The 118023-nt window shown below is 33.6% G+C and overlaps 4 protein-coding genes and 1 long non-coding RNA gene across 10 annotated transcripts; 2 read left to right on the forward strand and 3 right to left on the reverse strand.

Annotated features, from left to right (window-relative positions):
- Window positions 1-6025: 6025 nt before the first annotated feature.
- LOC101900879 (protein peste-like) lies at window positions 6026-69909 on the reverse strand. 4 transcript variants are annotated; one of them, XM_059121157.1, is made up of 6 exons: window positions 69769-69909; window positions 13445-13646; window positions 13075-13380; window positions 7909-8133; window positions 7039-7619; window positions 6026-6912 (listed from the first exon to the last, which is right to left on the reverse strand). In XM_059121157.1, exons 2-6 carry the CDS (start codon window positions 13589-13591, stop codon window positions 6423-6425), a joined length of 1749 nt encoding a protein of 582 aa, XP_058977140.1. In that variant the 5' UTR covers window positions 13592-13646; window positions 69769-69909; the 3' UTR covers window positions 6026-6422. The 4 variants fall into 4 exon arrangements, with proteins under 4 accessions (XP_058977140.1, XP_058977138.1, XP_058977137.1 ...); XM_059121155.1 differs by lacking the exon at window positions 69769-69909 and adding an exon at window positions 57267-57600; XM_059121154.1 differs by lacking the exon at window positions 69769-69909 and adding an exon at window positions 56685-57012.
- Window positions 69910-70093: 184 nt separating this feature from the next.
- On the forward strand, window positions 70094-70987 carry LOC131801971 (uncharacterized). Its single transcript, XM_059121160.1, has 2 exons — window positions 70094-70345; window positions 70431-70987. The coding sequence occupies exons 1-2, from the start codon at window positions 70279-70281 to the stop codon at window positions 70925-70927; spliced, it is 564 nt and encodes a 187-aa protein (XP_058977143.1). The 5' UTR covers window positions 70094-70278; the 3' UTR covers window positions 70928-70987.
- Window positions 70988-71132: 145 nt separating this feature from the next.
- LOC101897533 (F-box/LRR-repeat protein 7) lies at window positions 71133-75060 on the reverse strand. Of its 2 annotated transcripts, none has more exons than XM_005190187.4 (3): window positions 74886-75060; window positions 73585-74819; window positions 71133-71281 (listed from the first exon to the last, which is right to left on the reverse strand). In XM_005190187.4, exons 1-3 carry the CDS (start codon window positions 74899-74901, stop codon window positions 71177-71179), a joined length of 1356 nt encoding a protein of 451 aa, XP_005190244.2. In that variant the 5' UTR covers window positions 74902-75060; the 3' UTR covers window positions 71133-71176. The 2 variants fall into 2 exon arrangements, with proteins under 2 accessions (XP_005190244.2, XP_005190246.2); XM_005190189.4 differs by having other exon boundaries at window positions 73585-74816; window positions 74886-75059.
- Window positions 75061-78012: 2952 nt separating this feature from the next.
- On the reverse strand, window positions 78013-114026 carry LOC101892127 (protein peste). 2 transcript variants are annotated; one of them, XM_059121158.1, is made up of 7 exons: window positions 113322-114026; window positions 82994-83185; window positions 82629-82934; window positions 82231-82449; window positions 81859-82162; window positions 79080-79356; window positions 78013-79020 (listed from the first exon to the last, which is right to left on the reverse strand). In XM_059121158.1, the coding sequence occupies exons 2-7, from the start codon at window positions 83135-83137 to the stop codon at window positions 78648-78650; spliced, it is 1623 nt and encodes a 540-aa protein (XP_058977141.1). In that variant the 5' UTR covers window positions 83138-83185; window positions 113322-114026; the 3' UTR covers window positions 78013-78647. The 2 variants fall into 2 exon arrangements, with proteins under 2 accessions (XP_058977141.1, XP_058977142.1); XM_059121159.1 differs by having other exon boundaries at window positions 113950-114015.
- Window positions 100892-101775, forward strand: LOC131801972 (uncharacterized). Its single transcript, XR_009341988.1, has 2 exons — window positions 100892-101546; window positions 101602-101775. It is a non-coding gene; the product is annotated as an uncharacterized LOC131801972 (long non-coding RNA).
- Window positions 114027-118023: the final 3997 nt, after the last annotated feature.

Raw genomic sequence — 118023 nt, forward strand, 5'->3', positions numbered from 1 at the left:
GTTATATTCGGGACAATACGAAGACGTGGACCTGCATAGGCAACTTTTTTCATAGCCCATAACGATATTCAAGTACGAAAATACCGCATATAGGAAGGTGCCGATATATGTGGAAGACCTGGTTCTGCATAGGCAATTTTCTGTAACAGGCTGTAATACCTATTAGGAACTTCAAATACGATATTTTAAATAATAATAATAATAATAATAATAATAATAATAAACTATTACACCTAAAATAGTCAAAATACTGAATATAGGGAAGTAGTAATATATAGGGCCTATACAAAGACCTGGATCTGGAACCTGGACAACTTTCAGTCATGGACTGTAGTTTCTATTACGAACTCTAAATACGAAATTTGAAAAAATTCTGGTGAATAAAATCCATAAAATTATCAAAATATCGAATATCGGGAGGTTACGTTATATGGGGGCTATACAAAGAAGTTGACCTGCATAGACAATTTTCTGTCTTAGGCTGGTGGATAATATCGCAAAAATCATCAAAATACCGAATTTTAGGAGGTACTGTTATATGGAGGGTATTGCGAAGATGTGGTCCTGCATTGACAATTTTCGGTGATAGGTTGTAGTACTAATTAGGTACTTCAAACACGAAATTTGAAACAATTCCGGTTAATAATGTAGCTAAAATCACCAAAATTCCAAATATTGGGAGGTACAGTCACATGGTGGCTATACGAAGACATTGACCTACATGGCTCATTTTCTGTCATAGACTGTAATACCCATTACGAACTCTAAATACGAAATTTGAAACAATTCCGGTGAATTATGTCGCTAAATTCATCAAAATACCGAATATCGGGAGGAACTGTTATATGAGGGCTATACGACGACGTTGGCCTGCACAGATAATTTTTTGTCATAAGCTGTAGTATCCATTGCGAACTTCAAATACCAAATTTGAAACAATTCTGGTGAATAATATCGCTAAAATCATCTAAATACCGAATATCGGGAGGTGCGGTTGTATGGAGGCTATACGAAGACATGGACCTACATGGCCCATTTTCTGTCATAGACTGTAACACCCATTACAAACTCTAAATACGAAATTTGAAACAATTCCGGTGAACTATGTCGCTAAATTCATCAAAATACCGAATATCGGGAGGAACTGTTATATGAGGGCTATACGACGACGTTGGCCCGCACAGACAATTTTTTGTCATAAGCTGTAGTATCCATTGCGAACTTCAAATACCAAATTTGAAACAATTCTGGTGAATAATATCGCTAAAATCATCTAAATACCGAATATCGGGAGGTGCGGTTGTATGGAGGCTATACGAAGACATGGACCTACATGGCCCATTTTCTGTCATAGACTGTAACACCCATTACAAACTCTAAATACGAAATTTGAAACAATTCCGGTGAACTATGTCGCTAAATTCATCAAAATACCGAATATCGGGAGGAACTGTTATATGAGGGCTATACGACGACGTTGGCCTGCACAGATAATTTTTTGTCATAAGCTGTAGTATCCATTGCGAACTTCAAATACCAAATTTGAAACAATTCTGGTGAATAATATCGCTAAAATCATCTAAATACCGAATATCGGGAGGTGCGGTTGTATGGAGGCTATACGAAGACATGGACCTACATGGCCCATTTTCTGTCATAGACTGTAACACCCATTACAAACTCTAAATACGAAATTTGAAACAATTCCGGTGAACTATGTCGCTAAATTCATCAAAATACCGAATATCGGGAGGAACTGTTATATGAGTGCTATACGACGACGTTGGCCTGCACAGACAATTTTTTGTCATAAGCTGTAGTATCCATTGCGAACTTCAAATACCTAATTTGAAACTATTCCAGTTAATAATGTCGTTAAAATCATCTAAATACCGAATATTGGGGTGGGGGGGGGTGGGGGGCGGTGACCGTTGTATGAGGGCTATACGACGACGTTGACCTGCACAGACAATTTTTTGTCATAGGCAGTAATATCTATTACGAACTAAAATACCAAATTTGAAACAATTCTGTTGAATAATATCGCTAACATCATCCAAAAACCGAATATCGGGAGGTGTCGTTATATGGGGGCTATACGAAGACGAAGACCTGCATTGACAATTTTCGGTGACAGGCTGTATTACTAATTAGGTACTTCAACCACGAAATTTTAAACAATTCCGGTGAATAATGTAGTTGAGATTATCAAAAATACCGAATATTGGGAGGTACCGTTATATGGGGGCTATACGAAGACGTGGACCTACATGACCCATTTTCCAATACCAAAAGTCCTGCAGACATAATACACATTTGAGAAAATTTTATCAACCTACTTCAATTTGTTCGGAGGCTAGAGTGGTTTTTACAGAAGGACAGACGGACGGACATCGCTAAATCGCCATAGAATTTTATGCTGATTAAGAATATATATACTATGTGGGATCTAAAATTTATATATCGAGATGTTATAAACGGAATGACAAACTTAATATACCCTCCATACTATAGCGGAGAGTATAAAAAATATAGTCTGCTGGTCGATATTCGTATACTCTACACAACTATGGGCAAAATGCCAATTTCAGGTGAAGTTTTAGAGAATATGTCAAGAATATTTGAAATAATATTTCCCAATGGAATTTTCAAATTTCGATAAGCAAACATCCTGTATTGAGGAACTACCTTTCATACCGTCATTGCATATTGCTGGTTTTCGTCTAACAACGTTGAAGCCTAACCCAGAAAAAATTGATTTGAATTTTTGTATTTTGGAAGATTGGAGGCAAAGAATTTCAATTCCTGCTCTCCTCATCTATTGAACTCTAATATCTTGCTCTAAACCTGACTTAATGTAATCGAAAATGTCGTTCGAAAATCGAAAAAATTGAATTGAAAAATTTACAATTTCATTAAATATTTATATATTTGTACAGCCTCATATTTGGCCATTAGAATGGCAATAAATGTCCACTTCGATTGCTGAGATTGATTTATTTACACAACATTTTCACAACTATCACATTTGTTGAGAGATAGAGAGAGAGAGAGAGAGAGAGGGAGCGAGGATGTGGGTATTATCGAGAGAATCGTTGCTGGGATTGTAACGTTGCAACGCTAAGGTAATAAAAATACAGCGGATGACAACAAAAATAATTTTGTTTAACAAAGCCTAATAATTACCTAGTTATGCCGCAGTGGCTAAAACAAATCGTTAAGCACAATTAATAAAAAAATCTACAATATTGCAAAAGGTAAATAAACAATGGTACGAAAGGTTTCAAGACGTTTGGGCCTTTCACCATCTCATGGCAGAAGATAAATTTTAAAATTGAAAATTCAAACAAAATTAAAAATGTTAATATATTCTCGACTCTGATGCTGTTAAAAATATAATTCTTAGAATAAAAGGTTTCTAAAAAAGTCCTCAAAAAATTATTCTCCTTTTTCATAGTCCTTTTAAAAAAAATCTCCTCTAACTATTCCAATATTCACTTGGAATTTTCTCCCTGTGTATTTGAATGCCATACCTCATCCGCACCTTATATTGCCAGAGTCATAGTGCAATAAAATATTCAATTGCATCATGTTTGAATACTCAAAGGAATTCTATTTCGTTTGTTTTTTATGCCGCCTTAATGGATCCCTAATTTAGATGACGTTAGGATTCGGTGTTTCACTGATTCGAAAATTGCATTTTGCCCAAAAATGTTATAATTAGTAATTAGCACTTATTTTTTAAGGTAAATTGATTCGGCATTCCGACATTTATATAATTATGAGCTTTCTTGTTTTTTAAATTTTTAATACGAACGTCAAAAAACTTTTTATAGGAAATTTAATTATGAATCGACTTGTTCCCAAGAGGTTGTTTACAACAAAATAACAACATAGCTACATACTAATGTATGGAGGTCAACCCAAGTATCAACTAATACAAAAATAAAATCCAAATATAAGATGGCGCCCAACGGTTCCACAGGCATGTCGTGAATTTTGAAGGACATTTCTTGAAGCAAAAATCATGAGATATGTTTTGAATTCTTTAAGAAGTTTTTAATATTTTTAAAGGTTATTTTTTGGGGTTGAAGCTAAAAACCACTGTAGAATTAAGAAAGTAAATCCATGCTATGTTTACATTTCTTTCAAAATTATTAATTTGGCAGCATCTGATTGTCACAATTTGTATTTGCAAGTTCATTAAATACATTGAAATCAAAGATAGGAACCTTATTTTATTCATTGAAATTTGACAAGATAAATTACAGAAAATGCAGAGATGGATATGCTTATTTGATATGACCGTACTATCTTAATTTTACCAAGCTACCAACAAACGATAAAGAAGTTTTTGCAACAAGGCCTGAGAGGCTAATTTTCGAGAATACCTTTTAAGGACCAAGAAGATCTTAGACGTTGATCTATAAAGAAGAAAAATGCCTAAAACGTGGATTACAAAAACTATTCAAGGACCAAAAACGATTTTTAAAGAATATTTTTTCAAGTATCAAAAATGCGTCGAACGAGAATTTTTAAAGAAAATTTTTTCAAGTGCCAAATGCGCCTCAAATGTGGATTTAAAAAAAATATTTTTTCAGGAACAAAAAACACCACAAACTGAGATTTTTAAAGAATTTTTGTTTCACGGACCGAAAACGCCTTTAAAGACCAAACGTGGATTTTTAAAGAATATTTCTTTAAGGACCAAAAACGTGGATTTAAAAAAAATAATTTTCAAGGACCAATCGTGGATTAAAAAAAATGATTTTTAAGGACCAAACGTGGATTCTGAAAGAATATTTTTTTAAGGACCAAACGTGGATTCTCAAAGAATATTTTTTTAAGGACCAAACGTGGATTTTCAAAGAATGTTTCTTTAAGGACCAAAAACGTGGATTTAAAAAAAATAATTTTCAAAGACCAATCGTGGATTAAAAACATGATTTTTAAGGACCAAACGTGGATTCTCAAAAAATATTTTTTAAGGACTAAAACGCCTTCAACGTGAATTTTTAAAGAATATTTTTTCAAGGACTAAAAGTGCCTCAATATTGGATTTTTGAAAAATATTTTTTTAATGACCAAAATGCCTAAAACATTTTTAAGGTCCAAAAACGTCTAAAACCGAGAATTTTCAAAAATATTTTTTTAAGGACAAAAAGAGTCTCAAACATGGATTCTTAAAGAAAATTGGTTTAAGGACCAAAAATGCCTCGAACTTGGATTTTTAAAGAATAATTTTTCAAATACCAAAAATTCGTCAGACAAGAAAAACGTCTCAAATGTGGACCAAAAATGTCTAAAACGTGGATTATTATAGAATATTTTTTCAAGGACCAAAAACGTGGATTTTTAATAATTTTTTTTAGAGAACCAAAAACGTGGATTATTTCAAGGACCAAAACAGTGGATTTTAAAATAATATTTTTTCAAGAACATGGATTTTTACAGAATATTTTTCTTCTCAACTCCTCAAACGTGGATTTAAAAAAAAAATAATTTTCAAGGATCAAACAACTTTATAAACGTGGATTTTTAAAAAATAATTTTGAAGGACCAAACAGCTCCTCAAACGTGGATTTTTAAAAAAATAATTTTCAAGCACCAAAAACGACACAGTAGATGACCTACTACTCTACAGTAGATGACCCCTGAGCCCATCTACTACTCTGCAGTACTCATTGGCCGTTTGAAGGCCATAATTCGTGTCAAAGGTGATCAATTCGAGCAATTCCAAATTTTTTTCTAAAATTTGATGCTATTTCCGAAATTTTTTGCTATCATTCAATAAATTTTTTTAAAAATGTAAAAATTATGACGTTTAATTTTGTTGCAGTTTTCTCACCCTGTACTATGTTTTGCCAGGACCAACAAAAGTGGATTTTTTTTAAATTAAATTTTAAATAAGGACCAACTGTCTTAAATTTTTTAAAACTATTTTCGCAATGATGAAGTATGCCTAAACTGCAATATTTCCAATTTTTATTTCGTTGCAATTAAAACACTTTAATTTTTTTTCTTAATTTTAATTTATTCTTTTTTACATCCTAATAAAATTGATTTATCACATTTTCAAATGCAATAACTTTTTGTAACAAAAACCCGCCCTAGACTATAAATTAAATGAACGAATGAGCGATGATGATGAGATGCTAAAAACGATGAGCTTAGGCCTAGAATTTTAATAATCGACTTAGATTAAAATAAACATTTGGTATTTTGGTTTTTTTTTGTGGTTCTATAAAAATCTACCCTTAACCTAAAAATGAGAGAGAGGGAGAGAAATGCACCTTTAAAGGGAGCATGAAAAGAATATCACTTAAATGCTACATCTGTGACACACAGAGAAAATAAAGAGAGCTAGAGGAGGAGAGAGAGAAAGAGATAGTCTCATTCTACTAAACACAAATGCCAGCCTATCAACTGTCCATTTCCAGACTGGTATCACATTCTTCGGACGACGTCACTTCACTTGCAGCCCGCTGCTCCTCGTCCAGACACGAACGCCACGCCTCATCATCGCCCTCCAGATGGGATATCACAATCGGCAAACTTCGACGCGGATGTGTGATATACATCAGTGATGAGAAGTTTGAACGCAGACCAAATAAATCTTTGTTACTGCTAATATCTTTGGATTCTAAATCACTGGATGGAAGTTTTTCATCCTCCTCACTGGGCAGGGTATTGATCTCCATGTGTTGGAGATAACGTTTATTCCAATGATCCCGGCATGGTTTCCACAGGGCCACAATGATGCCTAATAAAATTAGTATGATTCCCAAAATATCACAATAGAGAGGGAAATTGGTCAGGAGACGTAGTGTCATCGCCCCAAAATCAGAGACTTCCATTGTCATGTCGAACCAGGCGACGGGGAAGGCAAAGTTACGTTTCGTCGGAAAGGATCTGTAAAAGACCAAAAAAATAAAAATATGCCTCAAATTAAAATAATAATTTCTGAAAATAATTAAAAAAAATATTTTTTAAGGACTATGATTTTTTCAAGGACCTCAAAATCTTCCACCCACCCACCTTATATGCGTTGTGGGCCTTATGTAAATATTCAACTGCAAACGCCCCTGCAAATTCATCACAAGCCCCGTTCGTGGTTCCACAATAATATACGTTTCATGTGCACTCCTATTGGGCGCCATTCCCTCCACCCCATTCGCATAAAACGGATCGGCATCCATAAAATGTGGTTTCGATATCAGAATCGGTAGACCATAATAACAGCTGCTGATATTGAATACCCCGAACGGCATACATTCACCATCGCAATAACATTTCGATTCGGGGTACGTTGTACCATTATCAAAGGCACTCGGCGAAATTTTATAACGAAAAGCCCGTACACCCCTATAGTATACCTCGCTGTCATAGTCCGCCTTTACGGCTCGACAAAAATCCGTAAAGAAATACTCAATTGATTCGTATTTTTTCAAATTGGTCTTCTGAAATTCACCCGGCGAAGCATGAATGGCATTGCAGCCGTTGCTAAAAGCTTTGGTGCGATTTTGACCCTTCCACAGGAGAAGTTCGCCGAGTTTGGTCTTATCACCGACTCCGGTGTGTATGCTGTGCGTTCCCAGGAAGTCGGTGGAGCCATTGCGCTGTGGGGGGAAAAGAGCATAAATTAAAGGAAAGAGTATTAATTAAATAGGAGCAATTAAGGTTGGAAAATAAGAAAAAAAATTTAAAAATATTTTTTGTATAAATGTTCCAAATATGTTTTAGGGGAATATAAGTGTGAGGAAATGATACAAGAATATACTTAATTCAAAAAATTAAATTTTTAAATTTTTTATAATTTTTTGTGGTTTCTTTAACAATTACTTTTTTAAGTTAATTAATAAAAGTAATATTAATTTAATTTAATTTTATTTTTCTCTATTTACTTACAGCATAGGCATAACCAATCCGATCCCATGGCATAAAAACTCCCAAGTTATACCGCAGCGATGCTGGCAGTACGGCCAATAGATTGACAATTTCATCATTGAATCCCCTGAAAAAGAATTCATCAGCAGTTCTTGTCCAGACAGCTCCATTTTTATAGAATTTCAAGGCCATATCGATAACCGTACGCATCAGGTAAGGCCAATGTCTTGATTTTGCAGCAGCACCCTGTAAAATAAAAAAATAATTTGATATAAGAAAAACAGCAAAACACTACCTATGTGTCCTTTTTCCTTGATTTTGTAAGGCAACATCGAATTTTGAATTTTCCTTCAACAAAATGTTGAAACGAACTCTTTACGCGGAATTTGACTTACAGGTTTTAACCTTTCTGTTATTCCTCCTCAAAATTCATATTTTTTTTTAATGTCGCGAATCATGTAAATCTGATTCCCTCATAATTAATTCTAAAGTTAACGCTAGAAGACGTCAAGAATTGCTTAAAATTTGTTTTAAAAATTCGGGGTAAAAACGTTGTCATGGGTGCTTTCAAATTAATTTTACAAATCGATGTAAAGAGGTCGTCGTGAGTCACTTAAAATTCATTTTGAAAATACATGTACGTATGTCGTTTAAATTAACTAAAGTTCGTTAAGAGGTCGTTATTAGTCTCACAAAATTCATTCTGAAGTCAACGTCAAGAGTTCGTCAATAGTTTCTTAAAATTCAAACTGAAAGTCCGCATTAGAAAGTTGTTATGAGTCCCTAGAAATTAATTTTAAGAGCACGCGTTCATAGATATCCAAGAACCATTTCAAATTCATTTTAAAAATCCACATTAAGAGATCGCCAAGAGTCATTCACATTTAATTTCGAAAATTCTCGTAGAAAGTCCTCATGAGTTCTTTAAAAATCATTTTGAAAACCAACGTAAAGATGTCTTTATGAGTATCTCAAAATTTCATTTTAAAACCCATATTAAGAGGTCGTTTTGAGTCCCTTAAATTAATTGTGAAAATTCAAAGCAAAATTCAAGGAGGTCGCAATAAGTCCCCAACATTAATTTTTTAAGAGATCGTTTTAAGTCCCTCATTAATCTTGTCCCTTATATCTTCCGTAAGAGGGGCTTATGAGTTCCTCAAAATTCATTGCGAAACCCCCGATTAAGAGCTCAAATATGAAATCCTCAAGAATCATTTTAAAAATTTACGTTAAGATGTCGTTATCAAGAGGTTATCAGTTCCTCTAAATTTAATCTGAAAAATCTCGTTAAGAGGTCATTAGGCTTCTCTTTAAACTCATTTGGAAACGCAACGTAGATATGTAACTATAAGTCGCCAAGAGTCCTTTACAATTCATATTTTAAAATCTACGCTAAGAGGTCGTTATGCATCATAAAAAGTCCTTAAAAATTCCCTTTGAAAATCCACCTTTAGAGGTCGTTGTGAGAAAATCCAAATTTTTTTAAATCCTCGTTAATGGTTGGCCATGATATCTTTGATATTAATTTTTAAAAAATCCACATTCAGAGGTCGTCAAGAATTGCTTAAAAATTCTTTTGAAAATCCACATTAAGAGGTCATCATGAATTCCCCAAAATTCTCTTTGAAAATACATGGTACGAAGCCGTTTTGAGTCCATTAAAATTAATTTTGTAAACTCTCGTTAAGATGTCAATATCAGTATCTCAAATTGATTCTGAAAAATTACGTTAAGGGGTCGTTAGGAGTCTCTTAAAACTCATTTGGAAATCCCACGTAAAGATGCCACTATGAGTCGTCAGAAGTCCTTTAAAATTCATAATTCACGCCAAGAGGTCGTTATGCGTCGTAAAGAGTCTCTTAAAATCCACATTAAGAGGTCGTTGTGAGTTCCCCAAAATTGAATTTTGATAATCGACGTAAAGATGTCATTAATGAATCGTTACGAGTCCTTAAAATATTATTTTGAAATGTCACTATGAGTCTCAACAAATTTAGGAATTTGGATTTCTTAAAAGAATATTTTGAAGATTTCCGAGTCAATATCGTGGAATTTTCAATGACTTCCTGAAAAAATGGACTGTTAAAAAGATTTTTTTTTTAATTTTAGATTTGAAAACATCTAAAACGTTCTGATAAAAATTAAGTGTCTTCAAGAATTTAGTTTCAAAGAAAACATTTTCAGTGACTTCCTGGTAAGGACATTTTGTTCATAGACCTCCTAAACGAAGTAAGTGGAACTGTTCATGCTAAAAAACCTGTATGACCAAAATTGCTTAGAGTTTTAAGGACTCCCTATTTTTTTTGTTAATTTTTCTCTTATTTAAAAAAACATTAATTTAGTGACTTTCTGATCAAAATATAAAAGTATATTCAATGGACCTCCCGGCCACGATTTATGGCCATGATATGGTAGTTCGTTCTTGATAAAATTAAGAATATTTGGAAATATATTTTTAATATTTCATGGCTAAAATTTGGGTATTTTTTTAATATTTATAAAATTTGGACAAGAATCGAGTACTTAAAAAAACTGATTTTTTCTAAAATTTTGAAGAATAGAACAGTTTTGTTTTTTAAGGTTTTTGGATTTATTGAACCATATTTTTAAAATATACTAGAAAAACATCGTCAATTCTGCGGAGAATTCCCGGTAAACATGATACATATATTTCAATGATTTCTTTCCAAAAAATCGAAGATTTTTCAAAAATTTAAAAATAATAATTTAAAAATAATAAATTAAAAAAAATATATATTTTGCTCAAAATTTGTGTTAAATATTTTTCAAGGACCATCCGACAGAAATTGATGGTATTTTCTAGTACTTAATGGTAAAAAATTAAACATTATTAGAATAATTTCAGAGGACTTCCTCTAAATGGATTTCTCAAGAGCATCATGCCAACATAATCCCAAATAATATTCAATTTTTCAAAGATTTCATAATAAACGTTATGAATTATGGACTTTCCTGGTAAAAAAAATTAAAACAATAATTTTTCGTGGACATCCTAAAATCAGCCATTTTTCAAGACCTCTTATTAAAAAAATTATGGAATGTGTTAACAGACTTCCTAAATGAAAATGTCCCATTTCTTAAAAATTATTTTCCTCATAAATTTTTAAAGAATGTATTTTTTAGAAGAAATATTGATTTTTTCGAGGATTTCTTGATTAAAAAGTCAAAAATATTTTAATATTCGTTCACGTGCATAGATTTGGACCAATAATAGTGGATTCTTGAAAAACTTCGTAGCAAAAAAACATGGATTTTTATAAGATATGTTGTTTAGAACCTCATGTTTAAAAACTCCAAATAAAAATACTTCTCCATGGACCTCCCGGCCGAAATTCATAAATTTTTGGGTCTTCTTGGTAAAAAATCAAAGATTCTTAAAAAAAAATTGAAAGACTTCACGCTAAAAATCGCTGATCTTCATGGCTTGAAATCATGGATTTTTAAAAAAATGTTAAAAGATTTAATGACAAAAAGTTTTGATTTTTTTTTTTTTTTTCAAAAAAATCCTTACACATTTTTTCTTTCTTGTGGTTTAGTCCTTCTTTGCAAAAAATCGTAATACCATTAAAATACTTCATAGTTAAAAAAAATTAAATATTTTTCATGGAATTCCGGACGAATATTGTCGATTTTTCAAATACTGGTAGTGTCTTTTTCAGGCAAGAATCATTGATTTTTATAAAATACCTTCTAAAGGACTTTTTGGTACAAATAATATTTTTTTTTTAATTTTTCCATAAATTTATTCTCAAAAAAAATCGTTCAAAGAGCTCCTGTTAACAAAAATGATGAACTTTTACAAAATATTTTTTAATACTTCCGAGTAAAAAATGGGCCTACAAATTCAAATCGTGGATTTCATAAGGACATGTTTTCCCTCTGGCCTAAGAATAGTGGATTTTCAAGATTCTTTTAAGGAGTTCCTCACCAAACCAACCTAGAACATTTTATGACTGCCTTTTAAAAAAATCATCGATTTTCTAGAGAATATTTCCTGTGACTTCTTGTCATGATATTTTTTGAGATTTTTAAGGACATTCTAAAAAATAAAAATTTGTAAAAAATCGTGAGTTTTTCATATAAATTTCTCAAGACCTCCTGGTACAAAATTGTATGTAAACAAAGGAAAATTCCTTTTTATGGACGTCCCGGCCGAAATTGACAGATTTTTAAGTATAAATAGCAATAATAACAATAAATATAAAATTTTTAGATGTTATATGAAGGATATTGTTGTTAAAAATTAGCGGATTGTTTGAGATATTTTTCAAGATCATCTTGTCAAGGAGTCTTTTATTTTTCAAGGACATGCAAAAACCAAATGTTATATTAAAGATTTTTTCAAGGACTTCATGACAAGAAATCAAGGATTCTTCCCAAAATGAATCCATGTCAAGAAATTTTTGGTTTGAAAATACTTTTTTAAGGATGTTATGCCAAATAGACATATATCTTCCAAAAAATTTTCAAGGACTTTAAGACAAAAAAAACTTATGGATTTTTCAAGGACATCCTGTTAAAAAAAATTTACAGAACTTCCAGGGGAGAAATTGAAAATATTTTGTCGTGGTCCTACCGGCAAAAAATCGTGATATTCTTGGTAATGAAATGTTCTTTTTTAATTAACAAAGACATCATGTCAAGAAATCCGCAATCTAAAAATATTCTTCTATTTTTTAATTTTTTTTTTCAAAACCATTTGAATGGTATCACAACATCCTGTACACCAAGGATAGAGGCGTTGACAGCAAAGGTCTTTGACCAAGACTCTCATCTGAAATTTCTCTACGCTACCAGTTCGTTTTGTAGCTTTTGATAATATTGGTATAATTTTATTTAGAATTCCATGAATCCTCATTTCACATCAACAGCATAGCACTCTCCAAATTTCGTACACTTCGTAGCATTTAGTACAATTTAGTACTTTTGGTACAACTTTACTTCGAATTTCACTAAATCCATCTTCACAAGGCCCCCACGCACAAACACAGTTCTCACAGTTCTAATTTCAGCACTTGGTAAAATTGAGCACAGTTCTACTTCAAGAATTCGTACTTTCTTGAAATCCGCCATGCACTTATGTGAACTTTTCTTCCTACCCATTTCAATTTTTTTTTCGGAAAATTCCCAAAATTATCATTCATAATATAATTTGTCTGAACTTACCACCATTAGGGCATTAATGGACACCAAGGTATCATTCAAGCCTAGCTTGGATCGTTCCGCATCGTAATGATAATAATGGATCTTGGCATAATCCATGGTGTGGTTGTTGTCATGCCATTTAAAGATTTTCTTATGCGGCACTTCAATGTAGCTGAAAGGCCCAACCTGATTGAACTTGGGCCTTGTGGACATGTCATAGAAATCTTCGGCATTTGTCCAGTTGAAAAAATAAAAATCCACCGTAACATTGACATCGGGAGTGGCCCACATTTTGGTTAGTTCGGCGCCGGGACGTAATATCATTTGCTAAAAAATAAAAATTTTCAAAATTAACATCTTCTCAAAATCTTTTCTTAAATTTCATACTCACACTATCTATAAACCGATCGAGCAACGGCCGGGAGTAGATGAGAAAAAATCCGCCCAGGGCAATGAGTGAGGTACCCAGAAAAATATAGAAATATTTGACATATTTTCGGGTACTCTTCAGAATCATTGTTGACGAACGATGGGGCATTTTGATTTTGGTGGTCCGCTTCTACGCCGGGCAGCTGTTGTTCTGGTCAATCTATCTGCAAGGCAAACAAAAAATGACAAATGGAGAAATTATTTTAAATGTTTTTATTTTTATTATTTTTTATTGTTGGCATTCTAATGGAGTTCGAGCATTACGAGACGAAGACAGTAGTAATTAGTCAGTCGTCTTTATGGGAGATTAAATTGGAGGTGACATCGGTTTGTTCTATTCGGCCCCTAGAAGTCAGATTGTTTTTTTTTTGTTTTTTTGATATTAAAATTACATACATACAAACATATTCGAATCTTTATTTTGGCTTGGAGTACCATTAAAAATCTACTTTGTTGGAGGAGGGTCAAGTTGGGGTCAATAGTCAATATTAAAATGTTTAACAACAAAACAAACAAAATATTCCAAAATATTTCGAAACAGTGGTTTGGCTACTTTTTTTGGTGACGTAAATTTCTTTTTTGCATTCGACAATAACACCGTTTTTTTTTTGCGGTTGCCATAAGTTTTAATTTGTTGTTTTAAAAATAGAATCAAGTTTTGTTTTCGAAAAGCCAAAATAAATGTCTTTTTTAATGAATTTCGATTTTCGATTCAAAATAAATTTATGATCAAATCAAATCAAAATTATTTTGCATACATATCAGATTGAATTGCGTTTAAATGTCATTTTGAAATCTGCCATCATATGGGCAAAATAAAAACTCATTACCAAATAATGGATTCAATTTCACCAATTGAAGGTGGATGGATCGGAACACTCCTTCTAAAACCTCCCTCACAAAAGGGTGAAAATTTTGAATATCCATTAACCCACATAAAATATAAAATGGCAGCCCGATTCTTTTCAAACCCGGCACATCCCAATATTTTTACCACCTTCGAATCATTTACGAAGTTGGGAACACTCCCTCTGGAACCTCCCCCACAAGGGGTCAGAATTTTTAAAACCCATGACCCTCATATAAGGCAAAATGGCCGTCCGATTATTTTCAAACTTGGTACATACCAATATTTTTTACCAACTCCAGATCTTGTGTAAAGATGGGGTAGATTGGATCACTCCTTCTGGCACCCCCCACAAGGGGTCAACATTTCGAATACACATAACCCTCATAGAATGCAGATTGACTATGCGATTCTTTTCAAACTTGACACATACCAATATTTATACCAACTCTAGTTATTGTATAAAGATCGGACAACTTTTTTTTGGTACCTCTCCCACAAGGTGGTCATAATTTTGAATATCCATAACCCTCGTAGAATATAAAATAAGCATGCGATTCTCTTCAAATTTCACATATACCAATATTTCTATAACCGCTGGATCTGGTATGAAGATCAAATGTATAGGGCCATTCCTTCTGGTATCTCCCCCACAAGGGGGTCAAAATTTTGAATAATAATGACTCTCATAAAATGCCGAAATATTCATTCGAGTCACTTCAAATTTCACACATTCCAATATTTCTATCAGCACAAGATATGGTATGAAGATGAAATATATATCGGGCCACTCCTTCTGGTACCTCTCTCACAAAAGGGTCAAAATTTTAAATAATTATGACTCTCATAAAATCCGAAATAATCACCCGATTCCTTTGAAACTCGGCATATCTCAATATTTCTATCAAGACAAGATCTGGTGTTAAGATTTAATACATCGGTCCACTCCTTCTAGTACCTCCCTCATAAAGGGGTCAAAATTTTGAATAACTAAAACGCTCATAAAATTCTATATAAGAATTTGATTTTCTTCAAATTTCACACATCCCAGTATTTCTATCAGCACAACATCTAGTGTGAAGATGGAACATATCGCTTCACTCCTTCTGGTACCTCCCCCACAAAGGGGTCAAAATTTTGAATAATTATGACTCCCATATAATCCGAAATAGACATCCGATTCCTTTCAAACAAGATATATCCCAATATTTCTACCAACACTGGATCTGGTGTGAAGATGGAATATATCAGTCCACTCCTTCAGGTAGGTACCCCTACAAAGGGGTCAAAATTTTGAAAAATTGTGACTCTCATAAAATACAAAATGAACATTAGTTTTCTTTCAAACTCGGCATATCCCAATATTTCTATTAGCACAAGATCTGGTACGAAGATGGAATGTATCAGTCCATTCCTTCTCGTACCTCCCTAGGGGTCAAAATTTTGAATAATTATTACTCTCTTAAAATGCGAAATATTCATCCGATTCGTTCTAAACTTTACACATACCAATATTTCCACCAACACAAAATGTGTTGTGAAGGTGGTAGATGTCGGACTATGCCTTCTGGTACCTCCCCCACAAAGGGTCACAATTTTTATACCCTCCACCATGGGTAGGAGGGTATATTAACTTTGTTATTCCGTTTGTAACACCTCTAAATATTCGTCGTAGACCCCATAAAGTATATATATTCATAATCAGCATAAAATTCTAAGACGATTTAGCGATGTCCGTCTGTCTGTCTGTCCGTCTGTCTGTCTGTCTGTCTGTCCGTCTGTCTGTCTGTTGAAATCACGATAGAGCCCACATTATTTGACGTAGACCTTTGAAATTTGGCACAAGTGTGTGTATTGTCCCTAGGATGGTTGGTATTGAAAATGAGATATATCGGTCCACGTTCTGGTATAGTCCCCATATAACGGTACCTCCCGATATTCGGTATTTTGATGATTTATGCCACATTTTATCACGGATTTATCTGAAAATTGGTATTTGTAGGTCATGACGGGTCCCTGAGCGTGTGGCAAAACATTGCATGTATAGGTCCATGTTTTGGTATAGCCCCCATATAACGGTACCTACCGATATTCGGTATTTTGATGATTTATGCCACATTTTTTCACGGATTTGTCTGAAAATTGGTATTTGTAGGTCACAACGGGTCCCTGAGCGTGTGGCAAAACATTGCATGTATAGGTCCACGTTCTGGTATAGTCCCCATATAACGGTACCTCCCGATATTCGGTATTTTGATGATTTATGCCACATTTTTTCACTGATTTGTGTAAAAGTTGGTATTTGTGGGTCATAATGGGTCCTAGTTCGTGTGGCGAAACATTGTAATTATAGGTGCACGTGTTGGTGTAGCCCCTATATAACGGTAACTCCCGATATTCGGCATTTTAATGTTTTTTGCCACATTTCTTCTAATGTTCTTTTACCCTAGGGTGGAGGGTATTAAAAGTTTGGCCCGGCCGAACTTAATGTTTTTTTACTTGTTTATACTTATATCTCTCATAACTTGCGACTTTTTATATCATACACTACAGGGTGGTCAAGGTATTATGTCTTTGTGCATTTGTTTGTAACAGGCAAAAGGGAACGAGATAGACCCATAGTTCCTTTTGATGATCTGCATAGAATCACATTCTGAGTCGATATATGTATGTCCGTCCGACTGTATGTCCCTCCGTCTGTCCATATATTTTTGTAAAAAAAAGTACAGCTCGCATTTATTGTCCGATCTAGATTAAATTTTTTACAAATCATTCGTTTGGCCTAAGGACGAACCCTATTGAAGATAATCGGTCGAAAATTTTATCGATTCAGAGGAGGATATTCCTCTCATATAATGGTTACTTTGGACTTTAAATTATGTCTATAATCATAGTTAATATCATTAAATTCTCGCAAATTCCGGATAAAAACTTTTATTTGTTATATGAAGCTCTACTAAATATGCAAAGTGGTGTAGGGTATAAAAAAGTCTCTCAATCAGAGAGACGTGAACATGGAATTTATCGGTCAACTTCTTCTGGGAACTGCCCCACAAAAGGGTTACATTTTGATTTTCAATTATTTGCATAAAATTAGAAACCATCCGATTTCAAAATTCTGTGGTTGTATATAAGAAAATTCTGACTATCAATGACAATTACATACCCTATGCATTACCAGTAAACAAAAAAAAATAGCTACAATATACGTTCTGCCTTACAATTGAGCTAAAGACAACAACTTTTTACTAAAAATTTAAAAACTCAAAAATGTCTTCCTTTTGTCTTACCTAGTAATGTGTAAAGGTGGCACAGAGTAAGCACGTCCAACTACATAATCTAAAGTTACTGGTTCGATTCTTCCCGCCTAACATTTTAAGCCGTATCATTGCACTCTATGTACATGGATTGATTCCGATTTTATATTCCAATAATCGCATAAAGTGTTGTTGCCACTGTCGTGGCGTAGTTCCCCTCAAGGACGATTTAATCTTTTTTTTGAAAAAAAATCTCTCGTCCATAAAAGCCTGTCGTTGACACAAACAATTAAATTTAAATGAAAGGTTAACAAATGTCGATTTATTTTATCACCCTCTCTCTATCTGTGTGATGTTGGCTTGGGGTGGTTAATCTCCTCCAATTAGAATTATGAGGTGTAAATGGGCCGCCATCATCATTTGTTTTATTAACGCTATAATAATTGTCGGTGATGTTGCTGTTATTGTTGTTGGCTTTGGGAGCTTTTTTTTTATTAACAAATAAGAAGCAATTATGGTTGGAGTTCGAGTCCAACCAAGAAAAAATTCACCGAATACGATTTATGATCAACAGCAACGGAAAAAAATAAACAAAAGCAGTCAGGTATTATTATTTAATAAAGTTGTTATTTAAAAATGTTAAATTAAATGGTATATTACAACATTGCGTTGTAGTATTTGTTATTTATTAAATTAATTGTAACAGTTATGGCGTAAATTATTTCACGGAAGAATATAAAATTGAACTGGACCAGAAGTATAAAAAAACGAGAGGGATTTCCATGGAAATATCTTAAGTTCTTGGAAAATAGTTAAAACGAAGTAAATGGTACCGACAGATAAAAATATTGGGATTTGTAAAATTTAAGAAGAATCGATAATGTATTTTCAATTCTATGCGAAAAATTAATTCTCAAAATTTTAACCCTTTGTTGGGGGAGGTACGAGAATGAAGTAAAAATGAGATTAATAAAAATAAAGTGAAATGAGAGATATAAATATTGAAAATTGCGACCCTTCGTGGGGAAAGTACCAGAAGGTGTGCTTCGATATCTATCTTCATACCAGAAAAAATATTGAATAAAATTGAAAAAAAAAAAATATTGAAAAAAATATCAGGATATGTAAAATTTGAGGAGACTCAGATAACTATACCTCATTTTATGACGTCTAAGGATTGGTTATTCCAAGTTTTTACCCCTTCTGGGGAAGTTACAAGAATTGATACCTATCGTCTTCACAACAGAGCTAGTATAAATAATAAAAATATTGGCATCTATGAAATTTGAAAAGAATTGAATGTTTATGTTGCATTTTATGAGCGTTTTGTTATTCAAAAATTTGACGAATTTTTTGGGAGAGGTGCCAGAAAGAATAGATCGATATCTACCATCTTCATATCAGATCTTGTGCTAGTAGAAACATTGGTTTGTGTGAAATCAGAGGAGAATCGAATGTTTTTGTCGCACTTTATAAGAGACATAATTATTTAAAATGCTGACCCTTTGTGGGGGAGGTACTTGATGGTTCATTTTCGCACCTGACAAAAATTACAAAAATATTAGGATTTGCAAAGTTAGTACGAAATTGGATGATTCTAAAGCCAGTATTACCATTGGCCAAGTATGGATCAAATCGAAAACTGGATAATCGGATACTGGATAATCGGTCCTGAAACGGATTTGGTCCAAAGGGACCTAGAGTCTAAAACCGTTATTTCGATAAGGCAGCTGTCAAATGATGTAAGTACAAAAACCCGTCTCGAATAATGGAACTGCAAAAAATATTTAAAAAAAATGTTTTTGGTCTTTTGGTCCTTTTGTAGCCCTAATGGTACTTGAAGATATATTAAAAAATATATATTTAAAAAAAGTGATGTTGGTCTTTGAAAAAAATTATATCTCCTTTTAAAAGTCTGTTTTACCTTAATTTTTTTAAATCCAAGTTATAATCCTGAATGTCCTTGGAAATATAAACAATCACATTAAAAGGTCTATTGGTCCTAAAGAACCAATCCTCTAAATTTATGAAATTTGAGGTTGGTCCTTGGTATTTGGAGGAAAAAATTGGATTAAAAAAAAAAAAAAAAAATTTTAATTAATTTTTTTTTTTAAATCCAGGTTTTTTGTCCTAAAAATATTTCTAAAAATCTACGATTTTCGTCCTTAAAAAAATTATTACAAAAATTTTTTTTTGGTCCTTGGAGAAATATTTAAAAAAAATATCAAAATGTCTGTTTGTCTTTGAAAAAAATTAAAGAAATTTAAAGGTCTGTTGAAACTTATTTATTTATTTTTTTTTATTTAAAATCCTAGTTATTGTCTTGAAAGTCCCTAGAAATATAAAAAATCACGTTAAAAGGTCTACTGGTCCTAAAAAACAATTCCAAAATCCATGTAATTTGATGTTAGTCCTTGGCGTTTGGAGAAAAATGTGGACTTTTTAAAAAAGTATTTTTATATATCCACGTTCTTTGCGTCTGAGGCTTAGTTGGTCCTTAAAAATGTTTAAAAAAATTGGTTCTTAGAAAATGTTATTAAAAGCCACAACTTTGGTCCTTAAAATATCTTGTAAAATGCACGATTTTGATCCTTAAAAAAATTATTTACATTTTTTTTTCTATAATAAAAAATCCCCTTTTGTAGTCCTAAAGGTCCTTGAAAAAAATGTAAAAAATAAAAAAATGTCTGTTGGTCTTTGAAAAAAATAAATACCCTTTTATAGGTCTGTTGAACTATAATTTTTTTGTTAAAAATCCCAGTTATAGTCCTGAAAGTCCTTAGAAATACAAAAAAAAGGTAAAAGATCTATTTGTCCTTAAAAAAAAAAACAATCATGTTTGGAGAAAAACTTAGATTTTTTAAAAATTATATTTTTTAATATCCATGTTATTGGCGTTTGAGGATTTGTTTGTCCTTAAAACATCTTCTTAAAAAAACACGATTTTAGTCCCTAAAAAATATTTTGAAAAATCAACGATCTTTAAAAAATAATTTTAAAAATCAACGATTTTAGTCCTTAAAAAAATATTTCTAAAAATTCAGATTTTGGTCCTTAAAAAATTTTCTTAAAAAACACGATTTTGTTCCTTAAAAAATATTTTTAAAAATTCACGATTCTGCTCCTTAAAAATATTTTTAAAACTCCAAGATCTTGGTCACAATATTTTCAAAAAATTCTTGTTTTGGCCCTTGGAGAAATTCTACGATTTTGGTCCTTAAAAAAAAAATCGTTTAAAACCCCAAGTTTTTTTTTTTTTTTTGGCTGATGGGCCAAAATATTTTTTTTTTTATATCCACGTTTGGTCGTTGAAAATATATTTTCAGAAATCCACATTTTTTGGCTAATGCCCTTGAGAATTTGCTTTAAATCCACGTTTTTTGGTCTCTGTTTTCTATATCCCACGCCACACTGGGATACAGGTGTGTTTGTAACAGGAAAATAAAATAGATCCATAGTTCCATAAAATCACATTCTGAGTCGTTTTGTACATGTTCCTCCTCCCGCCTGTCCATGTATTTTTGGAAGAAAAGTACAGGCCGCTTTTCGTGATAATAAATAGCTCCCATATGCTAAAATCATCAAAATACCGAATATCGGGAGGTACTGTTATGTGAGGGCTATACTACGACATGGACCTGCACTGACAATTTTCTGTCATATGCAGTAGTATTTATTATGAACTTCAAATATCAAATTTGAGACAATTCCGGTGAATAATGTCGCTAAAATTATCAACCTACTTCATTTCGTTCGGAAGCTAGAGCGATTTCCACAAACGGACTGACGGAGGGAGATCGCTAAACCGACATAGAATTTTTTGCTGATCAAGAATATAAATACTTTGTGGGTTCTAAAATGTATATTTCGAGGTGTTACAAACGGAATGACAACCTTAATATACCCTCAATACTATGGTGGGGGGTATAAAAATTATAAGATTAGTCCTTGAAATTTTTAAATCCTTGCTTCTAATTTCCCCAACATTTTGATTAACTTAATATTTGCTACTCTGATTCCGCACACTTCTTCCCCTGGTGATATTTTTGCATTCGTAATCAAACAAACAATGAACTTGTCATTCATTCAAAAGGTAGCTGTCAAATTAAAAATAAACACAAATTTAAAGAGATCGACCGATCGATTGGTCACATAACGCCGGCTTTTCACTATCAATTAGAAAACGAACTTAATCCTTACTTTTATAATGAAAAGAAATTGAAATTGAAAAAAAAATGAAATTTTGAATTGAAACAAACCTAAGATTAGATTAAAAAGAATTATAATTTATAGGAGTTATCAACCAAACAAAGAACGATATAATTCCTCGAAATATACATTTTAGACCCCACAGAGTATTTATTCTTGATCAGCATAAAATTCTATGTCGATTTAGCGATGTCCGTCCGTCGGTGAAAATCACTCTTGCTTCCGAACGAAATGAAGTAGGTTGATAAAATTTTACTCAAATATGTATAATGTCTGCAGGACTTTTGGTATTGAAAATGAGCCAAGTAGGTGCAAGTTTTGGTATAGCATCCATATAATGGTACCTCCCGATATTCGGTACATTGATGATTTTAGCGACATTATTCACCGGAATTGTTTCAAATTTGGTATTTGAAGTTCGTAATGGGTACTACAGCCTATGACAGAAAATTGTCTGTGCAGGTCCACGTCTTCGTATAACCCCTATACAACGGTCCCCCCCCCCCCCATATTCGGTATTTTGATGATTTTAGCGGCATTATTCACCGGAATTGTTTCACAGTTGGTATTTGAAGTTCGTAATGGATACTACAGCCTATGACAGAAACTTGTCTGTGCAGGTCCACGTCTTCTTATAGCCCCCATATAAGGGTACCTCCCGATATTTGGTATTTTGATAATTATAGCGACATTATTCATCGGAAATATTTCAAATTTGGTATTCGAAGTTCGTAATGGGTACTTCAGCCTATGGCAGAAAATTGTCATTGCTGGTCCACGTCTTCGTATAGCCCCCCATATAACGGTACCCTCCAATATTCGGTATTTTGATGATTTTAGCTACATTATTCACCAGAAATATTTCAAATTTGGTATTTGAAGTTCGTAATGGGTACTTCAGCCTATGACAGAAAATTGTCTGTGCCGGTTTACGTCTTCGTATAGCCCCCATATAACGGTACCCCCCGATATTCGGTATTTTTATTATTTTTAACGGCTTTATTCACCGGAAATGTTTCAAATTTGGTATTTGAAGTTCGTAACGGATGCTGCAGCCTATGACAGAAAATTATCTGTGCTGGTCCACGTCTTCATATAGCCCCTTCTAACGGCACCTCCCGATATTCTATATTTTGATGATTTTAGCGACATCATTCACCGGAATTGTTTCAAATTTGGTATTCGAAGTTCGTAACGGACACTGCAGCCTATGGCAGAAAATTGTCTGTGCTGGTCCACGTCTTCGTATAGCCCCAATATAACGGTACCTCCCTATATCCGGAATTTTGATGATTTTAGCGACATTATTCACCGAATTTTTTATCAAGTTTCGCATTTGAATATTGTAAGGGTTATGACAAAATTTGCCTATGCAGGTCAACGTCGTCGTATACACCCTAATAAAACGGCTACATTCGGTATTTTTAAGATTTTAACAGAATTTTTAAGGGTTATATTTTTTTTGAAAATTACCAAACATCATTCCAAATGGTGGAGGGTATTCAAAGATCGGCCCGGCCAAACTTACAGCTGTTTTACTTGTTTTTATCAACATTTATAAATAGAATTTTTTTTCTATTTTGAACCTTAACCCATTATTTTTCTATTTTTTTCCTCCTGTTTTAAAAATTCCAAGAATTCCCTTCTTCACATAAATAAATGAACCTTAACGCCAAGGGACACAAGGGAATTGATTTGCAATATTGGAAACAATGTCAGACACACTTAGCCTCTATTAAGTGGTCAATTAGCATTTGTGTCTCCATAAACAAAACAAGTCAGCGGGCGCAACGTGAACCAGTTAAGAGGGTCACTTAAAGTCCCACACGGGGCTAGTACTTCTTTTCTCATTTATATTTTTTTTTAATTATCTTATTTACGTTACCCGTCGCATTATTATTGTTTTCATTATTATTAGAGACGTAATTACGATTTTAAGGAAGTCAACAATTTGAATATAGATTAGAAGCGAAAAAAAGAAAGATGCTTGGATCAGCAAGATTGTACAATTGACTGCGTGATCAAATAATTTATGCGTAAAAGTGGAAAAAAATGTAAAATATTGGACTTGGAGGGGAAAAGCTGAAATAAAAATTATTCAAGGTTTAATAGCGCCAATAAAAGTGGACTTTTAAAAATATTTTGTAAACAATATTTTTAAGTTTCTTTTTTTTGGAAATAGTTTTCAATAACTAAAAGAGCCATAAGCTTGGATATTTTTAAGGATATTTTTTTGGGGGATTCTAGGATTGGATTGGATTTCTTTAAAAACATTTCTTCAATTGCCAACAAAACTCAAAGATTTTGATCCTAAAAAATGTTTTACAAAATATCAAGAATTTAGTCCTCAAAACAATATTTTTAAAAAACACTCGACTTTAGTCCTTGAAAATTTTTTTCTTTAAAAATTCGCCATTTCTGTCCTTGAAAAATATTTTTTTGGACTTTTTAAATTGCCTCCGATTTTTTAAGGATATTTTCGGGCGATGTTTTTGAAAATACTTTTTCAAGCGAGGCTTTAGATTTTTCATGTGCCTCATATGTGAATTTTTTAGAAATATTTTCTCAAGAATCGTCATGGCCTCAAAGGTGGATTTTAGAAACAATTTTCCCAAGGACCAAAAGAGGTATTGGCGCCTATTATACCCGCAGCCATACAGCTACAGGGGGTAGATATTATTTGATACGGTTTTAGACCCTAGGTCTCTTTGGACAAAATCTGTTTCAAGACATTTGGAGTCGATCTAGCGATGTCCGTCCGTCTGTCTGGCTGGTATTCACGATAACTCTCGGGTATCCTATTTGATCCTAACTTGATACATCGTAATATTATTGTCAAATCGAGCTCGGAGATGGACAATATCGGTTCACTCCTTCTGTTACCTCCCCCACAAAATTTCAATTGTGTCAAAGAAAATAATTTACTGCACAGAAAGAGAAAGGAATAATGCTAATATTTTCATCAGTACTAGAGCAGGTGCAAAAATGGACAATATCGGTCCATTCCATCCAGTACCTCCCTCACCAGGGGTTTGGAATAATTATAACTTTTAAAGAATGTGATGTAAGAGTCCGATTGTCTTCAAATTACGCACATCACAATACTTTTATTAACCCAAGGTCAGGTGTAAAGATGAGGTATATCGGTCCACTCCTTCTGGTACCTCCACCACATAAGGTCGAAATTTTCAAAAAATTTATTTTTTGCACAGAAAGAAAAAGAATTATCCGAGTTAACCCCAACTTTTCAAATCTTAATATTTACATCAGTGCTAGGTCAGGTGCGAAAATCGACAATATCGGTCCACTCCATCAAGTACCTCCCCCACAAAGGGTCAAAATTTTGAATAATTATAACTCTTATAAAATGTGATATACCAATCCGATTGTCTTCAAATTACACACATCACAATACTTTTATTAACCCAAGGTCAGGTCTAAAGATGGGATATATCGGTCCACTCCTTCTGGTACCTCCAACACAAAGGATCAAAGTTTTGAATATCCACGAAACTCATAAAACCCGAAATTAACATTCGATTTCATTCAGACTTATTAGATCTCAATACTTCTATTAACACAAGGTATGTTATAAAGATGGCAGAGATCAGACCATTTCTTTTGGTACCTCCCCCACAAAGGGTCAGAGTTTTTAATAACCAAAACGATTATAAAATCCGAAATAAGCATCCGGTTATTTCATATTTCACACATCTCATTATATCTACTGATACAAGATCTGCTGTGAAGATGGAATACATCAATTGACTCCTTCTAGTACCCTCCCGCACAGAGGGCCAACATTTTGACTATCCGCGAAAGCTCATAAAACGCGAAATTAACATTCGATTTCATTTAGACTTATTACATCTCAATATTTCTATTAACACAAGGTATGTTATAAAGATGACAGAGATCGGACCATTTCTTCTGGTACCTCCCCCACAAAGAGTCAGAGTTTTGAATAACCAAAACGATTATAAAATCCGAAATAAGCATCCGGTTCTCTTCATATTTAACACATCTCATAATATCTACTGATACTAGATCTGCTGTGAAGATGGAATACATCGGTCGACTACTTCTGGTACCTTCTCCCACAAAGGGCCAAATTTTGACTATCCGCGAAATTTTCATTTCGATTTCATTCAGACTTGGCACATCTCAATATTTCCATCAACACAAGATCTGTTATATATATAGTAAAGATCAGACCATTACTTCTGGTACCTCCCCCACAAAGGGTCAAAATTTTGATAACCAAAAAGATTATAAAATCCGAAGTAATCATCTGGGTCTTTTCATATTTCACACATCACATTATTTCTACTAATACAAGATATGCTGTGAAGATGGAATATATCGGTCCATTACTTCTGGTACCTCCCTCACAAATGGTCCAAATTTTGAATATAATATTTTAGAGTGATTTTTTGAAAATATTTTTTTAAATATTTTTTAAGGACCAACATTGCTATAAAAATATTTTTTTAAGGGACTTAATCCTGAATTTTTCAAAAATATTTTCTCAAGGATATAATCCTAAATGTTTTCAAATGGTAATGGAAAGTAGGGTAGTTAATTTTCTTTACGTTTTTTCCCTTTTTTAGAATACTATCGAGGCCTCAAAGGTGTTTATTATTTCAAGGAGCAACAGAACTATAAACGTGGGGGTTTTTAAGGACATAATTCTGGATTTTTAAAAAATATTTTCTCTCGGATATAATTCTAAATTTTTCAAATAAATGGTAATGCAAAATAGGGTAGTTGGTTTTCGTTAAGTTATCATTTTTTTCTTCCTCCTCATAAAACAATACGTAAATTTAATAGTGTATTTGAATGCCACACTACAGCAACGCCATTTTTATAATCTCCTCATTAGTGGCAATAAATCACAATTAAATGTTTTCACCGATAATTAATGATTTCTAGCCCCAGACCTGACTATTCAGATCATAACATTTATCGGGAAGTTATAACCAATTGCGACGACAATAAAATTGATGCTAATTAATTAGCCATTTACATGAGTTGCTGATTTTTCCATCTGAATCGAACAAATCATATTAGATAATACAAACTTCTACCGATATTATATTTTTAGAATCAAAATGCCCTTGGCTAGAAGTGTTGTTTGTAAACATTGGGCGCCGTTTCAGTTCGACTTTTCAATTTGGGGTTTTTTTTCATAAAATTATATCAGTGTAGTTTTTCACGGACTTATAGACTTTTTCGTGGACTTGTAAACGTTAATTTAAAGAATATTTTTCAGGTTCCAGCAAAGCCATAATTGTGGAGTTTTTAAATATTTTTAAAGGACCAAAGGGGCCATAATCTTCTAATACCCTCAGCCTCTATTCATCATTGGATACGGCCTCAACGAAATATCGGTGTTTAGACTCTAGGACTTTTTGGTCCAAATCCGTTTCAGGACATTTTGATTCCGTCTATCTGTCAGGCTGGCTGGTTCGCACAATAATTCTCGATGGGAGTAATCCCCACTTGGTACATTATTATCAAACTAAAATCGATTTCGAAGATGGGCAATATCGGTCCAATCCCTGTGGTACCTCTCCTCACAAAAGGTTACAATTTTTATTGACATTTATCTGGTACCTAATGACACTTACAATTTTTCAAAAATTAACACATGTCTTTAAAAGAGTAGTAAAACAACTGACTGACTGAATGAAAATCTAAGCCCAGACGAAGCGGCTAAAGCTAGAATCTTGAAATCTTGCCAGTCCAAGTAGTAGTACTAAAATGTGAGTACTTTGTATTGAACAAACGGCATGAGCCAGAACTAGAGTCACAGATGGAGTGCAGGATAGATGTACCAAATGGTTTCTGGAAATGCGAATTTGAAGGTTATGAGAAGTTTCCAAACTTCAAAAATGGTACCATTCGGCATTATATGAACGAATAGTGCTAAAAACTTGAAATTTTGAAGGTGGTTTTGGAATTGTATACTAACTGTGCGAACTATACTAGATGGTACTAAATTTGGTACAATTCCTTTGCGGGTAAATGAAAGAAGGTGGTAATCAGAAATGTCTGTATCCTGTTGGTGGTAGGTTTTTGACAAAAAGGTGGTTTTGCCAATATATACTACAAGTGCACGAAACGTACCAAATAGTACTATATTTGGTACTATTAGGTATTGGGTGAACAGATGGTGCTTGAAGTTTAAAATTGTGGTCGTTCATGTGTAGCCTGGATATATGGAGGTGGTTTCGGAAATGTGTACTATAATTGTACGAAAAATACTAAATGGTACCATATTTGGTATTGGGTAAAGGGATAGAGATAAAATTAAAAAAATTTTATATTTAGATTACTGATGGTATTTGTGCTTTAGATTTGGCGTGAAGGCATAGACCTGAGTCCTCAAATTTGATATTCACGTCTCTGTTTGTATCTGTGGTTGAGAAGTGAAGGTGGCTTCTGATATGAGTGCTATAATTGTTCGAAACGTACCAAACAGTACCATTTTTGTAATTGGGTGAAGGAATAGAGCTGAAATTTCATGTAGACGTCACTGCTGGTGTCTATCGTTGAGACGTGGAGGTGGCTTCGGATCGAAAAGTTCTAAATAGTACTATATTTGGTACAATTTAGTATTGGGTGAACACATAGTGTTTTAGATTTGAAATTTGGTACTAGGGTCGCTATTCACGTTTAGCCTTGGCATATGGAGTTGGTTGTGTAAATGTGTAATAAAACTGTACGAAAAGTACTTAATGGTACTATATTTGATATTGTGGGCAAAGATAGGGCTGAAATCCTCAAATTTGATATTGGTTTTTTTTTTTGGTATCTGTAATTAAGATATGACGGTAGTTTTGGAAATGTGTGTATATTTTTGTACGAAATGTACTAAATGGTACTAAATTTGGCATTAAGTGAAGTAATAGGGCTGGTATACTCAAATTTGATATCGAGGACTCTGTTAGTGTCTGGAATTGACAAAAGTACTAAGTGGTACTAAATTAGGTATTGGGTAAAATGATAAAGCTGAAGTCTTGAAATTTGATACTGAAGTCTCTCTTGATATCTTGGATTGTAATATAAAGGCCGTTGTGTGAAAAGTGTACAATTAATGTACGAAAAGCACAAAATAGAACTAAATTTGGTATTTCTTTGAAGGAATAGTGCGGAAATCCTGAAATTTTTATATCGAGGATTTTGTTGGCATCTATGTTGTACTAAATTGGGTATTTTGTTAAGGAATAAACCTGGAGTCCTGAAATTTGATATTGAGGTCTCTCTTGATATATGGGATTTCTATATGGAGGTGGTTTTGGATATGGATACTATTATTGTACGAAAAGTACAAAATAGTAATACATTTGGTATTGGGTGAAGGAATAGAGCGGAAATCCTAAAAATTTGGTATGGATATCACTGTGGGTACCTGTCGTTGAAAGAAGATGCTGGTTTTGTACATGCGTCCAATAATTGTACTAAATGGTACTAAATTTGGAATTGGGTGGAAAAGTAGAGCTGAAATCCTGAAATTTGATATTTATACCACTGATCGTGTCTGTGTTTGAGATTGGAGATGCATCCTATATTTGTTCGAAAAATACTAAATGGTACTAAATTGGGTATTAGGTGAAGGACTAGACCTAGAATCCATAAATTTAATATTGAGATCTCTGTTGGTATCTGGAATTGATATATGGAATTGGTTTTGGAAGTGTGTTCTATAACTATACGAAACGTACTAAATAGTACTAAATTTAGTATTGAATGAAGGAATAGAGCGGAAATCCTGAAATTTGATATGGATGTCACTGTTGATGTCTGTCGTTGAGAGAAGGAGATGTTTTTGGATTTGTACTAAATTTGGTATTGCGTGAAGGGATAGAGCTGAAATTCTGAAATTTGATATTTAGATCACTGATCGTGTCTGTGTTTGAGATTGGAGATGCATCCTATATTTGTTCGAAAAATACTAAATGGTACTAAGTTGGGTATTAGGTGAAGGACTAGACCTAGAATCCTTAAATTTAATATTGAGATCTCTGTTGGTATCTGGAATTGATATATGGAATTGGTTTTGGAAGTGTGTTCTATAACTATACGAAACGTACTAAATAGTAGAGCGGAAATCCCGAAATTTGATATGGATGTCACTCTTGATGTCTGTCGTTGAGAGAAGGAGATGTTTTTGGATATGTGAAGTATATTTGTACTAAATTTGGTATTGCGTGAAGGGATTGAGCTGAAATTCTGAAAAAGATTTGGGCATATAAGTGGGATGTGGGTCCATTGTGTAGTGGTTTTAATAATATCCTTCTCGGTAAAATTCTAAATAAAAGATTTTGAAGACTTTTTGGTGTAAAAGGTAAACATTATTCTATTATTCTTTTTGAAAAAGGAAAAACTCGATAATACAAGAAACCATGAAAGTCTGAAAATTTAGTACCAGGTATGAAGTTTTGATTAAAAAATTTTGTCTAACTGAACAAATTGTTAATTTTGAATACTAAAAAGACCTAACACGAAGTGTTGGAACGAATCTAAAATTTTTGTGATGGAGTTTTCGGGTACTTGCTATTCTCTTATTAAATGTGACAGAAGATTCTTATTGTCTTTAAATTTTTCGTATCCCAATAATTCTACCAACTCTAGGTTTGCTATGAAGATGGTATAGATCGGACCACTCCTTCTGATATTAATATGTGATTTATGGGCACACTCCTTCTGACTCTTCTGGGGTCAACATTTTGAGTATTAAGTCCCATAACATGCGATACAAGTCATCGATTTACACCAAACTTCGTCTAACGCAATATTTCCATCAAACATAGATCCAATGTACATTTGTGATATGTCGGTCGGCCCTTTCTTGTACTTCCCCTAGATGTTGAACATTTTCCAAAAGAAAAAAACACATACCTCATAAAGAATGGAAGAGGTAGTCGATATAATTCAGACCTGACACTTCGTAGTATTTATATCAGAGTTAGGCCGGACGCGAAGGAGACAATATTGGTCGACTACTTCCGTATCTCCTTCATAAAGGGTCAACATTTCGAAAAATCAGTCAAAATATGTTTAAAAAACTGACATAGGCTGGGGGTATACATATGTTGGAAATATGGATACTATCAAAATAATTTCAGAGAATTTTTGATGTCATATGAATTCTTTAATTTTTCGTAGCTCTTTTTCAAACAAATTAATGTGGATCCACTTTTTAGAATCCTATCTCAGATAAAAGTACCACGCCAGATGTTGTCCTTGAGATTTTTCATTTGAATAATTAGCACAAAGAGATGTTAATGGCAATCTTAACAGAAAAGAACCAGTTCCAGGCATATATTTAGAGGAACTGATTATTGCGACTACTCTTCCAATTTTATATCGACTTTTGTCATCACAATTTTTTTTGTTTGCACAAATTCTTTAAATTATCTCATAATAACCTTTTTTTATGACGAACGGAATTTATTGGAATTTAATCAGGCCATGCGAGGTATTTGTTTGACTATTTAGAAGACATTAGAATTTCAAATAACTACACATGTGCGGTGGCTGATTGATCGGTTGGTGGGCTAATTAGCTATAACCAGAGGAGAAAAAGGGGGAGGGGGTTTCAACAGATGCCCATTGTCACAGGTCAAAAGGGTGAAAATCGCTGCCTCATAATAACTATGATTAAGTTTTAATGAGCTTCTGAAGAAAATAACTGCTACCTACTTGAAAAGCGGGCAATGTGTAGACGTCAGCCTAATCAGATAATAGATCTCTAGAATTATCGGCCACGTTGCTTCACTTTTCTGCTCATACAGCATAAGGTGCTTATTAACCACAAATAATTGCAAAAATCGTGGCCATTCGATTAAATTGGATCATCCAGAAAGGTTAACCGGTTGCCGTTTGATAACTTCATTTTTTTCAAATGAGGAAAACCAAGTTAATTGTTTTCCATTTAAATATGCATGTAGTTATGCTGTTGGCAATCAACACCTTTGCGTGCTAATTTTCCATTTAACCGCCGTATGTCCGCATTGGAGGAACGGGTTTTTCTAATATCGATTTTCCGTATTTCTTTTTTGTTTCTTACAAGAAACCGGTTTGAAATGATGTTGGAATATTTTTTTTTTGCAGAATCTCAAATAATGATAGTTGGAACTTTTTTCTTTAATCACCAATGCATTATTACTCACCCTCCAGTAGGTGGCTTGGAATGTAACGCTGACAAATTTTAAATAATTTTTTTTTAAAGAAAAATTAATTTAAAAAAAAAATTTAAAACAGGGTTTTGAAAAGTAAAAATATAATATTTAAATAATTCTCTGAAATCCACGATAATAGGAGGTGCCCACTTTTTCGTTAGAAAAAGTCCATCTTAAAATTTTAGATTCGTTCCAAGAGTTCGTGTAAAGCCTTTTAAGTACTCAAAATACATAACTTATTAAGTTTGACAAAATGCTTAGAACAAATTTTCAGGCCTACAAGGTGTTGTATTTTATTCAAGTATTTCCTTTTTCGTACCTTTTACACCAACAAGTCTTCAAAATCCTTTCAAGTTTACAGAGGAGGATATTAGCAAAGTCATTGCACAATGGTCTTACATCCTATTTTTCTGTCCAAAACTCTTTCAAAGTGTGCATATGTAAATCCTAGAAATCAACAGTGACCTCAATATCAAATTTCAGATTTTCAGCTCTATCGCTTCACGAAATTTAGTAGAATTATAATTCACATTTTTAAAACAATCTCCATATCTCAACTTCAGATACAAAGTCACCTTAATGTCAAATTTCAGCTCTGTTATTTCGTCCATTACCAAATAAGTACCATTTAATAAAATTATAGTACGCATATTCAAAATCACCTCAACCACAGACACCAACAGTGACATCCATATCAAATTTCAGGATTGCAGGTCTATACTAAATTTGGTACCAATTGGCACTTTTCGTATATTTTTATTACTCATTTGCAAACCCATTCCATATCTTAATTCCAGATACCAACAGAGACCTCAATATCAAATTTGAGGTTTCCAGGCCCATCCCTTCACTTAATACCAATGTAGTATTAAGTACTTTTCGTACAATTATACTACACATTTCCAAAACCACCTCCATATCTCAATCTCTGATACCAACAGAGACCTCGATGTCAAATTTAAGGTTTAAAGCCCCATCCCTTCACTTAGTACCAAATTTAGTAGTATTAAGTACTTTTCGCACAATTAAACTACACATTTCCAAAACCATCTCAATCTCTGATACCAACAGAGACCTCTATATATATATATATATATATATATATATATATATATTACCTTTTGCACAATTATAGCACACATTTCCAAAACCACCTTCATATCTGAATTCCAGTTACCAAAAGAGACCTCAGTATTACATTTATTTATATCTCTACCCCAAATGCCAAATTTAGTACCAGAAGGGGTGTACCGATTTATTCTATCTTCACACCACACCTTGGGCTAATAAAAATATTGTGATGTGTGTAATTTGAAGGCAATCGGACACTTACATCACATTTTATAAGAGTTATAATAATTCAAAATGTTGAGCCTTTGTGTGCGAGGTACTTTATGGAATGGACGGATGTTGTCCATTTTCGCACCTGACCCTGAGCTAATGCAAACATAAGGATTTGAAAAGTTGGAGTAAAATCGGACTATCGTTTCTCTTTCTGTGCAATAAATTATTTTCTTTGAAAATTTCGATATTTTGTGTGGGAGGTACCACAAGGAGTTAACCAATATTGCCCATCTCCGAACTCGATCAAAACTTGACAATAATATTACGATTTACTAAGTTTATATCAAAGCTGATACCCCCTTCGAGAGTTATCGCGCGTACCAGCCAGACAGATAGACGGACATCGCTAAATCGACTCCAAATGTCCTGAAACAGATTTGGTCCAAAGAGACCTAGGGCCAAAAACCATTATTTCGATGAGGCACGTTTTGGCCGTATCAAATGATATATACCTCTCTAGCCAAATGGCTGAAGGTACAACAAATTGGCTACCACAATAAATCCTAAATCCTAGAAACCAATACTGACCTCAGTATCAAATTTAAGCCAAATTTAGGCAAATTTAATACCTTTAGTACTTTTCGAACAACTATAGTACGCATTTTCAGACTAATCTCCAAATTTTAGAATTCCAGCGGTATCCCTTGTCTCAATTCCAAATTTGGTGCCATTTAGTATTTTTTCCCCAAAATTATAGTAGACATCTCCAATAACGCCACCATATCTTAACCATAGACACTAACAGCGAAATCAATAACAAATTTCAGGATTTCAGATCTATTTCTTCACCCAATACCAAATTCTAGTACTATAAGGTACTTTTCGTACATTTATAGTACACATTTTCATAACGACCTCTTTATCTTACAGATGCCACCAGAACAAATTTCAGGATTTTAGCTCTATTCCTTCACCCAGTACCAAATTTAGTACTATTTATAACTTTTCGAAGAATTATAGTAGACATTTCTAAAACCCCCGCCATATCTTAGCCACCGACATCAATAGAACCCTCAACATCAAATTTGAGAATTCCAGTGCTATCCCTTTACCAACGCCCAATTTAGTACCACTTAGTACTTTTCGAACAATTATAGAACACATTTTCAAAGCCAGCTCCATATCTCAACACAGACACCATCACCATTTCTGCTATTTTTCTTCACCCAATACCAAATATAGTACTATTTGGTACTTTTCGAACATTATAGCACACATTTATAAATCCACCTCATTTGTCAACCACAGGTACCAACAGAGGCCTCAATAACAAATATGACGCCTCCAGCCCTATCCCTTCACCCCAAATCTCAAATACAGTTACCATCAGAAATCTAAATATAAGGTTTCAGAATTTTATCTCTATTCCTTCACCCTACACCAAAGATAGAATTATTCAGTCCTTTGGTACAATTATAGTACGCATTTGCGATACCACTTCTATATGTCCAGACTACACGTAAACAGCGGCCCCTAATATCAAATTTCCGACTTCATACACTATAGACTATGTTTACCCAATACCTAACTGTACCAAATATAGTACTTTGTACTTTTCGTGCACTTTGTGGTACACATTTCGAAAACTACCACTTTATCACAAACCTACCACCCGCAGGGACCCCAATACAACATTTAAAAATTCCAGCTACATACGTTCACCCTTAACCAACCTCTTTCAAAATTTAGTACTATTTAGTACAGTTGGCACACTTAGTACACATTTCCAAAACCCCATTCATATATCAAAAAAATTATTCAACCTCCATTCTTATACCGAATTTCAAGTTTTTCCTCTATTTGTTCACATTCTACCAAATGGTACCAATTTAGATATCTAGTACCATTTTAGAACTTTTCGTAACCTTCAAGTTCGAATTTCCAAACACCCCTTGATACTTCTATCCTGCATTATATCAATGATTATCGAATATTAAATCGCCTTGCTTATCTAACTGGCTCATCCAATTGATTTGAGTTATTTGAAACGTTTAATTTGCGAATTCAACGAATTGTAATGCAAATTAGGTTATATAATATTTGTAACGTTGTTGTTTTTGTTGTATATTTCCTTCCCGTAATGCAATATGTAGATTTCTTAATAATGTATCCGATTGGTATTTGTAATGACCTCATTAGTAACCAACCATAAATCACAATTAAATTTCTTCAAGTCACAATTATTGATTTCCAGCCGTCAGACCTGACGATTCAGGTCATAACATTTGTCGGGAAATTTTAACCGATTCCGACAACAATAAATGGATGGGAATAAATTAGGTATTCGCATGAGTTGTTAATTTGTTTATTTTCACACAATCGGTTTAATCGGTATTGGATAAAGGAAATATTCTTAATATTACTCATTAAAAAAATGCCCTTTGCTGTGCTAATTGAAGTGATTGGGCGCCATTTCTGATCGACATGATGAAATAGTGTGCAATTTGCTTTTTTAACCTTTTTATATTTGTCCAAGGAGTTAGGATTTAAGACCGTAATTTTGTTAAAAATTTGTATTAAGATCCATTGCGGATTGCGGATTTTTTTTTTTTTTGGTTTTTTTAAAATCCAAGGGATTCATTATTACTTATTTTAAAAAATGCTTTCCAAGAACCGACAGTTTTAGACTCGTGGTTTTCACATACCATTATCAGGGATTTTTATAAAGATCAGTAAAATTACTGATTGGCTTAGAATCAACGCCCAGACGAAACGGCTGAGTCAGTCTTGTTTTCGTTAGCGTGTGATAAGGCTGGGTTTTCGGAAACTTGGACTAAAAGGGTACGAAGAGTATTAAAATGTACTAACAATCGAATACTTTGTATTGGACAAACGGCATGAGCAAACATTTTGAAATTTAGAATGAGAGTCACTAATGTAGTGCAGTATAAATATACCAAATGGTTTTTGGAAATTCAAACTTAAAGATTAAATGGTACCATTTGGTATTTTGGGAACCCATATAGCAAAAAACTTGGAATTTGGTGTGAGAGTCAAGGTTGGAAAGTAAGTTCGATAAATGGAGGTAGTTTTGGAAATGTGTACTAAGTGTGCGAACTGTACTAAATGGTACTAAATTTGGTAAATCCCGTTTTGGGTGAACGAATGAAGCTGGAGTTTTGAAATTTTGTATTGGGGTCCCTGGTTAGTGATAAGAGGTGATTTTAGAAATGTGTACTGCAAAGTGCACGAAAAGTACTAAATAGTACTATATTTGGTACAATTTGGTATTAGATGAAGAGAAAGTGCTTGAAATATGAAATTTGGTATTAGGGTCATGTGTACTTCAATTGTTCGAAATGTGTGCGAACTGTACTAAATGGAACTAAGTTTAAGATTAAGGGTGAGCGGATGAAGCTATAGTTTTGAAATTTTGTATTGGTGTCCCAGTTTGTGATGTGTACTACAAAGTGCACGAAAAGTATAAAATGGTACTATATTTGATACAATTTGATATTGAGTGAAGAGATAATGCTTGAAATCTAACATTGGTATTAGGGTCATATTTCTTGTGAAGTCTGGGCATATAGAGGTAGTTTCGCAAATGTGTACAATATATGTACGAAAAGTACTGAATGGTACCATGTGGAACAGTTTGGTTTAGGGTGAACAGATAAAGCCGAAATTTTGAAAGTTTATATTGGGGTTCCTGCTGGTGGTAGGTTTGTGATAAAGTGGTGGATTTCGAAAGTGTGCTACAAAGTGCACGAAAAGTACAAAATAGTACCATATTTGGTTCAATTAGCTATTGTGTGAACAGATATTGCTTAAAATCTGAAATTTTGTGTTAGGGTGCTGTTCTTGTGTAGCCTGGATATATGGAGGTGGTCCGGGAAATGTGTACAATAATTGTTCGAAAAGTACTAAATATAATTAAATTTGGTATCGGATGAAGGGGAAGATGTACAATTCAACAATTTGGTATTTAGAATATTGATCGTATTTGTGACTTGGCGGTAGTTTGGAAATGCATTCTTTTATCGTACGAAAAGTGCCAAATGGTACTAAATTTGGCATTTGGGGTAGAGATATAAATAAATGTAATACTGAGGTCTCTTTTGGTAACTGGAATTCAGATATGAAGGTGGTTTTGGAAATGTGTGCTATAATTGTGCAAAAGGTAATATATATATATATATATATATATATATATATATATATATATATATATATATATATATATATATATATATATATATATATATATATATATATATATATATTACCTTTTGCACAATTATAGCACACATTTCCAAAACCACCTTCATATCTGAACTCCACTTACCAAAAGAGACCTCAGTATTACATTTATTTATATCTCTACCCCAAATGCCAAACTTAGTACTTTTCGTACATATATTGTACACATTTGCGAAACTACCTCTATATGCCCAGACTTCACAAGAAATATGACCCTAATACCAATGTTAGATTTCAAGCATTATCTCTTCACTCAATATCAAATTGTATCAAATATAGTACCATTTTATACTTTTCGTGCACTTTGTAGTACACATCACAAACTGGGACACCAATACAAAATTTCAAAACTATAGCTTCATCCGCTCACCCTTAATCTTAAACTTAGTTCCATTTAGTACAGTTCGCACACATTTCGAACAATTGAAGTACACATGACCCTAATACCAAATTTCATATTTCAAGCACTTTCTCTTCATCTAATACCAAATTGTACCAAATATAGTACTATTTAGTACTTTTCGTGCACTTTGCAGTACACATTTCTAAAATCACCTCTTATCACTAACCAGGGACCCCAATACAAAATTTCAAAACTCCAGCTTCATTCGTTCACCCAAAACGGGATTTACCAAATTTAGTACCATTTAGTACAGTTCGCACACTTAGTACACATTTCCAAAACTACCTCCATTTATCGAACTTACTTTCCAACCTTGACTCTCACACCAAATTCCAAGTTTTTTGCTATATGGGTTCCCAAAATACCAAATGGTACCATTTAATCTTTAAGTTTGAATTTCCAAAAACCATTTGGTATATTTATACTGCACTACATTAGTGACTCTCATTCTAAATTTCAAAATGTTTGCTCATGCCGTTTGTCCAATACAAAGTATTCGATTGTTAGTACATTTTAATACTCTTCGTACCCTTTTAGTCCAAGTTTCCGAAAACCCAGCCTTATCACACGCTAACGAAAACAAGACTGACTCAGCCGTTTCGTCTGGGCGTTGATTCTAAGCCAATCAGTAATTTTACTGATCTTTATAAAAATCCCTGATAATGGTATGTGAAAACCACGAGTCTAAAACTGTCGGTTCTTGGAAAGCATTTTTTAAAATAAGTAATAATGAATCCCTTGGATTTTAAAAAAACCAAAAAAAAAAAAAAAATCCGCAATCCGCAATGGATCTTAATACAAATTTTTAACAAAATTACGGTCTTAAATCCTAACTCCTTGGACAAATATAAAAAGGTTAAAAAAGCAAATTGCACACTATTTCATCATGTCGATCAGAAATGGCGCCCAATCACTTCAATTAGCACAGCAAAGGGCATTTTTTTAATGAGTAATATTAAGAATATTTCCTTTATCCAATACCGATTAAACCGATTGTGTGAAAATAAACAAATTAACAACTCATGCGAATACCTAATTTATTCCCATCCATTTATTGTTGTCGGAATCGGTTAAAATTTCCCGACAAATGTTATGACCTGAATCGTCAGGTCTGACGGCTGGAAATCAATAATTGTGACTTGAAGAAATTTAATTGTGATTTATGGTTGGTTACTAATGAGGTCATTACAAATACCAATCGGATACATTATTAAGAAATCTACATATTGCATTACGGGAAGGAAATAGACAACAAAAACAACAACGTTACAAATATTATATAACCTAATTTGCATTACAATTCGTTGAATTCGCAAATTAAACGTTTCAAATAACTCAAATCAATTGGATGAGCCAGTTAGATAAGCAAGGCGATTTAATATTCGATAATCATTGATATAATGCAGGATAGAAGTATCAAGGGGTGTTTGGAAATTCGAACTTGAAGGTTACGAAAAGTTCTAAAATGGTACTAGATATCTAAATTGGTACCATTTGGTAGAATGTGAACAAATAGAGGAAAAACTTGAAATTCGGTAAGAGAATGGAGATTGAATAATTTTTTTGATATATGAATGGGGTTTTGGAAATGTGTACTAAGTGTGCGAACTGTACTAAATGGTACAAAATTTTGGAAGAGGTTGGTTAAGGGTGAACGTGTGAAGCTGGAGTTTTAAAATGTTGTATTGGAGTCCCTGTTGGTGGTAGGTTTGCGATAAAGTTAAAAACTCTGTTAAAATCTTAAAATTACCGAGTGTTGCTGTTATATTAGGGTCTATACGAAGACATGGACCTGCATAGGTAACTTTTGTCATAAGCCATTACAATATTCAAATGGGAAATTAAAAAAAGCGAATATCGGGAGGTACCGTTATATGGGGGCTATACGAAGACGTGGACCTGCATAGACAACTACCTGTTTTAGGCTACATTACGAACCTTAAATACCAAATTTGAAACAATTCCGATGAATAAATTCGCTAAAATCATCAAAATACCGAATATTGGGAGGTACCGTTATATGGGGGCTATACGAAGACGTGGGCCTGCATAGACAATTTTCTGTCTTAGGCTGTAGTATCCATTACGAACTTCAAATACCAAATATGAAACAATTCCGGTGTAAAAGGTCGCTAAAATCACCAAAATATCGAATATCAGGAGGTACCGTTATATGGGGGCTCTACGAAGACGTGGGCCTGCATAGACAATTTTCTGTCATAGGCTGTAGTATCCATTACGAACTTCAAATACCAAATTTGAAACAATTCCGGTGTAAAAGGTCGCTAAAATCATCAAAATATCGAATATCAGGAGGTACCGTTATATGGGGGCTATACGAAGACGTGGACCTGCATATACAATTTTCTGTCTTAGGCTGTAGTATCCATTACGAACTTCAAATACAAAAATTTGAAACAATTCCGGTGAAAAAGGTCGCTAAAATCATCAAAATACCAAATATCGGGAGGTACCCTTATATGGGGGCTATACCAAAACGTGGACCTACATGGCCCATTTTCAATACCAAAAGTCCTGCAGACATAACATACATTTGAGTAAAATTGTATCAATCTACTTCAATTTGTTCGAAAGCTAGAGTGACTTCCACAGACGTACAGACGAACGGACATCGCTAAATCGACATAGAATTTAATGCTGATCAAGAATATATATACTTTGTGGGGTCTAAAATGTGTATTTCGAGGTGTTACAAAAGGAATGACAAACTTAATATACCCCCCATACTATGGTGGAGGGTATAATAAGTAAAATAAGGCACAACATACAAAAAATTGACGGATCCATGGAATTTTATTCCGAAAATTCCAAGATATGTGGAAAAGTGGAAACTTAACCTCTCCCCCCCTTTTTTTGGTTACAAATCGCTATAAACGTGTCTTCTACTTTCATAATCTGTTGCACTTTTCCTTTTATTATTGAAAAAAAATACATTGTGTTCCACAATGTAATCAGCCGGATTTACCCTGTAATTATTGAAAAAATTGCAATTTGTCTCAAAATGTTACCAAACACCATCTGCTTGATATTGACTTGTCATAAAATCCATCCATCCCGCCCATTTTAAATATTTAAATATAAAAAATATTAAAAGGCCATAAAATATGCTGTTTCCCTACAGCATCTCTAATTGCCGTTTAACAGCAACAAAAAATAAAAATAAATAAAATATATTTGTTTTACAAATAAAACATTTGTTTTCATTATTTTAATGTGTTTATAAACGATGCCGTTTTCATTCATAATAACAATTTTCAAAATGATTTTGAATAACATTTATAATTTTGTGTTTTTGAATGACAATGACCGCTACAGCGAAGCTCGACACAGAGCAAGCTTGCCGCCCAGCAGCCGGTCGGTCAACAACAAATCAGAAGAAAAAAAAATCAACCGGTAATGAACTACGACAGCCACTGTAACAACAACAACTGCAAGCGATAAATATTAGTCCAGTTAAGTGCGAAAACAAAAACGAAGTTTGAAATTTCAGTAACACGGTGACTAGGTGACCAGATATTTTAATCAATTAAACAGCAACAATTCAAGAGCAATGCAATTATGATGCCAACGACGATGCTGTCGCCGCTGCTGCAGCTGCTACTGTCGCCACTGAGGCTGCCGATGATGATGCTGATGATTTAGAGAAGGAAGGCGTGTTTTTTTTTGCGGCTCCGTTCGTTCATAGCAATTATACGGTCTCTAGAACATATCACGTTTATAATTAATTTTGAACTTGATTAGATAAGCCGCATTACCCTGGCTAAATCAACTTCAGGTTTTGAGTATTTTTTTGTTGTTTATTTTGTGAAATGTTATAACAATTGTTGTTGCTGTATTCTTTTTTTTTGGCAAACTGCTTTCCTAACGACAGGTTTGTTGACAGGCCGCAAAAAAATACAGATGTTGAGGAATTTTTCTCAAAATAAATCTGTCAAACAAAAAAACCAGTTGAAACTAAATATCAATTGATTGTTTTTTTATGCAAATTTTGAATATTTATTTATATATAATTTTTTTGTTTTATTTATATATTTAATATTTTTCACCAAATTAAAATTATTAATTAATGCCAATGTTATGTCATTCAATTAATTTAATTAATGATAACTTGTATTCTTACATCAGGGGTCTAGAATTATCAGGGAAATGCCTGATTCCACGTAGTCTAAATCAAATTCTGTGAGGGATGACTTTCCATATGAAAAAAACAACAACAAAAATATTTTTTATTTTAGAAAAATTAATTCTTGAAAAAATAATTTAAAAAAATCCACCCTTATATTAAGTCCTGAAAACAATAATTTAAAAAAATCCACGCTTATATTAAGTCCTGAAAACAATAATTTAAAAAAAATCCACGCTTATATTAAGTTTTGAAAAAAATATTTAAAAAAAATTCGCGCTTACATTAAGTCTTGGAAAAATAATTTTAAAAAATTCGCGTTAATATTAAGTCTTGAAAAAAAAATATTTAAAAAATTCGCGCTTATATTAAGTCTTGAAAAAAAATATTTAAAAAAATCCACGTTTATGTTAAGTCTTGAAAAAATCATTTAAAAAAATTCAAGCTTATATTAAGTCTTGGAAAAAATAATTTAAAAAAATCACGCTTATGTTAAGTTTAAAAAAAATATTTTACAAAAAATCACGCTTATATTAAGTCTTGAAAAAAATAATTTTAAAAAAAATCACGCTTATGTTAAGTGTTAAAAAAATATTTTAAAAAAAATTACACTTATATTAAGTCCTGAAAAAATAATTTAAAAAAATCACGCTTATGTTAAGTGTTAAAAAAATATTTAAAAAAAATTACGCTTATATTAAGTATTAAAAAAATATTTTTTAAAAAATTCACGCTTATGTTGGGCTTTAAAAAAATATTTTTAAAAAATTCACGCTTATGTTGGGCTTTAAAAAAATATTTTTAAAAAATTCACACTTATGTTGGGCTTTGAAAAAATATTTTTAAAAAAATTCCCGCTTATGTTGGGCTTTAAAAAATATTTTTAAAATATTCACGCTTATGTTGGGCTTTAAAAAAATATTTTAAAAAAAATCCACGCTTATGTTAAGTCTTAAAAAATTATTTTTAAAAAATTCACGCTTATGTTGGGATCAAAAAAATATTTTTTGAAATCCACTCTTATGTTGGAATCAAAAAAATATTTGTTAAAAATCCACGTTTATGTTGGGCTTTAAAAAAATATTAAAAAAAAATCCACGCTTATGTTGGTTTTTAAAAAAATATATATATAAAAAATCCACGCTTATGTTGGGCTTTAAAAAATATTTTAAAAAAATCCACGCTTATGTTAAGTCTTTAAAAAAATAATTTTAAAAAATCCACGCTCATGTTAAGTCTTGAAAAAAAAATAATTTTAAAAAATCTACGCTTATAATAATTCTTGAAAAAAATAATTTTAAAAAATCCACGCTCATGTTAAGTCTTGAAAAAAAAATAATTTTAAAAAATCTACGCTTATAATTATTCTTGAAAAAAATAATTTTAAAAAACCACGCTCATGTTAAGTCTTGAAAAAAAAATTTTTTAAAAAAATCTACGCTTATAATAAGTCTTGAAAAAAATAATTTTAAAAATCCACGCTTATGTTAAGTCTTAAAAAAATATTTTTTTAAAAATCCACGCTTATGTTAAGTCTTAAAAAAATATTTTTTTAAAAATCCAAGTCTTGAAAAAAAAAATTAAAAATCCACGCTTATAATAAATCTTGAAAAAAATAAATTTAAAGAATCTACGCTCATATTAAGTCTTGAAAAAAAAATAATTTTAAAAAATCTACGCTTATAATAATTCTTGAAAAAAATAATTTTAAAAAATCCACGCTCATGTTAAGTCTTGAAAAAAAAATAATTTTAAAAAATCTACGCTTATAATTATTCTTGAAAAAAATAATTTTAAAAAACCACGCTCATGTTAAGTCTTGAAAAAAAAATTTTTTAAAAAAATCTACGCTTATAATAAGTCTTGAAAAAAATAATTTTGAAAATCCACGCTTATGTTAAGTCTTAAAAAAATATTTTTTTAAAAATCCACGCTTATGTTAAGTCTTAAAAAAATATTTTTTTAAAAATCCAAGTCTTGAAAAAAAAAATTAAAAATCCACGCTTATAATAAATCTTGAAAAAAATAAATTTAAAGAATCTACGCTCATATTAAGACTTGAAAAAATATTTTTAAAAAACTACGCTTATGTTAAGTTAAAAAAAAATATTTTTAAAAATCCACGCTTATGTTGGGCCTTGAAAAAATATTTTTCAAAAATCCACGCTTATGTTAGGCCTTGAAAAAATATTTAAAAAAAAATCCACGGTTATTTTAAGTCTTAAAAAAATATTTTTAAAAAATCCACGGTTATTTTATAAATAATTATAATAAATAATTTTAAAAAATCTACGCTTATATTAAGTCTTGAAAAAAATAATTTAAAAAAATCCACGCTTATATTAGGTCTTGAAAAAAATAATTTAAAAAAATCCACGCTTATATTAAGTCTTGAAAAAAATAATTTAAAAAAATCCACGCTTATATTAAGTATTGAAAAAATAATAAAAATCTACGCTTAAGTCTTGAAAAAAAAAAAATTAAAATTCACGCTTATATTAAGTCTTGAAAGAAATAATTTTAAAAAATCCACGATTATATTAAGTCTTGAAAAAAATTAAAAAAAATACACGCTTATATTAAGTCTTGAAACAAATAATTTTAAAAAATTCGCGCTTATATTAAGTATTGAAAAAAATATTTTTAAAAAATCCACGTTTATATTAAGTCTTGAAAATATAATTTTAAAAAATTCGCGCTTATATTAAGTCTTGAAAAAAGTAATTTTAAAAAATTCGCGCTTATATTAAGTCTTGAAAAAAAAAAATAATTTAAAAAAAAATCCACGCTTATATTAAGTCTTGAAAAAAAATAATTTAAAAAAAATCCACGCTTATTGAAGAACATAATTTAAAAAATCCACGCTTATTGAAAAACATAATTTAAAAAAATCCACGCTTATTGAAAAACATAATTTAAAAAAAATCCACGCTTATATTAAGTCTTGAAAAAAAATAATTTAAAAAAAATCCACGCTTATTGAAAAACATAATTTAAAAAAATCCACGCTTATTGAAAAACATAATTTAAAAAAATCCACGCTTATTGAAAAACATAATTTAAAAAAATCCACGCTTATTGAAAAACATAATTTAAAAAAATCCACGCTTATGTTAAGTCTTGAAAAAAAATAATTTAAAAAAAATCCACGCTAAGTCTTGAAAAAAATTAAAAAAATCCACGTTTATATTAAGTCTTAAAAAAATAATTTAAATAAATCCACGCTTTTGTTAAGTCTTGAAAAAAATATTTAAAAAAAAATCACGCAAAAAATAAGTCTTAAAAAAAATATTTTAAAAAAATTCACGCAAAAAATAATTTTTGAAAAAATATTTTAAAAAATCCACGCTTTTGATAAGTCTTGAAAAAATATTTAAAAAAAAATCCACGCATAAAGTAAGTCTTGAAAAAAATATTTAAAAAAAATCCACGCATAAAATAAGTCTTGAAAAAAATATTAAAAAAAATCCACGCTTTTGTTAAGTCTTGAAAAAATATTTTAAAAAATCCACGCATAAAATAAGTCTTGAAGAAAATATTTTTAAAAAAATCACGCTTTTGTTAAGTCTTAAAAAATATATTTAAAAAAATTCACGATTTCGTTAAGTCTTAAAAAGTATATTTAAAAAATCCACGGTAGGGTACGGTTCAGTACTAAGTGTTGAAAAAAATATTTTTAAAAAAATCACGCTTTTGTTAAGTCTTAAAAAATATATTTAAAAAAAATCCACGATTTCGATAAATCTTAAAAATTATATTTAAAAATCCACGCTTTTGTTAAGTCTTAAAAAATATATTTTAAAAAATCCAAGCTTAGTTAAATCTTAAAAAATAGGTTTTTTAATATAATAAGTCTTGAAAAACTATCTTTAAAAATAAAAAAAATCCAATCCATACATAGAAATATTTAATATCGATTTACTTAAAAGAACTCCCACTTTCAAAGAAAAAACAATCCAAAATATATCTGGTTTTAGAATATACCACGTTTTCTCTCCTCCTTCAGTAGAAATAGAATCCATTATCAAAATTCAAATGACCACACATCGATTAATAAAAAAATCTAATAAAATTTAAATCTGCGTTTTAAATCTAACCAATTAGCAAACTGGAATTTATATCATGACCCATTTCAGGGTTAAGATTCAAATAAAAAATTGGCAAACTATTAAAACCCGCAATCGTTCGATCAAGTATCGACAATATCGGAAATGGTAATAAAAATTTCTAAAATTTCTTAAAAACATAGTTTAGGCGTAGAAACTGAATAATATCATAATAATATAATATCAGGTTGTTGAAAACGCGATATGTTATAGAAATGCATTGCGATTTGTGTTTTTTTGGAGGAATGAGAATTCATTAAATACAGGTTTTTTATATTTGCACCGGATGATAGGCACACTTAACATTAAAATTAATATAAAAGAAAGAGAGAAAAAAAAAACGTTATGTCAATTAAACTTCAATAAATTTGGAAACTGGAATCGATATGGCTACCTAATTTAAGATTTTTTTTCCAATCAAAAATTATTTTAATTAAAGAGAATTTTATTTTATTTTTAAACTATAGTTTTATAAACTACTAGCAAGTGCCCGATGCTTCGTCAGCGAAAGGTCCACCATAAAATTTTAGATTCGTTTCAACAGTCCATATTATTTGTTTAGTTTGACAAAATATTTGAAATCAAAACTTCATACCTGGTACTAAATTTTCAGACTTCCAACGTTTTATATTTCATTCAATTTCTTCCTTTGTCGAAGAGAATAATAGGAAAATTTACCTTTTACAACAAATAGTTTTCAAAATCGTTCATTTTGAAGTTTACCGAGTAGGATATTAGCAAAACCATTTCTGTCCAAAATTATTTCAACATCTTTTCCTAATAAAAATTGACCACCGCCATACCTAAGTCCTAACAATCAACTGTAACCTCAATACCAAATTTCAGCATTTCAACTCTATCCCTTTATCCCAATACAAAATTTAGTAATATTTCGTACTTTTCGACCAATTATAGTACACATTTTCAAAACCACCTCCATATCTCAAGAACAGACACCAAGAGTGACATCTATATTAAATTTCAGAATTTAATCTTTTTCCCTTCACTACAATAGCAAATTTAGTAATATTTCGTCCATTTCATACAATTATAGTACACATTTTCAAAACCACCTCCATATCTCAAGAACAGACACCAAGAGTGACATCTATATTAAATTTCAGAATTTAATCTTTTTCCCTTCACTACAATAGCAAATTTAGTAATATTTCGTCCATTTCATACAATTATAGTACACATTTTCAAAACCACCTCCATATATCAATTCCAGATGCCATTAGAGAACTCAATACCAAATTTAGTACCATTTAGTACTTTTCGTCCAAATATAGGACGCATTTCCAAACCACCGGCAAATCTCAAACACAGATACCATCAGTAATTTGAATATCAAATTTCAGGATTTTAGCTCTCTTCCTTCACCTAATACCAAATTTAGTACTATTTGGTACTTTTCGTAGAATTATAGGACATATTTCTAAAACTAACTTTATATCTCAGTTCTAGATACCAACAGAGAGCTCAATATCAAATTTGAGGATCCGGCATTATCCCTTCAGCCAATACCAAATTTAGTTCCATTCAGTACTTTTCGTTCAATTATAGTACACTTTTCCAAAACCACCTCTATATCTCGTCTTCAGATATCAACGGAGAGTTCAATATCAAATTTGAGGATTTTAGCTCTATCCCTTCACCCAATACCAAATTTAGTACTATTTAGTACTTTTTGAAAAATTATAGTAGGCATTTTCAAAACTACCTCCATATCTTAGCCACAGACATCAACAGTGACATCTATATAAAATTTCAGGATCCGGAACTATCCCTTTTACCAATACCAAAATTAGTACTATTTGGTACTTTTCGTATGATTATAGTACACATTTCCAAAATCAACTCCATATCACAATTTCAGATACCAATAAAGATATCAATAAAAACTTTTAGGATTCCAGCCGTACCCCATCACCATTAGTACCATTTAGTACTTTTCGTACAAATATTGGATGCATTTCCAAACCACCGCAAAATCTTAAAACACAGATGCCATCAGTTATCTAAATATCAAATTTTAGGATTTCAGCTATATTCCTTCACCCAATGCAAAATGCAGTACTATTTAGTACTTTTCGAACAATTATGGTACTCATTTCCAAAAGCAACTCCATATATCAATTCCAGATACCAACATAGACTTCAATATCAAATTTAAGGATTCCAGTACTATCCTTCATCCAACACCCAATTTAGTACCACTTAGTACTTATCGAACAATTATGGAACACATTTCCAAAAGCCAACTCCATATCTCAACCACGGAGAGCAACAGTGACGTCTATATCAAATTTCAGCTCTATTTCTTTACCCAATACCTAATATAGTACTATTTGGTACTTTTCACACATTTCTTAAGCCACCTCCATATCTCAACCACAGATAAAAACAGGGACCTTAATATCAAATTTGAGGACTCAGGCCTATCCCTTCACGCCAAATCTTAAACACAGATACCATCAGTTATCTAAATATCAAATTTCAGGATTTCAGCTCTATCCCTTCACCCAATACCAAATTTATTACTATTTGGTGCTTTTCGAAGAATTATAGTAGGCAATTCCAAAACCACCTCCACAGACACCAATAGAACCGTCAATATCAAATTTGAGGATTCCAGTGCTATGCCTTCACCCAGCAGCCAATTTAGTACCCCTTAGTACTTTTCAAACAATTATTGCACAAATTTTTAAAGTCACCTCCATATCTCAACCACAGATAACAACAGAGACCTCAATATCAAATTTGAGGACTCCAGTCCTTTCCCTTCACGCCAAATCTCAAACACAGATACCATCCGCAATCTCAATATCAAATTTTAGAATTTTATCTCTATCCCTTAGGCTGATATAGTACCTTTCAGTACTTTTCGTACAATTATAGTACAAATTTCCAAATCCACCTCCATATGTCCAGTCTACACATGAACATCTACCCTTATACCAATTCCAGATTTCAAGCACTATCTGTTCACACAGTACCAAATTGTACCAAATATATTACTATTTAGTACTTTTAGTGCACTTGTAGTACACATTTCCAAATCCACATTTTTATCACAAACCTACCACCAAGAGGGACCCCAATACAAAATTTTAAAATTTCATCCGTTCATCCTAAGTAAAACTGCTTCAAATTTAGCACCATTTAGTACAGTTAGCACACTTAGTACACATTTCCAAAACCCCATTCATGTATCAAAATTATTTTTCAACCTCGATTCTCATACCAAATGTCTAGCTTTTAGCTATACCACCATTTTAGAACTTTTCATAACCTTTAAGTTCGAATTTCCAAACACGCTTTGGTACATCTATCTTGCACTCCATCAGTGGCTCTCATTCCAAATTTTAATTCTAGCTCATTGCGTTTGTCCAAAACAAAGTATTCCCTTTTTAGTACATTTTACTGCACTTCGTACCCTTTTACTACGAATTTCCAAAAACCCCGCCTTATCACACGCCTACGCACCAAGACTGGCCCTTGTGCAAATTTTTAAGATTCTTGCTTCAGCCGCTTCGTCTGGGCCTTTATTCTAGATCAGCCACTCAGTTATCACAGCTAAATAAAATAAATTAAAAATTCAGTTACACAGTGTAATTGAGGAAATTAACGATCAAACAACGTGCAAATATTTCGCTGGCATTGATTGATGTTCGATCAAACAACAAAAAAATGGACTGCCTCTTTCCTAATTCAATTATGTTTAGGTGATGACGTTTTGTTGTCAATGGCCAAATGTGGCATGAAACTTCAGCTGTTTGTTGGTGATTCCCGGGATTTTTTTTGTAAATCACACTCACGTTTCTAAACGTAATTTTGAAACAAGAAATCAAGGTAAATCAAATACAATTCGCAATTTTTTTGTTAATGTATTCTAAGAAAACATTTACGAAATTTTAGATAACATTATGACTTTTCATGCCGGTTGCCGGTCATCAACTGTGTGTGAGGGGAATGTCTTACACCTTGAAGAGTAATGTCTTTCTTTGGAGATTCGTGTATGATATTATGTAGAAGCTAAAGTGTAAAGTACAAACATAAATTATTGGACCATAAATTTTAAATAAATTGTCAAATTCTTGCAATCTCTTTGCAAATCTAAATTTTAGCCAGTTCATAGTTAGTTTTTTTGTATTTTGTGGTAGCGTCTAAAGGTTATTTTTCCTTTCCGGTGATTTTTGTCACACCTTTTGAAGTATACATAAGCAGAAGGGGAATAGGCGAATGGATTTTTTAAGAAATGCTGACCATAATAAGATATTATTTGTAGAAGACAAATTAGTGTAAACCCTTACATATGTCAGGATATGGAGAGAGTATATTACACTGTTGAGGAAAATATTGAGTTCTTAAAATGGCATGCGTGAGTGATAAGCTCATAGGAACCTCAATAAAAATTTTTTGAGACACACAGGCAGTAATTTCTTAATAAAGTCCTCATGGAGAACTATTAAATAGTAGTAACACACCAAGCTTACGGCTAAACTTTCTTTCATCAATTTCGGTCGAGCCGAATTTATAACACCGATTTAAATAAATTTGCAAAATAAAAGAAATCTGTTGGAAAATAACCGAGTATCAAATGTTACATCTAAATGCTCCAATTATTTACCAGAGAAGTTTAAGATAATTCTGTTGAAAAATGTGGGTACCTAAGATCCTCAAAATACCGAATATTGGGAGGTACCGTTATATGGCGGGCTATACGAAGACCTTCAAAAAACAAAAAAAAAAATCCATGATTATTGGATAAGTAATCTTTCAGAAATATTCCTAAAAAATCCACAATAATTCGACTAATGATCCTGCAGAAAATATTGTAAGGAAATCAACGATTAGTGGCTTAAATATCCTTTAACTAATATTATTTAAAAATCCTCGAAGATTCAGAAATATTCCTGAAAAATCCACAATAATTCGACAAAGGGTCCTGCAGAAAATATTCTAAGGAAATCAAAGATTATTGGCTTGAAGATTCTTTAACTAATATTCTTTAAAAATCCTCGAAAATAATCTCCTCAGAATATATCCTTAAAATCCCATAATAAGTCCTTCAGAAAATGTTCTTTAAAGCCCCACTTAAAATATTCTAAAACAATCCACGATTATGGCGGAAAGACCCTTCAAAAATATTCTTAAAACCCAGCATTATTGGCCCGTAGGTCCTTCACGAAATATTCTTCAAAAAACGACGATTTTTGGCCCAAAAGCCCCTCAGAAAATATTTTTAAAGAAGCTACGATTATTGACTTAAAGATTCTTTAGAAGATATTCTAGAAATAATCTCGATTGTTGTTATAATGAGTTTTCAGAAAATATTCATAGAAAGTTTCCGACTATTGCCTTACAGGTGCTTCAGAAAAATTCTTAAAAATCCAAGATTTATGCCCCAAGGGTTCTTCAGAAAATATGCTAAAAAACCACAATTAGTCCTTCAGAAAAGGTTCTTTAAAGTCCACGATTATTGGTCTAAAAGTCCCTCTGAAATTATTCTTCTTATTCTTATTCCTATAGGCAATTTTTTGTCACAGGAAGTAGTACCCATAACCAACTCTTAATTTCAAATTCTAAAAAATCCTGACTAAAAGTGTGACAGAAATCCTAAAACTATCGAATATCTAGATGTACAATTATATGGAAACTACAACAAATTTGGACCTATATGGACAGTTCTATGCCACAATGTTTCATACATAATGCAAACACAAACTGCCAACTTTCAGTAAACTTTGAGACTAAAACAACCAAACGGCCTTAAATCCAAAAGGTGGCCCATATTCAGTACCAAAAGTTGTACGGATTAAAAATTGATTTGAGTAACAATTTATCAACCTACTTCGTTTCGTTCGAAAGGTAGAAAGATTTTTACAGACGGACGGACATCGCTAAATCGACATAGATTGTTATGCTGATCAAGATTATATGTATACTTTATGGGGTCTAAAATTTATATTTTGTCCGAACTTATGTTAGGAAAGTTTTCTTACGGCAAATTTTGGTATGTAGGGGAGAGGGGTAAGGGGAATGGAAATGGAATTACTCATACTTATTTTCTTATTTTTATACAAAACAAGTAATATAGTATCAGTCAGATGTATACTCCCAGCATTAAGTTATTATTATTCACACAGTTGACCCTTTATGGGGGAGGTTCCGAAGAATTTGGCCAATATTATCTAATTTATATCTGACATTAGACTGACATAAATATTACAAAGTGCCAGATTAGGACTATATCGAATACTTCCTATACTTTCTATCAATTTTTGGAAAATGTGGAAATATGCGTGAGGTAACAGATATAGCTAACCGAAAATTCCATTTTCATACTTCATTTAATACAGATAAAATATTGGTATGTGCATGATTTGAAGGATATCGAACATTTATATTCAATGTTATGCGAAATCATAAATTCCGTTTGATTAAATATTCATCTCAGATTTCTGGCTAAGAGAAATATTTACATATAGCAAGTTGTAAAGAATCGCCGACTTGTTTCGCAAATTATGACAGATATAAGTATTGGAAATTGTGACTCTATGTGGGAGAGGTACCAGAATGGGTTGGCAGATATTTTTCATCCTCACGACAAACTTTTCGTTAGCAAAAATGCCTGGATGTGTGAAATTTGAAAACGGTTGGATGCTTATTTCGCGCTTTATGAGCGTTTTGTTTTTCAAAATTTTGAACCCTTTGTGGGGAAGTACCAGAAGGAGGGCGTCAATATATCCCATTTTCACAGCGGATCTTTTTTATATTTGTAGAGAACCGGATGCTTATTTCGGATTCTATTATCAGATTTCTTATTCAAAATTTTGGCCCTTTGTGGGGGAGGTACCAAAACAAAGGTCCGATCTCTACCATGTTTATAACAGATATTGTATTGATGGAAATATTGAGATGTGCTAAGACCGAATGTTAATTTCACGTTTTATGAGCTTTATGGATATTCAAACTTTTACTCCTTGTGGGGGAGGTACCAGGAGGAGTGGACCGATATATTCCATCTTCACACAAGATCTTGGATTATAAAAAATACATTTGCATGAAAATACAGATATATCAATAATTAAACGGTTATAGTCATTTCAAAATACCCCCATAAAAAAACTAAATGAAAAAACATGCTGAAGACCCCGAAATGTCGATAATTAAATAATTAAATTAAATTAAAATGTGATGTTAGTGTCCTACTGTCCTACTGCACATTAAAAGCAACTCGGACGAAGATATATACAGGGTGAGATGAAAAAACTGCAACCAACTTCAGACTGCTGTCAGTTCAAAGCCACACGTCCGATAGCTGTTAAAATTATTCCAGTAACAGCTCATTATATTGTTTACAAGCGTACAAAACCATTTTGGTGAGAATTTTCCAGAAAAAAGTTATTAGTGATGGAATTCAAGCGTGATTTCTTTATATTTGGCTGGAAAACCACAAGTGGCTATCGTTAGAGCACTCCAGAATTTAAATGTTGTGAATAAATCTTTTGTGTCTCGTACCAACGCTCGTTACCGTGATGCTGGTAGCGTAGCCCGACATCAAGGAAGTGGACGGAAGAAAACAGCCACATCAGCAGAAATGGTTCGAAAAGTAAAAAAAAGCGACTTGATCGAAACCCACGTCACAGTGGCCGAAAAATGGCTCGTGAGCTGAACATATCGTAATATTCCACTCGGTAAATATTGAAAAATGGCTTTACCCATAGATATGCCAAAAAGTGCAAGAATTTACACCGCAACAGAAAGAAAATAGACTCAAAAGGGCTAAAAAGTTGCTTCGCTTGGTCGAAAGTGGTGAACTGCCGAATTTCGGCCACCGAAATCTCCGGATACCAATCCGTTGGACTATTGTATCTGGAGTATTTTGGAAAGCAAAGTTGGCACTAAAAAATACCAAAGTAACGATCATCTCAAGCAAGCGCTTCGTCGAGAATGGGCCAAAATACCGCAGAGCAACATTCGAGCAGCGTGTGATAGTTTCATTGGCCGTTTAAAGGCCATAATTCGTGCCAAAGGTGACCAATTCGAACAAATCTAAACGCATTCTAAAATTTGATTCTATTTCCGACATTTTTTGCATTCATTCAATAAAATTAAAAAAAAAAATGTAAAAGTTATGTCGTTTGACTTTGTTGCAGTTTTTTTATCTCACCCAATAATGGGCAAATCTGACGAAGTTTTATATGGAAGCTATATCCAAATCTGAACCGATCTCGATTAAAATTAGCAACGGTATTTCTGAGCTTTATTTGATATATTTCCCCAAATATTGTTGTTACAGAGTGCATATAACGGCTGCGGAGCACAAAACTAAAAAATCGGATGAACAATATATATGGGAGCTATAGCTATATCGATGAAATTTGGCATACTTATTTTCAGGCCTAAGTTGGAAGTATGTGCCAATTTGGCCTAATATTACACGTTTGGTGCAGTCGAAAAAAAAGTCGGATCTAAATTTTGACCGATTATCTTCAATTTCAATAGGATTCGTCCTTGGGCCAAACAAACGATATGTGAAACAAGTTAAAAAAACTGTAAGTTCCGCCGTGCCGAACTTTGAATACCCTCCACCATTTGGTACAAATTTGGCAATTTTTAAAACAATAAAATCCGTTAAAATTCTGTTAAAATCTTAAAAATACCGAATATAGCCGTATATTATGGTCAATACGATGACGTGAACCTGCATAGGCAACTTTTGTCATAAGCTATTGGAATATTCAAATGCGAAAATTGAAAAATATCTGTTTATAATGTAGCTAAAATCATCAGAATACCGAATATAGGGAGGTACCATAGGGGTTATAAAACGTGGACCTGCATAGGCAATTTTCTGGCATAGGCCGTAGAATCCACTACGACCTTCAAATGCGAAATTTGAAACAATTCCGGTAAAAAATGTCGCTAAAAACATCAAAATATCGACTATCGGGAGGTACCGTTATATGGGGGCTATACGAAGACGTGGACTTGCACAGACAATTTTCTGTCATAGGCTGTAGTATCCATTACGAACTTCAAATAACAAATTTGGTACAATTCCGGTAAATAATATTGCTAAAGTCATCAAAATACCGAATATGTGGAGGTACGGTTATATGGGGGCTATAAGAAGACGTGGACCTGCCTTTCATAGGCTGTTGTATTCATTACGAACTTCTAATACCAAATTTGAAACTATTCCGGTAAATAATATCGCTAAAATCATCAAAATACCAAATATCGGGAGGTACCGTGATATGGAGGCTATACGAAGACGTGGATCTACATGGTCCATTTTCTGTCTTACGCTGTAGTATCTATTACGAACTTCAAATACTTAATTTGAAACAATTCCACGAGACGTGGACCTACATGGTCCATTTTCTGTCTTACGCTGTAGTATCCATTACGAACTTCAAATATCAATTTTGAACCAATTCTAGTAAATAATGTCGCAAAATACTGCATGTCGGGAGGTACCGTTATATGGGAGCTATACGAAGACGTGGACCTACATGGACCATTTTCAGTACCAAAAGTCCTGCAGACATAATATATATTTGAGTAAATCTTATCAACTTACTTTATTACGTTTGGAAGCTAGAGCGATTTCCACAGTCGGATAGACGGACAGACATTGCTAAATAGACATAGAATTTTATGCTGATCAAGAATATATGTACCTTGTGGGGTCTAAAATGTATATTTCGAGGTGTTACAAACGTAATGACAAACTTGATATATCCTCCATACTATGGTGGGTATAAAAATATCATCTCGATCAGACAATAAATACGACCTGTACTGCGTTTACAAAAATACATGGACAGACGGACGGACAGGCATAAATCGCCTCAAAATGTCATTCTATGCAGATCATCAAAAGGAACTGTGGGTCTAACTCGCTGCCTTCTCTATGTTACAAACAAATGCACAAAGACATAACACCCTGACCACAGTGTGGTGTAAAAATCAAATGATCCCAAAAATTGATTGCCCTCTTTGAAATTTCTTCATTCTTTCGTTATTCTCAGTATCTGTAATTTTCAATTCCATTCTCCGTGTGATTACAGATTCGTAAGGTTCTTTGTTTTTTTTTTTTCAGACTCATATACTTACATGCTTCTGGAAAAGCACAATATTAAAAATATTGAATCACTTGCGATTTCTTTCGAATTTACAATTTTTTAATCACATTGAAAACAAAAAAAAATATTTGTTTCAACAAATTAATTAATTTATTTTGATTTTTTTTTTTTTCATTTATTTTTAGGTAAGGAAATTTAAATCCAATGTGACAGATGTTTGAAAAACTGAAAATAGAAATATTTTTTGCACTTTTCTGAGGAATTTGTGATTAATTAATAAGGTATTACTGATTATTTTTAATTTAAGAATTATTAAATTAATTATTTGAAACCCGAAACTTTAAAATATTTAGTTTTCTTTTTCAATATTTTTATTCTTTTTAGATATTTTTTTTTCAAACTTACAGAATTTTTTTATTGAGGAATTTACTTTCTTTCTTTTATTGTTATCTTTGTTTCTTATATTTATTTTGAAATTGTTGTTGTTGTTTTTTTTTTTTTTTCTTCTATAAATTGATTCATTTAATATTTATATTCCAGTTCAATCTCAAATGTATTCTTTGACGCTAATATATAACCCGTTTCATGTGCCTATTTCAGAATCGTTTTTAAATTTCTTTTTTTTATTTTCAAATCCACTCTGCGACACAAAAAGCCATTCAAGTCGAACCCCTGAGGACGATGATGATATTCGACTTGGACTATTGACTATTAACGACTGAAATGTGTTCCTGTACAAGCGATTGCATTTATAGATCGGCCGAAAAAAAAAAACAAACAAACGCTGAGCCAGGCTGCTCGCTGACTGGCTATTAAGAAAAGGAAGAACAAGCTTAAGACGACGAAGCGTAGAACCGAGTGTAGAACAGAGACTAAGAACAAGTGGACTTGCACTTACTTACCCAACAAACATACGAAACAGCAGCCAGCCAGGCAGGCAGGCAGGCAGTCAGCTTGACTGCCAGCTTGTTGTAGGCTCGTACTTACCAACAAACATTCCAGCCTCCGTCGCATACACGGCGGATTGCACTCTCTCTACACTCTCTCTCCCTTAATATGCACAACAAACACACTCTTTATCTCTCGCCGTACTCACTGTTTTTTTTTTTTTTGCTGGGTTCGGTGTTTCTACTATTAACGGTTTAACTAAACTTTCGATTTATTTTTTTTATCATTTACTTTAGCACTGTTTCAATATTATTCTGTCTGGTATTGAAAAACGATTTTCTTAATACAGACGATAAACGTACGAACGAACGAACGCTAGGACGGGTTGTAGCTGCGGCGGATGCTGCGACTATCAATTGTAGGCTGTCAAGAAAACACAGTTCCATTGAATGCTGCTGGTTTACCTCAGCTGTTTTTTTTTCGACTTTTTTCTTCGCTCTCTTTATCGCATCTCATTCATGCACACAACAAAGCCTGGCTCTCTTCCTATAATGATAACCGTACGTCACTGGCATGTTTTGTTCCATTTCAAGTTATTCTCAGAACATTGAGTTTTATCACTTGATTCGAAAAGCCAGCGTTGCAGATTTGAGGAAAAAAGTAAAAAGCCGACCAGAAATGTTGTATCATTATGGGTTTGTCTTTCGTCCATAGAAGAACTCTTAAAGGCCTTCTGTATTTAGAAGACCTTTGAAAGTTCTTAAGTTTCAAAAAAAAAATCTCTTTAGAAGTCGTCTGTTCATAGAATCTATGTTTCTAAAGGACCTTTTCTGGGCTCTCTAGCAGATATTTTAAAACAATTGTTTCAAAATAAGATTTAAAGTTGTTTTGACCTTAAAATAATACCCATTAGAGGGCTTCTGTATTTAGAAGGCATTTTAAAAACCCTTTCGAAGGCAGTTAAGATTTTTTCAACCTCTTGAAGATCTTTTAAAATTATTGTTCTGCAAAACACCTTTTACAGGTCTTCTTTCTCTGGAAGACCTTTTAGACGCCTTTCAGACTCTTTTTGAACTTTAGAAGGACGTCTTTTCATTGAAAAAATTTTAAAGATATTCTATCTCCATGTTTTTTAATGTCCTCTGCCTCTGGAGGACCTTTTAGAGATATTATATTACCAGTATAACTCTTTGATAAGACTAGATGACCTTTTAGATGTCTTCATTCTTTTAAGAGCATTTAGAGAATTATTTTCATTGAAGACATTATAGGGGTATTCTGCCTCTGTAAGACCCTTTAAAGATATTTTGCCTCCAGGGGACTTTTTAGGTATATTCTTACTCTCCATTTTTTGCTTTTAAATGACCTCTATCTCTAGAGGACATTTTAGAAATATTATGTTACCAGAATACCTTGTAGACTAGGTGACCTTTAAGATGTCTCTTTAGTCTTTTAAGACCATTTAGAGACTTATCTTCAGTGAAGACCTTTAAGAGGTATTCTGCCTCCTTAAGAACTTTTAAAGATATTTTGCCTTCAGGGGACATTTTAGGTATATTCTGTCTCTAGAAGATCTTTTAGACACTTGTTGTCTTATGGTAAGATCTTCTAAAGGTCTACAAACTTTCGAAGGCCGTTTAGAAGTCGTCTGAAGCCAGCAGGCTTTTTGTAGGTATTTTTTCAACAGCAGGTCCTTTCTTTTGTTTATAAGTTAGAGATGTTCTTTCACGATTCCGTTTTATCTTCAGTAGACGTTTCATAGAAGTCCTTAATGAGATCTCCTGTCGCTAAAAGACCTCTTAGATGTTTTCAATCCCTAGAAGTTATTTTAAATTGTATTCTGTCCATAAAAGACCGGCTAAATGCCCTATGTCTATGAAAGATCGTCTACATATATTTTGTATAAGGAAGACCTTCTACAGGTCTTCTGTCGGTAAGTAAAATACAGCTATTCTAACAAATGAGTTGAGTTATTGACTAATTTACTAACTGTCTGACAGATTCATCAACGCTAACAAGAAACGCGTGAAGGTAGAATCTTGATTTTTTTTTGCATGTGGGTCAATGTTGGTGGATAGGGGTGAGATTTTGGAAATTCGGACTAGAAGCACTAAGAAGCAGCCAATTTTCTGTTATTTATATATATTTTGACTTATGGTTGTTCAAATTGTTGACCCTCTTTAGAGTAGGTTCCGAAGGAATGGCCTTGTACAAAGTCCGAATGGAATCGGATGATAATTTCACATTTTATGAGCCTTACGGATATTCAAAATATTGACCCCTTTTGGGGGAGGTACCAGAAGGAATGAACCTATATATCCCGTCTTTACATCAGACTTTGGGTTAATAAAAATATAATGATGTGTGAAATATGAAGAGAACCATATGCTTATTTCGGATTTTATAATCGTTTTGGTTAATCAAAACCCGTTGACCCTTTCTGGGGAAGGAATACTCCGATCTCTACCATCTTTACAACTGATCTTGTGTTGATAGAAATATTAATTTCGCATTTTATGTGGTTTACGGATATTGAAAATTTTGAAACTTTTTTGGGTACCTCATTCTGGTACCTCAGAAGGAGAGGACTGATATATCCCCTCTTTACACCAGACTTTGGGTAAATAAAAATATTGTGATGTGTGAAATATGAAGAGAACTGGATGCTTATTTTGGATTTTATAATCATTTTGGTTAATCAAAACCCTTTGTTGGGGGAGATTCCAAATGGAATAGTCCGATCTCTACCATCTTTATAACAGATCTTGTGTTGATGGCAATATTGAGATTTGTAAAGTCTGAATGGTATCGGATGTTAATTTCGCGTCTTATGCGCTTCATAGATATTCAAAAATTTGTCCATTTGTAAGGGAGTTACCTGAAGTTGAGGACCGATATTGTCCATTTTCGCACCTGACCTAGCACTGATGCAAGTATTAGGATGTGTAAAGTTGAAGCAAAATCGGATTATCCTTTCTCTTTCTGAGCAGTAAAAATTTTTTTTTTTTGAAAATTCGACCTGAGGTGGTACTCGAAGGAGTGCGCCGATATTGCCCATCACCGAACTCGATCTAAGTTTGACAAAAATATTGCGATATACCAAGTTTGGACCAAATCGGAGAGTTATAGTGCGCATTAGCCAGACAGGGAGACAGACAGACGGACGGACATCGGTAAATCGACTCCATATGTCCTGAAACGGATTTGTCCAAAAATACCTGGGGTCTAAAACCGTTATTTCGATTAGGAACGTTTTGGACGTATCAAATGATATATACCCTCTCTGATCGTATGGCTGAGGGTATAATAACACCATATACCTGTGTGCTTACTTCATTTGTCCGGTAAGTTTCGATAGGTTTTCGTTTACGGGAACGGTATTCAAGCTGGTTCTGCTAAACAACTTTTATATTCCCTTTTATGTAGAAGACCTCTTTAGTCATGCTATATCTGCAATGGCAACCCTTGCCAATACTTTGTTTGCCTTCTCTGACCCAACTCACTTATCACAAATGAAAAAGTTGTGGTCCGTGTGAATGGATCATGCGATCTGCCTGTTTCGGTTGATATTGCAGTATTATCACAACGATGACGGTTATTCAACTTGAAAAAAGGCATTTATTTATATGATGGATGGTGTCGGTAGTAGCAGCGACATTAATTGGTGAGGAATTTTTAAAAGATTAATATTTATTGTCTATAATTACCTGTAGAATTTAAAAGGAAAATTTGATTTTTTATTTTTTCAAATATTTTTTTTTTTCAATTTGCAATTAGACAGAGTTAACTGTAACATATCGTCAACATCTTTAGCCGGCACTAATGAAAACGCCTCATAACTTTCGTTTTTAAAAATAATCGAATTTTTTCACGTCATTGAAATTCCTGCATTGCCAAAAAAAAATTATTTAAAGAATATTTAAAAATTATTGAATTCGGGTCACTGTATCAGTACAAATGGGATCAATGTAATCTAAACGTGAAGGAATGTTGGATTTAGGTATTTCCAGTTAAAATAAGTTAAAAATCTTATTTTGGCGCCCAAAATAATGATCGATGGAATATATCAAGGAAAGTAAAATGCGAAATTAAAATATAGGAAACAAGTCGGAAGTTAATAAATATAGGAAACAAGTCGTATCTATAATATATATATATATATATATATATATATATATATATATATATATATATATATATATATATATATATATATATATATGCAGGAAAAAGTCGAATAAATTATTATTAAAAATTGAATACACGTATATCGGCGTTTTCAGAATTTACATCGCCAAGTATCTAAATGAAGAGGCTAAATTCCTCCTCCTTCCACATTTTTTTTTTTGGAAATTTTCGAATTAAGATTCCTTAGAATCCGTACACTTTAGGTGTATAGGGTCTGAGGCAATATTACATATAATAATACGAGGATTATTTTGTTTTCAAACTTTTACCCTCAGACGATTTGCCAAAAGGGTCTTTTTTTAAAATATGGTTAAAAACATCCTTAAAATTCGATCGTTACAAGTCCAAGTATTCTGCATATTTATTGGTCATGAAATGACTACTATAGGCCCCAGAAGACATCAAAAGTCTAAAAATAACCTAAACGCCAGGAATTCATATTTTTTAACAATACATTTGTGGGTTAAGTCATACTACATGCGGGAGTTTATGCAAAATTCTCCTACATAGCATCATGTTGGAAAGATTACGTCAAAGACAAAATTACTCTTCGGAAACGGAATCTCTATGTATGTATCAAAAAAATATTTGCATCATCGTTGCCAAAGAGCTAGAAATATACAGGGCGAGATGAAAAAACAGCAACCAAGTTCAGACTGCTCTCATGTCTAAGCCACTCGTCATACAGCTGTTAAAATTTTTCCAGTAACAGCTCGTTATATTCTTTACAAGCGTACAAAAACATTTTGGTGAGAATTTTCCAGAAAAAATGTATTCGTGATGGAATTCAAGCGTGATAGTGTGATTTGCTCTAACGATAGCCACTTATGGTTTCCAGCCAAATATCTTTATACCATAAGTGGCTATCGTTAGAGCACTCCAGCATTTAAATGTGAGCAAATCTTTTTTGTTTCGTACCATCGCTCGTTTACGTGATTCTGGTAGTGTAGCCCGACGTCAAGGAAGTGGACGGAAGAAAACAGCAACATCCGCAGAATTGGCTCGAAAATTAAAGAAGCGACTTGATCGAAACCCGCGTCGCAGTGGCCGAAAAATGGCTCGTGAGCTGAACATATCGCAATATTCCATTCGGCAAATATTGAAAAATGAGCTCGGGGTAAAACCATTGACATTTCAAAAAGTGCAAGAACTTACACCGCAACCGAAAGAAAATAGACTCAAAAGAGCCAAAAAGTTGCTTCGCTTGGCCGGAAGTGATGAACTGGCGAATTTGGTTTTCTCCGATGAGAAACCATTCGTTGTCCAGCAGTTTGTTGTAAACAAACAAAATGATCGTGTTTACTTGCTGAAATGTGCACCAATGTGGGCCGCCATAACAGCCGATAATCGCTCTCCGCTCGTATTTAATCTCACGGTCACCGACAGAATAAATGCCGAATATTATTGCGAAAATATTCTGGAGAGTGTATTAAAGCCTTGGGCACGCAAAACATTTTGGCCGAAGACCTTGGACATTTCAACAGGACTCAGCACCATCGCACTCAGCACGTCCCACCCAAGAATGGTTACAAAATAAGGTTCCTCGCTTCATTTCCAGCGCATGATTTCATGACCACCAAAATCTCCGGATTCCAATCCGTTGGACTATTGTGTCGGGAGTATTTTAGAAAGCAAGGTTGGCACTAAAAAATACTAAAGTGTCGATCACCTTAAGCAAGCGCTTCGGCGGGAATGGATCAAAATACCACAGAGCAACATTCGGGCAGTGTGTGACGTTTTCATTGGCCATTTGAAGGCCATAATTCGTTCCAAAGGTGACCAATTCGAACAAATCTAAACTTATTCTAAAATTTGATGCTATTTCCGACATTTTTTGCTTTGATTCAATAATATTTAAAAAAAAACCAGTAAAAAAAGTCTTAAAGTCGGGCGGGGCCGACTTTATGATACCCTACACCACTTTGCTAATTTAGTAGAGCTCCACACAACAATTAAAAGTTTTTATGGGAGAATTCAATCATACACGCTATGATCATAATTATAATTTAAAGTTCAAAGGACTAAATATGCTGAAGCATTTGTATCTTTTAAATTCGGAATTGTATTGCCCATTTGGTGCAAAATTAATTTGAAATCGGTTAAAGATATATATGGGAGCTATATCCAAATCTGAACCGATCTCGATAAAATTTAACAAATGTATTTCTGAGCTGTATTTGATATATTTCCCCAAATATTGTTGTTGCAGAGTGCATATTACGGCGGCGGTGGACAAAAATTAGAAATCGGATGAACAATATATATGGGAGCTATAGCAATATCTGAACCGATTTCGATCAAATTTGGCATACATATTTTCAGGCCTAATTTGGGTGTATATGCAAAATTCCATACAATTCGGGCTAACATTACACGTTTGGGGCAAAATAAATGCCAATCGGCGAAGATATATATGGGAGCTATATCTAAATTTTTACCAATTATTTCCAATTTCAATAGGGTTCGTCCTTGGGCCAAACAAATGATCTGTGCAAAATTTCATCTGGATCGGGCAATAAATGCGACCTGTACTTTGTTTAAAAAAATACATGGACAGACGGACGGACGGACGGACATGCATAAATCGACTCACAATGTGATTCTATGCAGATCATCAAAAGGAACTATGGGTCTATCTCGTTTCCTTTTGCCTGTTACAAACAAATGCACAAATACATAATACCCTGACCACCTTGTGGTGTAGGGTATAAAAAGTTAAAAAGCAGTAAGTTCGGCCAGGCCCTCCAGCATTTGGAACGAATTTGGACAATTTTCAAAAAATAAAATCCTTTAAAAGTTCTGTTAAAATCCTAAAAATACCCCATATAACCGTTATATTGGGGTCTATACGACGTTGACCTACATAAGCATTGTATTTGTCATAAGCTATTACCTGTTAAATAAGAACGTATATTTCCAATAAGTGTGTACAACAGAATGAATTCATTTATTTTCAATATTCATTGACGTTAAGTAAGAAATGGCAAAGGTAACTTTGATTATAAAATTACATTAAATGTTTTAAGACTTAAGTAGTAATTGTTGTGATGCATAAGCATTACATATACTCTTACAAATATTAATATATACATACAACATCTCCCTTTTACACATGAACAATTATTATATAACATAATATATTATATTTAATGTTAATGATAAAATTTAGTATTCTTCATTAAACCTTTTTGGCTTCTTAACCTCCCTACCTCTTTTCGTTACATATGTTTCCTCATTTTCTTTGCTATTATTATTTTCCAATAAAAGTTCATCCCTACTGATATCATCATGGACTAGATTTGTATCTACTTCGTTAGTTACTGATCTATCGTTGCATACATTTATTTGCTCTTTCGATTCCTCCAAAGCTCTCTTACTGATGTGCTCCCGACTTCTCCTATACACAGAACCATTCTCATCTAAAACTACAAAAGACCTTGGTTCTTTGCACGTTTCTATAATTTGCCCAGGTTGCCAATAGCTGGATGGGGTTTTCTTAAACATGACCTTATCGCCTTCACCAACTGGCTCTAAAAACTTTGACTTTTTATTATAGTATTCTGAAGTTTTCTTTAAGTTTGTCACTATTTTTGTCCCATATTCATTTTTGTCAACTACTTTTGGCTCGTGATGAATTAACATTGATGGAATTTTAGTGCGTAAGGACCTAGACATAAGCAATTCAGAAGGACTAGGCATATTACCTTTTGGCATTGTTCTGTAGTGCAATAAAGCAACATAAGGATCAGAATTACTCTCGGACGATTTTAATAACATTTTCTTGACTGTCTGCACAGACCGTTCTGCTAAGCCATTAGATCTTGGTAAAAATGGACTTGATGTGACATGTTCAATTTCCCACTCGCGACAAAAAACTTTAAATTCCTTTGAACTAAAAGGCGGACCATTGTCTGACACAAAGATGTTAGGAATTCCATGTCGTGCAAATAAGGATTTTAACTTAGTAATCACGTTCTTACTATTATAGCCATTATTAAGATATTCGACTTCTATATACTTTGAATAATAATCGACAACAAGTATATACATTCTGTTTTTGTATTCAAGAAGATCGCATCCCACTTTATACCATGGGATATCTACAATTTCGTGTGGCAAAATCTCTGGTCTAGTATTCGATTTTTTGTATTTCAAACACACCTCACAATTAGATACAAGATTTTCAATTTCACTATTCATGTTTGGCCAATATACGGTCTGACGCGCTAGACTTTGACACCTTGATACCCCCATATGTCCTTCATGAACCCCCTGCAACACCTTTCGTCGCATATTCTTTGGTATCACAACCTGATTGTCTTTTAATAAAATATCGTTTAGAATTGTTAGTTCATCCCTTATCTTAAAATACGGCATAACATCTTGGTCCAAATTTTTTCTACTATTAGGCCATCCTTCCTTAACATATTTGAATAATTTTGAAAATGTTTCGTCCTTTTTACTTTCTTCCTTCACTGCTTCCACATCTGCGAATGAACTCTCTAGAGAAGAATATATAAAATTGCAGTGAAGTGATATTTCCTCATCAATTTCTGCCATTGCCACATCTGTTAGAGGAGCCCTTGATAGTGTATCCGCTATTTGCAATTCCCTTCCTGGTTTATACCTAACTACGAGATTATAACATTGTAAACGAAGCATAAAACGTTGAAGTCTTGGCGGAATTTTAAATAGTGGTTTATCAAATAATGTCACTAATGGCTTATGATCTGTTTCTACCATTACCTTATTCCCATAAAAGTACTGATAAAACTTTGTACAGCCAAATAAAATAGCGAACAACTCTTTTTCAATTTGTGCATAATTTTGTTGGCACTCAGTTAAAGATGCTTCCTTCCTGCATAATTGTGGCGCCTAATGCCGATTTCGAAGCATCCACCGATAGCACTAAATCTTTATTGGGATTGAAATAAGTAAGGACCGGCGCTTTCGTAATCTCGTTTTTTAAATCGTTAAACTCTTTTTCATGATGATCTGACCAATGCCATAAGACGTCATTTCGTAAAAGTTCCCTAAGATGCTTGTTCTTCAACGAAAGATTTTCTATAAAGGAACCTAAGTAATTAACCATACCCAAAAATCTCTGCAAATCTTTAACATTTTCTGGCCTTGGCATACTAACTATTGCTCTAATCTTTTCGTCATCGGCTCGGACACCTGAATTATCAAAACTATGACCCAAAAACTTTATTTTATGTTGCAAAAACTTGCATTTTGACTCATTAAATCTAAGTCCCACTTTCCTAGCTCTTTCTAACACCATCTCTAAAGTTCTAAAATGTTCTTCTACATTTGATGAATATATTAAAAAATCGTCAATATATATTACCAACCCAGGAATGTCACCAAATAGTCTCACCATTTCGGCATGAAATATTTCGGGGGCCGCATTAATCCCGAAAGCAATCCTAGGAAACGATAACGTCCAAAAGGTGTATTAAATGCACAAAGCTTAGAAGATTTGTCGTCTAATGGCACCATCCAGAAACCAATTTTGGCATCTAGTGCTGTAAAAAATTTTGCTCCACTAAGTTTTGCTTTACATTCCTCTATATTGGGAAATGGATGATGTGGTCTCAATATTGCTTTATTTAAATGTCTTGGGTCCAAACAAAGTCTTATAGAGCCATTTGGTTTGCTTACTAGAACTATTGAACTCACCCATTCCGTTGGCTCACTCACTGGGGCTATTACCCGCATTTTAACCATACGATCTAATTCCTCTTGTAAACTTTTATACATTTTGAATGGAATTCTACGAGGTGGTTCAACCACCGGCTCAATACCACCCCTTAGTTTTAGAATGCATTCCTTTTGCAAAAGACCAAGGCCTTGAAAAACATCTGAATATTTTTCAACTAATTTATTTGTGATAGAAATATTATTAACTTGTCTAATCAAGTCCATATCTGTAGCGGTCTCTAAACCAATAATACACTTGCAGGATATATTGACTACATAAAATTTAGAATAAAATACCTGTTCTTTATAATAAAACTTAACATCAACTACTCCAAGGATTGGTATTCTTTCTCCACTAAACGTACATATTCTAGTAGCACTTTTCTTCAGGTTATCTTTGATTTTCAGCATTCCAGCCATGTCTGCCGACATTATATTCGCCTGTGCACCTGTATCTATTTGACATTGTATCTTTTTATTGTTCAACATTACCTCAACGTTCCATTCAGCCGATGGTTTGCCTCTTTGGTTTAAAACTCCAACAAAAAAATCAAAATCTCGTTGATTATCTTCACCTTCGTCATCTTCTCCGTCATCTGCCTGCATGTGCTTGACAATTTTTTTTTTGTTCATGCACATTCGCGCGAAATGATTCAATTTGTTGCATTTGTAACATTTTGCCCCTTCAGCTGGGCACTTGTATTTATGATTCTGGCCGCATTTTTGACAATATCCGTTTTCACTTTTGACATTTTTCGGTTTGTAGCTGTAAATTCCTCCTGAATTCGTCTTTCTCATGACATTAACAGCACCTTCCATTAATCCATCTTCTTGCAGTGTCGTTACATTTGCTTTGGCCAACACCATATTGTTGGCTATTTCAATCGATTTTTCTAGACTAATTTTGTTCTCTGTCAGAAGCCGTTCTTTAATATTGTAGAACTTATGCGATAATCCACATATAAAGATGTCGCGAACCAAATCATTTTTTAAATTTCCAAATTCGCAGTTCAAACTCATGTTTTTCAGGATTGTTGCATATTCATCCATTGTTTGACTATCTTGTTGTTTACATGTGAAGAATCTGTGCCTCTCCATTACAATATTTGCCTTTGGAGTAAAATGTGACCCCAACATTCGCACTAGATCCTCATACTTTACGGTATCAATATCCACGTCAAAAGAATTAAAGATCTCCAACGACTTACTTCCAAGATGATGTAACAGCAATGCCACTTTTCGTTTATCAGTCTCTGATTCAAGATTTGATGCTCTTAGAAATATTTTAAATTTTTTGAGCCATGTCTTCCACTCCTTTGCAAGATTTGAAGCTTTAAAATCCATCGTTAATAAAGCGGCAGCAAACGTTTGGTTCTTTGAATTCTTTTCCTCCATTCTTTTGTTTTTATACCCTCCACCATGGGTAGGAGGGTATATTAACTTTGTCATTCCGTTTGTAACACCTCTAAATATTCGTCGTAGACCCCATAAAGTATATATATTCATAATCAGCATAATCATCGATTTAGCGATGTCCGTCTGTCTGTCTGTCTGTCCGTCTGTCTGTTGAAATCACGATAGAGCCCACATTATTTGACGTAGACCTTTGAAATTTGGCACAAGTGTGTGTATTGTCCCTAGGATGGTTGGTATTGAAAATGAGATATATCGGTCCACGTTCTGGCATAGTCCCGGTATTTTGATGATTTATGCCACACTTTTTCACGGATTTATCTGAAAATTGGTATTTGTAGGTCATGACGGGTCCCTGAGCGTGTGGCAAAACATTGCATGTATAGGTCCACGTTCTGGTATAGTCCCCATATAACGGTACCTCCCGATATTCGGCATTTTGATGATTTATGCCACATTTTTTCACTGATTTGTGTAAAAGTTGGTATTTGTGGGTCATAATGGGTCCTAGTTCGTGTGGCGAAACATTGTAATTATAGGTCCACGTTTTGGTGTGGCCCCCATATAACGGTACCTCCCGATATTCGGCATTTTAATGTTTTTTGCCACATTTCTTCTAATGTTCTTTTACCCTAGGGTGGAGGGTATTAGAAGTTTGGCCGGCCGAACTTAATGTTTTTTTACTTGTTTTTATTTAAAAGATATTTTTTTCAGAATTTACGTACACCTGACACCATGTTAAATAAGAACGTATATTTCCAATAAGTGTGTACAACAGAATGAATTCATTTATTTTCAATATTCATTGACGTTAAGTAAGAAATGGCAAAGGTAACTTTGATTATAAAATTACATTAAATGTTTTAAGACTAAAGTAGTAATTGTTGTGAGTATATGTAATGCTTATGCATTACATATAATATGAGATTTTCAATATTTCAGCTCAAAAAAAAAAAATATCTAGAAATTTATCATTTTGGAGACCGCTACCTATAAACGGGCAATCTCCGATGTAAGGCGTTTTTCACGTTTGAGTCATATTTTTTTTTAAATTTTGCCAAATTGTGCTACTTCGAATTCGTATTATGTAGAAATGCTGCTAACAAAAAATTATGAGTATCGGTCCACGTTTTTGTATAGCCGTTACATAAACCTATCCCTAGTCACAGAAAATCGTGGAGGAGGTTAAATGGAAGCTATGATATTCAATATTTTGAAAGATGATATTTTCCACCATGTGAACCAAAATGACCCAATTACAATCACTTATTTTTGGAAAATATAACTAGAACCTTACCCAAAATATGGAAGACATTCCAATATGTACCTCTTTCAACCTTGACAATTTTCTTTAATGTCAATCTTCTTCGGATCAATATAAAAGTCTGTGAAAAATAGTCCAGGAACGATTTTAGATCCATAGCGATTTCAGCATTTTACACTGGGACTTCGGCCAAAAATCCTTTTCTTACACTAAAGGACATAAAAATCGCAAATGTCTTTAAACTCCGAACTATTTTTTTCGTTTTTTCTACAATTCCTTTTGCCTAACAACAAAAAAAGCGCGTTGCCATTTTGCGCTTCACCACCAAACCAAACCATCTCTGCCACATCCGTTTGACACAAGAGACAAGCAATAAAAACAAATGAGGACACACAACTCAACTTCACTGCAACACTTGGGGAGGATGCGAATTAGCCGAACAAAACAAAAACAGCGTTAGCTGCTAACTTCTTATCAAGAAAGAAACCAATTCAAGCAAAAGAGAAAAGACAAACCCAACAGAAAGGCGCCAGCGACCGCGGAATGTCATCTTCAGCGACATCAAATGAGGACATAACATCAGCAGCAGCAACAACAACAAAAGCACAAGGTTTATTTTTTCACGCCAGACATCCACAGCATCGCCCGCAGATTTATTATTTTTAAATTAATCACCATTTTTTTCTTTGCATTAGCTTCCCTGCTCCTGCTCAACGATGATTGCCTGGAATTGATTTGCCGGCAACTGAACACTGTGGAACAGTACATTATGTGGAAACTGCATTCACGTTTCCAATTCATTGTTGAGCATTTGTGGTCGACGACCTGTTTGCACACAGTCCAGGTGGAAGATCAACAGGTCGCCGTGCTAAGCGATAGCGATTTTATGGAATTCATGCAGATCATAAGCCAACACACAGTCGACTTATCGCTGCATTATTTGAGGAAGCCACGCTTTGAACAATTAATTTCGCTGCGATTCCCAAAAGTCACCATTCTCAAGTGTATCGATCCGTTTCAGCTGCATCGTAATCAGACGCTGCGTTATGGTCTCGAAGCGCTGCGGGTACTGCAAAATTGTTTTCCCAACATTCAAGAATTGGAATTGAAAGGTTATCATGTGCGCTATTGTCGTGATATTTTCGCCATTGGAGGCGGTAATTTAAAACGTTTGGAATTGAAAATTCTTTAAGGCATAGCCAGCGAGCCAGCCAGCCAAAAAATGAAACCATTGTTGGATGTCAATTTTTTGTTTCCATTTAATTGGGCATTCTTTATTTATTTAATTGTAATTAAATTTAGATTTTATTTTCGATAGATTTGTCTTATTGTGTTAATCATTATTTTTTGGTATTTATTATGTACATATGTATGTAGTTCATGGTGTTCATATATTTCTATGTATGTATGCTGGGTATTATTATTAAATAAATATTATCTACTAGGTTGAAAAGGTAAATTTTAATACTCCCGGAGGATTCGAGTCTTGCAGAGATTGTTTAAAGTCCAGTTTGAGGAAACGATTGTTGTACATGTAACGGGGATCCTGAAATTAAATGGAAAAGAAATAATTTAAAATCCGATCAAAAAACAAGTTAAAAAGCAGTAAGTTCGGCCGAGCCGATCTTTGAATACCCTCCACCATTTGGAACAAATTTGAAAATTTTAAAAAAATAAAATCCATTTTCTTCTGGTTTTTCGTTTGGCTCGAGGTCAGAATTTAAAAAACAGACGAATTTGTTTTTTTATATATTAATTTATTTGTCCGATATTTCGACTATCTTCGATAGTCATCATCAGGGATTTGAATTGGATTTTAACTCTTCTGTTTTTAAGTTCTCTGATGCAGCTTTTCCATCCTTTCCTTTTTACTCGAATTTCCCTAAAAAATTCTGTTAAAATTTTAAAAATACCAAATATTGCCGTTATATTGGGGTCTATACGACGTGGACCTACATAGGCATTGTTTGTCATAAGCCATTACCATTTTCAAATTCGAAACTTGAAATAAACCGTAGCTAAAATCATCAAAATATCGTATATAGGGAGGTACCGTTATATAGGAGCTATGCGAAGACCTGTACCAGCATAGACAATTTTCTGTCATAGGCTGTAGCATCCATTACGAACTTCAAATACGACATCTCAAACAATTTCGTTGGGTTATGTACCTAAACTCGTCAAAATACCGATTATAGGGAGGTACTGATATATGAGGCCTATACAAAGACCTGGAACTGCATAGACAATTTTCTTTTACAGGCTGTAGCATCCATTACGAACTTCAAATACGACATCTTAAACAATTTCGGTGGGGTTTGTACCTAAACTCCTCAAAATACCGAATATAGGGAGGTACCGTTATATGGTGAATATACGAAGACGTGGACCTGCACAGTAAATTTTCTGTCTTAGGCTGTACTATAACTTTGGAACTTCAAATACCAAATTTGAAACAATTCCGGTAAATAATTTCGCAAAAATCATCAAAATACCGAATAAAGGGAGGTACTGATATATGGGACCTGTACGAAGACCTGGCCCTGCATAGACAATTTTCTGTCACAGACTGTAGTTCCCATTACGAACTTCAAATACCAAATTTGAAACAATGCCGGTGAATAATGTAGCTAAAATCATGAAAATACCGAATATAGGGAGGTACCGTTATATGGGGGCTATACGAAAACGGGGACCTGCACAGATGGTTTTCTGTCTTAAGCTGTAGTATCTCTATCTCGAAATAAACCAATACCAAATTTGGGGTAAAGCCTTTGAAATTCCAAAAAGTGCAAGAGCTTACACCGCATCGGAAAGAAAATAGACACAAAAGAGCTAAAGAGTTGCTTCGGTTGGCCGAAAGTTGTGAACTGCCGAATTTGGTTTTCTCCGATGAGAAAACATTTGTTGTCCAGCAGTTTGTAAACAAACAAAATGATCGTGTTTACTTGCCAAAGAGGACAGCTGAAAATGTGCACCTTCGGTTGGCCACCAGAACTCAAGCGCCGGCCATAGTGATGGTGTGTCGGCCGCCAAAACAGCCGATGGTCGCTCGCCGCTCATATTAATCGACCGTGGCATCAGAATAAATGTCGAATATTATAGCGAATATTTTCTGGAGGGTGTATTAAAGCCTTGGGCACGCAAACATTTTGGCCGCAGACCTTGTAGATTCCAACAGGACTCATCACAATCGCACACAGCCCGCGCTGCCCAAAAATTATTACAAAATGAGGTTCCTCGCTTCATTTCCAGCGCACAATGGCCACCAAAATCTCCGGATACCAATTGGATATTTTGGAAAGCAAGGTTGGCACTAAACAATACCGCAGTGTCCATCACCTTAAGCAAGCGCTTCGCCAGGAAAGGGGCAAAATACCGCAAAACAACATTCGGTCAGCGTGTGACGGTTTCATTTGCCGTGTGAAGGCCATAATTCGAGCCAAAAGTGACCAATTCGAACAAATCTAAACTTGTTCTAAAATTTAACGCAATTGCCGATATTTTTTTCAATAAAATTAAAAAAAATGTAAAAATTATGGCGTTTTACTTCGTTTCAGGTTTTTATCTCACCCTATACATGTCTTCTTTTTTAACTATACTTTAAGAATCTGCTGGATTTTTCCTGGAATTATTTTTTGTGTTGTAAAGTATTGTCACCGTTTTTAGTCCCTCAAAGTAATATCCTAAGAAAAACTAAAGTTTCTTGGTCCTAGAATAGTTTTTTTAAAATTAGGAAACATCTCGAAATCGAAAAATGTTCCAGGAAAGTCAAATTTAGTAACACTTGATAGTCAGCAATTCTGTGATGTTGGTAGAGAAATTTGAAAAAGCCCCCCATCTACCTACCTCCAGTATAGCCTTATCGATATATGCATCCTTGAGCCACATTTCCAAATGGTGGGTACGCCATTTCTGCTTCTTCATCAGTTCCATGCAGCGCCATATAACCGATTCACTGATTCCCTTGCGGCAACTGGTCAAATTGATTAACTTCAATTTATGGCAATTCTGGACAAAACTCAAGACGCCACGATCACTTTCCAAATCACACGAACATAAATGGATTTCCTCTAAATCTGCAAACTGCTTACTTATCTGGACGAGCATATGATCACGTATACCCTCAATGTCATAGCCGCGACATTCGTAAAAGGATAACTTTTTCAAATGTCTCATGTGATTCAGTTCACGAAAGAAACGTTCAAAATTATGCAATACTCCATTGAATTTAAAGGCTACGATTTGTTTTAGATTCGTACGTGATATTCTCTCAAGGACATCGAAGACAAAGTTCTTGGAATATATGGACAACTTCTTGAGATTGGGCATGCGTAAAATATCATTGATAATATCGGTGTCGAAACACAAATGATAATCGGCAATTTTAATGTGTTCCAGGGTGGGGCACTTTTTCAGCTCAATTAGATCACAACAGTTTATTTCATCACAGTCTTCCATAATATCAAATTTCCGTAGTTTTAGTTCTTGAAACACCTCCTGGAAGTTGTCCGACTCTAGGCATTGACAATCGTCCAAGGAGAGATGTTTCAAGGATGAGAACTGTGCCAAATATTTGCCCGTAATTTGGCAACCTCTCAGCTTTAGGACTTGCAATTTGGGAAACACTCTGGTTAGGAGATTGAGATCCTCATCAAGAAATTGTTTTTCACGATCACCTTGAAATTCCGACAATTCTTCTCCACCGCTGTCGCCAGCTTCTCCGCCACCACCACTACCTCCTTCACCCATCCAGCCAAATGTTTCTACGCGATTGAAAATTTGATCCGATAGCAAGCGTAAATATCTAATATCACAATGACGCATTAGCAAACTCTGCATATGGGGGCCGACTTCTTGCATAAACCCCACAAATGTCGCCTCATCAATGTTCTCCAAAAGCTCAGGATATACGACGACATGATTTAATTTGCAACGCCATTGGGATTTCACAATTTGTTTGAAGCGTGTGTGTAATTTGGATATTTGATATTGTTGCATTACATTCAGACGCCTGACAATCATGCCCAGGCAGTCATCATTTAAATCCATTATATGTGGCCTTCCAATTTGACAGATTTCTGCTAGGAAGAAAAAGGATTTGCATTTTTAAGGTAGTTTTTTTGAAATTCGATTCGATTTACACCCACCTTTTGACGTCACCATTTTCTGCGTTTCAGCGGCAGCTGAGCTCTTTAATGTGTTTTTGGTCTGATAACTTCAATAGCAGCTTCACTTCAATGTCCAAGCAAGAGGATTTCAATTATGTTATTCCTTCCCTTTGTTACCCTCTTTGTTTTTGTTATTGTTTTCACACTGAATTATTTTTCTACCTGAATTCAACTATCGATAAGTCGATTAGTGATTCGATTACTTGTTTAGTTCAACGGCCTAAAAGTATGCTACACTTTTGTCAAATGTCTGACTTAACAGCTAAGTGCTTCTTCTTATTTTCTGGGTTATAAGAGATATAATGTAATGCAAAATGAATTAATAACGTAACAATATTTTTATTAAATTGAACAAATTGTGAATAATATGAAATATCCCAATTACCAGAAATTTATGGGTGTAATCGTAAATATAAACAAATTATTCGTAATAAGCGGAAAAGGCAAGCAATTGAAAAGTCAACTGTCCTTCAAAAGGCTGCAGTAAGTAAATAATGATCCATTGTTGTATGAGGATGGCAGACAAATGTGGGCCATAAACGTGGATTTTTAAGAGATCCACAGACTTATAAATGAGTTTTTTTAAAGAATATTTTTCAAGGACCATCCCAACAATAAACGTGGATTTTTTAAAGAATATTTTTCAAGGACCATCCGGTCAATAAACGTGGATTTCTTAAAGAATATTTTTCAAGGACCATCCGGTCAATAAACGTGGATTTTTTGAAGAATATTTTTCAAAGACCATCCGGCAATAAACGTGGATTTTTTAAAGAATATATTTCAAAGATCATCCGGTCAATAAACGTGGATTTTTTTTAAAAGAATATTTTTCAAAGACTATCCGGTCAATAAACGTGGATTTTTTTAAAGAATATTTTTCAAAGACCATCCGGTCAAAAAACGTGGATTTTTTAAAGAATATTTTTCAAAGACTATCCGGTCAATAAACGTGGATTTTTTAAAGAATATTTTTCAAAGACCATCCGGTCAAAAAACGTGGATTTTTTAAAGAATATTTTTCAAACCCCATCCGGTCAATAAACGTGGATTTTTTAAGGAATATTTTTCAAACCCCATCCAGTCAATAAACGTGGATTTTTTAAAGAATATTTTTAAAGGACCATCAAATCAATAAACGTGGATTTTTTAAAGAATAATTTTCAAGGACCATCAGGACAATAAACGTGGATTTTAAAGAGAATATTTATTCAAGAACCTGCAAACTAATGAACTTGGATTTTAAAGAATATTTTTCAAGGACCAGCAGATTTATAAACACGGATTTTTTAAGAATATTTTTCAAGGACCAGTAGACTTATAAAAATATATTTTTATACCCTCAGCCATATGGCTAGTGAGGGTATTTATCATTTGATATGCCCAAAATGTGCCTCAACGAAATAACGGCTTTAGACCGTCTGGTTGGCTGTGCCCAAATAACTATCGAAGGGAGGATCCAATTTGAAGCAAACATAGTACATCGTAATATTATTGGCGAACTTAGATCCAGTTCGAAGACGGGCAATATCGATCCACTCCTTCTGGTACCTCCCCCACAAAAAAAGAGAACATTTTTAAAGAAAATAATTTACTGCACAGAAAGAGAAATTTTTCGATATTCCTCCAACTTTGCAAATCCTAATATTTACATCAGTTCTAGGTCAGGTGCAAAAATGGACAATATCGGTCCACTCCATCAAGTACCTCCCCCACAAAGGGTCAACATTTTGAATTCCATGAAGCTCATAAAACGCGAAATAAACATCCGATTCCATTCAGACTTGGCACAGCTCGATATTTTTAACAATACAAGATCTGTTATAAAGATGATAGAAATCGGACCATTCATTCTGGTACCTTTCCCACATAGGGTTTACATTTTTTGAAAAAAAAAAAAATAACGCTCAACAAGTAAAAAACGCTGTAAGTTCGGCCAGGCCGAACTTTGAATACCCTCCACCATTTGGTACAAATTTGGCAATTTTCAAAAAATTAAAATCCATTAAAAATTCTGTTAAAATCTTAAAAATACCGAATGTAGCCGTATATTAGGGTCTATACCACGACGTGGACCTGCATACGCAACTTTTGTCATAAGCCTGCACAGACAATTTTCTGGCATAGGCTGAAGTATCCATTCCATTCAAATGCCAAATTTGAAACAATTCCAGGGAATATCAATCAATATCAATCATCAAAATACCGAATATCGGGAGGTACCGTTATATACGAAGGCGTGGGCCCGCACAGACAATTTTCTGTTACAGGCTGTAGTATCCATTACGAACTTCAAATACTAAATTTGAAACAATTCCGATGAATGATGTCGCTAAAATATCAAAATACCGAATATCGGGGGTACCATTTTATGGGGGCTCTACGAAGACGTGGACCGGCACAGACAATTTTCCGTCTTAGGCTGTAGTATCCATTACGACCTTCAAATACCAAATTTGAAACATTTCCGGTGAATAATGTCTCTTAAATCATCAAAATACCGAATATCGGGAGGTACCGTTGTATGGGGGATATACGAAGGCGTGGGCCCGCATTTTCGGTGAATAATGTCTCTTAAATCACCAAAAAATCGAAAAAAAGTGAAACATTTCCGGTGAATAATGTCTCTTAAATCACCAAAATATCGAAAAAAGGAAGGTACCATTATATGGGTACTATACCAAAACGTGAACCTACATAACCCAGTCAGAGTGATTTCCACAGACGGATAGACGGACGGACATGGCTAAATCGACATAGAATTTTATGCTGATCAGGAAGATATATACTTTGTGGGATCTAAAATTCATATTTCGAGGTGTTACAAACGGAATGACAAAATTAATATACCCTCCATACTATGGTGGAGGGTATAAAAATATAAAAATGACGGCGTTTAACTTTGTTACATTATTTATTTTACCCTGTATTTTACACATCTCAATATTTTCATCAGTATTAGATCAAATGGAATACTTCGGTAATTTCCGTTTAGTTTTTTTTTCTTTTTATTCTCTTATCCAATTTCATTTGAATTTTGTTATAAAATTTCATTTCTTTAATAACTACAACTAAAAATTTATTTAACAATGTATGTTTATATAAAATTCTTAATATTTTTTTGTCCATATAAATTGTTCATGTTATAAAAATACTGAATGAAATAAAAAAATTGGTGGCATATAATTACATAAAATGTAAGAAGAAACACAACAAAATAATAAACTTAAAACTATGGATTTCAAGATCGCCTACTATATATTGTATATTTATTTATTTATATATGAATGTCTATATATATAGCTCTTAAAAAAAGGTAATTACTATAAAAACTATAGCAAGACCAACAGTGTCTGTATATACACATATGTATAACAATTTGTTTATACTTAACTTATTTTTACAATAGAGTATTTAATATAGATATAAAAAAAAAACAATTTGTTGTTGCTGTATATGATAAGGTTGTTGCATACAAAAAAAAAAGTAAGAGTTCAATACAAATAGGAAGGATTGGAAATAGTTTGAAAACAAATTCTGGCATATCATAAAATTTATTGGCACTTTTTATATCACATCTAATGCTAACTTCAACATTGGACCCATATTTCTAATTTGTTAATTCATAAAACTCTTCCAATGTCCAATGGGCTAGCCAAAGTGATTTACTTCTATTCTATTTGAGGTCATACACAACTTGAGCTTGTGGGCATCTTTGGCATATTACATTGGCTAGTGCTTTCATTCTTTTTTACCATTAGATTCTGTTATTGTCAAGGATCTGGTGGACTTCTCTAAAAGCGGTGATTGTTCCGGTACGGTTTCTTTGTGATTTTGTAATGCTTTCAATTCGGCGACTACTCCATTTTCGCTGCTGTGAATCTTGTTGGTTGAAGAGGTGCCCCTACGATTTCTACGCCCGAAACATAAATGCTGCATTGGATACCATGCCAGCATGATGACACCAATGGCAAAGAGGACTCCAGCGAATATTTGACCACCCAATAAGACACGAGGTATCAATTTCCATTCGGCAGCCAAATCGGGTGTGATGCGTACCTTTTGTTCGAACCATATGAGGGGGAAGAATATGCGGGGAACGTCTTCGTAGAGGCTGAAAGTGAAACCAAGGTTAATGAATTAAGAAATGGAAATTGTTTGTGGAAAACTTACCTTATACCCTTAATCGGTTCCACCAACATATTCACTTGAAATCGGGCAGCCACCTCCAAAGTTAAGCCAGTTTTAGGTTCCAAAATCATATAGAATTCATGTTTTTCCTTGTTGGGTTCCAAACCCTCTATTTGATCCACATAAAAGGGATCGGCTTGATAGAAATGTGGAAAGGACATAAAGGCAGGGGTGCCAAAGCGACAGGCCGAAACATTCATAAGTCCCGATGGGACACATTCACCACCACAAAAGCATTCATTTTCGGGATATAGGGTTCCTTGAAAGAAAAATCAAAATAGAATTAATTATAATAAAAATCAAATTTAAAAATGTTATATCCTATTATTTTCAAAAAAAAAAAAAAAAAAAAAAAAAAAAAAAAATACTCGTTTATTATTCTATCGTTACTAAAAAAATATTTTTTTTTTTTTTAAATTCACAATTATTGAAGGAATATTTAAAAACATTCACGATTATTGAAAAAATATTTATTTTTTTTAAATCCACGAAAAATTCACCCCAAAATTCAAATTTATTCTTTGTGGTCCTTTAAAAATGCCCTTTGAATAATCCAGGATTACACTGTGCGACAAGATTAATATTGATACCCTCCACCATAGTATGGAGGGTATATTAAGTTTGTCATTCCGTTTGTAACACCACGAAATATACATTTTAGACCCCACAAAGTATATATATTCTTGATCAGCATAAAATTCTTTGTCGATTTAGCGATCCGTCCGTCTGCGGAAATTGCTCTAGCTTCCGAACGAAATGAAGTAGATTGATACAATTTTACTCAAATGTATTTTATGTCTGCAGGACTTTTGGTATTGAAAATGAGACATAACGATACCTCCCGATATTCGGTATTTTGATGATTTTAGCGACATTATTCACGGGAATCGTTTCAAATTTGGTATTTGAAGTTCGTAATGGGTATTGCAGCCTATGACAGAAAATCGTCCGTGCAGGGCCACGTCTTCGTATAGCCCCCATATAACGGTACCTCCCGATATTCGGTATTTTGATGATTTTAGCGACATTATTCACCGGAATTGTTTCAAATTTGGCATTTGAAGTTCGTAATGGGTACTACAGCCTATGACAGAAAATTGTCTGTGCAGGTCCACGTCTTCCTATAGGCCCCATATAACGGTACCTCCCGATATTCGGTATTTTGATGATTTTGGCGACATTATTCACCCGAATTGTTTCAAATTTGGTATTTGAATTTCGTAATAGGTACTACTGCCTATGACAAAAAATTGTCGGTTCAGGTCCACGTTTTCGTATAGGCCCCATATAACGGAATCTCCCGATATTCGGTATTTTGATGATTTTAGCGACATTATTCACGGGAATCGTTTCAAATTTGGTATTTGAAGTTCGTAATGGGTATTGCAGCCTATGACAGAAAATCGTCCGTGCAGGGCCACGTCTTCGTATAGCCCCCATATAACGGTACCTCCCGATATTCGGTATTTTGATGATTTTAGCGACATTACTCACCGGAATTGTTTCAAATGGGTCCCGTATATCAGTATCTCTCTATATACGGGTCCCATATATCAGTATCTCTCTATATTCGATATTTTGATGATTTTAGCTACATTATTCACAGGATTTGTTCATGTTTCGTATTTCAATATTGTAATGGCTTATGACAAAAGTTGCCTATGCAGGTCCACGTCTACGTATAGACCCCAATTAAGGGCTATATTCGGTATTTTTAAGTTTTTAATCGAATTTTTGGCGAATGTTATTTTTTTAATCCACGATTGTTTGTCTGTTGGTCCTTGATAACCTTTTTTTTTTAAAAACCGCGATAATTGGTCTGTTGGTCATTGAAAAAAATTCTTAAAAATTTACGATTATTGTTCTGCTGGTCTTTGAAAAAAAATCTCTAACAAATCGACGATTGTTTTTCTGTCGGTCCTTGACAAATATTTCTTTAAAAATCCACGATTGTTTTTTTTTTCTGTCTGTCCTTGACAAAAATTTCTTAAAAAATCCACGACTAATGGTCTGTTTGTCCTTGAAAACAATTCTTTAAAAATCTACGATTTGGTCCTTAAGGGAAGTGTCTTTAAAAATCCACGATTTGGTCCTTAAATGAATTATCTTTAAAAATCCACGATTTGGTCCTTAAGGGAAATGTCTTTAAAAACTACGATTTGGTCTCTAAGTGAAATGTCTTTAAAAATCCACGATTTGGCCCTTAAAGGAAATGTCTTTAAAAATTCACGATTTGGTCCTTAAATGAAATGTCTTTAAAAATCCACGATTATAGGTCTGCTGGTCCTTAAAAGAAATGTCTTTAAAAATCATCGATTTGGTCCTTAAATGAAATACCTTTAAAAATCCACGATTTGGTCCTTGAATGAAATGTCTTTAAAAATCCACTACTATTGGACTGTTGGTCCTTGAAAACAATTCTTTAAAAATCCACTATTTGGTCCTTAAAGGAAATGTATTTAAAAATCCATGATTACTGGTCTGTTGGTCCTTGAAAATTTTTTTTTGAATATCCGAGATTATTGATCTGTTAGTCCTTGAAAAAATTGAGTTTAAAAATCCACTTTTATTGCCCGGTTGGTCCTTGAAAGCAATTTCTTGAAAAAAGCTCGGTTTTTGGGATGTGGGTCCTTAAAATTTTTCTTTTGAAGATCCATGATTGTTGACACATTAGAATACTTGGAATTCAAAGTGTGGATCTTTCTTTTTAATTCTCTCCTCCTTGTGCAATTTCAAATTCCAATTCTCCTAATTCACCTACCATTATCCACAGCTCTTGCACCGCCAGAATATTTATAACCTCGAATGCCTTCGATTTCCACAGCCTCTGTATACTCCAGGGGTACTGTACGACACATATCCGGTGTAAAAAGACCCACAATACTGTCGGGTGTTAAATTTTTCGGATAAAACTCCCCCGCCGAACCATTGACCATTCCACAATGGGATTCAAAGAAACCGGTGTTGGTTTTGTAATTCCACGTGTGCATTTGACCCATGCGGCTGATATCATCGGCCCCGGTATATGCATTAAAGACACCGGTCAATTCGGCACTGCCATTGCGCTGGAATTGAAAAAAAGTTAAAATTTAGATTTTTTCTGATTAGAAACTGTAATTCATTTTAGACTTACCGTATAAAACCATCCAAATTTGTCGAATGGCACCTCCACTTTCTTCCCAAAAATATTCGTCATGGTTCGGGCAGTGGTCATCATATCATCGCTGTAGCCCGTGAACAACAACTCATCGACTGTCTTGCTTATGGACAACTCTTGTTGGTATACGGACAAGCCCATGTTTACCATTCTTGTGTTCATGGCATCCCAGTATTTGGTTTTTGCGGCAGCGGCCTAAAAATGAAATACAATTTTAAGATTTGAAGTGATTTTGAAGTCACTCGGAAGTCAGAAACAGAGAAATTATGGCTAAAAAAGAAAAAACGACATTCTTTCCTCCCAACAACAAATTTTGCCTTGGGAATATTCCTGTGTATGATAGCCCCGAATAGGTTAAAATTCCATCTACTCACCAGGGCCACCGCATTCAGTGTGACAATTGTATCATCTAAACTTCCATTGCTGCCAGCAGCATCAAAATAATATAGACTTTTCCGTTTATATGTTACCGAGGCATTTTCCGGATGCCAATTTATGTCGACCTTATCGGGTTTCTCTCGGAAACGATATGGTCCACATTGCTCCAAGATGGGTTTCATCGAAGAATTGCCAAAATCCTCCGGATTTGTCCAATTATATAAATATATATCTAAATTTAAGTCCAAGGGTGGATTTTTCCATCGTGTGTAAATCACCGAGTCGGGTCGAAGGACCATTTCCTGGAAAGAAAAAACCGTTTTTAATGATCTTCTGAAAATTACTATTTCACAACACTTACCTTATTTAACATGGTATTAAATATTTGTTCCCAAAACATTCCGATTAATATGCCACATATTCCCAGCAGGAAGCCCAAGGCACTAACGAGTATCAGCTTATTTACAGGTACAAGTGGTTTCATTTTCTTTGATTTTTGTGGCATGTTTGTAGCAAAGTTACAAAACTATGTGGTTCAAATAAAAACAGGAATCTGAAAGTAAAATAAGGAAAAATCAATAAAAGAATGGAATGAATGAGAAAGTATTGAGGAAATATTAAAACCTTGGGAACTGAAAATATGTCTTTAAATTCCGCGACTATCCTTGAAAAACATTTTTTTAAAAATCCAAGTTTATTTTTCTGTTGGTCCCTAAAAAAATTAATCCACGATTACTGTTCTGTTGATCCTTGAAAAAATTATCTTTAAAAATCCACGATTATTGGTCCGTTTTTTACTAAAACATCGTTAGAAATCCAGGACAATTAGTCCCTGAAAAAATCTTTAAAAAACCACAATTATTAGTTTATTGGTCTTATGATCCTTGAAAAAATGTCTTTAAAAATCCACGTTTATTGGTCTTTTGATTCTTGAAAAAAATGTCTTTAAAAATCCATGATCCGCGATTGGTCAACTTTCTTTAAATATTCACGATTTCTGACCTGTTGGTCTTTGAAAAAATGTCTTAAAAATCCATGTTTAATCTGTAAAAATCAACGACGATGTTGATCTTTAATAAAACGATTGTTGGTCTGCTGATCCTTGAAAAAAATGTGTTTAAAAATCCACGATTGGTCCTTGAAAAAAATGTATTTAAAGATATACGATTATTGGTCTGTTTATTCTTAAAAAAAAATTATCTAAAAAAATCTTAAAGATTCCAAAATTATTGTTGATCCTTGAAAAAATTGTCTTTAAAAATCCAGGATTATTGATCCTTAAAAGAAATTCTTTAAAAATCCACAATTATTGGTCTGTTGATCCCTGATAAAATGGTCTTTAAAAATCTAGGATTATTGATCCTTGAAAAAATGTCTCTAATGATCTACGATTATTGGTCTTTGAATTTTTTTTTAAATCCACATTTATTGCCCTTTTGATCCTTGACAAAAAATATCTTTAAAAATCCAGGTTAATTGATCTTTTGATCCTTGAAAAAAATGTCTTTAAAAATCAAGGTTTATTGGTTCTTTGATCCTTGAAAAAAATGTCTTTAAAAATCAAGGTTTATTGGTCCTTTGATCCTTGAAAAAAATGTCTTTAAAAATCAAGGTTTATTGGTCCTTTGATCCTTGAAAAAAGTCTTTAAACATCCACGTTTATTGGTCTTTTGATCCTTGAAAATAATGTCTTTAAACATCCACGTTTATTGGTCTTTTGATCCTTGAAAATAATGTCTTTAAAAATCCACGTTTATTGCTCTTTTGAACCCTGAAAATAATGTCTTTAAAAATCCACGTTTATTGGTCTTTTGATCCTTAAAAACATGTCTTTAAAAATCCAAGTTTATGGGTCATTTGATCATTGAAAAAAATGTCCACGTTTCCACGTCCACGTCCAAATCCACGTTTATGGGCCATTTGATTCTTGAAAAAAAAAAAGTCTTTAAAAATCCACGTTTATTGGTGTTTTGATCCTTAAAAAAATGCCATTAAAAATCCACATTTATTTTGATCCTTGAAAAAAAAAATGTCTATAAAAATCCACGATTATTGGTCTTTTCATCCTTGAAAAAAATGTCTTTAAAAATCTACGGTAATTGGTGTGTAGGTCCTTGAAAAATGACTTTAAAAATTCAAGATCATTGGTCTTTTGATCCTTGAAAAAAATGTCTTTAAAAATCCACGATTATTGGTCTGTTGATCCTTGAAAAAAAAATGTATTTAAAAATCCAGGTTTATTGGCCTGTTGATCCTTGAAAAAAAATGTCTTTAAAAATCCATTGTTGTTGGTCTTTTGATCCTTAAAAAAATGCCTTTAAAAATCCACGTTTATTGGTCTTGTGATCCTTGAAAAAAATGTCTTTAAAAATCCACGTTTATTGGTCTGTTGATCCTTGAAAAAAAAATGTATTTAAAAATCCAGGTTTATTGGCCTGTTGATCCTTGAAAAAAATGTCTTTAAAAATCCACGTTTATTGGTCTTTTGGTCCTTGAAAAAAATGTCTTTAAAAATCCACGTTTATTGGTCTTTTGATCCTTGAAAAAAATGTCTTTAAAAATCCACGTTTATTGGTCTTTTGATCCTTGAAAAAAATGTCTTTAAAAATCCACGTTTATTGGTCTTTCGATCCTTGAAAAAAATGTCTTTAAAAATCCACGTTTATTGGTCTTTTGATCCTTGAAAAAAATGTCTTTAAAAATCCACGTTTATTGGTCTTTTGATCCTTGAAAAAATGTCTTTAAAAATACACGTTTATTAATGTTTTGATCCTTGAAAAAAATGTCTTTAAAAATCCAAGATTATTAGTCTGTAGGCCCTTGAAAAAAATGTCTTTAAAAGTCTACGACTGTCTTTAAAAGTCCACCAAGAAGTGTCTTTAAAAATCCACGACTGATCCTGAAAGAAATGTCTTTAAAAATCCACGTTTATTGGTCTTTTGATCCTTGAAAAAATTGTTTTTAAAATCCACGAATATTGGTCTGTTGGTCCTTGGAAAAAATGTATTTAAATATCCAAGACTATTGGTCTGTAGGTCCTTGAAAAAAATGTCTTTAAAAGTCCACGACTGTCTTTAAAAGTCTACGACTGTCTTTAAAAGTCCACCAAGAAGCGTCTTTAAAAATCCACGACTGATTCTTGAATGAAATGTCTTCAAAAATCCGCGAATGATTCTTGAATGAAATGTCTTCAAAAATCCGCGACTGATCCTTGAAAGATATGTCTTTAATAATCCATGATTTATCCTTTAAAGAAATGTCTTTAAAAATCCACGTTTATTGGTCTTTTGATCCTTGGAAAAAAAATGTCTTTAAAAAACCAAGTTTATTGGTCTTTTAATCCTTAAAAAAAATTTCTTTAAAAATGTGCGATTACTGGTCTGTTCGTTCTTCAAAAAAATTTTCTTTAAAAATTCACGATTTAAAAAAAAGATTTTTGGTCTGTTGATCCTTAAAAAATGTCTTTAAAATTCCATGATTACTGGTCTTTGATCCTTGAAAAAAATTTATTTAAAATTCCTCGAAAAAGTCTTTAAAATTCCACGGTTGTTGGTCTATTGGTCCTTGAAAAAACTGTTTTTAAAAATCCACGGTTGTTGGTCTGTTGGTCCTTGAAAAAAACTGTCTTTAAAAATCCGCGATTATTGGTTTGTTGGTCCTTGAAAAAATGTCTGTTGGTCCTTCAATGAAAACTTGAATTAATAACTCGTCTGATGGTCCTTGTCTTTAAAAATCCACTATTATTGGCCTGTAGATCCTTGTAAACATTGTCTTTAAAAACTCTCGATTATTTGTTTGTTGGTTCTTTAAAAAAGGTCTTCAAAAATCCAAAATAATTGGTCAGTTGGTCCTTGAAAGTAATGTCTTCAAAAGTCCACAATTATTGGCATGTTGGCCCTTAAGAAAAATGCCTTTAAAAATCCACGATTATTGGACTGTTGGTCCTTGAAAAGTTGTCTTTAAAAATCCACGATTATTGGTCTGTCGGCCCTTGAAAAAAGTTTCTTTGAAAAATCCACGTTTATTGATCTGTTATTGGTCTTTTAATCCTATAAAAAAAATCTCTTTAAAAATTATGATCTTCGAAAATATAACTTTTTTTTTTCGAAAATGGAACATAATTCAATTTAAAAATCTATTAAAGAAATTTAACAACAAATTTCCCCCATTTCAAATTATAGTTTTTTTCCATGTCAAAAATTTTGTGGCATGTGTCACACGTTTATGGTCGGAAGCATCTGACTTCGAATGATTTTCGTGCTAATGATAGACCGCCCCTATAATCAACAAATAAAGTAATTATTTTACAATTAATATTTTTGAGAGACTCGGAAAAAATCGTTTCCCCATCCGCATCTGCTTTTCTTCTCCGCCCACATAGAAATTTGGTGGACATGAACAAATTTTTGATTGTTGGCGATCTATTGTTGCATGTTGTTGCGCCCAATTCATCCACACCAGCAGACGTTTTACTATCAGCTTGTGTTCCGTTGGTGTGTTTGTTTGACGGGGGATCACGAGAAGTGATATTTGATACTTTATTACAGTTGCTGTCCAATGGAACTGATATGTATATTGTACAATTGTCCGTCTGTCTGTCTGTCTATCTGTATGCATGTCCATGCCCCATCATGCTTCATCTTCATCATGCTTTATCATTCGAATGATATACTACTGGGCATTTCGTGTTCGTCTAGAGTTGGGAGATGATTGCCAGTGTTGCATGATTGCCGGCTGTCTGTCCCCCACTTTTGATGCTCGCATGCTAAAGCTGATGAGTTGACAAAAAGCCACGCCAAGAAATAATGTCAAAGACCCATTCAGAGAAAAAAATAGAAAGAAAGAATCACCAGCATCAACAAGCAGATCATGGGGTCAATTGATTTATTCAATTATAAAAATATTCTTCAATGAACTGAATTTTTCTTTTTGCCGGAGCTGGAGCTCGCAGAAGCTGCCAATTCCGATTCTTGGGTGCAGCAGAATCATTGTCAGTTGTTGTTGTTTTTTTTTTTCTACATCAACATCATTTAAGGAAATTATGGCAGATTCAATAAATGAATGAACATTCGCACATACATTCGCAGAAGAAGAAATCATAGCTGTATGGGCGATGACATGCTCGCCAATGGGGCGTGATTGAGAACTGTCTAATGCATAATGTCTTTCGATATTTGAACTTTGATAGAGACATTTATTTCTGAGAAGAAAGTGTTTCATGTAAAACCAGAAGGAAAGAAGGGCAACGATATGACCCACTTTTGCATCCGATTTTATTTGGGCAGTAATAAGTTTGAGCCTTTGCGACTTCTTGCATTTTTGCAATTTTTTACTAAGAAAGCTTTTTTCTACCAAAAAAAAAAATATTGAAACGTTAAGCCACATTTAAATCACGTTATTGGTTTGTTGGTCCTTCTTGTATTTAAGCCCGTTTTGATGCTGGAAACATTGTTTTTAAAAATCCACCATTATTAGTCTGATAGTCCTTAAAAAAATGTCCATAAAAATTCCACGATTATTGATTTTTGGTCCTTGAAAAAATTGTCTTTAAAAATCCACAATTATTGATCTGATTGTCCTTGCAAAAATGTCATTAAAAACCGACGATCGTGGTCTGCTGATCCTTGAAAAAAATTGTCTTTAAAAATCCACGATTATTGGGCTGTTCATCCTTGAAAAAATTGTCTTTAAAAATCCATGACTCCTGGTCTATAGGTTCTTGAAAAAAAAATCTGTAAAAATTCCCGATCATTGGTCTGTTGGTCCTTGCTTTTTTTTTGAATCCACAATTATTGGTCCTTGAAAAAATGTCAAAATCAACGATTATTTGACTTTTTGTCCTTGAATGAAATTTCTTTAAAAATCCAGAATTTCTGGTCTGTTAGTCCTTGAACGCAAACAAATATGGCGTACTCTTTAACTACTTGTTACTGGGTAAATTTGACCAAGTTAAAAATAGTCGGGCGATTACTACCTTTGATTGACTGATATGTAAATTTTTCAAGAATTGCCAAGAAGTGTTGACATATTTTTTAGTTTTCCATTTGGATACTTTCTGCTAATGATTGTTCTCTCAGAGCAAATCACAAATTGCCCTCTTGTACCAGTTTCAACCATTAAATCGGTAGAGTAAAGGAAAGCTAAACGTCTATGACTTTTGATGAGGCGACTTTAAAAAAAAAGTGGGTAATTTAAAATTCTTCAAATCATGATTTTAATAGAACAGGGAACTGCACGATTTCTGTCCAGTAAAAAATAGCAAAACAATCTTCTAAAAAATCAAAAATTTTTGGCCATTAAAAAATACAAAATCTCGTTACATACAAAAATTAAAAAATATGAGAGGATTGTTTTTTTTTTAATTGTGAAAAAATATTTTTTTAAAAATCTGCAATCATAGGTCTTTTGGTCCTTGAAAAAAATGTATTTAAAAATCCACGATTATTGGTCTGGTGGTGGTTGAAAAAATGTATTTAAAAATCCACGACTTTTGGTCTGTTGGTCCTTGAAAAAATTTCTTTCAAAATTCAAAGTTTATTAGTCTGTTGGTCTTTGAAAAAAGTTCTTTTGAAATTCCAAGTCTATTGGCCTGTTTGTCTTTGAAAAAAATTGTCTTTAAAAATCCACGATTATTGGTCTGATGGTCCTTGGAAAAATGTATTTAAAAACCCAGAATTATTGGTCTGTTGGTCCTTGAAAAAAATGTATTTAAAAATCCACGATATTTGGTCTATTGGCCCTTGAAAAAATTTATTCCAACATTCAAAATTTAGTGGTCTGTTGGTCTTTGAAATTTTTTTTTTTCGAAATTCCAATTCTAAATTGTTCTTAAATATCCACGATTATTGGTCTGTTGATCCTTGAAAAAATTTCTTTAACAATCAACGATCGATTATTGAAAAAAATAATAACCCTGTTGGTCCTTGAAAATATTGTCTTTAAAAATCCACGAAATTATCTTTAAATTTTGTTGATCTTTGAAAAAATGTCTTTAAAAATCCACGAAATTGTCTTTAAAATGTATTGATCCTTAAAAAAAAGGTCTTTAAAAATCGACGATTATTGGTCTGATGGTTCTTGGAAAAATGTCCTTAAAATCTCAGGATTATTGATCTTTAAAAATCCATTTTTTTGGACTGTTGATCATTGAAAAAAATGTCTTTAAAAACCAAGATTATTTTTCTGTTGGTCCTTGAAAAAAAAATATCTTTAAAAATCCACGATTATTGGACTGTTGATCCGTGAAAAAAACCACAATAATTGGTCCATTGGTGCTTAAGAAAAAAACTTTAATAATCCAAAATTATTGGTATTTCGGTCCTTGAAAAAAATCCATGGTTATTGGTTTGTTGGTCTTTGTCTTTACAATTCCATATCATGTTGGTCCTTAAAAAAATGTTTTTAAAAATCAACGATTATTGGACTGTTGGTTCTCACGATTATTGGCCTTTTGGTCCTGGAAAGAAAATGTTTTTAAAATCCACGATTATTGGACTGTTGATCCTCACGATTATTGGCCTTCTGGTCCTGAAAAAAATGTTTTTAAAAATCCACGACCATTGGTCTTTAAGAAAACGACGCTTTAATTAAAAAAAGTACCAGTTTAAGTATTTAAGAATATTCAACTAATGATTTTTGTTTAGGGGCTTTTTGAAAGAAATCCTTGAAAAAATCCTAAAAATTCCCTATTATTGGTCTGTTGGTCTTTGAAAGGAATCTCTATAACTCCACGATTATTGAAAAATCTCTATTTCAGGTATTTTTCCAAAGAAAAAAAATCCAGGTTTTTTGTCCAGTAAATAATATTTTTTTAAAAAATCCATAATTTTGTGAGCATTTTTTTTATTTATTTATTTTTTGGGACAGAAAATCCACGATCTTTAAAAGAAATTTCTTAAAAAAATATTGGTAAAAAATCCACAAAATTTGGACAGATTAAAAATTCTAAAATTGTCGATTTTTGTCATTATCATTAATTTTTATCATTGTCATTAAAACTCACGATTTCTGTCCATTATGACATTGTATAAAAAATTCGGAAAAATCCTCAATTTTTGGACAGGCATTTTTTTAATTAAAAGTGTTCTTAAAAAATCCACCAAAATCCATAAAACTTGGACAGAAAATTATTAAATCCGTGATAATAATTCACGGATTTTAGACAGATTAAAAAAAACTTAAAAATTCTCCATTTTTATACAACAAAAAACTAAAAACATTTTTCTAAAAAAATATTAAAATAAACGATTATTGTCTAGTATGAAATTCTATAAAATATTCGCAACAATAAATGATTTTCGGACATTCATTTTTCATTAAAAATGTTCAAAAAATGTCCACCAAACGCCATAAAAAGAATAATTTAAAAAAAATTTTCCAGCAAAAAATTTTAGTAAAAAATCCAAAAAAAAAATTCTGAACAGATAAAAAAAACTTAAAATCTTCGATTTTTATCCAATAAGAAACTGAAAACATTTTCCCAAAAAATAGTTATTAAAACTCACGTTTTCTGTCCATTATGACATTGTATAAAAAAATCGCAAAAATCCTCTATTTTTGGACAGGCATTTTTATACCCTCCACCTTGGAAAGGAGGGTAAATTAACTTTGTCATTCCGTTTATAACATCCCTAAATATTCGTCGTAGACCCCATAAAGTATATATATTCATAATCAGCATAAAAATCTAAGTCGATTTAACGATGTTCGTCTGTCTGTCTGTTGAAATCATGATACAGCCCACATTAGTTGACGTAGAGCGTCAAAATTTAGCAGAACAATTTGTATTGCGTCTAGGATGGTTGGTATTGAAAATTATATATATCGGTCCACGTTTTCGTATAGTCCCATATAACGGTGCCTCCCGATATTCGGTATTTATATTTTTGCCACATTTTTTCGCGTATTTGTCCGAAAATTGGTATTTGTAGGTCATAATGGGCCCTAGTTCGTGTGGCGAAACATGTGGTATAGTCCCCATTAAACGGTACCTCCCAATATTCGGTATTTTGATGATTTTTGACACATTTTTTCACGGATTTGTTTAAAAATTAGTATTTGTTGGTCATAATGGGTTCCAGCTCCGGTGGCGAAACATCGTATGTATGGGACCACGTTTTGGTATAGATCCCATATAACAGTACCTCCACATATTCTGTATTTTGATGATTTTTGCCACATTCCTTCGCAGATTTGTCTAAAAATTGGTATTTGTGGGTCATAATGGGTCCTAGTTTGTGTGGCGAAACATTGTATGTATAGGTCCACGCTTTGGTATAGCCCCCATATAACGGTACCTCCCGATATTCGGCATTTTAATGATTGGAGGTGGAGGGTATTGTTTGGCCCGGCCGAACTAAATGTTTTTTACTTGTTTTATTTAAAAATATTCTTAAATAATCCACCAAAACCCATATATCTTTGACAGGAAATCCCTAAAAAATAATTTTTAAAAAATCCACCATCCTTGAAAAGGAAGTTCATGAAAATCCTTTTTTTTAAAAAAATCCACGAATTGCGAATAGCAGGAAATTATTAAAAATGATTCTTAAAAAACCCACTATCTTGGAAAGGAAGGCCCGGTATATTTATTGCTCCAATAAATATTTTTTAATATAATCCAAATCGAAGTCATACAATGTTATTTGGTTCATAGTTGGTATGATCAATTTCACATAAATTACCAATATAAACTTTTTTGTTACGGGAGCTCTACTATATAGGTATAGTGGTGTAGGGCGTCATATAGTCGGTACCGCCTTTTCCTTACTGGTTAATATTTGATCTCAATTAAGATATTACGAAATTTATGCCATTTAGTTAACGGAAGAGAATTTTGGATAAAGATAATGAAATTAAAATTAACATTTACGTCATAGAAATAGATTTTAGAAATTTGTCAAAACAAAATGTTATAAAAAAAACTCTAAATATGTCACTAGAAAAAATGCACAGGCACATTTGTTTTGAATATTATTCATATGTTTGAATTTTATCAATGGAATATTTCTTATATTTGTTGTTTACATACAAACGTTACGCATGCGCAGCAAGTTCATATGCCAAAACGGAGATTTATGCAAATTAGCTCACAGCAAAAATGATTTTAGATTCATCGACATATTAACATAAATTCATAAGCCAATGTATTCACATTGTTCTATTTAGGAAAAATTTCTCTAAGGTTCAAATCCCACGGCACCCATATATAATAACACAGACATACACACATGTAACATAAATTTTAATTCTCCCACAAAAAAAAAAAAAAAAAAAAAAAACAAATATAAAGAATTATAAAAGTATTGTGTCTAGTAATTATTGTAATTTAATGAGTTGGTAGCTGTTGAGTAATGCCAGATAATTGTCGTTGAACTTCGGTACAAAAAAGAAAAAACACAAACTGTTCTGTAACTGTTTTGTAACAAAAATTTGTAATTGTACCTATGAACAATATATCTGTTGTTATACGAGATATTTGTTGTGTTCGATTCCAAGAACAGCTAAGAGAAATCAACACTTGTTGATATTCGCAATTGCCGCCGCCACTCATTAATTATAATTATTTAATTTGTTGTCAATAAAAATGTCATAAAATTTTGTTACGAGATGCTGTTGTTGACAAATTACGGTTTATTAATTTGTAATTTCACCCGTTTAGCTCTTTCACTTTGTGACAATTTTTTAAGCACCCTTAATTTTTATGACATATTCCATCAACATATCTAATTAAAAATAGGAAGTTACTTATCGCTTACCTAGGGAACACACTGCGAAATGTCTCATTATCAAATAATGATATCTTTTGAGAATATCTTGATATCAATAACTACTTACAAAATAACCTACTTTAACTCTTTTATGTTTAAAAAAATATTTTTATTTGTAGGAAGTCCTTGAAAATTATTTTTAAAAAATCGCCGATTCTTGGAAGTCCTTAAAATTTTTTTGTTAAAAAATCCACTAATCTTGGAAAAACTGGTTAAAAACTTTTTTTAAAAAGCCCACGATGCTTGAAAAAAAAATCCTTAAAAAATAATTGTTAAAGAATCTACTATTTTTGAAAATTCACGATTCTTGGAAAGAAAGTCCTTAAAAAATTTTTGTTAAAAAATCCACGATTTTTGGAAAGAAAGCCCATAAAAAATTTTTGTTAAAAAATCCACGATTTTTGGAAAGAAAGCCCTTAAAAAAATTTTGTTAAAAAATCCACGATTTTTGGAAAGAAAGCCCATAAAAAATTTTTGTTAAAAAATCCACGATTTTTGGAAAGAAAGCCCTTAAAAATGTTTGTTAAAAAATCCACGAAAGCCCTTAAAAAAATTTTGTTAAAAAATCCACGATTTTTGGAAAGAAAGCCCTTAAAAAATTTTTGTTAAAAAATCCACGATTTTTGGAAAGAAAGCCCTTAAAAAATTTTTGTTAAAAAATCCACGATTTTTAGAAAGAAAGCCCTTAAAAAATTTTTGTTAAAAAATCCAAGATTTTTGGAAAGAAAGCCCTTAAAAAATTTTTGTTAAAAAATCCAAGATTTTTGGAAAGAAAGCCCTTAAAAATTTTTTGTTAAAAAATCCACGCTTCTTGGAAAGGAAGTCCTTAAAAATTTTTTGTTAAAAAATCCACGATTTTTGGAAAGAAAGCCCTTAAAAAATTTTTGTTAAAAAATCCACGAAAGCCCTTAAAAATGTTTGTTAAAAATCCAAGATTTTTGGAAAGAAAGCCCTTAAAAATTTTTTGTTAAAAAAATCCACGATTTTTGGAAAGAAAGCCCTTAAAAATTTTTGTTAAAAAATCCACGAAAGCCCTTAAAATTTTTTTGTTAAAAAATCCACGCTTCTTGGAAAGAAAGTCCTTAAAAATTTTTTGTTAAAAAATCCACGATTCTTGGAAAGAAAGCCATTAAAAATATTGTTTTAAAATCTTAGAATCAGGAAAAGGAATTGCTTCAAGACTAATTTTAAAAAATCCACTACTTTATTTAGAGAATATTTTTATAAAGCCCTCAATTTGTGGAGAGAGAATTAAAAAACTATTGTTAAAAATCCACGATTCTTGTAAAGAAAATCCTTAAAAAATATTGCAAAAAAATCTACGATTCTTGGTACGAAAGTCCTTAAAAATATCCACAAATAAAAAATTAAAAAAATAAATAAATCTACGACCCCTAAAAAATATTTAAAAAATCCACAATTTTAAAATGATACTTTAAATATATCATCAATTAAAAATTAATCCAAGAATCTTAAAAAATATTTAAGGAATTCCTTACATTTTCTAAAACATCACGACAAAAAACTTCCTTTCTTAATTTTCCATTTAAATTTTATTTAAATTCAAATTTCCTAACAAATATTTTCCTTAAAAAAACACGTGGAAATATTGAGATGTGTGAAATTTCAAGATAATCGGACACATACAGGGTGAGATAAAAAAAACTGCAACAAAATCGAACATCTTCTTTTTAAATTTTATTGAATCAAAGCGAAAAATGTCGGAAATAGCATCAAATTTTAAAAATAAATTTTGATTTGTTCGAATTGGTCACCTTTGACACGAATTATGGCCTTCAAATGGCCAAAGAAACCGTCACAAGCTAGCCGAATGTTGCTCTAAGGTATTTTGGCCCATTCCCGGCGAAGCGCTTGCTTGAGGTAATCGACACTTTGGTATTTTTTTAGTGCCAACCTTGCTTTCCAAAATACTCCATACGGATTGGTATCCGGAGATTTTGGTAGAATGTCCAAGGTCTGCCGCCAAAATGTTTGCATACCCAAGGCTTTAATATACCCTCCAGAATATTTTCCCGATAATATTCGGCATTTATTATGGTACGAGCGGAGAGTGACCATCGGCTGTTATGGCGGTCCACACCATCACCTTGCCCGGCGCTTGAGTTCTCTTCTTCTGGTGGCCAACCAAAGGTGCACATTTTCAGCTGACCTCTTTGCCAAGTAAACACGGTCATTTTGTTTGTTTACAAACTGCTGGACAACGAATGTTTTCTCATCGGAGACGGAGAAACCCAAATTCGGCAGTTCACCACTTTCGGCCAAGCGAAGCAACTCTTTAGCTCCTTTGAGTCTATTTTCTTTCTGTTGCGGTGCGAGTTCTTGCACTTTTTGGAATTTCAATGGCATTACCCCAAGCTCATTTTTCAATATTTGCCGAATGGAATATTGCGATATGTTCAGCTCACGAGCCATTTTTCGGCCACTCCAACGCAGGTTTCGATCAAGTCGCTTCATTACTTTTTGAACCATTTCTGCTGATGTTGCTGTTTTCTTCCCTCTACTTCCTTGACGTCGGGCTACGCTGCTAGTATCAGTCACGGTAACAAGCGATGGTACGAGACACAAAAAATGTATTCACATTTAAATGCTGGAGTGCTCTAACGATAGCCACTTGTGGTTTTCCAGCCAAATATAAAGAAATCACACTATCACCCCTGAATTCACGGATAACTTTTTTTTTTCTGGAAAATTCTCACCAAAATGCTTTTGTACGCTAGTAAACAATATAATGAGCTGTCACTGGAATAATTTTAACAGCTGTCGGACGAGTGGCTTAGAAATGACAGCAGTCTAAAGTTGGTTGCAATTTTTTCATCTCACCCTGTATTTCACATTCATAAAAGTTGACCCTTTGTAGTTGACCCTTGACCCTTTGTGGGGGATGAAGATGACGGCGTGGGCCGATAATGCCCATTTTCGCATCGGACATAACACTGATACAAATATTGGGATTTGCACGAAATCGAATGATCCTTTCTAGTTCTACATGGTAAATTATTTTCTGTGAAAATATTGACCTTTTATGGGGGATGTAGCAGAAAGAGTGGACCGATATCCCCCATCTCCGAACTCGATCAAAGTTTGACAATAATATTTAGATGTACCAAGTTCGCATTTTTCAGAATTTGTATTTTTCAAATAGCTCCTAAAAAATTACTTATTTTTTGACTTGCTGGTAATGCCGATGGTACGTTGTTGCCATTATTTTACGTATGCTGGTAATGGAGAAGGTACTGATGGTGGCAGATATAATAAATAATGAATTCGACGTTAAATCTAGAATTTCCGCATCAACTGAAGAAAAGCTTCATTTACATCAAGTAAATTAATGGATTTATCCACCTTTGGTATGGACTCTTCTGAAATACCTATTTTTCCTTACAAAATTGAAAAAGTAAATCAAATCTTGAATACAAAAATTTCTGTTTTGTCAGCCTCTCGAGATTAACAATGGCAGCATTGATTCAGCAATATTTTGTTTAATTACTCTGTGTAACGAGACAAAAATGACGGAACGACAGTTGCATTTAAAAAAATGCATAAAAACAAACAAAATTTTTACGTTCCGCATGCAAATCGAGAGGAGGAAATCGGCACAAAGTCTCCATCTAAATTATGACAAATCACATTTCGTGTGATAAAAAAAGGTTCGAATTTGTTTTTTGAATTGGATGACATGGTGTTGCAAAAATAATAGTATTTAAATCAATAATTATAAATTGATTGTTGTTTTTGAGAATTTGAAGATTTTTATCAACAAATTAAATTATTTGCACGTTTTTGCAAAAAAAAACATCATTTGTGCCACTTCAAAGTTATTTTAATAATTTTGAGAATTACAATACAGTATGAGTTTGTATGTTCCGTAGCGCTTAAATATGTATTTTTATTGTATGTTAATAACCCTTTAATAAATTATTCGACGTTGGGCGCCAAACTGGATGGGAATGCCTTTTATTTAAATTTTTAACTTTTTTTTTGAATTCATATGTTTTAAGTGCAGTTAAATGAGTATGACTTAATTACTAAACCACATTAGTTTTTGAAACAGGAGGCATTTTGAAAACCTTTGAGAGAAAGCATTTAGAAAACATTATGCACAAGGTCTTTGAATTAAAAGATTCTTGAAAAAGACCTAATTATTCACCTAGATACCTTAAAAAATGTAGATCATTGATATTTTGCAAATTTTTAAGTACTATCAAAACTTTTATCGAATTAACCTTCTAACAATAGAACCCTTCAAAAAGTCTTTTGAATTATAAAAACCGAAAATATTTCGAATTATCCTTCTAACTTTAGAAAACTGCAAAAGATCTTTTGAATTATAGGACCTAAAAAAGAGATCTCCTTATCTATAGATCATTGATACAATTTTTATATCCTCAGCCATATGGCTAGAGAGGGTTTATATCATTTGATACACCCAAGTCGTGCCTTATAGAAATAACCTAGGGTCTAACTAGGTCTCTTTCGACCAAATCCGTTTCAGGACATTTGGAATCGATCTAGCGATGCCCGTCCGGCCGTCTGGCTGGTGCGCATGATAACTCTCGAAGGGAGTATCCGATTTGGCCCATACATGGTAATATTATTATCAAACTTACATCGATTTCGAAGATGGGCAATATCGGATCACTGCTTCTGGTAGCTCCCCCACAAATGTTTGAAATTTTCAGAAAAAATATTTTACTGCACAGAAAAAAAAAATATAATTTGATTTTACTCCAACTTTGCAAAACCTAATATTTGCATCAGTGCTGGGTCAGGTGAGAGAATGTACAAAAGGGTCAAAATTTTGAATAATTATAACTCTTATAAAATATGATGAAAGAGTCCGATTATCTTCAAATTACACACATCGCAATATTTTTATTAACCCAAGGTCTGGTGTGAAGATGGGATATACAGCTTGAGATGAAAAAATTGAAACCAATTTTCGACTGCTGCCATTTCTAAGCCACTCGTCCGACAGCTGTTAAAATTATTCCAGTGACAGCTCATTATATTATTTACAAGCGTACAATAGCATTTTGGTGAGAATTTTCCAGAACACAAAGTTATTCGTGATGAAGTTCAAGCGTGATAGTGTCATTTCTTTATATTTGGCTGGAAAATCACAAGTGGATATCGTTAGAAAACTCCAGCATTTAAATGTGAATAAATTTTTTGTGTCTCGTACCATCGCTCGTTACCGCATCGACTGGTAGCGTAGCCCGACGTCAAGGAAGTGGACGGAAGAAAATAGCAACATCAGCAGAAATCGTTCGAAAAGTAAGGAAACGACATGATCGAAACACGCGTCGCAGTGACCGGAAAATGGCTCGTGAGCTGAACATATCGCAATATTCCATTCGGCAAATATTGAAAAATGAGCTCGGGGTAAAGCCATTAAAATTACAAAAAGAACTTACACCGCAACAGAAAGAAAATAGACTCTAAAGAGCTAAAGAATTGCTTTGCTTGGCCGAAAGTGGTGAACTGCCGAATTTAGTTTTCTCCCATGAGAAAAGATAAGAATGATCGTGTTTACTTGCCAAAGAGGTCAGCTGAAAATGTGCACCTTCGGTTGGCCACCAGAGCTCAAGCGCCGGGCCGCCATAACAGCCGGTGGTCGCTCTCTGCTCGTATTAATCGACCGTGGCATCAGAATAAATGTCGAATATTATCGCATAAATGTTCTGGAGGATGTATTAAAGTCTTGGGCACGCAAACATTTTGGCCGCAGACCTTGGACATTCCAACAGGACTCAGTAGCATCGCACTCAGTACAGCACCCTTACAAAATGAGGTTCCCTGCTTCATTTCCAGCGAAAAATGGCCACCAAAATCTCCGGATACCAATCTGTTGGGCCATTGTGTCAGGAGTATTTTGGAAAGCAAGGTTGGCACTAAAAAATACCAAAGTGTCGATCATCTCAAGCAAGCGCTTCGCCGGGAATGGGCCAAAATACCGCAGACAGAGAAACATTCGGGAAGCGTGTGACGGTTTCATTGGCCGTTTGAAGACCATAATTCGTGCCAAAGGTGACAAATTCGAACAAATCTAAACTTATTCTTAAATTTGATGCTATTTCCGACATTTTTTGCTTTCATTCAACAAAATTAAAAAAACAAGAAAAAAGCTGTAAGTTCAGCCGGGCCGAACTTTGAATACCCTCCACTAATTGGAACGAATTTTGCAATTCTCAAAAACAAAAAAATCCGTTAAAAATTCTGTTAAAATCTTAAAAATACCGAATGCAGCTGTTATTTTAGGGTCTATACGATGACATGGACCTGCACAGGTAACTTTTGCCGTAAGCCATCACACTATTCAAAAGCGAAACTTAAAAAAAAATCGGTGAGAAATGTAGCAAAAATCGTCAAAATACCGAATATAGTGAGGTACTGTTATAAGGGGGCTATACGAAGACGTGGACCTGCACATATAATTTTCTGTCTAAGGCTGTAGTATCCATTACGAACTTGAAATACCAAATTTGAAACAATTTCGGTGAATAATGTGGCTAAAATCATCAAAATACCGGAGGTACCGCCCCCATATATAGGGCTATACCAAAACGTAGACCACCTACATGGCCCATTTTCAATACCAAAAGTCCTACAGACATAATATACATTTGAGTAAAATGTTATCAATCTACTTCATTTTGTTCGGAAGCCAGAGTGATTTCCACAGACGGACCGACGGGTGGACGGACGGACATTGCTAGATCGACATAGAATTTATAATTTGTGGGGTCTAAAATCTATATTTCGAGGTGTTACAAACGGAATGACAAACATAATACGCCTTGCGTACTATGGTGGAGGGTATAAAAATGTAAAAATTATGGCGTTTGACTTTGTTGCAGTTTTCTATCTCACCCTGTATTTCTCTCAACCAGAAACCCGAGACGAATATGGAATTTATGATTCCGCATAAAATTGGATATAAATGTTCGATTTTTTTATAATTTTGCCCATACCAATATTTTTATCTATATTAGTTAAAGTATGAAAATGGAATACTTCGGTGGACTATATGTGGTACCTAGCGCACATTTAAACATTTTCTAAAAATAACCACATATCTCATATAAAGTGAAGGCTATAACCAATAAAGTCCAAACCTGACACGTCGCAATATTTATATCGTATTTATTTAGGTCCGATACGAAATGGGCAATATTGGGCCATTCCTTCGGAACCTACTCCATAGAGGGTCAACCATTTGATAACAATTATAATAGAAGTCAAAACATATTTAAATAATCGAACATTGGCTGAGGGTATACATCTGTCGGCAAAATCGACTGATACTTATTCACTTGTTTAGGTGCAATCAAATACTTTATTTATTTATTTTTTGAAATTAGTCATTAATGTAAAAATTCCACTCGATCGATAATTTTGCCGGGTATAAAGTTTCACTCAATTACCCAGCCAAACCGCCAGATATCATTTGTACTTGTGTATTGGCGATCTTCAAAGTTTTGTTGTTTTCAAATTAGTTGCGATGTTTCAATTTTATTGCATTTTGTACTATTGACCGATAAGCTGTGCGATTTCGCGAGCGAACCACCAAAGCGTGAACACTATCAGTAGTTCGATCGTCAGACGATGCAATAAATTGTTTTTCCGATTATTTTATAATTCCGAGATTCGAATATTATTCACCCAATACTAATTTCTTTGTTTAATAATTCAAAAAGGAAAAAAAAAAATAATTTCAATACTCTACAGGTGGGTGGGTGCCTTCGGAAAAGATACATTTTATGAATGCAAGTAAATTATTCCGTGGATAATGGCAGAAAATCGTGATTCAGTGTTGCTAAATATTATTTGGAAAAATTAATCGCGAAATAAGGCAAAAAAAGCGCCAAATGTCTAATTTAAACGCGAAAAAGCAGCAGTTGCTCTGTCTCAACTGACAGTTCAGTTGTAAACAAACAAATTGTAAATAAACAAACAAAATAAAATTTCTAGTGATTGTGTCCAAACTATTTGTGTCCTTAAAAAATTAAAAAAAATGAATATTTCTGTAGCCCTATTTTTTATGGATGATGAGGAGGAGGTTCAAAATGTGCCACGGAGGCATTTAAGAGATGCTTCGAATTTATTTGAAGTACCTAACAACCAGTAAGTATGATTGTATTTTTACATTTTTGAAATAATAAAAAATGAATTTTTCTAGGTTTGTGTCTTCCAGTGGTCTTCAAGGGATTGCCTGCTGCTTCCAAAAATTGGCACTCCTCTGGCGAACTTAGGATTCTCCTCCATATACTCAACTAGTGCCCGCAGCTGTGTAGTTTTTTCGTGCTGGAATTGAGAAAATAAAAAAATATATATTTGTTGTTCACAGATTAAATTGCATTTATTATTTTTACTTACATTTTTCTTTCAATTTTCAATCAAGGAATGTTTATGTTAAAACAATTTTCCTTAATTTTTATCATTCGACAGCAAACACACAAGTGACGGTTTTTGACATTTGTGTTCGCATGCGTACGAAAGAAAAAAGATAGTGGAACGCAAAATTACACTGAAACGCTTACGTTTTCGTTCGCTTTGATTTTCGTGCAAATTTTCGTTCTGATGGATTTTAGTGGAACGGAAATCAGCTGTTTGTCGTGTAAAAGTTGTGCGAACGTGTTCTTTCGATATCGTGGAACAGGCTGTAAATATATATTGTTTAATGGAGTTGTTTGCCTTAACGGTACCAAGACGCATTGAACGCTCAAGCAACACATCTCATTACCATTTAATGAGTTGATTAACTAATTTTGGAATAAGTATCAAAGCTGGTTTACTAACCCCTTACAGTGGCATGGGTAAAATAAGAAAAAAAAAACTCGTACTTTTAAACCTACAAAATTGCGATAGTCGGGTGCATTCTGTGAATATATTATTGTGGAATATTGTTTAGTTTTGATATATCGTAATAGAATTTAATCAAATTAAGTTATTTTAATTTATATACTTATATACATAGGCATACATATATTTAATATGTAACGTCCATTTTTATACCCTACACCACATAGTGGTAGGGGTATTATGTCTTCGTGCATTTGTTTGTAACATGGAGAAGAAAGCGAGATAGACCCATAGGTATTTTTGATGATCTTCATAGAATGACTTTCTGAATTGATTTATGCATGTCAGTCCGTCTTTCCGTCCGTCCGTCAGTCCGTCCATGAATTCTTGTGAACAAAATGCAGATCGCATTTATTATCCAATTGTGTTGAAATTTTCCAAACAACATTTGCTTAGCCGAAGGACGAACCCTATTGAAATTGGTGATAATCGGATCATATTTACATATATCTCCCATATATATCATCAACCGATTTCGAGTTAATTACGTACCAAATGACCAATATCAGTCCAAATGACCTGAATTTTGGCACATCCAACCGAATTGAGTTTAGAAGCAAGTATTTCAAATTTGGTGAAAATCCGTTCAGATATAGCTACAGCTCCCATATATAGATTTCATCCGATTTGGTGTTTAAGCCTCCCACATTCGTAATATGCACCCCAAAAGAATGATGTTTGATATCAGATATCAAATACAGCGAAGAAATACCTCTGCCAGATTTTATCAAGATCGGTTCAGATTTGGATATAGCTCCCATATATATCATCAACCGATTTCGAGTTAATTACGCACCAAATGACCAATATCAGTCCAAATGACCTGAATTTTGTCACATCCAACCGAATTGAGTTTAGAAGCAAGTATTTCAAATTTGGTGAAAATCCGGTCAGATATAGCTACAGCTGCCATACATAGATTTCATCCGATTTGTTGTTTAAGCCTCCCACATTCGTAATTTGCACCCCAAAAGAATGATGTTTGATATCAGATACAGCCCAGAAATACCTCTGCCAAATGTTTTCGAGGTCCGTTCAGATTTGGATATATCTCCAACCGATTTCGGGTTAATTGTGCACCAAATGTCCAATATCAGTCCAAATGACCTGAATTTTGGCACATCCGGCCGAATTCAGTCTACACATCAAATTTGGTGAAAATCGGTTCAGATACAGCTTTAGTTCTGATATATATGTTTCATCCGATGTGGTGTTTAAGTCAATCACATGCGCAATATGCACTCCACAACAATCATGTTTTATACCGGGCATCAGATATTGCTCGAAAAAACCTCTGCAAAATTTTATCGAGACCGGTTCAGGTTTTTATATAGCTTCGATATACATCTTCGTCCGATTTTACGAATATTGCTCCCCATACAGGGTGAGATAAAAAACTGCAACAAAGTCAAAAGCCATAATTTTTACATTTTTTTTAAATTTTATTGAATGAAAGCCAAAAATGTCGGAAATAGCTTCAAATTTTAGAATAAGTTTAGATTTGTTCGAATTGGTCACCTTTGGCACGAATTATGGCCTTCAAACGGCCAATAAACTGTCACACGCTGCCCGAATGTTGCTCTGCGGTATTTTTGCCCATTCCCGGCACAGCGCTTGCTTGAGGTGATCGACACGTTGGTATTTTTTAGTGCCCAACTTTGCTTTCCAAAATACTACAGACACAAAAGTCCAACGCATTGGTATCCGGAGATTTTGGTGGCCATTTTGCGCTGGAAAAGGAGCGAGGAACCTCATTTTGTAACCATTCTTGGGTGGCGCGTGCTGAGTGCGATGGAGCTGAGTTCTATTGGAATACCCAAGGTCTGCGGACAAAATGTTTGTGTGCCCAAAGCTTTAATACAACCTCCAGAATATTTTCGCGATAATATTCGGAATTTATTCTGATGCCTCGGACGATTAATATGAGCGACTCGGCTGTTATGGCGGCCCACACCATCACTATGGCCTGCGCTTGAGTTCTGGTGGCCAGCCGAAGGCGCATATTTTCAGCTGACCTCTTTGGCAAGTAAACACGATCATTTTGTTTGTTTACAAAATGCTGGACAACGAATGTTTTCTCATCGGAGAGAGAGAGAACCAAATTAGGCAATTCACCACTTTCGGCCAAGCGAAGCAACTCTTTAGCTCTTTTGAGGCTATTTCCTTTCAGTTGCGCACTTTTTGGAATTTCAATGGCTTTATCCCGAGCTCATTTTTCAATATTTGCCGAATGGAATATTGCGATATTTTCAGCTCACGAGCTATTTTTCTGCCACTGCGACGTGGATTTCTATCAAGTCGCTTCTTTACTTTTCGAACTATTTCTGCTGATGTTGCTGTTTTCTGCCGCCCACTTCCTTGACATCGGGCAACGCTACCAGTATCAATATCACGGTAACGAGCGATGGTACGAGGCACAAAAGATTTATTCACATTTTAATGCTGAAGTGCTCTAACGATAGCCACTTGTGGTTTTCCAGCCAAATATAAAGAAGTCACACAATCACACTCGAATTTCATCACGAATAACTTTTTTCCAGAAAATTCTCACCAAAATGCTTTTGTACGCTTGTAAAAAATATAATGATCTGTCACTGGAATCGTTTTATCAGCTGTCGGACGAGTGGCTTAGAAATAACAGCAGTGTGAAGTTGCTTGCAGTTGTTTCATCTCACTCTGTACATGTCGCAATTGTCGTCCGATCCTCACGAAATTTTGCATGGGGGTAGGGTTAGGCTCAAAATTAAAGCCTATTGTTCTAAATGTACATTTAGGGGTTCAAAGGGACACCAAAATTTTTAAATTTTCTAATTTTGTAGTCGCTCTGTAGGCTACAATTCAAAACCAATCTACAGAGAGTAAAGGACAGGGAAGAAGTCTAGAAGTCTGTAAAATGGACCACAACTCTCGTGTGAAATTGTTTTGAATACCTAACAACACGACGTAGTGCGTAAATATTGGCCACACTTCCCGGATCAAAAACCTAAGGGTAACATCTGGGCAGGGCTCTTTGACATTATTTTAAAAACGAAATCTTCCAAAATGGATTTGGACATAAGTTGACTTCGAACATATTGTAGTGTTGTAGAGTATCATGCTTATTTCTTTTTTTAATAACGGCCAACAGAAACATCGGAAGTTTACTTCTGCGCCACCTTGTACATGCCTTCAAGCATACACCACATATTAGTACTTGTTTGTTTCCCCACTACGCGTCTCTGGATCAAAGATCATCTATAAATCTTTGCTAAATAAAAATTCAGGTAACTTCATAAACGTTTTCAACATGCCTCATTCAGCTTCTGTTTCCTTGTGTTCTGAACTTATCTTTCGCAAATTTAACAACAACAAATAATGGCAACACGTTTCGTACTTCAGAATACTACGATTTATAATTGTCATTGTTTACCAACTCCGGGACATGGCGCAAAAGAGTAAAACATGCCAGTGAAGTAGATTACGATTGATGTTATTTTTGCACCATCCGATATAAAACAATGAGGATTAGATAATTTCCACAGGTAGATTAATTTGAATTAACCCGGGCGGCAGTTAAGTGGCATGGCCTTGGCATTAAGGGGCCTTCAAAAAATTAGTGAAAATTGAGATTTGTGGAAAATTATTTGTACAAATTCCGAAAACTTTTATTGGAATGACTCATTATAAGTTGATTGATCAGCCATATGGCTACAAAGTGTATACGGCCAAAACATGCCTCCTTGAAATAACGATTTTAGACCCTAAGTCTTTTTGGCCCAAATCCGTTACGGGACATTTGGTGTCGATCTAGCGATAACTCTCCAAGGGATTGTCCAATTTGGTTCAAAGTTGCTACATCATATTTTTATTGTCAAACTTAAATCGTATTCAGAGATGGGCAACATCGGTCCACTCCATTTGGTACCTCGCTCACAAAAAATCAAAATTTTCAAAAAAATATATATACTACTGCACAGTAAGAGAAAGGATAATCCGATTTCGTTCCAAATTTGACAATTCCTAATATTTGCATCAGTGCTAGGTTAGGTGCGAAAATGGACAGTATCGGAATTATTTGGAATAATTTTAATTCTAATAAAATGTGAAATAAGAGTCCGATTTTCTTCAAATTACACACTACACAATATTTTTATTAACGCGTGATCTGGTGTGAAAATGGAATATATCGGTTCACTCCTTCTGGTACCTCCCCCACAAAAGGGTCAAAATTTTGAATATCCATGAAGCACATAAAACGCGAAATCGACATTCAATTCCATTCAGACTTGGAATTGGATGTCTGTTTTAAAGATGGTCGAGATCGGAACAGAATGTACCTCCCCCACAAAGGGTCGAAGTTTTGAATAACCAAAATGATCATAAAATCCGAAATAAGCATCCGAAAACCATTATTTCTACTAACACAAGATCTGCTGTGGACATGGGATATATCGGTCCACTCTTTCTGGTACCTCCCCCACAAAGGCTCAAAATTTTGAGAAACCATGAAGCTCTTAAAACGTGATATTAACATCCGATTCTATTCAGATTTGGACCATCTCAAAATTTCAATCAACACAAGATGGCAGAGATCGGACCATTTCTTCTGGTACCTCACCATCATAGTGTTTAACGCTACAAGAAGGCGAAACAAGCTCCAACTCTCTACAAATTTTATAAATACGATTATTTTTGCTAACACTGGATCATTTGTGAATATGGGATATATCGCTCAACTCCTTGTGGTACCTCCCTCACAAAGGGTCAACATTTTGAATAGCCATGGATCTTATAAAGCGCGTAATTAACATCCGATTCCATTCAGACTTGGCACATCTCCACATTTCTATCAACACAGAATCTATTATAAAGATGGTAGAGATCGGACCATTACTTCTGGAACAATTTTCAATATTTTTATCTGTCATAACTTGCGAAGCTTGTCAGCGATTCTTTACAATTTGCTATGTTGAAATATTTCTCTCAAGCAGAAACCTATGATGAAACCTATTTATGATTCCGCATAAAATTGTATATAAATGTTCGATTTTTTTGTAATTTTGCCCATACCATTCCCATACTGTATTAGATGAAGTATGAAAATGGAATACTCCGGTCGACTATATCTAGGACCTCACGTACATTTTAACATTTTCTAAAAATTATCACAGATCTCAATATAGTCCAAACCTGGAACGTCGCAATATTTATAAGGTCCGATACGAAATGGACAATATGGACCCATTCCTTAGCAATCTACTCCATAGAGGGCCAAAAATTTACATTATCAGTAGATCGGAAACAATGGATCATTGTTTACAACTGAAAGCAAGTCAAAATAACTTATTTTACGCATTACCAAGTAATGGGAAAGGTTGGCACATAGTGTGAGCGTTTTATTAGGAACCCGAGGATTTTGAGTTCTATACTTATCGTCAGTTCTAAAGGTTGAGATAAAAAAACAACAACCAAGTCAAATGCCATAATTTTTACATTTTTTTTAATTTTATTGACAAAAAGCAAAAAATGTCGGAAATAGCATCAAATTTTAGAATAAGTTTAGATTTATTCGAATTTGTCACCTTTGACACGAATTATGGCCTTCAAACGGCCAATGAAACCGTCACACGCTGCCCGAATGTTGCTCTGCAGTATTTTGGCCCATTCCCGGCGGAGCGCTTGCTTGTGACAATTTGGTATTTTTTAGTGCCAACCTTGTTTTCCAAAATACTCCAGACACAATAGTCCAACGGATTGGTATCCGGAGATTTTGGTGGTCATTTTGGACTGGAAATGAAGCGAGGAACCTCATTTTGTAACCATTCTTGGGTGGCGCCTGCTGAGTCCTGTTGGAATGTCCAAGTTTGCGGCCAAAATGTTTGCATCCCCAAGGTTTTAATACACTCTCCAGAATATGTTCGCAATAATATTCGGCATTTATTGTAATCGGCGAAAATCGGCTGTTATGGCGGCCCACACCATTACCATGGTCGGCGCTTGAGTTCTGATAGCCAACCGAAGGTGCACATTTTCAGCTGACCTGAATTAAAATAGTGCCACCCGATTTATTTTGTAAGTAGTTTTTTTTGGTTGCATTAAAAGGCCCCATTGCACCTGCAGCCCCGTTATATTGGCGTCACATCAAGATAACATTAATAGGTGTTTTAACAACAAATAATCGGACGTTTGCATTGCCAAAAACCCATCGATAAGCATTGTTTACTTTTTTGACGTATTTTCGCGGAGTGGTTGTTGGGTTCAATACCAAGAGTGATTTATACTCCAACCACAACAACAAATACATTGCACTTCTATGTGAAATATCAATTTGTCACAACTTGACTGATTTATGTTCTATTTTTAGAAATTCCTACCGCCACAAAAGGGGCATTTCTGTTATTTCCGGCATATTATAAGGGTAAAATAAAAATTATAACAAAAATGTAAATTATTAAAAAAAAATCTTTTTTTTTTAAATTTAATTGTTAGCTACTTCGAACACACAAAACAGTTCCAAAATTTAGTTTTTCTTTGTCATATTAATTTCGATGGTTCACTTATTTTTGTGGTTGTTCATTTCAAATGAATAGAAACAACAAATTGTTGACAGCATCATTATTAACTTTTTTTCGAAATTAATAATGCTAATGAAAAAAAATTCTATAAATAGTAAAGCGCAGTTAAAACCCCACCAACTAGACGTGATTAATTCAAATATCCTGTTTTTGGTTTCTTTTACTTTCGTTCGGTAATATTTTTTCCAATGGTCGAAAAACCTGATGGCAAAATAAATGAGGAACGAAAGGTGATACAGAATTGATGGTATTGAAGCAAGACCAGACAAGAGACAAAATGCAATAAATTTTAAATCAGAATCCACTACAAAGCTAGTTGAGTCGTTAATGAGAATGAATGATTCTAGAAAAAGTAAAAGTAGGAATAAAATGAAATGTGCTAGGTCCGGATATATATATTTTATCATCAGATAAAAGACATTGGGATCTATACAACTATATCGAGCGACATATATAAAATATAGAAGGTATAAGTCGGTCGATATGTATATATATACCCCCCCCCCCCCCCCCCTACTATGACCATATAATTATATGCAGTTTTCATACCCTCCAGCAATCTATGAAGGCTATATTAACTTTGTTTGTTATATTAACTTTGTCATTCCGTTTGTAACTCCTCGAAATACTCATGTCAGACCAACAAAGTATAAATATTCTGGATAAGCGTAAAATGCTAAGGCGATCTAGCCATATTCGTCTGTCTGTCCACTATCCTTCGAACGAATTGAGGCAGAAGGCTAAAATGTTGCATACATGCAAAGTTTATGGGGTTAAGTTCGTAAATGGGCCATGTCGGTCCACGTTTTCGTATAGCCCCCATATAACGGTCCCTCCCGTTATTCGGTATTTTCATGATTTTAGTGACATTATTTACCGGAATTATTTTAAATTTTATATTTAAAGTTCGTAACCAGTACTACAGCCTATCACAAAAATTCAGGTCAACGTCTTCGTATAGCCCCATATAACGTTTCTTCCCAGTATTCGGTATTTTGATGATTTTAGGAACAATTTTTACCGGAATTGTTTCAAATTTTGAATTTGAAGTTCGTAAGGGGTATTACAGCCTATAACAGATCCACGTCTTCGTATAGCCCCTATACAACAGTATATCCCAGAATTCGGCATTTTGAAAATTTTAAGATACCTTTTTTACCGGAATTGTTTTAAATTTCGTATTTGAAGTTCGTAATGGGTACTACAACCTATGACAAACATTGGCAATTCAGGACTACGTCTTCGTTTAGCCACCAATAGCTATACCCTCGGTGCTCGGTATTTTGATGATTTTAGCGACATTATTAACCGAAATTGTTTGTATTTGAAGTTCGGAATCGGTACTACATCCTATAACTGGTCCACGTCTTCGTATGGCCCTTATATAACAATACCTTCTGATATTTGGTATTTTAGGATTTTAGCGATATTTTTACCGAAATTGTTTCAACTTTCAAGTTCCATGAAAATGGTGGAGGGTATTAAGAGTCAGTCAGAGTCAGTCATATGGCTACAGAGGGTATATATCATTTGATACGGCCAAAACGTGTCTCATCGAAATAACAGTTCAAGACCCCGGGTCGGGACATTGGGAGTTAGTATCCGATTTTGTACAAAATTGGTACAGCGTAATATCGGTCCACACCTTCTGATACCTCCTCCACAAAAAGGTGAACTATATATATTTTTCTCCACAGAAAGATAAAGGATAATTTGATTTTGCACCAACTTTGTAAATCCTAATATTTACAATATCGGTCCACTCCATCAAGTACCTTCCCCACAAAGGGCCAACATTTTTAATAATTATAACTCTTATAAAATGTTATGTATGAGTTCGATTGTCTTCATATTTTACACATTCCATTATTTCCACTAAAACAAAACCTGCTGTGAAGATGGTATATATCGGTTCACTCCTTCCGGTACATCCCCTCATAAAACGCGAAATTAAAATCCTCTATTCAGACTTTGTGTATCTTATTATTTCCATCAACACAAGATCTGTTATAAAGATGGTAGGTATCGGATTATTTCTTCTGCTACCTTCCCTACATAAGGTTCAAGATGATTTTGGACATGGTGTGAGGCCAATTCGAAAATCCCTTTATAAAAACAGCCAGTGTATCCTATCAAAGTCAACATACGTATTCAAATTCTGTCATTTTTCAGGAAACATTTCAAACCACTAAAAACATGAAATTATTTACAAAATCTATCCCGGAAAACATGTTGAAGAACTCTTATAGTCAGCTATTATTTACAATAAAATGTGTAAACAAAAGATAATATTGTTTATTACAACAAACATCCATTTGCACCTGGTTATGATTAAACTATAACAAAATTACAGCAAATTTAGAGGTAACTCTAAAAAATCCCATTAAAGAGATATTTTCTTTTATGCTGACGCAAAATTTGGTGTTCAAGCCAGCCTTGAGACGAAGATGAGAGATAAGGCTGGATTTTGGAAATTCATACTACAAGAGTAGGAAAAGTTCAAAAGGGTACTCAATATGATACCATGCCTATAGCACGACCGGATAGAGCTGGAAATCGGAAATTTAGACGAGGGGTCACTGGTGAAGTGTAGTGTGGATATAACAAAGGGTTTTTAGGAAATTAGAACCTAAAGTATCCGGTAAGTAATATAATCTATTACTATTTAATACCTAAAATCTTGAAATTTTGTATGCGAATCAATATGGAATTGCGGGCCCCGTAATTAACTGTATATATTTTTTGTAAAGCATCATATTAATAACATTAATATTTTTGCATTTTATGAGAGTTATAATTATTCAAAATTTAGACACTTTTTGGAGGTATTACAAAGGGTCGATTTTATTTCATTTAATTTTCTTATATGAAATTCGATAGGAAACATTTAAAGCAATAAATCGTAAAAATATTGGAAAATGTAGGAGTGGCCTACCCTTAAAATTTGGAAATTATGTACTTTATTCTACTTTTGCGATCATTGATTTCTTATTTTCATATGAAATTAGATTTTTTTGCCACATTTTTCTCATTGCCACATTGTCTAAAAATTGGCATTTGTAGGTCATAATGGGTTCTAGCTCCGGTGGCAAACATTGTATGTGTAGGTCCACGTTTTGGTATAGCTCCATATAACGATACCTTCCGATATTCGGTATTTTGATGATTTTTGCTTATTTTTCCACGAACTTGTCAGAAAATTGGTAGTTGTAGTTCATAATGGGTTCTAGCTCCGGTGACAGAACATTGCATATTTAGGTCCACATTTTTACATTACATTCCTATAGCGCACGTATAAAAATACCCACCCACATATACAGAGATAAAAAACTGCAACAAAGTCAAACGCCATAATTATAATTTTTTTCAATATTTGCCGAATGGAATATTGCAATATGTTCAGCACACGAGCCATTTGTCAGCCACTGCGACGCGGGTTTCGATCAAGTCGCTTCATTATTTTTCGATCTATTTCTGCTAATGTTGCTGTTTTCTTCCGTCCACTTAATTGACGTCGGGCTACGCTACCAGTATCACAGTAACGAGCGATGGTACGAGACACAAACGATTTATTCGCATTTAAATGCTGGAGTACTTTAACTTTTTTTCTGGAAAATTCTCACTAAAATGCTTTTGTACGCTTGTAAACAATATACTGAGCTATCACTGGATTAATTTTAACAGCTGTCGGCTGTGGCTTATAAATGACAGCAGTCTGAAGTTGATTGCAGTTTTTTCATCTCACCATGTATAAACTTTATAGTTTTCACGAGGCGACCTAGTTTACTTCCCTCGGGTACTATATTTTAGTAAACCTCCGTATGTCCCCAGTATTGACTTCGCAGAAGAGTTTCTGAGAGTGTCCTCTTTCATCTGTATTTCATCTGTACGCAAAAACTTCCATAAATTTATTGAAATTACTAGAAACGTGACCCACCAAAATATTGACCTGTATTTATGATGCCTATTTGTTAAGATTTAATATCCAAGAATGTTATTAATTTGCTAAAAGAAAACTTAAATTTTTATTGGTCCGTCCCGATAAAAGATCAAATTAAAAAAAATAAACTACATTTATGGTCTATTCCAGAACTGCAAGAATTTAAAAGTTTATACTACGATAACCGATAGTAGTACTAGTAGATTCTTGCAGGATCTGGAACAGAGCAATTGTCATAATTAATAATTTTATTTCAAAAGAAGTTCCTATGGCAATTGCTTATTTTAATTTCCCTATTGTACAACAAGTTTTTACCAAAAACATAACGATATCGACATTTTCAAATTGATATGTATTAATCTTACAGAAATTACTATAAATTTTCTAATAAAAATTGTCAAGATTAAATAACATTAACAAGTAAAAAATAATAAATATTAATTTCAAATATCAAATATTATTTTCCTGATTATGTCTTAATGCTTTTTCTGGTGTACTTCTTTAATCTGCACTTCATCATCATTAAAGTGAATTTGTACTTACTCCTGATGCTTTTCAAAACACACAAATGCTGCAAACAACAACTACAAAACAATCACATATGTTATGCTCTTCCCACGACAAAATTTTCGTTTGCAAAAATATCAAATTTACACTTTTTTGTTCACTTCGATTTCACTCAACTTATGAGATAGCACGAAACACCACTATTGTATTTTCCGTTTTACTTTTTGCGTTTTAATATCCTTTCATTCAAAAACTACGCATTTTGTCTTTACTTCGCGTTGTTGTTTTATTTTTTTATCCTGTTGCTGGTGCCGTCACATGCATACGATGCTGCTTTAAAAATTATTTTTATTCTCTTATTATTATTCCTTTTATTCGTACATTAGTGTCTTCCAAAAAAAAAATAGAGACAAACAATCAACCACCCGCGTTACAAGATTAACGGCTGCTTAGAAGAAATTCCAGCTATTATGCGGCTAGTCTTTCGTACGTCAACATCCATGCGACCGACCGTTATGTTTATTATTCGCGTTTTGTTTTGTTTTCTCGGCTTTAGTTTAAATTCATTTAATAATCTTTGGCTATCGTCGTCCGCGCTAAACGACCAAACAATTTGTTTTCTGAGTCTATATTAAGACAACAACCGATGACGACCAGCACTCACCTCATGCCAGATTAGAACTAATAGAGCAGACTACTGCCGACCGCCAATGACATTTGCCATAGGTTTGATAACGACGACTGGCTAGTGAGTGTTGAATTAAGAAAAAAAAATATGTGACCGACCGAGTGTACAATTGAATGGAATTACAACAGCAGCAGTAGCAGCAACAAAAATAACGACGACGACGGCGACTCAACTACAATCCCCAAAAACAATGCAATCCCCATTGTGCTCCAGCAACAAGTAACTGACACACAGAACAGAACAATACTCTCATTCTCTTTCACACTCTCGGGAATTTTAGCATTAGCACCAATACAAAACATTAGTGGAAAGTTGTTCTTGTAAATTGTGATGTGTTCTTCGATGCTGAGCATAAATGAGAGAGAGAGGGAGTGAGAAGAAAGTCTGGCAATATCAAATTTGGAAATGACTTAACATATATTATCCCTGCCAAAGGGAGAGTGAGTGATAATGTCATAACAATGAGTGTGTTTGCACATGTGTGTGAGTTTCGTTGTTGATTGTTATTAAATATGCGACATATTAATGACGGGCTAAAATTAACAAGATGTTTGACAACCAATTTCAATTGATTATTATATCACTTGCATAAAACGTCATAACTTGGTGTTAGTATTAACCCTAGTTAGATAACGTACGTCTGCGAGACGTTGGCCTTTTGAATTTTTTACTCTCTCTCTGCCGATCATTAACAGAGAAACCTCTCATGCTCTGTTATCTCAGTCGGTAGCAACAACTTGGCGGTGGTGGTTGTTTTTTTTGCGGTAAGTTCGATATGTTCTTAGAAAAAGACACAAATAGAATCAGCGTACGTCTGAGAGACGTATGGTTATCTTTTGAGCAACTTTAGGTTTGTTTTTTAAAGGAACTATCACGACCCATACATGGCACATATCGAAATATAACTTGCGATAATTGGTTCACGTCTATTCCTTTAGCAAAGGGTCTACTTAATGAACCTTACAAGTTGACTCTAGTGGGAACCATAAGATCTAATAAACGAGAAATACCGGAGGAAATGAAAAACATCCGTGCACGAAAGGTTGGAACTACCATGTTTTACTATGATGGCCCTTTAACTCTCTTATCGTACAAACCAAGGCCATCTAAAATGCTCTATTTGCTGTCTTCCTGCAATGAAAAAGGTACGATTGACGACAAAACTGGAAAGCCGGATATAATATTATACTATAATGAAACAAAGGGTGGTGTCGATACTTTCGACCAAATGTGTTCGTTGATGTCATGCTCCAGGAAAACCAACAGGTGGCCCATGGCAGTATTTTATGGAATGCTTAACGCAGCATTCATAAACTCCTACGTCATTTATGCCCACAATTTGATTTCTATTAAAAAAAGCCTTTAAGTCGCAAGGAATATATGAAGGTATTCTCTGCTTCTTTAACAAACCCATGGATGGAAAAACGAATGGAAATTCCGACTTTGTCGAAAACCTTGCGCAACAATATTCAAAATGCAGTGTCCGACGAAGTCAACAATGATGGCGGCAGCAGTGGAGATCAGCCTGTCTCAAAAAAGAGAAGATACTGTGGTTTCTGTCCATCAAAAATACGACGTATGTCGAAAATGATATGTTGCAAATGTGATACACCTCTATGTGGAGACCACAAAAATTTAGTTTGTAACTGTTGTATATAATGTTTACCGAATTTTTTTTTTTTTTGGTTTACATTACATAATGGAGATATAAAAACCAAGTTTAAATAAAAAGAATATATATTTTTTAGTTTATAGAACCGAATTAGAGGTCCTTCAGAGAAGACTGCTTATTTTTAAACTATTTTTGAAGCCAAATTGAATTTTATTTTTTATTTTATTTCTAATATTAATTTTAATGTATAGATACTTTTATATAAAAAGAACTGAAGTAAATAAATGATATCAATAAAAAATTTTCAATATTCTTTCTCTTAATATCCTTTTTCAGTCCTTAAACGGGCATACGTCGTTCAGACGTATCGCTATCTTTTGACTGAAAAAAAATAACGTTATCTAACTAGGGTTAAACCGGCATACGTTATATATTCCAGTTATCAATGTTAGTAGCTAGCCGATCATCTTTATTTTTGGTAAAATAATAATAATAAATTTTACTACTCGTAGAACAAACAAAACTACATTCAATGAAAATATATATTGGCGGACAACTGGCCTTATGTGCCTACTATATATTATAATCAATGACCAATATTTCACAGTTGAAAATTTCAACAAATATACTTTAATATTAGTTCTGTTTGAGAGCTCAAAAATTGTTTTTGAGTAAATGTTCTCAGTAAAAATTTGTAAAATCTTAGTAATGGACTTTGGAGTTATCGAACGGCATTTTGTATTAATTTTTACAAATTATCATTAACTGCATTTAAATAAATACTGTTATTTATATTTTAACAGTACGAAGCTAGTACAAAATCTGAGTGACAATTTCATGCATTCACTTACAAAAAGTAAATTATAAAACATTTTCATTTTCAACTTATTTCGCAAGTCAAAGTGGCAATAATAATTAATTTGTTATGTTATGTTAAATTAATACCAAGTGTCAATAATCATTAAGATATGTTTAGACATCTGAATGCGGACTACTTTGGTTTGTCAGAAACATTGTGAAAAAATGTAATGTCGCATAGAAATAATTTGAGAAAATTCAAATTAAAAAACAAAACTATTGGAAAACAAGTTAAAAAGTATCAGTCAGTTTAGCCGACAGATGTATACCCTCCTCAGCCTATTTTCAATTATTTAAATATATTTTGACTTGTGTTGTGATTATTCAAATCGTTGATCTTCTATGGAGTAGGTTCCGAAGGAATGTGCCAATATTGTCTATTTCGTATTTGAACTAAATAAATATCATATAAATATAAATATTGTGATGTGCCAGGTGTGGACTATATTGGTTACTTCCTTCACTTTATGTGAGATATGTGATAATTTTAAGAAAATTTTAATATGTGCATGAGACTCTAGGAACAGGGTGAGATGAAACTCACTCGTCCGACAACTGTTAAAATTATTTCAGTGACAGCTTGTTTACAAGCATACAAAAGCATTTTGGTGAGAATTTTCCAGAAAGAAAGGTTATTCGTGATGGAATTCAAGCGTGATAGTGTGATTTCTTTATATTTGGCAGGAAAACTACAAATGGCTATCGTTAGAGCACTCCAGCATTTCAATTTGAATAAATCTTTTGTGTCTCGTACCATCGTTCGTTACGGTGATACTGGCAGCGTAGCGCGACGTCAAGGAAGTAGACGGAAAAAACAGCAACATCAGCAGAAATGGTTCGAAAAGTAAAGAAGCTACTTGATAGAAACCCGCGTCGCAGTGGCCGAAAAATGGCTCGTGGGCTGAACATATCGCAATATTCCATTCGGCAAACATTGAAAAATGAGCTCGGGGTAAAGCCATTGAAATTCTAAAAAGTGCAAGAACTTACACCGCAACGGAAAGAAAATAGACTCAAAAAAAGTTGCTTCGCTTGGCCGAAAGTGGTGAACTGCCGAATTTTGTTTTCTCCGATGAGGAAACATTCGTTGTCCTGCAGTTTGTAAACAAACAAAATGATCGTGTTTACTTGCCAAAGAGGTCAGCTGAAAATGTGCACCTTCGGTTGGCCACCAGCACTCAAGCGCCGCCATCACGGCCATGGTGATGGTGTGGGCCGCCATAACAGCCGATGGTCGCTCTCCGCTCGTATTAATCATCCGTGGCATCAGAATAAATGCCGAATATTATCGCGAAAATATTCTGAAGGGTGTATTAAAGCTTTGGGCACACAAACATTTTGCTTGCAGACCATGGATATTCAAACAGGACTCAGCACCATCACACTCAGCACGCGCCACCCAAGAATATTTACAAAAGAGGTTCCTCTCTTCATTTCCAGGGCACAATTGCCACCAAAATCTCCGGATACCAATCCGTTGGACTATTGTGTCTGGAGTATTTTGGAAAGCAAGGTTAGCACTAAAAAAATACTAAAATGTCGATCACCTTAAGCAAGCAAGCAACATTCGGGCAGCGTGT

The sequence above is a fragment of the Musca domestica genome, unplaced genomic scaffold (assembly GCF_030504385.1).
Source record: "Musca domestica strain aabys unplaced genomic scaffold, Musca_domestica.polishedcontigs.V.1.1 19, whole genome shotgun sequence".
NCBI lineage: Eukaryota > Metazoa > Arthropoda > Insecta > Diptera > Muscidae > Musca > Musca domestica.

Bases quoted from the DNA above. Each gene is read 5' to 3' on its own strand.
- LOC101892127 (XM_059121158.1), bottom strand. From the start codon at position 83,137: ATGCCACAAAAATCAAAGAAAATGAAACCACTTGTACCTGTAAATAAG. The intron at 82,163-82,230 runs GTAAGTCTAAAA...TTTCAATTCCAG, and splicing joins AATTTGGATGGTTTTATACG to CGCAATGGCAGTGCCGAATT. The intron at 79,021-79,079 runs GTAAGTTTTCCA...TTTCACTTTCAG, and splicing joins GAACCGATTAAGGGTATAAG to CCTCTACGAAGACGTTCCCC.
- LOC101897533 (XM_005190187.4), bottom strand. The intron at 71,282-73,584 runs GTAGGTAGATGG...ATTTAATTTCAG, and splicing joins TCGATAAGGCTATACTGGAG to GATCCCCGTTACATGTACAA.
- LOC131801971 (XM_059121160.1), top strand. From the start codon at position 70,279: ATGTCATCTTCAGCGACATCAAATGAGGACATAACATCAGCAGCAGCA. The intron at 70,346-70,430 runs GTTTATTTTTTC...TCTTTGCATTAG, and splicing joins AACAACAACAAAAGCACAAG to CTTCCCTGCTCCTGCTCAAC.
- LOC101900879 (XM_059121157.1), bottom strand. From the start codon at position 13,591: ATGCCCCATCGTTCGTCAACAATGATTCTGAAGAGTACCCGAAAATAT. The intron at 8,134-13,074 runs GTAAGTTCAGAC...TTTATTTTACAG, and splicing joins CCATTAATGCCCTAATGGTG to GGTGCTGCTGCAAAATCAAG. The intron at 6,913-7,038 runs GTGGGTGGGTGG...GGTCTTTTACAG, and splicing joins AGGCCCACAACGCATATAAG to ATCCTTTCCGACGAAACGTA.